Here is a 144179-nt window from a genome sequence, read left to right as displayed (position 1 = left end):
TGATGAGTTAGGTCTTCTTTGGTGGAACACATTTAAAACATCAGTCATTCTATTTTCTGCATTTTCACTTATTTCTCCCTAGTGCCTTCGTCTTCGTTCGTTAATGGATTAGGATCATTTAATACGTTTTGTTCTGATGGGGAGCTTATGGCTAAGGATTCCTTTCCTAATGCCATCCTCATAGAGACAAGGTCGGTGATTATTAATCATTTAACCTCATTTATTATCAATACTTCTCTCATTCTAGGCCAAGTTCCATTCAAGATGCTTAGGCTCAAGTGAATTATTGTTCCTTAGCCTTGCTTTTGGCTTCCAGTAAGCCTAAACATCTGTGAGGATAAGTAGCAAGACATCTGAATTCCTCTATGAAATTCCCAGAATGAATGGATGACTATGGCTGTGGTCCAGCCGTCTGAATGAGACAGTAATCCTTTAGGCCATGAACGATCTGAGGTGAGACACTGATATTAGTGGTGTCAATGGTGTCAATGCGTCTGGCACAATAAATCATCAAATCATTGTGTACCTCCTACGTGCTACCTGAATCTTGAAATCAGCTTCGGACTGATTTAAGCATAGTCATCATGTTTCAACTTGGCATCCTTTTCCTTCTCATATCGCCCCATATCTTAGCTCACCCCCTAGCCACCCCACCTTTTAAAGGTCTATTTTGAGCTTCTTGCGAAACTCATTCAGTCTTGCAGCTTTTGCTTTATATGTATGAAAATGACATTCAAACCATTCTGTGATTGGCTAGTACAGTGTCATCGGTTGCTTAGTTTCAAAATTGTTTTCAGATGACTGATGGGAGGCCACTAGCTCAAACTAGACATGAATAAGTTCAAGGTGGCGTTGGTGGACTGGGAACAATTCTTGCTTCAGGAAATTCAATTTTGCCCATTCCCTAGATATTTGGTTTGAAACTTGCAAGTTCAGCTTAACTCTGCTTTGTGCTTTCTGAATGAAGGTGGTAAAAGATTACTCATGTTAGCCTTTGAAGTCTCTCTCTTATAGTAAGTTAATGTCATTTATAGAGGGTTACAAAGGTTTTGATTTCACCATGTTCTAGTCATTCAGAGCCATGCAGAAAGCAGGAGTACGGACTCCCTGGTCGGTTCTCAGGTGAAGCCTGCTTTTTAACTAATCTGCTTTAGTTACTTGTTTAGGACCATCTGTTCTTTAAGTTCTCTAACAGGGCCATTATGCAGCCTAAAACTGGTAACAATCTTTAAGCAAGGTACCTCACAAATTTACCACCCTGCTCACTATTTGAATTTAACTGAAAGGGCTAGTGGGCATAGTTTATATGTTTTAGCTCCATTGATATGGAATTTGATTAATTACCTTGACTGCCCACTTTATCTCTTCTGATAGGCCTGCTTGCTGTTGATCGGTAAAAAAAGAATGTGGTCAGAAGTACAGAAGGATTTTCCAATCATTAGCCCTGCAATTAGCAAAATAACTGAGCTTGGAACAGCAGAATGTCTTTTTGTAATGTATAAATCCCATTTTCCAACTCATAAAATGTGTTTGCGAACCATACTAAATTGCAGTTTGGGAGGGCTATAGAACGGTAGTTCCTTCTAAATTGCATTTTGGTATACATTATATTAGTGGTTTGTTGCCAAAAATGTGATTGTAAGTCATTAAAAATGTATTGACACCTCAAAGTACGTGGTAATTGATTTGCAAAGTGTAAGGGGGCTCGTGCAACCCTTTCACCTTTTGGAATTGTGTTGCAGCCTCAAGGGAGCAGGCAGTGCCAGGGCCGGGCTGGATGTAGGGGGCACCGATTCCTTCCCGTTGGGGGCCTGTTTTGGACACCTGGGGAGGCCGGTTTTGTTACTGAGGGTCGGTTTTGCAGCATAGCTGTAATATTGGCTCTCTGTAACAAAAAGCAGCTGCAGCGTTTTCCAAGCGCAAAATCCCCCCACGCCCCCCGCCCATGGCTGGCCGGACTCAATTACCAGGGATGGTTTGCGTTCCCAGTTCGCCTGGTCAGTGGTAAGATTGACCACTGCCTGCCACTGCCTATTCTTCCTGATGTTTTCACAAATGGACTACTTTTATAATTTTCAAGCAGCACTGGTTCATTTAACCCGTTGGGTGCTGGTGACGGAACCACTCCGTCACCAGCCTCGGACGGGCTGTGCTAATGACGGTGTGGTTCCGTCACGGCCTGGCCACCATGCCTGTGCGGCAGCGATTTCACGGCTGCGCTGAGCATTCCATTGAGCGGGTGGGGCCGTGACAGAACCACTCCGTCACAAGCAGGGAACAACCTTTACAATGAAGGTTTTACAACGCGGTACTGTTACCACGCAACTTTTACAACGCAAGTCGTTACGCCGACTTGCGCTGGGGGGCGATCCAGGATAGTAAATAGTTTAATTTACTATCCCACTCCTTCCCTACTATCCACGGGGACTGGAGTTGGAATAGTAAATTAAAATATTTACTGTCCAGCGCCCCCCAACGCAAGTCGTTGTAACGACTTGCGTTGTAAAAGTTGCGTAGTAACGGTACGCGTTGTAAAAGTACGCGTTGTAACGTTGTACATCCGTCACAAGCACAGCACGCCCGAGGCTCGTGATGGAGTGGTTCCGTCACGAGCATGGTGGCGCCGTGCGGCCCACCTCCCCCCTAGTGCTGCGGCGGAATTACCGCCGCAGCCAAGGGGTTAAGGAACATAGGCTAGTTAAAAAAAAAAAGTTTAAGAATGCTAATACAAGGGCGTGGTGGTATGCTGTCCCTATCACGCCACCATTCCTTTGTTTGTAGTTAATCATGGGGTGTGGTTCCAAATTGTGAGCTGTCTAATTATTATTCAGACCCCCCAGGATTTCACGATTTCGCGATTCCACAATTTGCCGCGAAATTGGCACTTTTGTAAAAATGCCGCGATTTTTACAAAAGTGCCCGCGAAATCGGCACTTTTGTAAAAATTCCGCGATTTTTACAAAAGTGCCTGGTGAAATTGAGGAATGCAATGACAAAACCTTTTTATTCTGTATTCTGGATTGGAGGAAGGAAAAGTGGGTCATGCTTCAGCGCTGAGAGCTTTCTCTTAATATCCAGACTGAAGCAGGGACTGCCCACCTGGGCGCGTCTGGAAGATGCTGCGCCAGGAGCAGAAGTGTGCTTGCATGGAAAAGATAGGGCTTGACCGATATACCCTAGATGCGCCCTTCCGGTGACGTCATAAAAACCTCCGGTGCGTTGCTGCGCATGCACAGCGAGAAAGTAAGGCTTGTTCGAATTGGTAGCTTGCGAAAGAAATACATGGGTCATAGCCTAGCCCTAGGGAGTATAAGGAACTGTGGCGGAGAAGTAGGGTGACTACTGACCATCCGTTCTTAATTTACCCAGACTGTCCTGTGACACTGATGTCACTTGTCTGTGATAATTGTTTCAGTCGACAACATTTGTCAGTAATTTTAGCCTTTCTGCTAAAAGACAAAAGGTTAATTCTTACAGTTGAGATGGCTCAACTGAAGTGGGAGGGAATCTCCTGTTCTTTAATCCCAGAGAAGGGCAGACAGTTTAACAAGATCGCCTGCTTCCTGAAAGAATTGTGAATGTGTGTAATTGGTTAATCTGCACAAATAAAGGCTGCTTGGCAGCCATATAGGCATTAATTGATCAAGTCAATTTAAGGTTCCTGATTACAAAGATTTCTTCTTTTTGAGAGGTATTGTAAAGGTGTTCCAGGCTGAACTGTGGCGTGCATGCTTTTAATGGACAGTTATAATAATATTTGTACTGGGTACAATTTATACTTTAGAAGGACATTTTTCATCATTAACCTAAATGTATTTGCTCAGTTTGTGGCATCCTATCTTATACTATGGGTAATTCTAGCTAAAAATACCCACATCAAAATTCTCTGCTGTACCAAACAGGATTCAGTTCTAGGAGACTCTGGTTACACGCGTAGACATCTCCAGTGATAACATTGACCACTTGAGGTTTTGTAAAATAAAGTAGTGAATTTCCAGCTGATTAGTTTATATTGAATTTATTTTTCATTTAAGGTGGGCGTTATTTTATATGCACTTAGTTACCGGATGTTGAAACATCAACAAGATGGTTACAGAATAGGTTTCTTTTTTAGCCACGCATTCAAATCCGCTTCAACACTCGCTGCCTTCACCAGCATTACACACGAGATCGCAGTATTCTTAAATTTTTCAGTGCACTTCAGCTCTGCTTTGAAAAGCTATTTAAAGTATGAGAAAGCCAGTGGAATTAGCAGATACGTGTCCTGCCTTCCTTTACCTTCACTATATACGTCCTTCTTTAGAAATAATGCCAGATTAACCTGTTATCTATATTTATTTAACTATTCATCTGACGCAGTTGTACAAAAACACAGACCTCTGGTTTCAAAGGGGATTGAGAAAAATAAATTAATCTAGTCAGTGACATAATAGCACTATATGTGACCAGGAAACGTAGGTTGACATCCCAAATTCCCAGCATAACTAAATTGTGTAATCTAAGTCAAATAAATTTACTTCATGTGTCTAATTTACTTGACATTATCATTTGAGAGCACTTTCAAGTAAATAATTACAAGATGGATCCTGTACAAAAACCTCACCTGCATTTATATGCTTTAATAGCCTGTAATGAATGATTATGAGTAAAATAAAGTGCCGCAAAAATGCTGCTAAATTTCCATATTTGTGCCGCTTCATTTGCTAATCCATGCCGCTATATCCTGGGGGGTCTGATTATTCATTAGGTAGGCCATTCTACGACCTATGTAAATGGTGACTTTGCTGCACGACCTATTAGTACATAGTTCACGTAGCAAAATTTAAATATTTTCACAAAAAATTGGTGTACATTTTTTACATCTCTGTCTAAAGAGAACCCAAGTGTTGCCTCACATGCTACTGCCTTAATTGATTAAGAAACACTACCTGGGGGGAAGTTCACAAATTATTAATTTAAATGACCACTCAGAACCCTGCACCTCCATTAAAGTAAACAATGCTTCTATTTCCAATGAATATAGTCGATGACATGTAGTCATATCATGCTTTACTATGACTTATCATGGGTGTTCCTGGATAGGATTCCTATTAAAATGATGCCAGTCTCTCACTTATATAGTGATGCATGCGTCAACATTGTGTCAGCTCCAGCTGTGGCTAAAATCCTGTTATTTCTGGACAGAGGTGAGTAGCACACAGTTTTTGTTAAACTTGTGAAGTTTGCATTATCACCTTTTAACAGCAGGATTATTTGAGCTGCTTATAAACAGGCCACCTGTGCAGACAAGCTTCAAATCTTTAGGCTAACAGCATGCTTGTTGTTTGGCTTGAAGCTGCATGACATTGTGAATCCGACCCTCTCTTATACTGTAATTTCGAATATTTATGGAATTCCTGAACTTCTCTGGTGCTGTCAAGGACAACCTCTCAGAGACACCACACACTGTAAGTTACATACATAATGGATTTCTACATAATTGTCTCTTCTTCGTAAGAATACACAATAATTGTCTTTAGTCATTTGTCTTGACTGTATGTATTTGCTCTCACATCAATGCATTTCAAGAACAAAGTCAGTGACCCTGAAAAGTACTGACCATAATATAGTTTAAATCACTCAGAAAATGGGGAAAAACACATTCAAGGTTTAGTGTCAACCTTTTTGAAAATAAAGTGAATTTGAATAGATGTGAAACTACATCTACCTGTACATTGCTGTGGAGTTGCATTAGACTTAAGACTAGCATATCTTCTTCACCATTGGCTTTCAGGACTCTGTTCTTTTGAACATGTGCCATCTTTTATGGCATTCATTCAATTGCAGACATCGTAGTACGTCCCTCCCTTATCTGATGGTTCTCATCACTGCTTTCTGCATAAAAGTATGCTATGGCCTACATACACTTTACATACCGACACCACAAATCAGTCTAAGGCCGCCGTTGGATGGTTAACAACTGTTTTAAAAAACTCTAAATAATGCACAAAGTTATAAACTATGTCTTTATTATTTGCTAAATTGGTGTAGTTGAAGAAAAGTGACTTCATGTGGACCAATTTATTCATATAGGCGAACATTTCTTTACTGCTTTTAAGTGAAAATTGAAATAATTTAGCCTAGTACATGGGAGAGTTTGGACTCTGAATAAGAATGATGCTTACTTAGGGCAACATTTAATTGTGCTTGCATAAGGAATAACAGATAACATAAGTACTATTGTTGTCATAACTAAATAAACCAAGGTTTAAATTTGATGTGAACATGTTGGTACTTTAAGATCTTTTAACTAGGCAATTCATTATACAATGGATCGTTAGGTTAGTACACCATCTCCAAACACACCCCTATATAAGCACCAGGAACCCTATCCATAACAAGCCAGATCACTGAAAACCAGAAAAGATGGAGATGCCGCAAAATTACCTGTCTTTGCTAAGACAACTCAAAGTGCTCATCGTACACCTAAAATACTCCAGCATCTGGATTGGTTATGCACATATAAAGGGACAGCTGGACAGGGGAACCTAATTCGCACTAACAAACAAAAAGGAGGCTTTACATGAAAACTATTACTGACGATACAATTAAGAAAAATACTGTCAAAACACACAAAATAGCATTCAATACAAACCTACTTTGCGAAGAGAATAGTGAAAAGGGAAAACGCTAAAATAAAATGCAAATATGCTTAGCCAACACCATAGAGCACACATCAAATAGAGATGCAAGACTAGTGATTAGAGACACTGAACATTCCACCATCATATTACTTGATAGCAAGAACCTGAGGATGATTAGCTGAGAATTTGGCCCATACCATCAATCCCACACATTGCCTTTATAAAATTGGACACCATATACTACCCTGATGCAGAGAACTGGAGAGAGGAACTCAAGCTTCATAAAATTCATATTTACCTGGCTAGATAAACACGTCATCAGGAGGAGAGCGCACATGAAAGACAAGTCATAAACTCAGAGTCTACATGGAATAGGAATGCATTCAGAGATTCGCACTCAACAAAGACAACACCTGTGACCTCTTAACTTCATCACACCCAAGAACAAAAGCTTTGTGCTATGCCATCAGGGACCAAAATGCTATATGCTCTTTAAAACTATGTCCAGCGGGTGGTTACTTTACGAAAGGCACAAGGGCATTTAACACCATCTGTATGCAAGGCTGTATTACATGTCACATATGCACTTGTTATATTCCCAAGTTGAGCCCATGTAGCAAAGCAACTTTCTTAAATTGTCCTCACAAATAAAATTTTCAGCTGTGACACAACGCCCTGAACATCATGTACAAGGTCTTGTTTCGCATTATGTACAAATGACATCACTATTTTCGACCACGGAGCGACAGGTCTATCTACATATCCATAACATTTCTAATATACACACATCATAAGGCTGCTTTCTACTATAAAAGATGAGCATCCTGATGGATTATCTAAGGAGGCACTTCAGCTGACATTGAGAGTCTGTGCATGCTGACAAATCACCATGCAGTGGTCTGACATCTCGTAAGGGGTGTCCAGTTCATGACCAAGATGGGGTCCTTCATTCTCTGCCACCAAGTAATGGGGTTGGATTGCCCCTTGGGGGGATTCTTGGCTCTACATCTACACACACTAGGTACACTTAGAGAACGGTTCGCATAGTAGGAGCACGCTCGAATACTGTCTTGTTTTAGCACCATGGTTGAACCATATCTACTATTCACGCTTTTGGTGCTTGTAATCACTTTTATCTGCTTCTGCCTATTAACCCCTTCCATGCTCATGATGGCCAAAGGCCATCATGAGTCATGGTGGGCTTGTGCGCACGGCGGCTGGGGGCCGTCTGAACCACACCTAAGGATGGAATGTCCTGCACCGCGGCGGAATTTGCTCCGCAGCCAAGGTGTTAAACTTTGCAGCACATGTCTTCTAAACGGGAATAATGTTGGACCAATAAATACATAAAAAATGTCCCACTGTGCATCCTTTGTATACTTCTCTGAGAATAAGTGAGCACAAGTGACTGAGCGAAAAGTTCTGTACTGTTTCCATGATCCCTGAGGGGGCAGGGTTGTCATGTTCAGAGGTTGCCAGAAACCATTCTCTCCCTGGCAGGTAAGGAGGGCTTTCGGTGGCACTGTGAGCTACCTGGTCTATAGGCCAACATATCCTGTGGGGGTGTCTGAAATCAGTCCTTACACCAACCCCCTAGTTTATGTGCAGATCTTATGGATTAGTAGGAACTACATGACACACTCATGTCACATGTAATAAGCAATTTATTCTTTGCACACACATCACAAGAAATCCATCAAGCCTTAGGACTTCTATTTCATTAGTGGCTTCGGCCTCTCTACAATGGGCATTTATGGCACACACAGAGACATTTAGAATCCTCACATGGGCCCCTCACTTAATTTAGACTAAATAAAATACACTAGTTTCAACATATAGTAGGTATGCAATGCCAGCCTACAATTCATTGCATGGTCTAAACTCTTCAAAGCTCATAGCATGCGTCAGTATTCTCAGATGCAAGCAGACTCTCTGACAGAATGCACAGGCACGAATACCACAATTGACTCCTTCGAGATGAATAAACTACACACACCACACTTTAAATCTACACAATACTCTCACTACTCATAAATCTCATCTCAATCCACTGGTAGCAGGGGTATTTCTGAAGCTGTCTGATGGCACTATACTGCAATCCGTGCCACTGTACAAAAAAAGAAGAATCAATAAGCCAGATTCCCATGAATGATGCAGTAATAATTAGGCCATTGGTATACCACAATTGACTCCTTCGAGATGAATAAACCACACACATCACACTTTAAATCTACACAATACTCTCACTACTCATAAATCTCAACTCAATTCACTGGTAGCAGGGGTAATTCTGAAGCTGTCTGATGGCAATATACTGCAATCTGTGCCACTGCACAAAAAAAAGGATCAATAAGCCAGATGCCCATGAATGATGCAGTAATATTTAGGCCATTGGTATGTTGAATCAAAGATTCATGTCCCCACATCAGGACGCACTCAAGAACAAAGTCAAGCAACTTAAGGTATGGGCCCTCTGAAGGTTTTTTTCAGGTCAACAGATGGCCTTTAATATTGGATTGGGTGTATAAGGAACAAGGCCAACACCTCAAGGACAGTATGTACATTTCTTGAAGGTGGGGGATACCATTTCTGAGGTTCACACCCCTAATCCTAAAGGAAATAATGTCATAGTGTGACGAAGGAACAGGATAGTGAGTAAAACTATTATAAACACTTTTATCAAGTTTAGGTATTGTTCATTGTAGTTCACAATAAATGTGCTTCTTTATATTTAGGCGAGATCTGTATTTTTAAAATTGTTTATTTACACAGTTTTAGATGAATAATTCAAATTCAAAATTATTTTAATATTGGATGACAAAGGATGATTTTTGCTGAAACGATCACCTCAAACACTGATGCATGGGGCAGCCTGGCAACTACAGCAGCCCGTATTTAAATGCATTGATATCCCCCATCTGTGCTGAATCTTTAGTAATTGGCTCAAATTCTACTCAGTGTACCTCATACACTAGTCATTAATTTATATTCAAACTCCTCTAGCATCTGAGACAAGTTCATCTGACAGCTCAATTTCAGGTAAATCAAAAGATTTATGCTCTTAAATGTTTTGTTCATATAATGGTAAAAGTGCAAAAATGGATTTCAGTTTAGTGTACATAGGCCAAAAATAATTCACAACATCATATTTTGAAGTTTCAGCTGCCTAACCATCTTTTTGTACATCCTTCTACAGTACAGTTTTATTTTTGAATACAGAAAAAATATATACCCTTTTCTCCTTATAATAAATATATTTGACCAGTTAGGGCCCAATTACGATGTCGGGCATAAGGCTATCCGACAGCTCATCAGTGTCGTTCCACCTGAAATCTGAGTCATCAATACGATCGCCGTATTATGATATGGACAGTCCAAACAATGTCTGCGGTGGGAACCCGCTCCACCTCGGACAGTCTGGAGGAGCCTGTCGGGTGGAGGGCAGATCGTATTTCCCAAAATATAGACCTGCCTGCTCAGGCACCGCCATGGGGATTACGATGCAAGTTTCCAACAGCCTTTCTATGGCAGGCTGCATCGTAATGGGGCCCTTAGTTTGTCTTTTCCATGTATCTTTCAAACTCTTAACATTTTTGCATCCCATTCATCGCTATTTCTCCAAGCGTATCTTGTTTTATATGTTTTTATGCTTCTCCTTTATTTATTCCATCTTGCAGTTATCTACCACATATAAATTCGCATATCCTTTCCAGTGGACAACTTTTTCTTGTGGACACCAGGGCAGAATATGAATGGTTATTCAATTCATTTTCTGATTATATCCAATTAAGGTTTAATTTGTTGGTTAATTAGTATAGTTAAAAGTGCATAAGAAATACAATAATAAAATATTGAATATGAAAAAAATAATAACACAACTGTTTTGTTTTTGATGCTAGTCCTGGGCCAATTTATAGAAGCTAAGCTATATCAGTCATGGATATTTTGCCTGTAATAATAATCCAAAACTTGTTTGTCACACAAAAGAAGTCTTTTGCTTAGAAGAATACATGCTCTTATAGACATTGGGCTTAACTAGTCTACCCACCATCTTACAATTTTCTTATTTCATTTAATTTATTTAGCATTCTGTTATTTCAGCAAGCGTCTTGTGTAATGAGTGTGTAAACTGTTTGGTATATTTATAGTTTTATCCAATTCCTTCCTTCCTTAGCCTGGGCTGAAGAGTAGACTTCATGACTACAAATCAGGCATTCCTCCATCATGAGGGTATTTTTCCAGCTTTACCTGAATTCACCCAAAGAAATAAAGGAGAATATGTGAAAGTGCTCTCTACTTTCGAAGATAAAAACAAGGTGACACCTAGTCAAGAATTTTGTGATCAAGTAGCTAACTTTTTCTTAACAAAGTTAACACAATCTGTTAAGATTTCCAAGGTCAACTTATTGGTCAAAGTCACATTCCAGGTATTATCAGTGATACTGATACTTTAACCCAAAATGGCTTTGCCCCTGCACCAGTTCTGCTCTCTTTCACTCATCTTAAAGTAGAACAAACGGTTTCTCTTTTAAAAATGATTAAGTCAGTATCTCCAACTGATCCCTGTCCTTCGGAGGTACTCTATCCAGTCTCAAGCACAGTCGCTGCTCACCACACAAGTATCATGAATAAAATTTGGATTTGGGCTTATTCCTGGTAACATGGAAGAAGGCATCTATCTTACCCTTGATTAAAAAAAGCATCTCTGGAATCTTCAGATGTGAACAATTACAGGCCTATTTTTCGATTACCATTACTAGCTAAAATCTTAGAGAATTCCAATATTCTTTTTGATTCTACACAATATGGTTTTAGGCCTGGACACAGCACAGAGTCAGCTCTCCTAGCAGCTACAGAAAGGATCAGATCCATTGTTGATGCGGGAGAGAATGCAGTCTTGGTGTTATTAGACCTATCTACCACTTTTGACACAGTGGATCACGTCACACTAATCAATCGCCTTGCGAAAATAGGCATAAAAGTGGAGACTCTTACATTAATGTTATGCTTTCTTATTAATAGAGAGCCAGTAGTGATGATTGAAGGATTTACCTCCATTCTTTTCAAACTTTCCTGCAGGGTCCCACAAGGGTCCCCCTTAAATCCAACTCTTTCTAATGCATAGATCCCTCCCCTTATTCAGCTAATTAGAGCACATGGTTATTCGGTCTGTACTTCCACCAACGACACACAGATAGTGGTAACAATTTCACCCAATCTAGAACAAGTAGCCTTGCAGTTCAGCACATGCATGAATCGAATTGCACTGTGGATGCTAATGAACTCTCTTAAACTTAACTCTGATAAAAGGGAGGTGTTAACATTTGGCAACAACAGTACCTTTTGGAATTCCACCTGGTGGCCATCTAATTTGGGTCCGCTGCCAACTCCAGACCACGTGAGAAATCTGGGTATCATTTTTGACAACAGATTAACCTTTATAGAACACTAGCAGCCCGTCCCGACCTTGTCTGGGTGCAACAGGCTTCCCCGCCCCCGCCCGCCCCGACATTGTGCAGCAGCCCGGGCCCCCGCCCGGCCTGTCCCCTGCCCAGCCTGTCCCCCGCCTTCCCCGACCCCCGCATGCCCCGACCCCCGCCTGCCCCGACATGGGTCCCTTACCTGAGCCGCCGCTCCTCCCGCCTTTCCGCTGCTCGCACCGCCGCTGGCCTGTCCGCTGCTCCTCACGTCACCGCTCCTCCAGCCCGGTCCCTGGCCGGCCTGCCCCGACATGGGTCTCCTTACCTGAGCCGCCACTCCTCCCGCCTGTCCGCTGCTCGCACCGCCGCTGGCCTGTCCGCTGCTCCTCACATCACCGCTCCTCCCCCGTGCCATGTCCGCAGCTCCTCGTCGCGCTCCTGGATGCCGCTCCTCCCCGCGCTCCTGACATGAGCACGCACGTCGCAGCCGGCGCTACTTCGGGGACTACATTTTTTTTAACTTTACATTTTTTAAATAACGTTTTTAAAAAAATGTATATAGCCTATAACCATCTACACACCCTGACAATTCCAACGGTGTATCGGGTGTGTGGATTGGCGCTGTGGTTTCCGAGTTTACCTGCCTCAAAGGCTGAAAGTTCTTCCTTTATTATAGTAGTATAGATTCAAACCAGGTGACCTCCTCCTGTTTTTTCATGTTAAAAATCTTTTAAAAGATCTTACCATTCTTACCACTAGAATGTAGAAAAATGGTAATCATTGTCTTGGTATTATCATGGATTGAATATTGTAATGCACTAGTTGTAGGATGTCAAGCACGTCTTCTTAATATACTTCAGACTCTGCAAAATGATGCAGTGAGAGTTCTGTTGAAGTTACCAAAATGGTTCTCCGTCTCTATATCCATCAGGGGACTTCACTGGCTTCCAATTAGGGAGCGGATCCAGTTCAATGTTCTTTGCTGGGTGCATAAGCATTTACACAATTACGGTCAACTCTTTATGTAGGAAGTACAAATTCCCAGAATAAAGAAAGTTAATTGAGGAGGAAGAAGTTTTTCCCATATGGCAGCAAAATGTTGGAATCTTTTGCCAAATCACTTACAAGCTTAACCAAACCTTTTGTAATTTAGGGAGCATCTAAAAACCTCTTTTTTCTCCTTGGACCAGCAGGCTGGTGCCCCTTAAAGATGGGTTTGCTCTGGTTTTCAGATTATTGACAATATTTAGAGTTCTTGCCATTAGCGCCAAGATGCCCATTTTTGGATACGAGCACGCTATATAAAGCTATTTAACATAACATAACAATATCAGCCTCTTATGTCTACATTTCACATGAATGGAATGGATTCAAAAATATATCTCTGCTTCTTGCACAGTCTTTAATTTGAAAGGATGAACTAGGGTAATTTTTCCACACAAACCTAGGAAACATTTCTCATATTAATTCAATTTTTGTAATCTCACTACTTTTTAAAAAGAGGAATGAGACTCTGCTTCAGATCAATTATCAAGAACAACATTATCCATTCAAGTATGGAAACCATGGATTTGTAGTTGGCCCCTCTGCAGAAGGCAGTTCATTCCCTCTGTATGTTCAAGTCACTTTCTCCTTGTGAGTAAATAATTGTCGTTTTCAGTGCATTTATTTGTAATTTGCAGTTGATAGTGTCTCTTGTGTATATTTTCTGAAGTTCTACCTCTGTTGGAAGCCATCTAACACATTGATACTTGCAGCCCTTCTGCTTTGCACACATGAACAATACGTGTGCTCGCCAATATGGATACAGACGGTAAATGGACACAGTTACCTACAGAACAACAACAAACGCTGCCCTGGCTGTCTTTGCTAAGGGGTCGAGTTTGTTGATGATATGTCAAACTCATTCCCTCATTTCCAATCTGCACTGGCATGATGCCACATATTTCCTCTAGCGCTACTAGACATTCTTTGCACTTCCAATCTCTTTACATTAGCCATTTATGTGTAATAAATGCCTTACAAATTTCCCTCTTTTCCCTCTGTATCTAAAATTAACTTTGCCCACTTATCATACACTTCACATTCAGATGGTTAAAAAATGTATCCACAGTAGAGATTTATACTTTCCAGTCACTTATATTTTATGTTTTATCCGTTCGATGAGTGAGACACTGTCATATCAAACAGTGACATCGATTTGTTGTGCATGGGATCACATGGCTTGAGCTTACCAATGGTATCATGGGTAAGCATGGACCTAAAATCCATTCCGTTCGTGAAATTTGCTTATTTTCTGCAATTTCGTGGTCCGCGAATCTCGCGAAATTGCAGAAAAATCCGCGAAATCGCATTCGGAACCAATTTTCAAAAGCTGAAGTACATGAAGCACTTACAGGGTCACAGCAGGTGCCCAAGGTGAAGCTAATTTCTTTGTAACCATTTACAAAATGGTTACAAGGAAATTAACTTCAACTTGGGCACCTGCTGTAACCCTGTAAGTGCTTCCTGAGCGGCGCCTCCAGAGTTGTTGCCTACTTGCAACTATTCTCTGACCCTGCTCTGACCCTCGAAGCAGGGTCAGAGAATAGTTACAAGTATTGCACAATGCTCCAGGCTGTCAAAAAAATTAAACCACAACACGAAGCACTTACAGATAAGGAAGCAGGTGCCGGACTCAAAGCTCAAATTCAGTAACACATTAACCAGCCCCCGGTTGAGGCTGTGCAGGTGTGCTTTCTCCCCATAATCTACAGTGGTGAACCAGAGGGTGCTGTGATGAACCAGAAGGTGCAGTTGTGAACCAGAGGGTGCTGTGATGAACCAGAGGGTGGCAGTGGTGAACCAGAGGGTGGCAGTGGTGAACCAGAGGGTGCTGTGATGAACCGGAGGGTGGCAGTGATGAACTAGAGGGTGGCAGTGATGAACCAGAGGGTGGCAGTGGTGAACCAGAGGGTGGCAGTGGTGAACCAGAGGGTGGCAGTGGTGATCCAGAGGGTGGCAGTGATGAACCAGAGGGTGGCAGTGGTGAACCAGAGGGTGTCAGTGGTGAACCAGAGGGTGGCAGTGGTGAACCAGAGGGTGCTGTGATGAACCAGAGGGTGGCAGTGATGAACCAGAGGCGGACAGTGATGAACCAGAGGGTGGCAGTGGTGAACCAGAGGGTGACAGTGATGAACCAGAGGGTGGCAGTGGTGAACCAGAGGGTGGCAGTGATGAACCAGAGGGTGGCAGTGGTGAACCAGAGGATGGCAGTGATGAACCAGGGGGTGGCAGTGATGAACCAGATGGTGGCAGTGGTGAACCAGAGGGTGGCAGTGGTGAACCAGAGGGTGGCAGTGGTGAACCAGAGGGGAGCAGTGATGAACCAGAGGGGAGCAGTGATGAACCAGAGGGTGACAGTGGTGAACCAGAGGGTGACAGTGGTGAACCAGAGGGTGCTGTGATGAACCAGATGGTGGCAGGGGTGTACCAGAGGGTGGCAGTGGTGAACCAGATGGTGGCAGTGGTGAAACAGAGGGTGCTGTGATTAACCAGACGGTGGCAGTGGTGAACCAGAGGGTGGCAGTGGTGAACCAGAGGGTGGCAGTGATGAACCAGAGGGTGGCAGTGGTGAACCGGAGGGTGGCAGTGATGAACCTGAGGGTGACCGTGATGATCCAGAGGGTGGCAGTGGTGAACCAGAGGGTGGCAGTGATGAACTATAGGTTGGGAGCGATGAACCAGAGGGTGGCAGTGGTGAACCAGGGGTGCTGTGATGAACCAGAGGGTGGCAGTGGTGAACCAGAGGGAGCTGTGATGAACCAGAGGGTGGCAGTGATGAACCAGATGGTGTCAGTGATGAACTAGAGGGTGACAGTGGTGAACCAGAGGGTGACAGTGGTGAACCAGAGGGTGCTGTGATGAACCAGATGGTGGCAGGGGTGAACCAGAGGGTGTCAGTGGGGAACCAGAGGGTGGTAGTGGTGAACCAGAGGGTGCTGTGATGAACCAGAGGGTGGCAGTGATGAACCAGAGGGTGGCAGTGGTGAACCAGAGGGTGTCCGTGATGAACCAGAGGGTGGCAGTGGTGAACCAGAGGGTGGCAGTGATGAACCAGAGGGTGACATTGATGATCCAGAGGGTGGCAGATTTGAACCAGAGGGTGGCAGTGATGAACTAGAGGGTGGCAGTGATGAACCAGAGGATAGCAGTGGTGAACCAGAGGGTGGCAGTGGTGAACCAGAGGGTGCTGTGATGACCCGGAGGGTGGCAGTGATGAACCAGAGGGTGGCAGTAGTGAACCAGAGGGAGCTGTGATGAACCAGAGGGTGGCAGTGGTGAACCAGAGGGTGTTGTGATGAACCAGAGGATGGCAGTGATCAACCAGAGGGTGGCAGTCATGAACCAGAGGGTGGCAGTGATGAACCAGAGGGTGGCAGTGATGAACCAGAGGGTGGCACTGGTGAAACAGAGGGTGCTGTGATGAACCAGACGGTGGCAGTGATCAACCAGAGAGTGGCAGTGGTGAACCAGAGGGTGCTGTGATGAACCAGAGGGTGGCAGTGATGAACCAGAGGGTGACAGTGATGAACCAGAGGGTGACAGTGATTAACCAGAGGGTGGCAGTGGTGAATCAGAGGGTGGCAGTGATGAACCAGAGGGTGGCAGTGGTGAACCAGAGGGTGGCAGTGATGAACCAGAGGGTGGCAGTGATGAACCAGAGGGTGGCGCTGCTAAACTGCCCGGGAGCCCTGTGGGTGTGAGCTTCTGCGCTGCTGAGCTGCCCAGGGGTTGTGAGCCCACGCGCTACTGAACTGCCCCGGGGCCCACTGGGTGTGAGCCCCCGTGCTGCTGAATTGCCCCGGAGCCCTCTCAGTGTGAAAATCATTTGTGCTAAATTGCCTGGGAGCCCTCTGGGTGTGAGCACACATTGTGCTAAGTGTCCCCCTGCCCCCAGTACATATATAACCATACCGCAAAGCACCATTATGCTCTTGCACCATGAAGTCTGGTGCCTGGATGCTCCTGATCCGTGTAGGTGGTACCACCATCTGGTGCAGTCAAAATGTAAAGTCATAACTTGCTACACAGCACCAATAAACACGTGTCCCCCTGGCACCGGTATGCGCACGTACCAGGCATGGAGAACCCGCATGCCACTGCACCTTACTGCCCAGCGCCAGCATATGCCTGTACGGGGCAGTTTAGTATGAGATGGGAAATTGTCCAGCAGCATGCGCCTGAACCCACTGAGCAGGATCAGAATGGCTTTGTACCAACACGCGCAGCAGAGCTATCTTGGACATCTGAAGGATTCTGGGGTCCTGTGCCAAACGTATTTTTGTATCAATGAGTTTCCCGAGCGCCATCCCCGTGTAGCTCCTGTGACCAGGAGTCTGCTTTCTCCTCATCTGCTGCTCTGTTCGGTCTCTGACCCTTTATAAACAAGATGCATGTGAACTCGCATAGAAGCCCCGCCCGTTTGGCCCCATCCACCACACACTAGCGGTATGAACGTCTTCCCGCCCGTCCCCACTATAATGGACAGCTCACTCAAGGGACCTCTGTGCCTTTTGGCGCGCTGGCATAGTTACAGGCACACATGGTCACATATTTGTGCAAATGGCAAAAAAATTCGCGAGTTTGCGGGAAAATTCGCCAATTCGCTGACTTTTTTTGCAATTTTGCACGAATTCGCGGACCGCGAATTTGCAAATTTCGCCCATACTTAATCATGGGCTCAGGACATAATGTTTAACCACCAGTAGCTTTTCATACTGCTAGTGTTCTCTCGTTTTTATTCCTCTCCCACCAACAGTCTTTTCTCACTAATATCCTTCTTTCACTTAAGATTTCATCAATTCCTTAATTTCACCAGAAGACTACAACTAATGAATCAGTCATTGACAAACTTAACTCAATATAAAGTAATGTTATATCTTGCATTGCTTGATCCTCTCAAAATAATATTTTTCAAATGATTGCATAAAAGAATCCAACAATCTTTGAAGAAAGCTGATTTTGAGTTCTTGAATGTACACCTGACCCTCAAGAAAGAAATATTTTCTCTTATGTCCACTTTTTCAGATTGCCTTTAATGTACATGTAGTAAAGTGTCTTCCTCAGAGGAAAACATCTGGAGCAAAGAAGGTTCTGCCTCAAACATCTGTTGTTGCTCTCACTAAAACGTCCAATTGTTAAAAAAAATTCTGACAGGGCATTTATGACAGTGCTGGATTAAAATGTCAGAAATGTTACAAATTGATCCATTACAATTTGCAGGGGCCTCTATTTACCTTAAACCATCATTTACTTAAACGTTTAGAACCACATCCTGAGCTACACGGAACGAATCGGGTATTAGATACAAAATAACAAACTCCTGGACAGCTGGTTGACTCCATTCTACATTTTCACGGAGAAATGCAAGTTTTCTCGCACATAAGGAAAACTAAATAAAATGTTAACCTCTATGTATCTTTAAAAGGTAAATTAAACTTTGCACTTCCACTCGATATATTTAACTTGATCCATGCAATATTAGTTTTATGTTCATGTTATTTTTAGTGGTTATATGAAGTGTGGTCTATGAACTGATTCATCACTAACGTCTAAGTATGTCCAATAACCTCTAGGAACCACAATCCTACATCGTAACAACCATTCCCAAAAACTAGAAATTCTTTAGGTTTTGCTGTCCAATTTAAATGGTGAAATAGCAGATAGGTGTCTATCAGAGACAAAGCGTGCTTTCAAATATGCTTTGCTGTTGTATTAAAAATCCTGTAACTTGGTGGGACGTGAAAGCCAATCATTAGCATTTCCAGAAAAAGGCACACGTTAGATACTCATTTTTGTTGATGGTCAAAAGCAGATAATGTACAACAGGGACAGGGTACTACAGAGAAACTGACAGTGTATCACTGTATCTGAACCCCGTTTTGTTCTATTGACGGGTTCTCGAACCTTTCATTTATGACAAATTGTTCTGGATATATGGGAACTAGAAAAGGTGTTTTATTGCAAGTGGAGTAGCCAGTTCCTTGTTTGGCGTTGTGAGAGACGTTCACGGCTGGTGTTTTAACACATGCACGCAGCTATTGCGCCGTGTGCCGTTTTCATGGTTAGGGTTTGTTGAAGGAAATTCTTTGCTAATAGAAAACACTGAAGCCAGACTTTTGCTGTAACTGTCTGTGTCTGAATCAGTATTAATGATTTGCATGACCGCATTCATTTTATCGGTTTTGACCGGTTTCCTAATCAACAACTCAAATGTGTTATTGCATGCTGCTCAGGTCCATTTGCAGGAGGGTGGTCTCGCACTACTGGATGGGAACAGTGGAGTGGGCATCACTGAGGAAAACCAAGACACGTTTGGCCCATCCTAGAGGAGTATGGATCAACGTCCTCCGCGTAGGCAGCTGCCTGAGTATGGCACAGAGTAGATGAATAAGGGGATCAGAATCATCCAAATCGGATCTAGAGAGTGTCTCAACTTGCGGTTGATGGCCCTGCAAGAATTCGGACCAGTGTGTATTGATGAGTGTGCGCAGGCTTGGATGAAGTAGGTGTATTTGGAGCAGAGCAATTCACCTTCTCAGGTCAAAATCCATGTAAGAATACCTGTCACCCCATTTACTTTCCAGATTGCCCCCCGCACCCCCTTTGCAGGGAGACACCAGCACACGTGGTAGGTTAGTCAACAGAACACTTCTCCCTCTTCCACTAGCATTTGCAAAGCAAATAGGTCTGCTTGGACAAGCCCATACTTTTTTATTTTATTTTGTTAGCATACAAATGCAACAGACATTTAAACTTTAAGAGCAATTATAAGTGAAAATGCTGCTATCTTACGAGAGTATGCATAAATATAAGAAAAATTGGTCTGTTGTAAAAATAAACCATGAAATGAAAGCAGATATTGGCTTTGAAACCCAGGCACTGAAATTGACTCTTTTTCAGATGGATGTGCACATATGCACAAGCACAATCCGTGACTCACGGCATAGGATGCCAACGGCTCAATAGGGTTTTTTATTAGTTGAATTTCTTCATGTTTAGTGTAACATAGATATCCTGGTTATAATTTAAGAGGATATCATGACTCTCTGTAATCACAGTGTTTGGTATTCTTTGCGTTTTGGGGGGATGGTCAACATCTTTAAGGTTTCCAAGGAAGTCAGTTTTAGAAGTATAAAAAAGGGTTTCTGAAGGTTGCCAAGAAGTAAACTAGAGTTTGTCAAAGAGGACACTGCTTTTAGTGTTGCTGAACAAGAAGGCTGCTCAAGACTTTGAGCTCCATTCAGGGATCCTCAGACGTGGTAAGCAGGCTAGTGGTCTTATTTGATTATGCAGGTCCTGGGCATAGCTGGGCCTTTATAGTCACCCCCACTATGCCATTAGGTGGTAAATGAAGGTGCTTTCCCATATAGTCTTGTGCTAAACATGTCAGATAAAACAAAGATTCCAGTCTCATGGGGCAGATACAAGGCATATCTGAGTTTTTCATTGTAATCATTGGACTACCAAGTGGCCAAGCAGTGTGTTTGACCTGACTTTAATAGGGCCTTTCAATTTGTATGGTATCAATTATTTGGCAACAATTGGTATGTGCAGTCCAGAAGGAGCTAACACCAAGCATTGCAGGTCCGGCCAACTACAAGGCCATCAGCAAATTAACTATACTAATTACACTTGGTGTACACAGCTCCAGACCCTGAGAGTGACATACTGAATGTATGGTTGGGCTTTACCATAGCTCACATAGATTGATCAACACTTGATAAAAGGGGGTCAAGGAATAGAGACAAGAGCTGTAGGAGATAAAAATGGCGAGTTCAGTCCCACTTTAGACTTGGACGTGGACTGGTAGTTAGAAGAGAAGGAAATGCATGAGGCGTATAAACTTCCTGGAGAAGGGAAACAAGAATAAGGGATGGAAGATAACATCAGCAAACACTGACAGAAAAGAAGGATGAGACCAACTCGCTGTCCCAAATAGAAATGTTTTGTCTATTTAGAAATGTACTTTGATGCACAAAATGAATAAGAGATTACCTTTTCTAGGACAGAGTCGAAATTAAAGGGTAATATCAGATTATTTCTTACAAGTACTTAAGGAAATGGTGCTTAAATTCGAGTTTTGCCAGACGTGATTTGAGATGGCCTCAGAAGCTATAGTATTGTGATTGCTGATACAACATTTTTGCTAAACTGCATAACATGTTGTGGTTTCTTAGATAATATCTTGATTAGCTGCTTGGATGAGGCTGAGCATGAACAATCAGTTTGCGAAGTAACGTCGGAAATTTCAAGCATATTTTAAGACGAGCTTGAAAGTGGTAGATGAAAATGAGGAAAGGATCATATATATTTAATATGGTGTCTGAGAATGGCTGGATGCCCAAAACCAGCTTTAGTCGATACTATACTATCCACAGGACACAAGAGCCAATGGCAGGTCACTGGAGTTAGTAGGGCTTTGCTTAAAGTCCTGTGAAGCTATTTTGGTTGTAATGAGCTGCATGGGAACGATAATCGCAATAAAGCTGCTGTGGAGATTATACAGTGGACTTGTTGCACTCCTGCATGACAACAGGCACAGACGTGTGCATTCAACGAATATATGACGTTAGACCGCAGACAAAAATCCTGCATACCATCATACCGCAAATATAATACCGCAAGTACTATTAGTCCGCAAATTAAGAGAACGAAAACTTTTAAAACGAATATGCCTTTAGCACGCATACCATTACAACGAAAAGGCATGCATGTTAAAGATATACTCGTTGTGAAAGTTCTAAAGGTAAGTAAGAGTACCCTACCCTACCCTACACTACACTCTAATGTAATACCCCTGCACCACCCACCCTTGACACACAGTCCTTTTTCAACATTTACACTACCCACCACGACCCCCCAACACTACCATAAAGCACTTTACTTTCCTAAACAAACACTACAACACTACCTCAATACACTACCCCGAGCATGCCCCTACACAAACACTATAATACTACCCTAAACCACTACACCCCAGCATGACCCTACACTACACAAACACTACAACACTACCCTAAACCCTAAAACACTACCCCCAGCATGACTCTACACTACGCAAACACTACAACACTACCCTAAACCCTAAAACACTACCCCCAGCATGACCCTGCACTACGCAAACACTACAACACTACCCTAAACCCTAAAACACTACCCCCAGCATGACCCTACACTACGCAAACACTACAACACTACCCTAAACCCTAAAACACTACCCCCAGCATGACCCTACACTACGCAAACACTACAACACTACCCTAAACCCTAAAGCACTACCCCTAGCATGACCCTACACTACGCAAACACTACAACACTACCCTAATCCCTAAAACACTACCCCCAGCACGACCCTACACTACACAAACACTACAACACTGCCCTAAACCCTAAAACACTACCCCCAGCACGACCCTGCACTAAACAACCACCACAACACTACCCTAACCCCTATAGCACTTCCCCCAGCACGACCCTACACTAAACAACCACCACAACTCTACACTACACTAACACAACACTACACTACACAATCAGTAACCCAGCACGATGAAAAAATTAACCCAAACCCCCTTACCTTTCTTGACATCGTGGTTTTGACAACGCAAATACATTTACCATACATGCCTTTACAACGTAATTCTTTGTAAAGACATGCGTGATAAATGCACATGCGTTTTGAAAAAATGCGGAATGATGGTATGCGAGGTCAATGACCTTTCGGACAAATGGTATGTGGACTGAAAGTCCGCGGGAAAAAAAATGCGGGATAATGGCTGCAAACCGCATGCAACAGGTGCCAGAGAAAACGGGATGGGGTACTACTGTTTCAGAAGGTGGTTTGTAAGGATTTAATTGCTGTGTTTGCTTTCAGAGCTATAAATGTTAATCAGAGTAATCACAATGTTTACAATACAGAAACAGCTGTGTTGGGATTTTCTGAATTTTCCATACTCATTGTAGAGACCATTTCAAGATCCACATAGTTCAGATTCCAATTCCTTGTGCGCCTGCCTATTGCCCCATTTGTGTTTCCCTGCCCTATCTTTCCTGCTTCAAAGCTTTCTGTTGGGACTCTGTGGAAAATAAAGGGACGCAGGAACGCAGGTACACTTGAGTTCTTTAATCAAGGTAGAGACTAGGCGAGAGCGAACTCTTCCAAGCTGATCATGGCACTAACTGACTTGGAAGAGAACACTCAACTTAAACAAAGACATGTAACACAAAACAAGATATATTCTTAAAACACTAGACTTATAAGCATGTACTACACATCTCCCCCCCTTCCCAATGGCTCGAAAGAGTAAAAAAAAAAAATAAGTTCAACAGATAAAATCCCTGAGATAAGCAGGTGGTCTACGACTCCTTGTAACTTCACCCACCGGCACCAAGGAGTCAGCCCCACCAATGGTGGCACCAGAAGTACTCGACTAGTGGTAGCCTAACCTTCCTGAGCTAGGACATAGCCACTACTAGAGGGACTCTCCTTCCTTCGAACTTGATCACTCTCCTTACTGTGAACTCCACCACTCCGTTGGTAAAGAGCAACAGGGCGACAATTCCATTGCTCAGTGATTGAAAACCTTCCTTACTGTCCAGGGTCCCTTAAACTTTGAGAGGCCTCGCCCAATCCTTCCACTTCTCACCCTAATTAAATCACCCACTCTGAAACGACAGGAGTTAACAACATAAAAAAAAATCAAAATTAACTCTACCCAAAGTCTCCACTTTCCTCATCTACGTGGGAACCAATTTGGAACCAGGAGCTTCCCCCCTCATCAACTCAAAAGGAGATTTTGCTCCATGACTCTGACAAGTGGTTCTGTAGGCCCATATACTTTCAGCCACCATTTTAAGAACAACAGAGCCATTAGCAAAAGCCATTTGGGTAATGCCGTTCACAACTTTGTTGGCCCGTTCACAGAAACCATAACCATTGCCCATCACTGTACAAAGAAGTGCAGTGATGGGCAATACCGCAATCTTTAAAAAAACCTTGCATCTCCCTTGAGACTAGCTGAGTTTCGTTGTCAGTGATGAACTGAGGGGATGCCCTCGACCCTAATATAACTCTCCAAGAAACTTGAAGGCACTCTCAGTAGTGACATCCGTCACTAATTTAACAGTTAACCATTTTGAAAAAACATCCCCAACCACAATGCCAAACCTGCCTCTTTCATGTAATTCTCCCATTGGGCCAATAAAATCCAAACAAACACTGTGCCAAGCCTTACCAGGATTCTCAATGTGTCCATCACCTGATTACCCACTTTTAACCTGTTCTCCCCCTCCTTGAATACAGAGCATCTTTACACCCAATTTACCACCTGACCATCCAATCAAGGTCACCAAAAGTGAGTTTTCAAACAACGTTGGTTTAGCGTTTGCCCAAGAAGACCCTCATGCGCCAAAGCGAATAGTTTTTCCCTAATGTCAAAAGGATGAACAAACCTCTCGCCCCTCATCAACACGCCATCACAACACAAAGAAAATTCATCCAATATTTTGATATACGGGTGAACCGAAATCGAGACACATCTCTCTCTCCTAGATCCTGACTTCAACATATCGACATTCAGAGTGTCATTCAACCTAATTTCACGCATCCAATCATTCGCATCAAAAACACCCTCACCCACAAAAACAACATCATCCACTGAAGCTACAGCAATGTATTTTTCCTCAACAAGAAATTCCGGTCCTTCCATTGACTTCCAATCAACAGACATCCAAGACGAAAAGTCCGCTTGAATATTCCCCCACCCATGAATATATTCCACCTCAAATTGAAATTCTTTTAGTTTAGAAGCCAATTTCACAAGCATTGACAAACCTTTGTCATCATCAATTCAACTTTATTCGGTTAAAACATATAACCATAAAATTACATATAAAATGTCATCAGTTAAATATAAAAGTACATTACAGAGAAAAAAGAAAGAAGAAAAGTCAACACAAGAAGAATTAATACATTTAAAATTTCTCAGATGCAAATTGAATTACATAACCTAAAAACATTTTTTTTAAATTCGGAGATAGATGCCACAATCAAGATACCATCCAATTTCTGTAATATTAAAAAAGTTGGGCGGCAGCGGTTAGCTTACATCTCTTTCAGGATGGGGATAATCAATCTTTTTCGAGGTAAAATGTAAAACTTACAAAAGAATAAGACATGAATATCCGATTGGTCGGATGAATCATCACACGGGCATTTGATTAAATCACGTGACCAAGAATTCTTGACGGGGAAACTTATAACTCTTAAAAAAATATTTAACCTAAAACGAGTTAAGAAAAAACGCTCTTGTTCACTCATGATAAGGGTTAGGTATGGTTGTATTTTACCATGGGTCAATATCAGTTGGTGAGCTACAACAGTCTTTTTCTTTATTTCCTCACTTGCTCTGATATCTTCCAGGTAACGCATGCATAATACTTTCAGAGATTTCCTTGAAATATTAGACATTGAAAAATAGTTTTGAAAGCCCAATTTCACAAGGAATTCTTTTACATAAACAAACCATCGTATCCTACCCACATGATCTAAACATAACACATCTTTTAAAATAGTGCAGTTCAATACACACTCCTCATTGGTCCAAGCCCTGTGCCACAGTAATATTGGCTGGACCATAATTGTGTCTTTGATGAAGGGTTGACCAAGTTTCATATGACAAATATAGCTCAATACACTCTCAGGTACAGCTAAGATGTACCTCAAGAACATATTTTCTACCAGCTTGATTGATTTTGTATTGACATAACCCTATATACCAGCACCGTAGACAGCAATTGAAATACAAGACGCATTAAAAATTCTTAAAAGTTCAACTATTGTTTTTTTGAAAAAAAATTTAGGGCCAAAATCGATTTATCAAACAAAAGTTTCCTTGCTTTTATTGCACTTGTCCATGTGCCAGCTTCGTGAAACAAAATGCCTAAATATGAAAAGGTGGGGGCACTTTCTAAGGGACTATCATTAATATACATAGCCCTCTTCTTTTTATTAGAGCCAGAGCCACAAATCATCGAAAATGTTTTAGGGCAGTTAATGTTTAGATCTAAATTTGGCATAAAGGTGTTAAAAGATGTTATTAGACCTTGTAGTGCCATAGGCGTCCGAGCCATGATTACTGCATCATCTGCGTAAAGAAGCGCAAGGATGGGTCTTTTGGCTACCATGGGCATATCATTTGATGCTATCAACAGGGCTTCTTCAAGACCATTTATGTATACCAGGAATAGAAACGGTGCGAGAACGCATCCCTGGCATACCCTGCGCCCTAAGTCAAATGATCGGATGTATGACGTTACAACGCATACTTTTACAACGCCTACCTTTACATCGCAAGTTTTACAACGCATACCATTACAACGCATAATGCTTTTGGGCGCTGGATAGTGAATAGTTTAATTTACTATTCCAACTCCAGTCCCCGTGGATAGTAGGGAAGGTGTTGGATAGTACATTAAACCTATTCCCTATCCTAGAGCGCCCCCCAGCGCTATGCGTTGTAATGGTTTGAGTTGTAAAAGTTTCGTTGTAATGGTAGTTCGTTGTAAAAGTTTCGCTGTAAAGGCTGTATACCCAAATAATCTAGTACATTCTCCATTTTTTCTATAACGCACTGTTGCAGTGGCACCAGAATAAAGTTCTCTCAGAAAATAGATTATTTTTTCTCCTACCCCCAAATTGCCCAAGATGGACCATAGGTTGCTATGTGAGATGCAGTCGAACGCTGACGTCAAGTCAACGAAAACAAAGTAAATGCGCTCGCGCTTAGCCCTGATATATTTTTGTTGCAGGATAAATAAATGTAACCCTTGGTCCACTGTTCCTACCCCTTTTTGGAACCCGTACTGGAGATCACTAATAACAGAGTTATCCTCCGCCCAACTTTGCAGTCTACCTAGAATAATTCTTCCAAGGATTTATACGGACGAATCCAATAGGGAAATTGGTCGGAAGCATATAGGATTCTGCCTATCTCCTTTTTTAAATATGGGCACAATGGCAGATGTAAACCACGAAGGAATTATGCAAGTCTAAGAGGCAGCATTAAATAATTGCACTAGGAAAGGCCTCCAAAGCTCGACGTTACTTTTGAGCAGGTTAGGTGGTATTTCGTCTGGGCCCGGGGCCTTGCCTCCCCTGGTGGCTTTAAGGCTAGCCACTACCTTGTCTAGAGTGACATCCAGTTTTAAATCCTTGACTCCCACATCCCTTAGGGGTTGTAGTGGGGATTGTTGCCCACCTTCTAGGGTACTATACAATTTAGAATAATGATTTACCCACACATCCTCGGAAATGGCAATTTCAATACGTGCTTTGGTGTTATCATCAAAGAACAGGGCATTCACTGATTTCCAGAAAGCAGAAACATCCCTAGTTTGAGATGCCTCACATAGTACCTCCCATGCCTCCCTTTTAATTGCCATTTTCCTTTTTTTCAATGCCTGATGATAAATTCTCAGCGACTCCTTAACCAGTATGGGGTCACGGGGGACGGCATGTAAAGCATGTTTAAGTGTGTTGTGGGCCTTTGTACAGTCAGAATCAAACCATCTTCTGTAATTTTCTTTACGGTTTTTAACTTCCACCCATAGACTCTCCTTAATTTCAGAAGCAATGATGTCAAACTGTTTGACAATGTCCTGACTATCAGGATTCTTATCCAAGATAGTCAGGAAGCTAGGTAGGCATTTGGATATTAAATTAGCCATGAAATCCTCAGGGACCACATTGTTCCATTTAAGGGAATAACCATTTTTTTCTCATACTTACATCTGAAACATTCTGCCTACAAAGTTGTCCATCGCCCAGTTCCCGAAATAGGTTTAAAATCTCCAAAATTAATGGGTAATGGTCACTTAGCGCACTAATCAGAGTCTGGCAAGTTTTAATCATATGTCCTCATCTACAAGAAGCTAAGATAAAATCTATTGTGGAGGACGCTCCCCTGCCAATAAATGTTGGCACAAAAGGAGACTCAATCTGGGCAATTTCATCAGCATACCCCAAGTCCCCAGAAAAAACAATATTGTTTAGCAAACCCCCACACATAGAATGCTCAAAATGTGTTAAATCATTATCATGGTCAAGCATAATGCCACAGACTCCTCGCCCTAAATAACCGTTACTTCTCTAGAATTTGTATCTATTTCTCTGGTCAGTTCATTTCCCAATTTTTTTAACACCATTTCCGTATCTGCTAAAGGGATGTTATTGTAAAAGTTAACAATTACAACACACGCCGCCTTATTTATGTATATCCTTACTAGCTGATAATAGGTATTAGTAGAGAGTAATTGAGCTTTCTGATACTGAAGCTGATTCAATAAAAATACAGACAGACCCCCTTTAGCCCTGCCATGTGGAATATCAACAGCCGATGTAAACAACGTCTTATATCCGGAAAGATGGAGTGGCACTGTTATCCATGTCTCCTGGAGACATATGATATCAAAATCATTTATGAAGTTTAACCAAATTGCGTTCGTTATTTTGGCTCTAAAGCCTGCCACATTCCAAAACATTACACGGCATACATCCCCGCTATTCACAAGGGTAGTAGGATTACCAGGATCAATCCTCACCAAACTCTTCCCCAATGAATCTACCTCAGTATACAGATTATTAGTTGCACCACTTTTATCAGCATTAGGAACAAACTCTAGCAGCGGGGGAATTGAGAGGATTGGCCTCCCGTAGGTTGATACTATGACCACATCTGTCCATTGGATCACTATCCAAAGGAGCTCGCTTATCATATCGGTTTTCCTCCATACCCTCCCTGAACACACTCACTACCTTTGATTTGATTTGATTGTGGGTTTCTAAAGCGCTAGAATCGACTCCCGAAGGAGTATCTCTACGCTGTAGACCGCTGGGGAACCCGTCCTGGCTTTCCCTGTGAGATGGTCCCTACTGGGTATCTCCAAGGTGAAACCAGGCATCCCCGGTGTATGTGGGGGGCCGTTGTGGAGATGAGGCAAGCTAATACCCAGAGTTGCCGAGTGGGATCCCTAGTTAGAGTAGGCACCGAGGCGAGAATTATCGAGTCCGTTGACCCTGGTCCAAGACCCTGCCACGTCGGGAATTGAACCCTGGTCCCGGGACGTCCTCTGCTCCCGGGTCTGCCACCTCTAACCAGTGAGCCACAGCACTCCACCTTCTGATCACTATTGGGTAAACTTTTACATGTCAGTTGTTTCACACCCAGATTAGTTAGTTCCTTGAGGGGTCAATCAACAGATTCTAAGCTTGATAACAAAGCAAATTGATTTGATGTTGGGATATTAAAACCATTATAATAGTGGTCGGCTGATCTAACTACATGCTAGTCTCTCGGATAATTTGTTGGAAATGGCATGACTGGCCTTGCTGTATATGAATCACCAGGGTGGTATCTTGCCAGGGGCATAGCATTTAGTCTGGGATAAAAGTAACTCAAATCCCACGTAACTATGCCTCCCTCCCCTCTCTGGCCACACCAAGGGAGCTGCCTCGGGTGGCAGGTCAATGTGGACTGCCGCTCCAATAGATCCACCATTATTACTTTCACCAACGCAATTGGGAGGTATATTTACCTTACCCACCATGCCTTGTTCTCTCTGATTTGGGCCAGCATTGGTGTTATTCGACGGTTGCACTATATTGGGAGAGAGCACTAACTTCTGCCCCACCTCATTCTGATCCTTTCCATTCTCTAGCCCAGAATGATCTTGATTTTGGGTCGAGTCTTGGGGATGTTCTTGAGGAGATATAGACAATTTATTAATAAGTGTGGTATTAGACTTTATCTCTTTCTCTATGGTTCCCAACTTCTCCCCTATTCTTTTTAGCCTTTCAACTAGTGGTACAATTAAGGATTTGAGCATTAGCTCAATTTTTTCAAGTACAGCTTGGGACTGAGGGGGCAGTAGGGCCGGAGCATTTACCACTAATTTCCCGGGGGCATAGGTGTTTTCCTTAAGTGGAGATACGTATAGTTTTGAAGTTTTTGCCTCTTCCCCTGTGCATAATCCCCCTACGCTTCCTTTTAGATGCCGCCAAATGAACTTGCGGGACAGGTTGGTGGCTATCTTTAGTTAGGAATTTAGTGAGGGGCAAAAATCACTCTCCTCTGAAATGATTTCCAGCGTTGGCTCCACACTTAAATCCTCTCTAGTAGAATCCCTGTGTGGGGCTCGAGTGGCATCTAAGAGAGAAATAGAAGGCGAGGTACTGGCTGTAGTTGTTTGGTTCTTATCATTACCAGATGTTATCTGCGATCTTGGTGGGGTAATAGCTAGGTGGAGTAGCCCAAGAGAGGACCGCTTGTTACATAGTGGTTCTAAGGATAGGCGTCGCTCCGTTAGTACAATCTCTTTTTCTAAAACAGAGGCTGCCCTAGTGATGGAATCATCTAAAGTCCCTGTAATGGAACCTCCCACCAGGGACTTCCTATGCTTTCCCAATTTTGTGGCCATATCGACTAGTTTCATATACAATGAAGATATTTAAATATAGTAGACGGTAACATATATCGATTACATTTTAAACAGACTGGTTTGCATAGCCTGTGACCACAATTCGTTTACTAGTAAGGTCTTACTTCCAGAATCTCAGGGTAAACTTAAGGGGGGTGGCCCTGCCCTGCCTCTCCCGGCCCCGGACGGCCACGGACGGCCCGCCCTTTGCCCCGGCTTAGCCCGGCTCGTCCCACGTGCGTCCCGTGATGCGGGATACCAAGGCAGATTATATACACCTGTGGGGGCGTGGCGGGAAGCTGTCTCTGTGTCCCGAAATCTTGTGGACACTGTAGTTCTCCCTCAGGTGATAGAATGAGTAGAATACCACCAACCCCAGATCCCTGTCATTTATACTTTACCTAAAATCCACAAAAGACTGATAAAACCCCCAGGGAGGCCAATAGTGTCAGGGTGTGGCTCTGTGCTGGAACCACTGGGCCATTACGTCAACTATTTCTTAAAGGACTTTGTACCAGCAACCCAATGCTATATTAGAGATAGTATGCACATGATTAACACCATAAAAAACTATGCATATGACCCTGAAATCTAGACTCTCTGTACACTTGACGTTGAGTCTTTATATACCAACATACCCCAGAGAGACTCTTTGCTGGTGATGGAAAGCATTCTCAATACCAGACCAAGCCCTCACAGAGTTCCCACTCTGTTCATTGTACAACTCCTGGAAATTTGCCTCACCCAAAACTTCTTCATGTACGATTCACAGTACTACCAACAGGTGCGGGGTACATCCATGGGGGCTATTTTTGCCCCCACCCTGGCGATTCTGTATATGGACTGGGTGGAGACCAACATCATCTTGTCTCCCACTAACCCCTTCCACCAAGGCCTACACACATGGAAGAGATATATAGACGATATATTTCTTATCTGGGGTGGCACTGTCCCCGAGCTCCAGGGTTTACTACATTGGCTTAATGACAATTGTAATGGCCTCACTTTTACCATATCCCACAACCAGAACAATATCTCATTTCTTGACCTCAATATTCAACATCAAGGAGGCACCCTATATACCTTATTGTTTCGCAAACCTACAGAAAGAAACACCTTACTGAGTTATGACAGCTGTCACCCCAAGGCCCTGAGGGATAGCCTGCCATTCTCCCAGTTTTTGAGACTGAGGAGGAATTGCTTTAAGAAAGAGGATTACTTCCGTGAGGCAAATACTTTATTTGAGAAACTCATGTCCAGAGGCTACCCAAGACGCTTGATCAAGAACTCTATGAAAAGAGCCTGGTACTGCCCACGCGAAATTCTTCTCGAACCCAAACCTAAAGAACCTTCAGAGAAATTGGTGTGTGTCACCACCTACTCACCAATCTCCAACCGTGTAAAACAATGTGTCAAAAAGAATTGGCACATCTTAAACTCTGGGGTGTTAAATTGGGATACTCCTCTCTTTGCCTTCAAGAAAAACAAAAATCTTAAAGACCAGCTAGTGAGGGCGGCATTACCATCAGTAAGAAATGTTACTCTCAACGACTATTGGCAATTACCACCACTCCGTGGCCACTCTAGGTGTGGTACCTGCGTTGTGTGTGACTTCTCAGTAGATGGTAAAGAATTTGTGTACAAAAATGTGAGAAATGTATTAAGAACATTTACTAATTGTAACAGTCAAAACATTGTGTATGCCATTTTTTGCCCATGCAACATGATATATGTGGGCCAAACCAAACAGAAGATTAAGTTGAGGATATCCCAACATCGGAGCCGAATTCGCTGCAAGACACCCAATGCCCCATTGGTTGAACATTTCCTGGAAAAAGGGCACACGGAGAATGATATTCGTTGGACTGTAATTTCCCAGATCACCATCCCACCCAGGGGTGGGGACCTCTCCCACATCCTTAACAGAGAGGAGCTCAAATGGATTTTGAAGACTGATAGTCTTAACTCTGGTCTCAACCTACAGGATGAATGGACTGCCTTGATCTAAATTGGGTTCTCAGTCAACCACCTTTGTACTTTGTTGTAATTACTGTACTTTAATTGTGATCTTTATAAGTTCCTCTTTTTACACGTCACTGGCACTCACTTCACCACTTTGTTCGTCGATCTGAGTCCTATTTTTATTCTTATGCCCTCACTCACCTATTCCAATATGGCGGCTCATTGAGCCCATCCTCTATTTTTATGCCCCTTCCTTCCCTTGGACCAATCCAATGTAATTTATAATGCTTGCCTCGCCACTCCCCTGTGAGCACGCCAGGAAGCTAGATCCTCTCCCGACTGACCCGGTAAGTTTACTCCTGTCTCCGCCGGCGAATACTTTAGTTTCCCCGGTAATTATCCTAGGCCTGAATCTCTATTCTTACCCCCCAGGTCCCCTGGCTGCCGACGGATACCACTGAGTATCGCGGCTTCCGCCGTCCGATTCTGGTAAGATTCTACCCCTCGATTCTGTAATTACCCCTGGGCCTTCAACACGCTGGCCCGACCACTTATTTAATTTTCCTCCTTCCCCGGTCCTCTAGGGCGGTCGCTAAATATTCGGCTTCCATCCTCCGAGGCACTTCAGTAACCATTACCCCTCAGACTCACTCGGCCTCTATCCTCTGAGGCTCTTCGGTAAGCATCACCCTCCATACTCACTCAGACTGTTCTTAGCGCATTGCCACCTCACGCGAATGTTTCCCCTTCTTAACTCACCCTGCCGTGCCAGCCGCCAACCGTTCCCGGGCACCCGACCCTGTTTTCATTGCGGTAGTATGCTTATGTTCACGACGGGCTCGACCACGAAGTCCGCCTTTTCTAGCACTCTCACATCTTGCGCTCTGGTCACCTCCGCGTTCAGTTCCCTTGGTAAGTGTATGGAACTTCCCACACCCTTGCGTTGGAGAGCCCAAACTTAACTGCAGTAGCACAATCTTCACCAGGCTGCTCCTTCTACTACCTACTAGATCACTTATTTTTCTTGCACTTAACCAGTGTCGCGCCATACACTGGCCACCACAAGTCACTTATCTTTTGTATTCATAGTCTTTGTAATTAAATGGATAAATGTCCTTTTCCCCCCCTTTAGGCATTTAGAGGCTAAATCAATTTTAAGGCTTTTCATTGTAATTGTCCTGATGATGGACCCTGTGATTTACTAGGGGTCCGAAACGCCGTCGAACTTTTAAGCACTAAAACAAAAACGTGATTACTATGTGTTTTAAGGTGCTCTGTTGTGATACTCTGTACAACTGCATTTATGTCAGAGAAACTTGCTTTGCCTTATAAAGCCCTTCTTTGCTTTCTATATCCACCCTGTGTACCCGTTCTATAAGTGCTGGGCACAGGCTTGTGTTCCACACTGGCTGATCTGTGGAAGGTACTTTGTATGATTTAACTACATGAATTTTGAGTAAAAACTCTGAAAGACCACTGTCCGGCCGGACATGTCTCTCTAAATATAGATTGACTCTGTCTATATTTTATTTTTCCCTAACTCTCTTGTATGCATGGGACCAATGTTGTTTGATAAAAAGTATGTTCCCCGCGGTCCCTGCTGACTGAGTTGGGGCCCCTTGTTGTTGTAAAATTAATAGGAATATCAAAAGAGAACTAGCTTAGTTGTGTTAACGAGACTCAGAAGGTACGTCTGTAGGCAAACCATTTGGTTTGGTCATGAAGCCCTCACCCACCAACCTAGTTGGTGGCATGCTTCATCATCGGGCCCACCACAGTGACACCGAATGTGTCCCGGGTGTGCTGCGACTCCAGATTACTGAGGAGCTGGTATGCTTACTGAGTGTGCAGTGAATAGTGGGTATGGACGTGATGTTTAAAAGCTATGGTCCCAGGTGGTCCCAGTTCCCGAGGGTATAAGGATAATTTTAATTCCTGGGCCCCTGCTAGCAGATAAAAAGGCTTGCGGACGATGTGGAGTGTATTATGAACTCCTACGTCCTGTGTGGTCTACATGTTTCAGCCAGGCCTTTTGTTAAAACTGGCTTTCCTCAGGACCAATGAGTAAGTGTAGGTGAAAAATAAACTATATTAAGTGGTTTAGTGTGTGATAAAAAAGTGTCGCACTCGCTAAGGTGCTGTACGTGTTAGAGGGGGATTCCCTCTGCTTTACTGTACATAGAACACAGAGACATAAACAGACATACAAGGGAGAACCAATGAGAATGGTATTTTAAGTAACACAACATGGTGCCGACTACTAATGTGCGTGAGCGACCTAGAGCGGCAGTTAGAACGTGGCCATGAGCGTTTACATGGCTGGTGTGATTTATAGCGGGAATTTTTATAGCGTAGTGGCGGTGGTGGGCTACACAGCGATACAAGTTCAAGTTCATAAGCTTTTATTCGATTTGCACCTACAAATCATACAAGCATAATAAACATACATAGGTTAAAATATTAATACACAATAAACACACAAATATTACAAGGGAAAAGAGTAGGAGACATATGAAAAAGCTAGTGGGCAACAGTTAAAAAGTTAATTTTAAAAACAACTAACAGGTACAATAATATAACGTTCATAGGTGTACAGACAGGAAATCAAAAGATTTATCACAACGAATATAGTTTCCTGGCAGCTGTACATTCCGGTAGAATAAAACTGGGCCACTTGGACTAACATAAAAGGTAAATCTGGAAAAAGCAGGGGATCATACAGTTCATGCCGTGCACATCGACACATAAAATTATTCCTTATTTACAAAGCTTTGATAAAACTCATAAAAACTTATATGTACAGACAGGAATGTAAAGAGTAAAGCAGCACTATACAATTCCTGGCAGCTGTACATCACAGGTACAGACAGGTAAGTATAAGAAAATTTACAGTACCATACTTTTCCTGGCAGCTGTACACTTCAAAATATAGGAAGCCAAAAAGAAACAAATATCCTCATTCTCCAATGAGGATAATAATGTCAGTGCAGTCTTTGTGGAACGAATATTGTACTTAATAAAAATGGGTTTGAGGTATTTTACCCTAAGAAAATGATAAAATTTACAAAAAAGTAAAAAATGGCAACAACTCTGACGTGAAATACTGTCACATGGACAGGGTATCTCAGATCTAACTTTCTGGTTCGGAAACGCAACCAGATGGTGAACAATACCCAGTCTGACTCGAGTTAATACAAATTGATGGGAGGGACGGGTCACGTTCACAAGGTAACATTGAAGCCCCGGAGTTAATTTCAAGTCCTTATAGAACTTTACGGTGGCTAGCTTACCGTATACTTTGTCTCGCTCTACCTTTTTAAAATTTAGGAACGTTGTCTTAATTTCCTTTTTTGGGATAGAGACTGCCTGCTCTGGATCAAGTAACACATCAATATTAAATAAAAGGTGATACCAGAAATGAATGTATCTCAACCACTGTATACGTGAAGAATGGTCCAAACCTATACAATCAAGAATAATATCTTGAGTGAATCGAGTCTCTGGCTTAGCCCAAATAGAACGCCACAATAAAAGTGGCCGAACGGCTGCTAAGTCAGATATAAACTCGACCCCAACCTCTTCATGAATCAATTGAACAGAGGCGGAAGGAGGGACACATAATAATCTCCTTAAAAACTTGTTTTCATCCATTTGGAGGGATGGGCCTTCACTGTGGCCCCATACACCGGCCACATACAGTGCAGAAGAGACACAACGAACATTATATATGTTAATCATGTCTGGGATGCTTCTCGAACCAAGTTTGGTGGCAAATCGGAAAATGCTGCTGGTGGACCGCAGCATTTTTGATCTAATGGTATCGAATTCAGAAATCCAGGTCCCGCTTTTATTATATGTAATTCCTAAATAACAGAAATTTTTTACATGTGTCATTTTATCTTTTTCCAGGAAGAAGGTATGCTTTGTCTTTATTGCTGCCTGGCCACATGACATGACATAAGTCTTGGATTTGTTCACACAAAGCCTCCTATTTTGAATAAACAACATAAAACCATCGATTAGACGCTGGAGGCCGATCTGTGTGCGAGATAAAAGAACAGCGTCGTCCGCATAAAGTAAAAGTGGGACAGGTTTTCCTCCAATCGAAGGGGCATCTGCTTGGATGTCAACCAGGGTGCGATCAACACCATTAATGAAGAGGGAAAATAAAAGGGGGGCCAAAACGCATCCCTGCCGGATGCCCCGTGAGACTTTGAAAAAGGGGGTGCATTCGCCTAGGGTGCCGTAGCGCACTTTACAAGAGAGTTTTTCATAAAGTCTAGCTAAAAAGTAGACAATTTCCCTCGGTGCCCCAGATTCTAGCAAAACCTCCCAAAGAATAACATGATTAACCAAATCAAACGCGCTGCTCAAATCAGCAAAACATAAAAAGAGATTGCCATTTTTGGCCACAGTGTATTTGTTAATTAAAAGATCCAGATTTACACATTGTTCCAAAGTGCCCATACCTTTCCGGAAACCATATTGAACTCTAGTTAAAATATTCGATTCAGTTGCCCAGGTTTCTAACCTTTTAAGCAGAATCCTACTCATTACCTTTACCGAGGCGTCCAACAAGGAAATCGGTCGATAATTGGAGGCCTCAGATTTGCTACCTTTCTTATGTAAAGGAATAATAACAGATTGGCCCCAGGAGGGAGGGAAATCAGCTTCTGCCGCACAATTAAAGATCCTCACCAAGATGGGGACCCACAGATCTGGTTCGGCTTTGTATAGATCTAGCGGGACCCCATCTGGGCCTGGAGCTTTTCCTCCTTTACTATTAGAGAGTCCATCATGACCTTCTTCTAGTGTTACTCCCAAAGGGAGAGATGGCCAAGAGGTTGTCTCAAGAGATGATGACTCAGAGGGTAACCCTTCAGGGTTAAAGATGTTTGAAAAATGGGTAATCCAGTCGCTACATGCAACATAGGATGTTAATTCTGGGATACCATCTTTATTGAGAAAAGGACTATTAATAGTTTCCCAGTAAAGTTTGCAATTTTTGGTCTCCGCTGCTTCTTTTAACTTATCCCAGGCCTCACTCTGTAAAACCTTTTTTCTGTTGGTGATTGCTAATTTATAGTTAGACCTAAGGTGTTTAATTCCCTCGCTATCACGTGGTTTGATGCCTAATGCCTTCTTTAGTTCCCGGAGGGCAAGTATACAGGGTTTGTCAAACCACCCCTGCTTCAGACCTCTATTGGATGCCGGGACCCTAGTAAAAATACCATCAATAATACTATTGATGGTAATAAAAAGTAATAATAGGGGACCAGAGTTAATTTCATTGTCTAGACAAGAACTAATTTGAATTTTACAGTTGGTTAAAACCTCCTTCTGTTTGGCCTTGGAGTTAATTCCAGACCATCTGATCCTTAGACCATTCGGTCTGATGGGTACTAGGTCAGTAGAACATTGTTCAACTGACTTAGATGGAGTACCATGCCCTAGGAGGGATATACAAATGCTGTTATGGTCACTGAGACTTTCTTCTTTAACATGTAAATTACAAAAGTCTCCGCTACTAGACAACAGAATGTGATCTATAAATGACCCCGCATCCCTTCCAGTAAAGGTAGGACATGTAACTGCCTGAATATTTTTGTTACAGTTTAACAGGGTCAGGTCTAGCGTAATTAATATATTGTTCAATATAGAACCATATTTGCAGTGTGGGAAGTGGAGGGAATCCTCCCTCTCTCCCACTCCCCCCCATTGGCTATACATAGCTGTTCCAATACCACAGGGGTTCCCATTGGACAAATAACAGGGCTGTAAGTTAAAGTCCCCTACCCAGATGACCTCTGCCTTTCTTTTCGAAATTCCCATAACCCTAACGATTTCTTTTTCAAGAGGTGGTAGAATATCTCCTCTAGTGGCATCAAAGATATTGTTGTAGAAATTAACTACAACCAAATCAATACCTTTTTTACATTCCACCCTTACAACCTGGCTGTAGGTCCCAACTGACGTACTACTTCTGACTATACAGTTAATCAACTTATTGGACAGGAGCAGCAAGAGGCCCCCCTTGGCCCTGCCCGAGCTAGATTTAGTAGCTATCAGGCAGTGCGATGAGTAGCCTTCGATATTAATATGGTCCAGACACCACGTTTCCTGGAGGAGGATTAAGTCGTATCCTTCCCCAATAAACCTGGTCCAAAAGGGTGTATCTATTTTACTGGCAATGCCAGCGATATTCCAGGAAATAAGGGAAATACCAACAGGCTTACTTCTGTCAGCGGTAGCCGTCTCTGGCTGGGTAACACAGGATAAGGTTGAACTAGCTACCTGGATGCTTGCGACTGGGCCTGGTCTGGGGCCGTCGATGGATGTACTAGTATCAGGACCATTACAATCAAATACTTTACAGGAATTAGTAATTGGAGTGGTACTAGTAGAGTTATAAGATGGGGGGGAATCTGTAGGGCTGCCCTCTATTCCCATAGCATCTCATCCGTCCGCCAGGTCAGCAATGGGTATACAGACCGGCGTAGGTGATGCTGAAGCTCTGACCTTGGCAGATGACTGACATTCATAGGCTAAATCAGGCTGCTCGTTCGATACAAGCATAGCGTGAGGTACAGGTAAGTATAATACATAATTCCTCACACTTGCTACTTGCTGTTAAAGCCTCCTGGGTCACCTGGCAGGGAGAGAAGACCCTAGGCATTGTAAAAAGGCATAGGTTAAGGCTGAACCTGTGGAAGAAAAATGCTGCTTACCCAGAGCGTCGTGGTGAATCAGCATGGTTACTCACGGTATTTCCGATCAAAGTGCTCCTGCGACCTATCGTCCTGCTCCGGTGTCCCGAGTGAGGCTACAGAGCTCGGACGCGGGCTTTAAATAGCTCGATTCATTTGCTGCACCTGGAGCGGAGAGAGGAGGGTGTGGTCGCGCAGGCCCTTGCCGCGCATGTGCGGTAGACCAGTGCTGCTAGTTATGCGCATGCGCGGGGTGCAGACACAGTCTGGGTGCGCGTGCGCATTGCGTGTTCTGGCGATTCAGTAGACAGCGCTGGGACAGGCCACAGGCTATGGCCAATAGTGGTAAAGAATAAGCTTGCGGATTGCGTTTTCTGGCGATTCAGTAGACAGAGCTGGAACAGGCCAAAGGCTATGGCCAATAGTGATAAAGAATAAGATAGAAAATGGATTTAAAATTGCAACTAAGAAATTTACAGATTAAAAATAGCTAACTACAGATATGGGACAGACCACGAGTCGGAGAGTAAACAGGGATACAGAAACCGGCTGGCTAATTAGACAGCGCATTCCATGGAATGGAGTCGTTAAGCCCCTGTGTATGGGTGGAAAGGCGGTATATCCATCGCTGTTCTTTGGTGAGAAGTGTTTTCTCGTTGCAGTCTGATACTGCAAATTGTTCAATCACTGTCCATGTGAAGTCGTTTGGGGTATGGTTTTGGTTGTAAAATTAATACCATGATGTGATCCATGTCTTGGAATCATTGAAGTCATCAAGCTGCTCAAGGCCGCTAGATCAGTTTCACCAGATGACCAATGTGCCCCTTCAGTGGCTATTTAGCGGCTGAAACTATTGGACCTAAGCTTACTGAGATCTTTCAACTTGTGTGTTTTTTCAGCCTCCTTCCTGTCTGCTTGGAAGTACGCAGTTGTGCTGCCTCTCATCAAAAAGCCCTCTTTAGTCCCAGATGACCCAAACAGTTATTGGCCCATGTTCTGTCTTCCACAGCCGGCCAAGATTTTGGAAAAGCTATTGAATGCTCATTAGACACTTACGTCAGTTCCAATAATCTTCTAGACACCACAAAATTCGCCTTTTGTGTTGGGCACAGCACAGAGCCCGCTACACAGGAAACTAGCATATACCCTACACCAGGGTGGCCGAGATGCACTGATTTTGCTTGATCTAGCAGCAGTCTTTGATAATCTGAATATCATGGGCTGCTGATGAGGAGATAGAGTGGGATTGGTGTGCTGGTTCAGCTTGGGAGTTACTAAACTCATTTCTTTCGGGCCAAGAGCAAGTGGTCAGAATTGAAGGATTCTCTTCTTCATTTTTCTCCCTTCCATGTGAAATCCCCAAGGGTCATCCATTAGCCCTTTGTTATTCAACATCTATGTCCCACCCCTCGCTGAGTTTATTAGATCATTTGGTTTTGCGTTAACATCATATGCAGATGACACACAAATTGCTGTGTCTATTGTAATGGATGATAGGGGAATTTTGTCGCATTTTTCGGGACTGCATAAAAGCAGTTGGACACTGGATGTTGACAAATTGACTCAAATTGAATTCCACAGTAACTATGTTGGTGCACAGACATCTTTCTGGACTCCAGACTGGGGGCCCTCCGAGCTTGGTCTCCTTCCTTCTCCAGTTAGTTCTGTTAAGAATCTTGGAGTTTTCGTAAATAACAAACTCTCCTACACTGACCAAGCCAATACTGTGTCTTCCGCAGCATTCTTCATCTTAAAAATGATGAGGAAAGTTCTCACCTTTTTACCATGTCATCTCCGGAAAACAGTTGTAACCTTGCTTGTAATTACAAAGATCAATTACTGTAACCGCCTTTATCTTAACTCTTATCAGCAGGTTCTCAACAAAAACCTTACAAAATGAGGCCACCCGGTTGCTGTGCAAGGTCTCAAACACCAATCTTTCAAAATGTATCTCTAATCTTCACTGGCTCCCTGTGAGGCACAGGGTCACGTTTAAAGCCCTGAACATGGAATTCAAGTATCCTGCACGAGCTAGGCCCTGACTTTCTGAGGAAGAGTTTCAATTGGTATGCACCTGGTCAGTCTCTACGCTCTGCATCTGCCAAACAGCTGACGGTTCTCAGATTTAGATATGCCAACTGGGTAGGTAGAAGCTTCTAAAGCATGCAATGCCCTTCCTTTACATATTAACTCCCTTCCTAAATTTCTGGCATTTAGAAAGTGGCTACAAATCGAGATCTTTGCTGCTTGTTAACTGTTTTTTGTCTTACACTGCTCTACTCTACTCAGCTAGTGCCATGACACTCTTTTGGGCAAGCAAGTGCTTTACAAAAAATCCTAACATAACATTTAGAGCATCAAAATCAACGGTTGTGATTAATTAAGGCATTCCATCCATCACCTTGTTTTTGATGAGCTAGATGGTATAAACTATTTCCAAGCACGTTGTGATGTACACATGTAGGAAGACAGTAACATTAAAGGATTAGAAATACATGATTATGTTTTCACAAGGGTAAGGGAGCTAACTACTTCCTAGGTGTTTCAGGGCAACAGTCTAATGATGATTTAGGCAGCTTACCTCTGGAAATTAAGGATGATCTGCTCAAGTTTGGAAAACGATAACAGTAGGATACCAATTCCAGTATGAATCAGGAAGGCACTGGTCAATATTTCTGCTCAGCATCTTGCTTAATTGGTCAATCTTAAAGATAAAAGAGTTAAAGAGAACTTGACATTCTTTGCTGAAAGCTTCAGGGTGTTCAATTCTGAAATAATTTTGGATAGTTATTTCTAACTGTTAGTTGCTTTAACGATGCATTCTCAAAAAAACTCTTTATATGCAATTCTTAATTTTTCTTTTTAATTCATAATTTTGATTGGCAGGCGGTTTTAGCAACCTATAAGCAATTCTCTTTACACTGGTTCACTTATGGCTTAGCTAGGTCAGAGGAGAACCATTGTTGTTCCTCAGCACATCCAGGTCAGACTTCTTTCAACAGCTCTGACATCAAGAATGTCCTTATGGCTAAACTGATGCTAGTGGAATTGGCATTTAGGGTGTCCCCCACTCCAACAAGTGGCAGACTGTAATTTGTTTGCAGAAATACAACTTTCAGTTTTCCAAATGACATGACTTGATATTTGTTACATGAGTATAGACCTGGGACCAGATTTACAAAGGGCATGCGTTGCCCTTGTGTCACCCAAGGTGATGGAAGGCAATGCAAGCACTTTCGTGGGATTTGCGAAGCCTTTGTGGCTCTTCATAGTTTAGTAAATCAAGAGAAATACAAGGCAGTGCAAATCACGGCCTTGTGTTAATCTGCATTGGGAAAGTGTCCATGGGTGGAGCATGGGTGTTCTCATTCATGGCTTTTGATGCAATGCCAGATTTACTTAGGTTAGCACACCTGAGATTGCGACAAAATTGTAACCTTCCCAACAGAGGGGTACCAATGAGAAATATCTTTATTTCTTCTCGTTATTTCCTCTTTCTATGTGTGCTACATTCTGCAGCACACGTACAAAGGGAAATGCCTCAAAGGATTGTTTTTGTGCAGAAATGCATCATATCTTCATAAATTTGGCACATTTCGGCTACCTCCCTGTCACACAACACAGCAAGTTGTCCAGCTAGGTTTTGTTAAGAAAAAAACACGAAGTACTCCTTATCTTAAATATATGCTTGAAAAACCCCAAACAGCTTTGTTTCAAAGCATTCTCAATAATGCTTTATGTGGAGTGAAGAGAGTGAAGACAGAGGGAAACAAAGCTTGACAGAGAATGTTCTTCCCATAATTGAGTGCCAACATCCTAAATGGCCTAGAGAGGTTAGAAAGAACATTTCCATTTCAGAGACTTGCAGTGGCAATTGGTAATCCCTGAAAGTGGTGAGGCATAATGTTTGCCACAGGTTCAACTCATCAATTTTTCAAATTTGCCTTGGTGCCTCACACACAAATGTACCCATAAACTTTCACTCGGTATTTCTCATTCACAAATGCACTTGCACACACTCACACTTTCACAGTTACTAACCCTCACTCACAACTTCGATATGAGCTCCTGCTGAACAGGTGTTCTGCTTCATTTGTGCTGCAGGAGTGGTTGCACCAACACGTCTGTGTTCTGTGCAATTGCACCACTTGCACTATTGATAGAGGCACCATTGATTCACTCCTACTCCTTTGTCACAATCTCCACCTCACTCACTCATTCTGATTTATTCGCACTGCCTTATTCACTCCCTCACTTTCACTTATTTATAAGGAATCTCACTCACTCATTTATTCCCACTCTTATTAACACTCATAAACCTTAATCTAACAGAAGCTCATTCAAACTCATTCTCTCTCAATCACTCATGAACACACTTTTTTACTAACGTATGCACAGACAAACAAAACTAAATTCTTTGTTTACTGCCTTTCCTCCTTTCCTGGCAACTCAGGCTCCATGGCGCCAGCAGAGCAGTAATCCAGCACTGTATATTGCAACCAGCAAGCCACGATTCCTAACCAGGAGCCAGACAGAGAATTGGGCCAGGTTTTAAGAGGAAGTCCCATCTTAAGCCCTCTCTTGGCTTCCTGATGGAACTAGAAGCACAGCCCTATCAGAACCTGCTGGGAATCGTGTTCCTGATGCTCTCAGCTGCTCCTCATTTGCCCAGATTTGTGCACTGACAGACATATTTTAGCACATATCCTGTGATGCCTGAATCATGTGCCTAATGCCTGCTAAATAAAATGTATTGTGCATGTCGCAGTGGATTGTAGTTAAACTATGCCCCTCACATGCACAATCCACACATCCATCTACAGAGAGTTGTGTTTTTAAACCACACTTTACTCTCTTTTGGCACCTAAATGTAAGCCTCTGAGTACCTCGGAAAATTGAACTGCATGGTAGGGCAGGTAATGATGCTTTTACATTTCTAATGGCAACATGTGCTTTAATTAGCTCACCCCCACAGTCATTCTTAACCACAGTTCCTTTTGGAGCAATTTACCAAAGTAGACTATTATCAATACCTAACAAAGGGGTCCATTAGGATGTCGGGCGGTGGCACCACCGCAACGATGGCGGGGCGGAAAAACAGCTTTTTCCGCCCGCGAGCAGTGGAATTCACGTCCGCCACATTAGGGTAGGTAAACACCGGTCATTTCCCGTCCGCCGCGGAGCGCCGCGCTCCGCCATCAAAGTGCGCCCGCCACCGCGGCGGCTGCAGCCAATCGAGACCCTCCGCCGCGGCCGATGACGTCCGTCCCGTTCGACAAATTAGGATGGCCCAAACAAGCAGACGCACCGCAGCGGAGACACCGCACAGCTCTAGCAGGCGGAAAGTCGACAGCGGAGCACGCACGCCGAGACCCGACATGAACCCCATGGACCCAGCCCTCCACATGCATCCGGTCATGTACCTGCTGCAACACTATCGCCAGATGGGCCGCCGCGGACGCCGTCGCAGGTACGCCACTACACATACGCACCACACATCTCAAATGCCGACACAGGGCCCAAACTAAACACTGGCATCCTGCTGGGGGGCACACCACATCCACATGGGCACCCACACATCACCCACCTCACAACAAGGCACCCCACGGCATCCGGAACACACAACGTCAGCCAACCTGCAGCAACGTCATGGTCACGGACACGTCACCGCCGCGGTCAACACATGCGCACTATGCAGAAGGCAGGGCAACACCAAGGCATGGGCAGGTCCCAAACATCACAGCGACACACCACCCCGACCAACACTGCACACCACCCGAACTAGTCACAGGCCAGGTGCCTATCCCGTGCACCCCCATGCACATCAACAAGCACTGTAACAACAAGCACAATACACACACACTGCGACACACAACCAGGGACACAGGCACAGCAGGATTGGCTGACAACGAACACACAACACCAGTGCATTCCCCACAGCCCACACAATTGCATACAATCATCCACACAGGGCAAGACAAAACAAACAATAGGCATACAACTCCTGGCTGACACATGTGTGTCTCACACCATACAGGGGCACACATACATACACTACAAACTAACGCCCTTCACACTGCACACCTCTGCCACACCCAACACCACACATGCCATGAAAGCCATGCCACCAGGACTAAGGGCCAACACAAGACGACCATACACATACACGCCTGGGCCCACAGAAAGGAACACACACACCTCATCACATCATAGACATCGACTACACCACAGCACAGCTGCACACCCTGTGCTGCCAGTGTCCCCCAAGGTGACCTGTGAACAGTGTATGCAGCAATAGCAATTCGCCAACACGAAAACTGCATGGCCTGGCAAATAACCATCACAGAGTACAACATCAGCAGGGCCACAATGGACTGAAGACCCTGTCCCCCTGTCTAAAAATCATATGGCCACATAGAGCCTTGCAATGGTGATGTACAAAATAGACCATGGTACTCAGTCAAGCATATGCAAACAAAAAAATGACTTTAATCAGTAAGGAGAAAGAGAAAACACACCATAATTTACTGTATTTATTCACATATTGCACAGATGTAGCTACACAACATTAGTAGACACCAGCAAGTCTCAAAACCATGTACAAATGGCATAGCCTATGCACTGGTCAAACACAATCGGGAAGTGCAAAGTCCTTGGCAGGGCAGGGTACAGCACATCAGAGCAACAGGCCCAGAGTCCTTGGCAGGGCAGGGTACAGCACATCAGAGCAACAGGCCCAGAGTCCTTGGCAGGGCAGGGTACAGCACATCAGAGCAACAGGCCCAGAGTCCTTGGCAGGGGAGAGCACATCAGAGCAACAGGCCCAGAGTCCTTGGCAGGGCAGGGGAGAGCACATCCGAGCAACAGGCCCAGAGTCCTTGGCAGGGTACAGCACATCAGAGCAACAGGCCCAGAGTCCTTGGCAGGGCAGGGGAGAGCACATCCGAGCAACAGGCCCAGAGTCCTTGGCAGGACAGGGGAGAGCACATCTGAGCAACAGGCCCAGAGTCCTTGGCAGGGCAGGAGAGAGCACATCAGAGCAACAGGCCCAGAGTCCTTGGCAGGGCAGGGTACAGCACATCAGAGCAACAGGCCCAGAGTCCTTGGCAGGGGAGAGCACATCAGAGCAACAGGCCCAGAGTCCTTGGCAGGGCAGGGGAGAGCACATCCGAGCAACAGGCCCAGAGTCCTTGGCAGGGTACAGCACATCAGAGCAACAGGCCCAGAGTCATTGGCAGGGCAGGGGAGAGCACATCCGAGCAACAGGCCCAGAGTCCTTGGCAGGGCAGGGGAGAGCACATCAGAGCAACAGGCCCAGAGTCCTTCACAGGGTACAGCACATCAGAGCAACAGGCCCAGAGTCCTTGGCAGGGCAGGGGAGAGCACATCAGAGCAACAAGCCCAGAGTCCTTGGCAGGGTACAGCACATCAGAGCATCAGGCCCAGAGTCCTTGGCAGGGCAGGGGAGAGCACATCAGAGCAACAGGCCCAGAGTCCTTGGCAGGGCAGGGGAGAGCACATCCGAGCAACAGGCCCAGAGTCCTTGGCAGGGGAGAGCACATCAGAGCAACAGGCCCAGAGTCCTTGGCAGGGCAGGGGAGAGCACATCAGAGCAACAGGCCCAGAGTCCTTGGCAGGGCAGGGGAGAGCACATCCGAGCAACAGGCCCAGAGTCCTTGGCAGGGCAGGGGAGAGCACATCAGAGCAACAGGCCCAGAGTCCTTGGCAGGGTACAGCACACTCGAGCAACAGGCCCAGAGTCCTTGGCAGGGCAGGGGAGAGCACATTAGAGCAACATGCCCAGAGTCCTTGGCAGGGCAGGGGAGAGCACATCTGAGCAACAGGCCCAGAGTCCTTGGCAGGGCAGGGGAGAGCACATCAGAGCAACAGGCACAGAGTCCTTGGCAGGGTACAGCACATCAGAGCAACAGGCCCAGAGTCCTTGGCAGGGGAGAGCACATCAGAGCAACAGGCCCAGAGTCCTTGGCAGGGCAGGGGAGACCACATCAGCGCAACAGGCCCAGGAACACACCCACATCGCTAACAATGGTCTAGTGTAGCACACCTATGTGTGGCACAGGCGTCTGAGGGTGTTGACAACTCACTCCTGGCTGTCATGTGGAGTGGGACCTGGCTGTGTGTCAGGGACTGCAGGTCCACTTGACTGGTGTGACAGAGGGACATGTGATGTGGCTATAACAGAGGGCCTGCAAGGTGGAGGGCTGTGCGGACCAGGTGGCACCGTGGCACGTGGAGGTGGAGTCATGCACGCCCTTGACACAGTGTGGGTGGGAGAGGTTGGAGGGGTGCCCTTCCACTTCTTTGGAATATGAATTTGCTTCCCTGTCATGGGGTTGATGGGAAGTGGCGTTGACACCACCGGCACCCCCCCCAACTGTCCCACATCAGGGGCAGACACTGCCACTCCCTCTGGAGAAGTGCTTGATCCTGCAGTACGCTTGGGCTGGCTACGCCTCCGGACCACCTTACCCGCTCTGGAAGGTGTACCCCCCAAAGTGACCACCTTCCCACTTACCGCAGGGGTGGTGTCTACAGTGCCCTCCTGTCCCTTCTTGCCAGGGATGGCCACTACACTGCCCTCCTTTGCCACAATGACTGGGTTGGTCACGACAGGGGTCTCCTCTGCCACAATGACTGGGCTGGTCACGACAGGGGTCTCCTCTGCCACAATGACTGGGCTGGTCACAACAGGGCTTCCCTCCACCTGCCTCGATGCACTTTGTTCTGGGGTTGATGTGGTAGGTGGTTGTGTCCCTGTGTTCTCCCCAGGTGTAGCCATGACATCCCACACATCCTCTGTAGGCATAGCAGAGTCAATTTCTGGTGATGGCTCTGCAGCATGTGAGCCTGGTGTCTGACACAATGCTCTTCTGGCCTTGCTCTTCTGTGACTTCACCTTGTCTGTGCATATTGGGGGGTCCTTGCTCTTCTTTGGGGATGGAGTCTGTGGACGGGATTGTTTGCTTTGGGTCTGACCTGTGCTCCTAGTATTGTAACGTTTACTTGATGTATGTCCCAAGTGCTCACTGTCATCTGATGTGGCCACTGACTGGGTGGACGTCACAGGCACCTGAGCTGCAAAGGGGGCATGTGCTTGTCGGAGGGCTGACGTGACTGTACCTGACAATGACAGGAGTGTACGATGTAGGCCACCCACGTCAGAGTGTATGCCCTCCATGAATGCCAGAACCTGGCCTAATTTGTTATCGTGTGCACTGAAGGCATTGAGCAGGGCGGTCTGGCCCACGCAAAGTTGCCGCAGGAGCTCTACGCACTCTGCACTGAGGGCAGCAGGGGGGACAGGTGCAGGTGCAGCGGTGCCATGCGTCAATGTCACACGTCCCCTCTTAGTGACACGGATACGGCCAGCCCCAGAGGAAGTGGATGGGAGGGTGGGCAGTGGCCGTTGGTAGTCAGATGCAGCAGCAGACTCCCCATCTCCTGTGGCTGCTAACAGGGACGCATCCCCCATGCCCTCAGATGAAGTGGTACTCTGTGTCTCAGCCACAGATTCCTCATGCATACTTCTGTCACCCTCATCAGCGCTGGTGTGGTCAGTGTCACTTTGCTCCGTCTCACTCTGCCCTGCTGCCGCTGTCGTGCTGGTCTCGCCACCACTTTCAGGATCATGTTCCGCCGTGGTGTCTTGCGAATCTGCATTAGTGACAGAAATATGGTTGTGTAAGTGTCATTGTCTGGTCACACGATATCAGAGCAATGCAGCACATGAGAGGCCTAGAGCTACATGGTAACCACCACACCCTCCAATCAATGTGCAGCTACACACCATATAGACCACAACCGTGCCTGTCATGCGGACAAACAGGCAGGAGTGGACCAATGCCGATGACACACAGCACTACACCCTGCCCATGGATGGTGTTCCCCCAGCCCACATTGACCTGCCCCATGGACATGATGTAGCCACAACTAACATCACCACTTACAGACCCAAAAGGGATCCAGAGGAGAATACACACACCTGTATTGTCTACACATGCCACATTGTCAAATAGGCCATTACAATCACCATGTGCCAATCTGGGTTCAAATTGTTGTCAGATGTGTGGGCCACTACCATGAAGGTGCATGCAAAGTAGACAGACATGGTGTCACACTCATTAAGTGGACACAGCTGTACGGCATAATAGGGACTCCACCCACCATCACAAAGAAGAGTGACCATGTGGACAACAAAATATCTGTCAAGGACTGAAAACTGCAGGCAGGAGCTGCAGAGTAAGGCCATGGTGGCCCAATGCCTCATACAGGCACACATCACAGTCGCCACTCACATCACATATCACAGCATGGCAGCACACGCACATCACATGTGTCACCGCAGGCACAGGCACTCTACACATGCATCCACTCCCAGACAAACTCTCCCTCCCCGGATACTCACCATCTCTGTCTTGCTGCTGAAGCCCCTTCAGACGTGCATCCAGGTCTGGATTGGTCACTGCCAGTATGCGTCCCATCAGCGGAGTCATGGTGCGCCGTGCCACACGCCCTGTGCGTGGTACCATCCCCAAGTTCATCTCTGCCACTTGCTTAGCCAGCCGGCTGATGTCGTCCCACCTCTTGTGACAGTGTGTGTGTCGTCTGTTTGATACCCCCAGGGCTCGCACCTTTGCTGCTATGGCCCTCCAGACAGCCTTACGTTGGTGTACTTTGAGCTGCAGGTATGAGAGTAAAGAATGCCAAATGAACATTTGAACATTGTCATATGTCAGCATCTATCAGTACAGCAGCCAGACACTGAATTGGGACTCACGGTGACCTCCCTCCCTCCAGAACTGGGGGTACCCTCACAAGGCCACTCTGCATGGCATAAACATTAGTGAATGCATGCACACATTGAGCTTCGTAGTCTCCATGATAATCACACTAAAGAATGATGCTTCAACACAAATGCATCGACAGCACTGTGTAAATCTGAAATTGTACAGGGCATTGATGGGGCATATCCACTAATCAGTGTGCAGCAACTGTAGCATGTAAGTTGGCTGATGGACAAACTTTGGCTGTGCAGCCACTGAACCTACTCTGTGGGGCACACTGACTATGACTACAGGGGCACCCTGAAATTACATCACAAGCGGACACTGTCCAACCAGCTACAAGGCAAACAACCGTTGGTCATGTCTGCCCCAAAAAGTAGCACATCCCACTCACACATAGAAGTATAGGCCTAGGACAGAGTCACAATGCAAAACACACACTCCCACCACCTGGAAACATCTTGTCTGTCAGTGTTTGTCTGCACCCACATCCAAAATAACATACTGCAGCATCATGAATACACGTCTGACACCACCCTGCCCTACTGCTCCCTACATGGTGACTTACCACGACATTGGGGCCACCAAACAGGCGTGGGTACTGTGCCAGCACCTCGTTCACAAGGACATCCAGCTCCTCACTCGTGAATGGACTGGCACGGATCTTATCTGTTCTTGACATCCCTGTGGATATGGCAGACCTGTGGCGGAAGTGAGTTCTGAGGTGTCCCAGGCAGCAGGCTCTGTGAGCAGCAGGAGAGGGTCCCAGGCAGCAGCAGGAGAGGGTCCCAGGCAGCAGCAGGAGAGGGTCCCAGGCAGCAGGCTCTGTGAGCAGCAGGAGAGGGTCCCAGGCAGCAGGCTCTGTGAGCAGTGGGAATGTGTGGCTCACTCCCGCAGATTTATAGGCCCCTGGGGTCGTTAGGAAGCTAATAAGGTGCTACAATTGGTTGTCTGGGTCTGCCTTATTCAAAAGCATCCAATGACCGCCTCCGCGGCGGCGGAGCACCGCTTCCGCATTTTTCAAATCTGCATCATGCCACAGAGGACACCCATGCCATTGGCTGTATGCAATGCTCCACGGCGGTGATGCACCGCGGGTGTCCTGGGTGCGCTACCGCAATGGTGCATCATTCAAAAGCATCCAATGACCGCCTCCGCGGCGGCGGAGCACCACTTCCGCATTTTTCAAATCTGCATCATGCCACAGAGGACACCCATGCCATTGGCTGTATGCAATGCTCCACGGCGGTGACGCACCGCGGGTGTCCTGGGTGCGCTACCGCGATGGTGCATCATTCAAAAGCATCCAATGACCGCCTCCGCGGCGGCGGAGCACCGCGTCCGCATTTTTCAAATCTGCATCATGCCACAGAGGACACCCATGCCATTGGCTGTATGCAATGCTCCACGGCGGTGACGCACCGCCGGGGACCGGCGGTAGTTACCGCGACTCATGCGGCGGAGCATAGCCAGGGGCATGTACACAAGTCCATGTGCCAATGGCTACCTTGGCTGGGTAGATGGTGGTGCTGGGGTCACACCGCCGTGGACCGGCGGTAGGTTCTGGCATTTTCGTACACATTGCTGTGTATGTCAATCCTGGCCAATGTATAAGTACCATGCAGCTACATGGTGTAGGGCACATCATTGTACACACGATGCCACACAGCCATTGCATCCACAGGAGGACGCACGTTCAGTGTGAGCCACTTTAGCATGTGTTTGTGCCATTTTAGTAAGGGTTTGGATGGGTGATGATGATTGACACACGTCAGGTGCTCTACATAGATGTCGTGAGGTTTAATGTGTTGTTGGTCAGTGCAGACCTTGACCGGGCTGGTGGCACTGCATTGTATCGTACCTGACTTGTGCATTCACAACTGATCATGCACACAACCAGAAGTGTCCCTGCTATTGTGAGCATTGTGTTAATGAATGGTTGCAGAATGTAGATGATGCATTGATGTGTGGCAGGTACGGCAGATGGGTATGACGGACATGTTAAGTGACATTAGATTAGTGGCTCTAGTAGCTCCATGTCTGCGCATGTCACAAGTTAAATTATTATATCCACTTTCACATTACCTGATGTGTTACTGTCACTTGGGTATTGTCACTGGAGAGGCCTGCCCTCTGTGTGTAGCTATTGGCCAGCCATGTAACCAGATGTGCCATGCATCTCTCTGGCCCTTGTTGTGTTCCCATTACATCATTGATGCTTTGTGCTATGGCCATCTCATGATGCTTGTCATTGACCTATTATATTTAATCCTAACCTAGGAGGAGGCCAAATCTCCTACGTCAGTTGATTGTGCTTGAGGACATGGAGAATGAGGCAATCATCAGGAAATTCAGGCTGGACAGACCGACATTGAAGATCGTGTGTGATCTATTGGAGCCCCACCTGCAGCCTCGCCGTCACTATCCTACGGCATTCACACCCACCTACAAGGTAATGGCAGCACTACACTTCTTTGCGACTGGTTCCTTCCAGGAGACCGTGGCTAACGCTGGGGGAATGTCGCAGCCCATGTTCAGCATGGTGCTGAGGGATGTACTTGAGGCCATGATGATATATCGGAATCGCTACATCCATTTCCCCCGGGGACGTGAATTGGCTGCCGTTAAGGGGGACTTCTATCCACTTGGGCACATCCCACATGTAGTCGGTGCGATAGATTGCACCCATGTGGCTCTGGTGGCACCGCAGGCGTCGGAGCACATTTATCGGAACCGCAAACACTACCACTCCATGAATGTGCAGGTGGTGTGCCTTGCAGACATGACAATTTCACATGTGTGTGCTAAGTATCCCGGTTCGGCACATGACTCTTTCATTATGAGGAACAGCATGGTGCCACAGATGATGGAGAATCTGCATCCCGAACGTGCCTGGATTGTGGGTGAGTTACACTACTGCTATCACGTGCTATGTGTCACTGGCTTTACTGTGGCCGTACAACATTGCTATGGGTCTTTTTTATTCACAGGGGACTCTGCATATCCCAGTAGGCCATGGCTGTTGAGCCCACTCCGGAATCCCCAGACACCAGCAGACATCCGCTACAATGAGGCCCATGGCAGGACACGTCGGGTAATTGAACGGACTTTTGGCCTGCTGAAGTCAAGGTTCCGGTGCCTTGACAGGACTGGAGGCGCACTCGCATACTCACCTGGGAAGGTGTGCAAGATCGTTGTGGCATGCTGTATGCTACACAACCTGGCCATCCACAAGGGGGTCCCCCTGCTCCTGGACGACGGTGAGGAACCAAGGCCACAACCTGCTCAGGGACCTGAATCCAGTGATGAGGACAGTGGAGAGGAGGAAGGAGTTGACCAACGGCAGCAGATAATCCAACGCTACTTCACTTGAAGGTGTGTGACGAGTTACAACGTCTACATAGTCTAGTGTGGTAGCTTTTGTTGTGAATGGATATGCGCAGATGTTCCCAATAGCCACATGTTCTGTCACCTATGTATGGTATTGTTGGAATGGACGTTACGTACGGAGATGTATTCTGGACGGTATTTGTGCATATCAGCTAGACAATGTGTAGTGTACCTGTGATAATTTGGATATTTGTGGAGCAGTGATCTGTGTGTGTTGCCACGATGAGACCAGTGACTGTAGTTCTGTTGTGTCTCCCTAGGTGCTCCAGAGTGTTCCTGCCCTGCATACTGTACATCATGTTTACATATCATGGACATTATCATCATTGTAAATACTGCACTAAAGAATTCTATACACAAAATCTGGATTGTAAGGTATTTTATTTACGGGGTGGACATGTGAATTGTGCGGGAATATTTACAGGAAGGTGGGGAATGAGCAGTGAGTTGACATTCATGGTCGCAGAGATGCAAGAGTAGACACCACATGGATGTGGTGACCCAGTCCAACAGACGGGTGCCATTGCCAAGGCAATGTGGGGAAAGACAGTCCAAAAAGTCAATGCAGTTGGGGAGAGGGTTGTCTTCACGGCTGGCTCCGTGACTGGCGTGTGGCAGGTGCTTGGCTTCCAGAGACTCCCAGGCTCTTCTTCGGACGCCCCCTAGATCTTTTTGGCGGTGGGGGGGCCTGCTGAATGGCCAGCGGCGTCAGAGGACTCGCCCCTCTCTGTTGGCGCAGGGGAGGATGGTGGACTGTCATCCTGCTGCACAACAGGAGGGGACGGCGGTGATGGTTGGGACACAGGCCTGTCCCTCTGCAACGCCACTTGCTGGCCCATGAGGTCCACCATCTGTCCCAGGCGGTTATCGATGGACCTCATCAGCAGGATGAGCTCCCTTAATAGTTCATCCGACCGGCCACTTTGTCCCTGGACCTCTTGGTAGGCATCCACAACTCTGGTGAAGTGGTCCAGGGATGGTGTCCACTCCTCCCGAGGTCTGGTGTTGACCCTGGCCCTCCCACCTGCTCTGCTGCCACGGACCTCTTCCCTCGCCGCTGGTGCGCCACGCACTGGCTCCCTGCCCTCCACAGTTGTTGGTGTGGGCTGGTCATCCCTAGGGACAGGGAGGGTGCTGCAGGTGGTACTGGTGGTAGTGGTGGTGTTGGTGGTTGCGGTGGAGGCAGAGGCCGTGACAGCAGGGGTCTGCTGCGTTGTTGTTGCAGCAGAGGTGGTGGTGGGGAGGATGGGGGCCTGGGACCTCTGGGTTTGTGGAACACCAGATGGGCCGGCCTGGAGCTCATCATCCAAACTGTCCTGGGAGTCTGCATCTGTGAGTCCATGTACCGGAGGTGGAGACTGGCTCTGCTGGTCGTTGGTGTTGTCCCCAGCAGTGAGTTCTTCGTCACCTGTGGAGTAGATGGGGAGTGGTCAGTGTTTGTGTCATCTGCGTATCATCAGCTGTCTGTACACTAGTGCATTTTGCTGTCATCAGTTGTACAAATCATGGCAACACCGTGTTACATTACATAGTGGAGAGTTACATCATGGAGTCCTAAAGGTTGATTGTCTATGCATTTTGTACAATAGTAATTTGATTAATACACACACACACTTCATGAAGATATACGGTAGTTACATACCTGTAAGGTGAGTGTGCAGGGTACAATGGCTGACACTTTCTCCTGGGTGGGGCAGGCCTCCATGCTGCTGGGCTGTGGGACAGGGGGGCATGCTGGGAGTAGTGGTACAGGCCTCCCACCCACAAACACCCTCCCAGTGAAGATGGCTACCTACCTGTAAGTTTGTTTGTTAAACAGTGCAATGGCTGACACTTGCTCCTGGGTGGGGCAGGCCTCCATGCTGCTGGGCTGTGGGACAGGGGGGCATGCTGGGAGTAGTGAGACAGGCCTCCCTCCCTCACACCCACAAACAGGCTCCAAGTGAAGATGGCTACCCACCTGTAGGTTTGTTTGTTAAACAGTGCAATGGCTGACACTTGCTCCTGGGTGGGGGAGGCCTCCATGCTGCTGGGCTGTGGGACAGGGGGCATGCTGGGAGTAGTGGTACAGGCCTCCCACCCACAAACACCCTCCCAGTGAAGATGGCTACCTACCTGTAAGTTTGTTTGTTAAACAGTGCAATGGCTGACACTTGCTCCTGGGTGGGGCAGGCCTCCATGCTGCTGGGCTGTGGGACAGGGGGGCATGCTGGGAGTAGTGGTACAGGCCTCCCATCACACTCCCTCCAAGTGAAGATGGCTACCAACCTGTAAGTTTGTTTGTTAAACAGTGCAATGGCTGACACTTGCTCCTGGGTGGGGCAGGCCTCCATGCTGCTGGGCTGTGGGACAGGGGGCATGCTGGGAGTAGTGGTACAGGCCTCCCACCCACAAACACCCTCCTAGTGAAGATGGCTACCTACCTGTAAGTTTGTTTGTTAAACAGTGCAATGGCTGACACTTGCTCCTGTGTGGGGCAGGCCTCCATGCTGCTGGGTTGTGGGACAGCGGGGCATGCTGGGAGTAGTGGTACAGGCCTCCCATCACACTCCCTCCAAGTGAAGATGGCTACCAACCTGTAAGTTTGTTTGTTAAACAGTGCAATGGCTGACACTTGCTCCTGGGTGGGGCAGGCCTCCATGCTGCTGGGCTGTGGGACAGGGGGGCATGCTGGGAGTAGTGGTACAGGCCTCCCATCATACTCCCTCCAAGTGAAGATGACTACCAACCTGTAAGTTTGTTTGTTGAACAGTGCAATGGCTGACACTTGCTCCTGGGTGGGGCAGGCCTCCATGCTGCTGGGCTGTGGGACAGGGGGGCATGCTGGGAGTAGTGGTACAGGCCTCCCATCACACTCCCTCCAAGTGAAGATGGCTACCAACCTGTAAGTTTGTTTGTTAAACAGTGCAATGGCTGACACTTGCTCCTGGGTGGGGCAGGCCTCCATGCTGCTGGGCTGTGGGACAGGGGCTATGGTGGGAGTTGTTGTACTGACATTCCGGCCCCATACAGGCCTCCTCAGCAGAATGGCTGGCTACATGTTGGTTAGGGATGGACAGTGTATTGGTGGTTGGGTATTGCAAGGAGGTAAAAGTCAATGTGGTGTTAAACATTTGTCTGTACTTACCAGCCTCTGCTCCCCCGGCTACTCCTGTGAAACTCTCAGGTAGCAGGATAGCAAGCCCCTTCTCCTCCCATGGTGTGAATGTCTTCAGTGGGATGGGAGGGCCACTGCCAGTCACGTTTGCCAGATTCCAGTTCTTGCTCCTCTTCTCCTTGACAACCCTCTTGAGATCATGCCACCGCTTCATGATCTCCTTCTTGGATCTTGGGGTGGCCCCAACTGCATTCACCCTTTGGACAATCCTTTCCCACATTTGTGTCCTGGTGGCTAATGGTGTCTGTTGGACTAGGTTCCCAAATAGTTGTGGTTCTACTCTCACAATCTCGTTGACCATGACTGTCAACTCACTCTCTGTGAATTTTGGCATTTTTTGTGATGTCATGGGTTGGGGGAGTTGAGGTGTTTGTGGGTGCAAGGGTGTGTGGGTGCAGGGGTGTGGTGATGAGGTGTGTTATGTGCTGGGGGTTTGATTGTGATGGTGTGATGGTGGTGTTAATGGTGGTGGGTGGGTGGGTGTGGTGTGCGATTTTGCCTCTCCTCTCAGATGTGGTGTGTGGCCTTTTGTTCTGGAAAGATGCAAAGGATTGTGGTGAGTGGGGGGGGTGGCTTTGTACTCAGCTGTGTGGGTGTGTCCAATTGGATAGTGGTTGTCAGGTGTGTTGTGGGTGTGGTTATGTAGTATTGTATATTTGTTTGCCATTTCTGTATCTGTGTGTGTGTGTTGTATCTATTGGAGGCAGGGCTACTTTGTTTATGCAGTATTTGGCATCACTGCGGTGCTTCGACATCGACCGCCATGTATTTCATGTTCGTCCGCCGCGGTGACTTTGCTGGTGCTTGTCCGCCATTTCTCCCATGCAATCCTGCCTTCGACCGCGGCGGTCGGTGCCTGCGGTTCCGCCCGCGCCACCCTCGGGGATATCGTAATTTCCTGTGCGGTGTCTCCGCTTTCCCTGTGGGCGGTTTTGTATTTTCCGCTGCTTTTCCGACCGCCGCGGTCGGAGTTTTGTCATCACCGCACACGTCGGGCGGTTTCATTTTCACCGCTTCCGCCGCGGTCGGTCTCTAGTGGCGGTCGATCCTAATTTGTCTGCCGGTTGCACCGCCTCCATGGCGGGCGGTTGTTTTCCGCCTCCATGGCGGGCGGGGTGGTTTTCCGCCCGCTATCCTAATGGGGCCCAAAGTGTTCAGTTGTGTAGAAAATGCAATGTGAAGCTGCTGGCGTCTTATCTATATGATTAGTGAATTGCTATGAATAACGTTATGCAATGTAAATGCGATAGAATTAATAAGAAAACTCCAGAAGCAAAATCTGAAATCCTACAGAGCTGTCATTTATTTGAATCAATCAGTTTGCCAATGTATATAAAATGATGCAGAATTCCTTCCTTCATCAATAATTCCCTAGGTCCTTATGTTTGGTGAGAAGAATTAAACTTAACTCGAACCATAATCTTATTAATTTGTTTACAATGTTGCTCTTTCAGAAGTTGTCACACATATCCTAAGGTTACACTGTTGGTCATGGGAAACTTGCAGTGATCCAAGTCTTCCAGAATACAAAACCAATTACTTCTTTGTGACTATTTGCCCGATAGTCTACTACAATTTAAATATGCTTTGCAGACGCTGGCAAAAATTTTTATGAGCTCAGATCTACTGCCAATGTCTTTGGAAATGGAACGAACACTCTTTTTTAGAAAAAGAGGGTGTGTGCAGCAATGTTGAGTAACCTGTAGTAGAAAATGAGTTGGGCACTCTTTGGGCCTCATGAGTGTCCTCGTAAAATGAATAACTCACCTTGTATTAACAATACCACAGTAATTACTGGGTGAAGCATTACCGCATCATTATGTATTTACTAGCTTGGAATGAGACTTAGGGCCCCATTAGGATGGCATGCGGACCTCAGTCCGCCTGCCACCCTAGAGGTGGTGGGACCGGCCGCCAGCGGTGCGCCGGTCCTGCACCACCAATTAGGATGTGGCCGCCGCCCTGGAGGTTGCATCCCATATTGTCAACATTGAGGCGGGTGCAGCTGTGAGCAGCACCCGCCGCAATGCCAGAAATACAGGTTGTGTATTGCCATGCACAACGTGGCAGGTACTGTGCTTTGCCTTCCAAGTTGTGCATGGCAATGAGGGGTGGTACCAAAGGTACTCCCCAAGTGCAGCCACCCACCCCCCAAGGGACCTGCAAGGGTCCCCCAAAGAAATTCCCACATGCCTTTGGAAAGGCCTTCACCACTAGGCATCTTAATATTGATGTCTTCCAGACACCGCAACCATGTAATGCCCGAGTTCCTCCTGGCTGGCAATCGTGATGATTGCCGGCTAGCGGAAATGCGGCGGACGGACTTTCCGTCCGCCGTGGTACCCCCTGCCCTAGTAATATGGCGGGGGTAAATGGAGGTCAGGCGGGAAGTTATAGCGGTGTCAATCCTCCCGCCATCATAATGACCCCCACAGTGTGGAATCTGGGATGTTTCCCTGATTTCTACATATTTTGTCTCATTTTGAATACTTTTCCCATTTCACCAGATATTTTCTGTTAATGTTAATGTTAAAAAGTATTTATTGAGCGCACTGCCACCGGTTGGTTTCCTGGCGCTAGAGTAGACAGAGAACGAGTCCTGAGGTGAGAGGAGAAAGGCAATCAGTGATACGCTTGTTTAAAAAGCCATGTTTTTAAGGCTTTCCTAAAGGACATAAGGTCCGGGCAAGATCTGATCTCCAAGGGGAAAGTGTTCCAAAGGCGAGATGCCAGAACAGCAAATCTGCAGCCACCAGAGCGTTTGCGTTTGAAGGCAGGTGTCTGGAGGAGGGCTTGGTGCGCAGAACGCAGATTGCGGGAGGGGGTGTACCTGGTAAGGAGATTGTCTATGAATTTAGGGCTTTTGCAATGGAGAGATTTAAAGACCATGCAGCCAGTTTTAAACGAGCAACGTTGGGCCAGGGGTAGCCAGTGGAGGTCCCTAAGCAGAGGAGAGGCTGAGTGCCATCTGGGTTGCGCAGTGATCAGCCTGGCTGCATAATTCTGGACCATCTGGAGATGCTTTAGGAGATAAAGGGGGAGGCCTAGATATATGGAGTTTGCATAGTCCAGGTGGGACAAAACCGTGGTAATCACCACCTGGGTCATGGTTGCAGGAGTGAAAAAGCGTCGCACCTTCCGGATTTTCCTGAGCTGGAAGAAACACTTGGAGACCACTTGACCCACTTGAGTTTTTAAGGAGAGGTCGCTGTTCAGAATACTCCAAGTGTCTTTGCGGCCGGGGTAGGGGTAGGGGCTTTACCCAAATCGGATGGCCAGTAAGGAGGGCCCCAGAATTTGGCGCTGTCCCCTGTGAGCACCAGCTCGGTTTTTCCAGGGTTTAATTTTAAGTGATTTTGGTTCATCCAGGTTTGGATGAACCGCATGGTAGACTGGAAATGAGAGATGGAGAGTGTGGAATTGTCGACCGTGAAGAGCAATTGCAGGTCGTCTGCGTAATTAAATACAGATACCTGCATATCTCTTAAGGCCTGGATTAACGGAAGAATATATATGTTAAACAGGTGGGGTGACAATGATGAGCCCTGAGGTACTTCACAGGTAATGGACCGTTTAGGGCCAACCAGGGTACCGAGACGGACCGACTGGGAGCGATTCTCCAAAAAGGACTTCAGCCAGTCTGCGGCTAGGCCCTTGATGCCAGCCTGGTTGACATGCTCGATCAATATGTCATGGTCGACCGTGTCAAGAGCGGCCGACAGATCTAGGAGCACCAGGGCCTGAGGGGAGTGTCTGTCACCGCAGTCACGGAGCGAGTCGAGGACCGCAACTACCACTGCCTCTGTTGAGTGGACAGGGCGAAAACCTGCCTGGTGGGAATCTAGACAGTTTGAGCTCTCCAAGAAGTTGGACAGACGTTTCGCAACATGGGCTTCTAAAACGTAGCCAAAAAAGTAAGCAAGGAAATTGGCCGGTAGTTTGCCATACAGGAGGGGTCCGCCCCAGGTTTCTTCAGAAGTGGAATGACTGTTGCCTCCTTGAATGCCAGGGGAACTAGGCCGGAAGTGAGAAAAGTGTTCAGTAAGGTATGGGGACGGAGGACAGACATTCCTTAAGAATGTAGGGGGGGCATTTATCAGAGGGTGCCCCGGACTTGACTCTTGTCAATAAATCAGAGAATTGCTCTGAGGTCATGGTAGGAAACCTGTTTAGTGTAACCTCAATGGTGGGGGAATGGTGAACAGAGGGGATGGTGCTAAAGGAGCTGGGAATGCTCGCTTTGATGTCCACAATTTTATCAATGAAATATGTGTTGAGGGCATCACAGAAGGTCTGGGTTGGAGCTACCTTAGAGCGTACGCTGTCTAAGTCAGTCAGCTCATTTAAGTTTGAGAAGGTATCCTTGGGTTTGTCGGTTGAATTGAGAATAGGGGAAGAAAAATTAGCAGATTTGGCGACCAGAATGGCCTTCATGTATTCCTTCCTGGCCGTGATGAACTCAGATTTTAGGTCTGGAGAGTAACAGCGGCGCCACTTTCGCTCAAGTTGGCGCAGAGATAGTTTTTTAGCTTTTAGGTCTTGGGAAAACCTACGCTGAGCGTCAGTTCGCCGGGCCAATTTAATGTCTTTGAAGGGTGCATGGATGTCGCTAGCATTTTGGAGCCAGCCTGCTAAGTTGGACTCGAAAGAATTAATATCAGAGTGTGGGAGAGGAATCGTAGTGTTTAGTGTTTTTCTGAATTCTGGTTTGTCAAGTGTTTTCCATTTCCTTGCCCTGCAGCAAGTTAAAGCAGTGGGTGATTTGATCGCAGACCAAGTAAGTTCGAATTTGAGGAGAAGGTGGTCTGACCAGAGGCAGGAAAAGGTGAGTGGGGATGTGTTGAGTGGAAAGTTGGACCAAATGTGGTCTACAATATGACCTTTACAATGGGTAGGCAAGAGAACTTGTTGGGAAATATTCAAATTTGTGAGGAGCTCAGTGAGCTCACAGGATTGAGAACCTTCCGAGGGGTCGTTAAACCAGTAATTAAAATCACCTGCTAAAAGGATCTGAGAGTGATCCATGGCTAAGTTGGCGATTTGTTCACTAAAAAAAAAAGGGAAGGATGGCATAGATTTAGGAGGTCTGTACAGAAGTACACACAACATAGTGGTGTTAGGGGTTCCGAACTTTAAGACAAGATTGTCAATGTCTGGTAAGTTGATAGAGGTAAGAGTGGTAGTTTTTAAGGAAGAGTGGATGATAGCTGCCACCCCGCCACCAGACCTACCACCGGCACGGTCTGCATGAATGATATAGTAGTTTGGGGGGAGTGCAGCTAAAATGTCTGGTGCAGAATCTGGAGTAATCCAGGTTTCCGTTAATAGAAGAACATCAGGGTGCTCTGTAATCAAAAAAAGGAAGATATCCTGTTGATGTTTGACAAGAGAGCGGGTATTTAAGTAAAAGAAGGTCAGGGAGTGAGGTTGGGGAGTAAGCTTGGGCCGAATGAGACGGGCATTGTTCGGTGTGGAAAGCATTTCACCAGGGCATGTACAGTCCACCAAGATCCCTAGTTTGTTAGCTTTAATGTGGGTGACTCTTGATATGTGACCAAGTTCGTTGTTGTGGGAAAGAAGGGCAGAGCGGTGAAATGGTTTCTAGTGAAATGTGATTGGTAAAAAATACTTGAGGGCTGATTTATTATTCTTTCGCTGCTCTGCATGAAAGGGAAAGGTCAGGCATGTGCTAGATTCACCATATTACAGCATATGCTTGTCCTTTCCTAGCAATGGCGCCCTTTTGGCTACCTAGCCCCAATGCAGGCAATCTTGTATCATGGTGCTAGGGTGTTTGCATTGTGGGGAGGATTGTTTTTATGCAGGAAGGGGTACCTTCCTGCTCAAAAATATTCCTAAGAGTAATTTTCCTCAAGATATTTCTCATTGTTACGCCTCACCTAAGGAGGCGCAGCATTTTGACGCATTCAGAGGTATACCACTAATGGTAAATCTGGGAATACCCCAAAAGCTATAACTGGATCCATGGACACACCATCTCTGCACCCATAAAGCACCTCCTTGCCGCAGAGTAACAGAAAGAAGGGAGTTGCTTTGCCTTGAGTTACTCTAGATTTATCAAGTAATGCAGGGCCACGCAAGGCGGCCTTGCATGGCTTGATAAATCTCATGTATTTGCGACGCCCATGCACCCCCATGAATAGTGCAAGGGCGATGCCAAGCCTTGATAAATCAGGCCCTTGGTATGTGGATTTTCCCACACAACACTTAGGGGTTCATATACAGAGAATGCATTCCACAAAAGTGGCTGTGCACCGAGTTTTACTCTATGTATAGACATTTTGCAAGCCACCCTATCCTCTATTAATGAGTTAAGTCACGAATTGTGACTCGCTATAACTCGCTGCCAGGAATGGTGCACAGCTGGGGTCAGCATTTAATAAAACAATATTCTTTTGAAATACAGCCCACTTTACTGAAAGGCAAATGGGATGCATTTTAAAAAAATGATCATTTTGCTAACATTTATTAGGACTAAGCAGTGGTCTTTGTGACCACTGCTCACTCTTAAAATGTTTTGCCAGCATTTACAAAGAGGAAAGGATCTCTTGGGACCTTAATCCCATTTGTGAATGGATTACCACCTTCTTTGAGGTATTGTAAAATATTAATGTTTTGTGGCTTAATTTTGGTCATAAAACATTAATGCATACCAAAAGGAAGTGGTATTTGTAAGTGATGTCCTAAATACCTCCCTTTCAAATACAAATGAGGTATGGATTTCTAAATCCATTTAATGATTCAGAAAACCTTTCCTGACTTATTAAATGGGCTTAGTGCATTTGAAAAAGGGTTATAGCATAAGCAAAGCCTCTAATTTACACTAAAACCCTTTGCACATATGGCCAATTCTCCTGATTAGGTTGACAACTCCATTTTTCTCTCATATCACTACTACATTATGAATGAGTGTGAATGTTTGTATGGAATGACCATTGGCAATTTTAAAGATGAAGAAGGGGCAATGCTGTAAGGACACGAATCCAAACATCATCATTAATTGTGTTGCCAGCCCCTTTTAGTTACATACCTGTCAATTACATAAACAATCCACAGACGTTAAAACTGGCCAAAAATGGCATGAGTTGTTCAATGGAAATAAAACTAGGAATTGGTTAATTGATCTAATGTTGTCAAGTTATAGTGTCCTACTCTGAGAATGCGTAAAAGAAAGAGAGGGGCCCCTTCAAACACCCAGTGGGACTGGGGCACTATAACAGTGTAAAAAAGCAAGATCCCAATGGGTAGGTTACTCGTCAATCATCCACATGCACTCTATGAATCTCAACAAGTCATTCATTCCATTCGCTCACCAGGAATGTACTACAGCCTATTGCTAAATGTACCTCAAAGACCACTGAACTCAATGATTATGAAATTTATTTTGTTACAGGTTTGTTTAAAATCTCACATAAAAGCTGAAGTACAGAAGTACAATTTAATAAAAACATTACACACATATAATATTATCAAATAAATACAAAAGTATGGGTTAAACATACATGAAGAGAGTATTGGACCAGACCTAAACACTTGGTCTTAGACAGCTACACATCCCCTATTAAACTATACAATACATTACTTGGCAACATTTGAATATTTTTTGCCGTTCAAGTAGTGCGAGACCAGGGGATTGTGTATGAATTAGTGTGCGTTGACGCGTTTCGATGGGTTTTCAATTTATTTCATCTTTATCAAGACCAAATGATCACTCTCATTTAGCAGGATACGATTGTAAATAGCTATGCACCTACAAAGATATAAATTAAGTTCATAAACCATACTTAGTATTATACACATCATAGAGTTCAAAAGGGCTATTTTAAAAATAAATTATATATTTTTTTATTATACGGGGAGCATACATTTCCTAAACATAACCCCACATTTTTAGCTAGCATAGTATTTATTTACACAGATACTTCTTTTGTCCCAACTCCTAGACAAAAAGAACACTTGTTAAGAACTAGCATCAAGATCAAATTGACATCTCATTCTGTGTTGGTTTAGTCAAGTGGAATAACGCCCGTAACCTAGTACATCCTTGTTCACATATCCTTACTCACATACAATCATTCATGTTACAAAACCGGATAGTATAAAAAGATATCCATATCATTCATAGCAAGAGGGACACTATGTTCCTTCTTTATATACATTGTATTTGTATGTGCCAACTTACCTTCTATTTACATGGTTTGGCTATTATGTTGACACCCCGGCTTCTATTGCCCAATTCAGTCTGGCTTTTGGCCTGAATTGATATTCAAATGCCTTATTGTAGGGGGAGCTAAGGGGATAATATAAAGAGATCAGTTAGAGCATATTCTCCTATTTATTGAGGTATTGCATGTCCTTGTTTATATAAGTCTCACCTCTATGCACTGTCGATAGGTATAGGCTCCACTGCAATTTTCTTCTTTCCAGGTGTTTAATATTTTAGTGATTCACCCTGTGATCATAAATAATAAACAACTTATTTTGAATACTATTGCTTATAACTCTAACATCATGGTCACTCTCCACATATTTCAGCCCATATATCTTAGCTTACATATACCTCTAGATGTGAGCGCGAAGGGCCTCTTTCTATCGAGTGTCCTCCTTTTGTATGTTGGGAATAAGCTGGGATTGGATGGTTCACGAATTATTATCAGTAGGCTCAGTGTCTGTTGGAAAACAAGCAACCAGATTAAATGGAAGCCGCGTTTGAGGTGCGCCCCTTTAACCCAATCGAATTAAATAATATCAGTAACTAAACAACAACTAATAGTACCGAATTTTTAAAATAAAACGGGTATATATATATATGCGATCTATGAATTGTGATAGGCTGTAGTAAGCAGGTCGGACATTCTAAGATGGCGCCCTGCCTCAATGTCTCCTCACATTGACGCATGAAAGAATGCACGAATGACACCTTTACCCGTGAAGCAGTCCTAACGCGTGTCACAGGATTTGAGACAAACGTGGAAATGAATTAATCCAGGTCAGGTGCTTCCACCATTATATTCAAATGTTGCCAAGTAATGTATTGTATAGTTTAATAGGGGAAGTGTATCTGTCTAAGACCAAGTGTTTAGGTCTGGTCCAATACTCTCTTCATATATGTTTAACCCATGCTTTTGTATTTATTTGTGATTATTAACTGTGTAATGTTTTTATTAAATTGTACTGCTGTACTTCAGCTTTTATGTGAGATTTTAAACGAACCAGTAACAAACTTAATTTCATAATCATTGAGTTCAGTGGTCTTTGATGTACATATAGCAATAGGCTGTAGTACATTCCTGGTGAGCGAATGGAATGAATGACTTTGATTCATAGAGTGCATGTGGATGATTGACGAGTAACCTACCCATTGGGATCTTGCTTTTTTACACTACTCTGAGAATGTACAGTGCTTGTTCCATATCGATGATGTTTAGACAGTCACAGATGAGGAGATACACCAAACTCTAGCTACTTTTACAAGCAATCAATTGTTGCTCTTATCAAATAGGGGTTTGATTGAATATACATTTTTCTGCTTACTTTTTTTGCCTCAAAGGTTCCTGACATTATTGATCAAACACGGCTATGCATCGGCCATCTTCGTGAATCAGGTGATTCCTTTTACCTATCTCTCATTTTCTCTCTGAGTCCTGTGCAATCTTGAGATGATTGCTGATTCGCTTTTATGCTATGCCTCCAAATAACCACTCCTCAGAGCCTTTAGACTGAGGTCCAGGTAACATGCGAAGAGGTTAATTGTGTCTTTTTGTCTTCCCTGTTTTAGGCCATTCGGGGCTTTGAGCCAAAAGACCTGTTGAACATACCCATTCATACGTTTTCGAGTTTCCAGTCTGCCCGCTATTTCCTTCATTTATTTGTAGATTTAACAGATTACCAATTGATACCGATATCCTCTGTCACTCAGTACCACCAACACCTGATGGTTACAACATGTGTCCTCCTCAGTGAACTGCTTGGACATATTTACAGTAATGCCACTTGTCTTCCTGATGCTTCACAAATTTCAAATTTGAGGTTGGGATTCATACCATCAGAGTGACAGTAGATTAACACCCAAAGTACAGGTCTTGGCTAATGAGGAAAACTCATCCAAGCTGAGATGCATACTTTGTGCCTTTAAAGAACTAAGGGGGTCATCAGGATGGCGGTGGACTTTAGACCACCTGCCACCCTAGCAGTAACAGGACTGCCTGTCTGCCATGCGGTGGTCCCACTACCCCAATTATAATGCCCCCACCACCACGACAGTCACATCTGTCATTTTAACATCGAGGTGGGTGCTGCTGGCTGCAGCACCCGCTGCAATGGTAAAATGCCAAGTTGTGCATTGCCATGCACAACATACCAGGCACCACGCTGTGCCTGCCACCTTGTGCATGGCAATTGTAGAGGGGTCAAGTGCAGCCCCCCCAACCCACCGGGGGCCAGTAATGGGCCCCCAAAGCAAATCTGTGCAAGCCCTGCCATGGCGGCATCGCCGCCATGGAAAGGCATGCAAATGCTCTACATACTAATATGGATGGCGGTGCCGGCTAGGCACCACCCCCATATTTGTGCCTCTGCTCCACCCGGACGGCAATCGTGACGATTGCCGACCGGCGGGAAAGCGGCAGACGGGCTTTACACCAGCGACGATACCCATCGCCATCATGATATGGCGGTGGGTAATTCAGGTTACGATGGCGTGACGGTCGCCACTGACGGCACGGCGGTGGCGAACATTACGCTGTCGTAAGCAGCCCCTTACTGTCAGTACTTTGAAACTATTTAAAAGTCTTCAAACTTGAATTAACCACTCCAGTGAGTGCAACAGTAGGGAAAATGTTAAATAGCGGATGGGTAAAAATTACTGTTCCCACTCCAGTGAGTGCAACAGTAGGGAAAGTGTTGGATAGCGGAGGGATACAAACTACTATTCCCACACCAGTAAGTGTAACAGTAGGGAAAGTGCTGGATAGCAGAGGGGTAAAAATTCCTATTCCCATCCCGGAGAATGCAACAGTAGGGACAGTGTTGGATAGCGGAGGGGGAAAAATGACTATTTCCACACCAGTCAGTGCAACAGTAGGGAATTTATTGGAAAGCAGAGGTGTAAAAATTACTATTCCCACTCCAAAATTTGTAAAAGTAGGGAAAGTGTTGGATAGCAGAGGGGTAAGAATTACTATTCTCACTGCAGTCAGTGCAACACCACGGAAAGTGTTGGATAGCGGAGGGGGAAAAATTACTATTCCTACTCCAGTGAGTGCAACAGTAGGGAAAGTGTTGGATAGCGGAGGGGTAAAAATTTATATTCCCACTCCAGTGAGTGCAACAGTAGAGAAAGTGTTGGATAGAGGATGGGTAAACATTACTATTCCCACTCCAGTGAGTGCAACAGTAGGAAAAGTGTTGGATTGCAGAGGAGTAACAATTAATATTCTCACTCCAGTCAGTTAAAAAAACATAATATATATATTTAAAAAATAAAATAAATTAAAAAATATATAAATATGTAAAAAAATAAAATACAAATATTTTTAATATTAAAAACACATTTAAAACACATATTATAATGTTAAATACACATGACAAATACTCACAATTTATTATAATAAATAAAATAACAAATAATTTCCAAATAAATAAATATTTTTAATTAAAAATTATTTAGAACAAAAACATTAATTTTTACATAAATCTACTGTTTTTTATTTCATACTGTATAACACCACACAATTCACAACCCACATCTACTTTTTTTTAGCTTCCTTAATTAACTTAATTAATTACCAATTAAAGAAATATTATTAATTTAAAAAACTAATTAACACTCATACAAATTATTTAACTCCCCACACTTTACCCCAATAATCCCCACAACCCACAGCTAAAACTAAACTGTAAAAAAATTAATTACAGAATTCAACTGTATTTTCAATTAAAAACTAATAGTATTTAACAACTAATTATGAATTAAGTAAAATTAATTTATCCCTATAACAAAAAACCCTGACACAAAAAATAAAAACAAATACCCTAATTAAATATAAATGTGTTAATTAATATTAATGATCCACTATTTTTTTTTAAGTAAACATAAATTACTTCCCACCCTTTACCCCATAAACCCTACAACCCACACTTAAAATATTTACACAAATTAAATATTTCATTTTCAGTCAATTAATTAATATTAATTAACAACTAAATATTAAGTAATTAAACATAAATTACTTCCCACCCTTTACCTCATAAACCTCACAACCCACAACTAAAAGATACCACACAATACCATAATTAATTATCACTTAATTAGTTAATATAAATTAACAACTAATTATTAATTAATTACAAATAAATAATTTCCCACAATTAATACTAAAAAATCTAAATTAATTAAATAAACAATAATCATTATTATAATTAAATTACTTCCCACCCTATTCCCCTGTAAACCCACAACCCGCTATAAAACAAAAAAATTCCAAACTGTAATTAAAATAAAATCCATAACTACTAAAAATGTAACACTATATTAAAAACCTTAAACAATACTTATACAAAAAATACATCACATACATTTAAAATATAAACTAAAATACATAACACTAATTAAAAAATCGATTTTTTAAACAACTATATTTTTGCAACCAATATTAATGACTTCTATATTTTTAGAACTATATTTCTTGACTTAAATTCGATATTCTTGACCACGATATTCTGTCTCAACACCCTTTCTAATGTAGGACAGCCTGTCAGATTTCTTATGAATGCCAATATTTCGGATCACACTTACAGTGGATGCATGGAACCCAATCAGGTCTTCTGCTCCTCATTTTACTCTAAATGTGACTCCAGGCCTCACAAGTGTATGTAATTTGACTACAATGGTGATGGTTGCCAGGCGGGTACATGAACTCAGCATTTGTGGCTGAGGAGGAGCTAATGTCGGACCTTCTCAGAAAGTAGACAGTAAAAAGAAAACTCTTAAAAGCTATGTGTGTAATCAAATGTGTGAGCATGTGTGCAGTTCTATGTTTCTATTTCCATGGCATACTTGGTGGTAATTCTTAGCATTTGGGGGGCATGATTGGAAGATGCACGCCCATGGTATGCAGCACGAACCCTGTTATATTGGTGGTAATTCTTAATGTTTTGGGGCCATACATGACAGAACATTACACCGAGAAAGTGAACCACCAGCTGTAGCATATTATCAGTAATAAGTGTTAGAATTTATAGTACAATGGTGGTAATTCCAGCCATTTATGGCAACATGGTGTCCATTCTGGGTCAAACAGTTGCCCTGGCATGTTGGTGGTGATTGTGAGTATTTTGGGGCCACACAAGGCAAGTCATGAAAAATATTTGCATTTGGGGTCACCCATAGCAGGATGGTACACACTTTGCGCAAAATACTGGCCCTGAAATATTGGTGTTAAATTCTAGGTTTCTGAGGTTTCTTGACAAATTGAGACAATTCATGGAATGAATGATATTATGCTGGTCCTGAAGTAGTTTTTTGCAATTTTCACCCCGAGTGGGCTGGGTATGCGCAGACGTGAGTCCCAGGCTCTCCACACCACTGGAGTCAAGCTATCCAGGCTGAATGAAGGCTGATAGCCAGAAACCGGTCCTTGGATGCTTAATTCCGGTCTGGGAAAGACATGGCTTGGTAGTTCGGACTGGACTGTTCCCATGAGGCACAGGGTCAGAGCTGATTTGCACATAGCCAGTGTCTAACCCAGGGTGGTGTGGAGTGCAAAAAAACGATGGATTTAGGCCCAGATCCTTGTACTAGGGTGAATGTATGACATTGTTCTACATTCTGTCCATCAACTGTGTTTTTTGCAGTTTTCACCCCGAGTGGGCTGGGTATGCTCAGACGTGAGTCCCAGGCTCTCCACACCACTGGAGTCAAGCTATCCAGGCTGAATGAAGGCTGATAGCCAGAAACCAGTCCTTGGATGCTTGATTCCGGTCTGCGAAAGACATGGTTTGGTAGTTCATACTGGACTGTTCCCATGAGGCACTGGGTCAGAGCTGATTTGCATATAGCCAGTGTCTAACCCAGGGTGGTGTGGAGTGCAAAAAAACGATGGATTTAGGCCCAGATCCTTGTACTGAGGTGAATGTATGACATTGTTCTACATTCTGTCCATTAACTGTGTTTTTTGCAATTTTCACCCCGAGTGGGCTGGGTATGCTCAGACGTGAGTCCCAGGCTCTCCACACCACTGGAGTCAAGCTATCCAGGCTGAATGAAGGCTGATAGCCAGAAACCGGTCCTTGGATGCTTGATTCCGGTCTGGGAAAGACATGGCTTGGTTGTTCATACTGGACTGTTCCCATGAGGCACAGGGTCAGAGCTGATTTGCATATAGCCAGTGTCTAACCCAGGGTGGTGTGGAGTGCAAAAAAACGATGGATTTAGGCCCAGATCCTTGTACTGGGGTGAATGTATGACATTGTTCTACATTCTGTCTATCAACTGTGTTTTTTGCAGGTCCTGAAGTAATATCAATAAATATTGGCATATTGGGGGCATTCAGGACATAAGATGATGATTCATGGTCACATAAAACAGTTTATCCATGTGTGGCAGTAGTACGTGTGAATATTTGATTGAATGATTTCTGCATTGAGCATGCATTTTCCAAAAATGAAGAGGCGTTATTTCAGCATTAACTTTTAAAAAAAATAAAAATAATATACTTTTGTTTGATGGAACAAAGGTTGTGTTCAAGATGAAATGAAAATGAAAAGTATGTATTTCATAGAAAAACAGGCCGATATTCAGAAAACAGCAAGCTGATGTTTGGATAAACAAATTCAAATTATGTTATATAAATCTATCTATCTCGGCGTGGATAGCACTGTGGTAATCCTATGCTTAAAAACTTTGATACGAAAGCAGACATTTGAGGTGAGCAAATTTAGAGTGTCGCTGGTGTTGAGGGTGCTCTATACAGGAGCTGCCTTCCACCTAAACTTGGGAACTACCCAGAGTTCTCTCCTTCTTTTTTGCATATATATATATATAGGTTTACAGTATTTTAATTAAATAATAATTGTTGATTTATACAAACAATAATTGTGGATTGCGAATTTTACAAATGCCGTATTTTGCACTGTACTCCGATAGATAGGAGTAGTATGTTTTTTATGTTTATAACACTGTGACATCACGTGACTGGGCGGGCTGATTGGGTGTGCACTGCATTATAAAAATAAAAAATATAAACTGGCTCACTTGCATGTGAACAAGGGCTTTTCAAGCCCGAAACGCGTAGTGCCCTCTGCTACCGACAGCCTTGCAATAAACAACCTGTGAAGCGCATCTGGTGGTCCGTCTCCTCTGTTACCTCGCCGACCGGACTTTGGTCTGACCCGGAAGTGGTGTTGTTTGGAGTTTTTTGCATATATATATATATATATATATATATGCAGACAATTCCGACCACTTCCAGAGAATAACCTCGGCGAAGAAGGAAACTCAGGCCTCTGCAGCAGAATGTAGGCAAAAAATACTTTATTCAAGTCACTCCTCGCGACGAAGCGTTTCGGGCTATGCAGCCCTTGATCACATTCAGCTTAAACTGCGCCATTTTTTTCTTTTTATATGCCAGTAGTGAAAAGTGCACACCTGAGTTGCATTTGCAATAGAGTTCACGAGGTGAATTAACAGTGTAAACAGACTACGTCCAACAGAATGTTTAAAGTATTTCTTCCATTCCTGATAATAGTACATGCTATAGACAATATTTAAGATAGTTTTTTAAAAACATATCATTAAATGCTAATAAGCTATTTTTGCACACAATATTACTGTTATAAATTTGTAGCATTATCTACAAAATCAGGCTGGTCAAATGGATACAAAATGAAAAATGACTGGTTAAATCCTTCCTGTATCCATATGCCACTGTAAATTACCGTTACTGTCTTCTCCTTGTGAATAATCAATATGGCTGGATAAATCCAAGCAACCAGAAAAATTAGAAAAAGTGCTAAGTGCAAACAAATCCAACAATGCGGACTAGTGAGACAGTGCAAAAGGTAGTAGTGTGCAAATAAGCATAAAAAAGTGCGGTGCAATGTAAATAAGTTAAAACCTTGATTAATATTCTAAAATACAATATACTAAATTTATAGCATGTACATCTCCAATTCATTGATAATAAGATACTCCGTCCGGGTAAAATATTAAAATCAATAAAATTGTACAAAGATGTAATACTCACTAAAAACCCAGTAAAATGTACAACAACAATCAAGGAAAGGTGAAAAGAAATGGATGCACGTTACAGAACTGCCAAAAATTGACAAAATGTTAACTGAAGGAAACTATAAAGACAACTGAGCAAAACAGAAACATTCATTAATATTTTCTACACAGTGATGTCTTTATAAAAAGGTATACATATCTTCGGTGTTATTTAATCCTTGGGGCCACTAACTGTCGAATTCTAATATAAATTTCGTTTCTAGTTGTCTAAGTTGACGTTCTCTATTGCCACCCCTCTTGGATTTTGGGATAGCACTGACAACATATTATGAAAGACAATTAATGTCTTTGTTATGACAGTTATATGTATATATATATATATATATTTCAGCTTCACAAAACACCAGGGTGCCGCACTCCCAGGCGGGTGCTTCCGTTGCGATTAAATATATATTTAATCTTTTCTCGTTTGATACTTGTCCTTCATTGAAAAAAATGAGCGTTGACCCAAGTAGGTGCAGAGTTTTCTTTATTGCCACCAAGTTAGTCCGCCATGACACGTTTCGGCCGCCCCATGGCCTTGATCACATGACACGGCCCAAACTGTGAGTATTCAATTTAAAGTGCTAGTGCTGAATTTGCATAGATTGAAATAGACAACATACTATGAAGGATTGGTGTCACTACAACGCGGTTTTTTACAACGCATTCCGTTACATCGGAATTTTTACAACGCAGGATCCATTACATCGGATGCCATTACAACGCATGGCATTACATAGCAGATGCTATTACAACGCATGGCATTACATCGTAAGTATAGGTAAGTATATCTTTTTAAAAAAAATGTAATTAAGTTAATTTAATTAATTTAATTTAATTAATTTAATTAAATTACATTTTAAAATAGTAATTAATTTAATTTAATAAATTTAAATCTATTTATTTAATTTAATTTTAATAAAAATTGTAATTAATTTTAATTAATTAATATAATGAAATTAATTTAATTTAAATATTTTTAAACATTATAATTAAAATAAATTAATTAAAATATTTTATTTTATTTAATTAATTTAATTAAAAAATGTAATTAATATAATATAATTAATTTAATTTAATAAATATATTTTAATTAATTTATAAATGGTAAATATAATTTAATTAGCCCTAAGCACAAACCCAACCCTGAACCCTAAAACACCCCTGTACCCCAAAACCCAAACCCTACCCTGAAACCTAAAAACACCCCTGTACCCCAAAACCCAAACCCTACCCTGAAACCTAAAAACACCCCTGTATCCCAAAACCCAAACCCTACCCTGAAACCTAAAAACACCCCTGTACCCCAAAACCCAAACCCTACCCTGAAACCTAAAAACACCCCTGTATCCCAAAACCCAAACCCTATCCTGAAACCTAAAAACACCCCTGTACCCCAAAACCCAAACCCTACCCTGAAACCTAAAAACACCCCTGTACCCCAAAACCCAAACCCTACCCTGAAACCTAAAAACACCCCTGTATCCCAAAACCCAAACCCTACCCTGAAACCTAAAAACACCCCTGTACACCTGTACTTATTTTAAAAATTACTTTAATTAATATAATAAATAATAAATTAATAATATTAAAAAACATAAATAAATATATTTAATTATAATTAATATTAATAAAATTAAAAAAAATTAAATACTTACCTATACTTACGATGTAATGCCATGAGTTGTAATAGCATCTGCTATGTAATGCCATGCGTTGTAATGGCATCCGATGTAATGGATCCTGCGTTGTAAAAGTTCCGTTGTAAAAGCCTCCCGTTGTAAAAGTTGCGATGTAACGGTGCATCACCACTATGAACAGTGTAAACATGTTTCTCAAGTATTATACAATATAATATTCTATATGTTTTTCTATCTATTTACAAATCATTGTTTGACATTTTCTGCAGACAGATCCCTGTTTTGCTCGAATATGTTTAGTTGCCTAGACTCTTCGTGGACATTGTATCCATCAAATATGTGCTTAAATGTCTCTTAAAATACTTGTCCTGCCGAGTCTATATTTTGAATGTTTGCAAAAGTTTTGGAGTGCATATACTTAAATGTAAGTGTAGTGATGCCCTATAGAAAAAAAGTGCAAGGTGAAAAGGTGCTATGTGCTCTGTATTGCCGTTAATCTCCTCCATTATTATTTCTGGGATGGCAGTGAAATTAACTTTTTAAGGTTAGAGTGTATAAATACACACTTCTATATAATCAGCTAAATCTTAAGCACATCCATAAATTCCCATTGATTATGGGCTATTTCTCTTGTCTATATGGAATATGCTTATAGAGGCATATCTAACGGGACCAGGGAAAATGGATGCAAACATAATTCTGTGCATTGTATTATATTGTACAAAGACTTCCTTCATATTATGGTACTGATCCAACCTCCTACTGCTAAAATAGATAAAATTAGATGTTAAATGATTCATATAAACATTCACAATAAATATATTCATATAAATACTCTATATAAATATGTATAAATATATATAAGAAGAATCAGATCTCATAGTCTTGATTATTGAAAATCTGTAAAAGCAACATTCTTATACATGATTACCAGATATATTCATTTTCTTGTGTAGCACAGATCACTGTGAAATGTTGATAACCCGTCTGTAAGGTGCAAAATGCTTCAATCATAAAACATAATAAGGAAGTTACATCAAAATTTCATAGAAATCCATACAATTAAAACATCATATAAAAACCCATAAAAGATTATAAAACTCCCTAAAATGCAACATGATATTTAATATAAAGAGAATCTCAGTTTTTATAAAATCTCGATTTCATAAATAGGTGGGCAAATCTGTGTTATTAAGCCCTCCTAGATGCTTAGAGTCAAATTCTAAGATAAATCTGGTTTCCAGGCGTCTTCATTTGCCTTCCCGATCCCCACCTCTCTTGTAGGCCAGTACCGACTCTATAGCATAGTATTTAAGATGTTTGAGGTCACTATCATGATACTCTTTTAAATATCTTGCCACCAGGTAACTGGCATCGTGATTAGTGCTGGCCCTCATGTGTTTGCAAAATTCTCTTATGCACTGCCAGCTTGGTACTGCCTATGTATTTTAGGTTGCAACTGCATTCCAACACATATACTGAAAATTCAGTTCTGCATGTAAGATGCTGGGTGATAATATGTCTTTTGTCATCTAATGCAGTTTGCTACCTGGTAGTATTAACACCCTGCTGGCAGGCTTTATATGTTGTGCACCTAAAGAATCCTTTCCTTGCTGTCAGCCACATAGTTCTTCCATGATCCCCTGGGCTGCTTCTGACCAGTGCATTACCCATGCTGGTTGTTTTACTAAACGTAATGGAAGGATTGTTAGGTTGCAGTTTGCCTACAATGGGGTCATCACGTACGATAGGCCCATTCGGTCTAATTAAAGTCCAGAGTTGTTTTTCCTGTTTAGAGAAACCTAATATGAGTCTGATTGGTTCCACTATTTCATTTTTATCATCAGACTTGTTCTTGCATTGTAGCATGTCTGACCGTGCCTTTTCCTTTGATTTAGTGATAGCCGCATCAATTACCATTGTTTTATATCCCCTTGCTAAAAAGCGGTTGCAGCATTCTGCTTGTTTGTTGCCCGCACAATCCTCTTTACTACATATACATCTTATACGTAGCATTTCTCCGTATTGTATGCTATAAATAAGGATATGCGCTAGACGCGTGTAATAATGTGTCGCCTGCTGTAGGTTTCGTAAATAATGTGGTCATAAGACAATTATTCACTATATTGATTTGCACATCTAAAACTGTAACTTCAGTTTTACTAATAGAAAAAGTTAATTTAAGATTAACATCATTCATATTTAATTGTTCTATAAAATCCATAGCACTTTGTTGGGTTCCATTCCATATAATAAACAAATCGTCAATTAATCTTAACCAGCTTACAATCTGAGTTGAAAAATCTGTTCATGTTTCCTCATGAGGACCAGCACCTCCCACCAGCCCATAAATAAACAGGCATAGCTGGGGGAGAAGCTGGCCCCTATATGAACTCCTTGTGTTTGTTGGTACATTTGGTTGTTAAAAGTAAAGTAATTATTTTCCAAACAGAATAGCAACATATTTAAAAGCATTTTGTCATATTGTGCGTATCGTATAGGTCTATTAGAAATGAAATAATCAACAGCCCTGATTCCGTCCTTATTTCTAATACCATGTATAAAGGGAAGAAGAGCTATGAGTAAATAATTCTCATTCCAATATATATCTTTAACTTTACGCAAAAAATCACTAGTATCTTGTAGATATGATTTAAGATTTTTTACGTGCTCCTGTAAGAAATAATCTATGTATCTTGACATGTTTTCCAATGGTTCAGTACATGCAGCTATAATGGGTCTACCCGGTGGTTTATCTATAATTTTGTGTATTTTTGGGACAAAGTATATGACCGGTATGGTCGGGTGTTCTTTCTTTAAGAATTTGTATTCATCCCAATTGATTAGACCCAAGCTTTTCCACGCAAGAAGTTGGGAAAAGAATTGTTCCTGTGTCTGCCTGTATTTCGATGTGGACCTTTTCCGATAACATTCTTGGTCGTTTCATTGATTGAAGCTTCTTCCAAGTATTGGTCCAAAGGCCAAAGTACTATATTTCCTTCCTTGTCTGCGTTTCTTATGACCTCTTTTTTGTCTATGCTTAATTTATTTCTTTGTTGATGGTAACTTTTTTCTTGGTATGTTGATTTCATTTTGGATCTGTTCATAAAATGGTTCAACATTTTGATCTGTGCCACTAATTGTTAGATAAAAGTGTCCAAAGAATCTCGAGGCATGATGGGTACAAATTTAGACTTGACCTTGAATGGAGTACTGAGTTTGTCGGTTGTTAGTAGTGGAGTATAATATTCCTGGCCATTGACATCTTGAGATGCTATAGTACCACTATTGGTTGCTAGATTTAATCGTCCCATTTACAATTCATGCATATAGTGTAACAGACCCAATTCCGAAACGGTTAAGCCTATGGGGTCGGTTTCACTGTTAGATGTTTCAATATTGACTGACTTATCCTTGGCTGTTTATAATTGATGGAATTTGGAGAGCTTTAATTTTTTGATAAACTTGTATATGTCAGCCCTGGTTTGTGTATAATCAAAATTAGATTCAGGGCAGTAGGATAGACCTAATGTCAATAATTGCTGCTTTTCCTTGGTCAGATTGATATTGGACAAAGCAAATATGGTATTTTGTCGAGTGGTACTAGGGTCTGTTGCACTGGTTGTTACATGGAGAACATCTTTTATCTGCGATTTCCTTGACCTCGCCCTCTCTTCTTGTTCTCTCCTATTTCTATGGGCTTGTCTTCTCCCCCTTCTCCTCTGGGTGTCCCTGCTGACGCAGATCCCTTGTTTCGGGGTCGCAGTGTTTCTCTTCGACTTCTTTTCAAAATTTCCAGCTCTTCCCCCAATGGTAGTCTTATGGCGTTATGTTCTTGTCTCCTCCTTGCCGTTTCAGTTTCTGATTCACTATCAGGTGCAGAACTTAAATCTGACATTGACGCTGATTTAATTTGTTGTTGGTTCATGTCCTTAGTATTTGCACCTTGTAGTCGTCGATTAGCTGCAGCTGTTCTAAGTGAAGTATACCTAGGGGGAAAGGTAGATATATGTCCGTTGGCATAATCATCTCTGTCACGCCTAAATTTGTATGTTTTTCTCGTTTTTATCTTATCTTCTTCTATGTATAGTCTACTTATCATTTCATCATGTAATTTATGTCTGCATTGAGAATCCCCCTGCTGTTTGATCTCATTCTCTAATGTTTCAATCTTAGCTTGGAGGTCGGCTCTGTCTATCACCTTGCACTTGACTAGTATCACCAATAGCCTGTGTGAAGATTCAAGATTACATTGCGCCCACTCAGCCATTATCAGTGGGTTCAATGTTTCGTAGCTGGGGGCGATCATTATGCGGAGGCCCCTGGGGATTCTCCCCACATCTAGGTACGTCAGCAATGATCGGACTTCCCACCACTTTGATTGTTTCTGCCGCTTCAGCTTTTCAAGTGTCCGCTAATTATCCTTTAGTCCCTTTGTCCTCCCATTATTTTCCCCATCTGCGACTTTGGTTGCACTTTGTATAACTGCTGGGTCATCAGAGATCATTTCCTCTGCAGCTGTTTCTCTGATTGAAGAGGAATTAATTCCCCAACTTAAAATGCGCCACAGGGCGTGTTTGCACACGTGTCACATCAGGCACGCTCACTTTCTTCACCACTATGCAAATACACCCCCTGGTGAGTTGTAAGTTGGGGAATTAATTACCCTTCAATACTGAGGGTCCCTGGGGGCCAACTAGCCAACCAGGTACCTCCAGTATGCGCCAGGGAGCTGCGTTGCTGAGATGTGTTCTGAGGTCACACCCTATAGTACCACTATTGGTTGCTAGATTGAATCGTCCCATTTACAATTCATGCATATAGTGTAACAGACCACTACTTCTCTCTGCAACAAAGCTCTGTGGTGCTTACAGGAGGTACCTAGTGGGCTTGTTGGACTCTAGGGACCCTCAGGATTCAAGGAAACTTAATCTCCCAACTTAAAATGGCCACAGGGCGCATTTACAAAGTGGTGAAGGGAGGGGAGAAGCCTGAGGTGACGTGTGTAAACACACCCTGTGGCGCGTTTTAAGTTGGGGAAATAATTCTCCTTCAATCCTGAGGGCCCCTGGGGGCCAAATAGCCAACCAGGTGCTTCCAGTAAGCGTCACTGCGCTGCATTGCAGAGAGGTGGACTAGGCCGTGTCCCTTTTTACACCTCTCTGCAACGCAGCTCTGTGGCATTTCCTGGAGGTATCTAGTGGGCTAGGTGGACTCTAGGGACCCTCAGGATGCAAGGTAATTTAATCTCCCAACTTAAAATGGCCACAGAGCGTGTTTACACAGTGGTGAATGGAGGGGACAGGGCCTGAGGTGACGTGTGCAAACACGCCCTGTGGCGTGTTTTAAGTTGGGAAAATATTTCCCCTTCAATCCTGAGGGCCCCTGGGGACCAACTAGCCCACCAGGAGCTTCCAGTAAGCCCCACTGCGCTGCGTTGCAGAGAGGTGGGACTAGGCCGCGCCCCTTTTTGCACCTCTCTGCAACGCAACTCTGTGGCGCTTACTGGAGGTACCTAGTGGGCTAGTTAGACCCTAGGGACCCTCTGGACTCAAGGGGACTTAATCTCCCAACTTCAAATGGCCACAGGGCATGATTACACAGTGGTGAAGGGAGGGGACGGCCCTGAGGTGATGTGTGCAAACACGCCCTGTGGTGCGTTTTAGGTTGGGGAAATAATTCCCCTTCAATCCTAAGGGCCCCTGGAGGCCAACTCGTCCACCAGGTGCTTCCAGTAAGCACCACTGTGCTGCGTTGCAGAGAGGTGGTCTAGGCCGTGCCTCTTTTTACACCTATCTGCAACACAGCTCTGTGGCGCTTACTGGAGGCACCTAGTGGACTAGGTGGACCCTAGGGACACTCAGGACTCAAGGGGACTTAATCTCCCAAAATAAAATGGCCACGGGGTGGGTTTACACAGTGGTGAAGATAGGGGATGGGGCATGAGGTGATGTGTGTAAACATGCCCTGTGGCACGTCTTAAGTTGGGTAGTTAAGTCCCCTTTAATCCTGAGAGACCCTGGGTCCAACTAGCCCACCATGTACCTCCAGTAAGCAACACAGAGCTGCGTTGCAGAGAGGTGGGCTGAGGCCATGCCCCATTTTACACCTCTCTGCAATGCAACTCTGTGGCACTTACTGGACATACCTGGTGGGTTGGTTGGCCCCCAGGGACCCTCGGGATTCAAGAGGACTTTATCCCCAACTTAAAACGCCCACAGGGCGTGTTTGCACACATGTCATCTCAGGCCTCCCCTCCCTTCACCAGTGTGCAAACGCACCCCGTGGTGCATTTTAAGAGGTAGTTTTAACCCCCCTGCCCTATTAAGTACTAGGGGCTTACAGAGGAGGTCATGATAATCACAGGGGTACCCCAACGCATAGTGTTCCCTAGTGTATGTAGGTGCTTTCACTGTATTCTAAGTGTCTTCTAGCATACCACTGGCTCTAGGTCTGGTTAGTCAGAGTCAGTTACCAGCAGTACCCGTTTGAAAAAGTTGTGGACACAGGATGATTTTGTAATAAGGCCTCTTTCTGCTCCTCTGTTGGTTCTTTCTGCATATGTCTTGCTTCTTTCTGCACTTTTCTTCGTCTTTGAGGACTTCTGTTGCTTCTTTCTGTATTTTTTTTGATTCTGTGCGTTTTTTCTTCTTTCTTCACATTTCCTACATCTGTAGGCATAGTTAGAAACTAGCATTTAAAAAACCTTTGAAATTCACTTAAAAAACCATAGGTTTCAGGCACATAATAGTTAGGAATTAGCATTTTAAAAACGTTAGAAATTCACTTACAAAAACATAGGTTTCAGGCACCTTATAGTTAGAAATTAGAATTTAAAAAACCTTAGAAATTCACTGAAAAAACATAGGTTTCAGGGGTGTTATAGTTAGTTGCACATTTCACTCATACAAAACTATAGAAATTCGCATGTTATAGTTAGTTCAGCTAACTACAACTTGCACGCCCGCAATATTACATCACTCATGACATGGTCAGTGACACCACTCATGACATCACTGATGACATCTCAAATTACATCACTGATTACATCACTGATGACATCATCCTTGTGATAGAGTGGCAGACCTCCTCTCACCCTAATGTAACTTTTGATACACACACTCAAAAATGGAGATACCAATACCAGTTACAACACACCTATTCAGTAATTCCAAGATCTACACACACATCCACTCATTCACCAACAGTTCTATAAAGTCACTCATACATATACTCACTCATCATATGTACTCATACACCTATACATCCTGTTACACACTGACTCTCATCCATAGAGTTACTCACACACATAGTCACACATACAAACAAAGTCTCAAACATCCATTTACTTATATATACAGTTACACACACACCACCACACTTACTTCTACAGAAACTTCCACATACGCACTCTCTTAAACAATCACTTATAGAAACACATACTTATTTATACAGGAACTCTTCCAATCTCTCACTCTCACATACACCAATACTCACATATACTAGTTTAAAACATATGAAGTTACTCATAAATACACTATTGAGACAGTCATTCACTCATTAACAAACCCATATACACACTCGTCCACTCATACAGTCCTGCATACATGCTGTGTTCAACACATGCAAACAGTGAGTCACTCATTCATGCATCTATGCACTCAGTAATACCCCCCACCTAACCATATAGACACTAAGACGCTCATACTGATACTAAAAAAAAAAACTAATAACCCATATAGACAAAGTTAGCGACTGCTACAGATATTTACATATTTAAACATTACTCACTAACCCATGTATTCACTAAGATACACTTAATCAGTCAGTTATACAATCAATTTTACAAAACAAAATCATTGATTTAGACACTTATATACCCATTTATTTTTCCACCGACCTTGAGAAGTACATATATAAAATATATTTTATTTTCTGAAAAACACACATTCACTGGATGATGTCATCAGTGATGTCATGAGTGATGTCATCTGAGAAGTCATCAGTGATGTCATGGGTGATGTCACTGACCATGTAATGAGTGATGTAATATGTGACGTCATCAGCAGTGCATTGCGGGCGCGCGTGTTATAGTTAGCTGAACTAACTATAACAGGTGAATTTCTATGGTTTTGTACGATTGAAATGTGCAAGAAACTATAATGCCCCTAAACCTATGTTTTTTTCAGGGAATTGCTATGGTTTTTTAAATGCTAATTTCTATCTATAACGTGCCTGAAACGTATGTTTTTTTCAGTGAATATATACACATATATTACCTACTGGCGGTCGCCAGTACGTAGTTATAGTTAGGACCTACTTTCCATAGGAAATCCACAACATTCTATTTGGAATAACATTGGCGTCGGTGGACAAATCTTCGTGAATTTCTCCAAGAAACTGGCCTGCTCGGTTCCGCTCCTTCCCTCAAAGTTTGGGGTTGATTCGTCAAGTGGGGGCTGAGAAAAAAGGGGGTCCCAAAACATGTTTTCCCCATACAATTTTTCATAGGGATCTCTAGCCAGGGCTACAGCCCGAACGGCTGAACGGAATTGCACCAAATTTGTCAGAAAGGTAGAGTTCGGTTCGCAGATTGTGCTTTTTGTTAAATGGTGTAAATCCGTTCAGTATTTTCTGAGAAAATCACAAGTAAAATCATAGTGATATCTAGAGACAGAGTTCCACACGTGGACGGTGATCCGTTCAATTACGAGCACGAGCTGCATGCTGATTGGCTGTGAACTGTCTGTCAATACTCGAAACCAGGAAGTTTTGGTGGCCATGTTGTGCCTCGGTAGAATCGAGTCATGAGAAAACAGTAAAACAAAGTTGAGAAATAAGGGAAGGGGGCAGGCTAGAAACATTCTGACCCTTTACGCTTGCTCAGGGGGTCGTACATGGATGTTTAGGCTCTTTTTTAATTTAAAAAAATAAATAAAAATCTCGGTGTACGCGTATGGAAATACGTACAATTACGAGCAGGAGCTGCATGCTGATTGGTTGTCAATACTCCAAAACAGGAAATGTTGGCAGCCATCTTGTTTGTCGCGAGAGCCGAGTCACAAGAAAATAGTAAAACAAAGTTGAGAAATAAGGAAAGGGGGCATGGTAGAAACATTCTGACCGTATAGTCTTGGTCAGGGGGTGGTACATGGATCTTTAGGCTCAGTTTATTTTTTTATAAAAAATGGCGGGGTACTCGTGCATTACTTGCACACGGTGGAAAAGGTGAAAAAAAACTAGAAGTCCATTTTATTCATTAGGTCCCGGGGGGGCAAATTACGGGGGCAATTTTTAGAGCTATATTTCTATGACAGTATGTAAAACTTTCAGGTTTTTTTTGCTGCATCAGTTGTACTCTCTACGCATGCGCAGCCTTGTTTGCAAGTGCACTTTTTTTTCTTTTTCTTCAAGTTCACCAAGCAAACCTCTCCTGGTTTTAGGTATTAAATTTGCCGCTTTCTTTTCCCGGGTAGTGTGTGTCATCCGGTGCTATACTTTTGTAATATATTAATAAACATATTGTATATTACGAGCACAAGCTGCATGCTGATTGGATGTCAACTGTCTGTGAACACTGCAAAGCAGGAAGTGTTGGCACCCATTTTGTTCATCGCTAGAGGCGAGTCACAAGAAAAGTGTAAAACAAAGTTGAGAAATAAGGAAAGGGGGCAGGGTAGACATATCCTGACTCTCTAGGCTTGCTCAGGGGGTCGTACATGGATTTTTAGGGTCAATTTTTATTTTTTTTAAAATAAAAAATGATGGCGTACGCGTATTGTACTCGTACGTGGAGGAAAAGGGTAAAGAAACTAGAAGTCCGTTTTATTCATTAGGTCTCGGGGGGCAAATTCCGGGGGCAATTTGTAGAGCTATATTTCCATGACAGTATGTAAAACTTTCCGGTCTTACTCTCTACGCATGCGCAGCCTTATTTGCAAGTGCACTTTTTTTTCTTTTTCTTCAAGTTCGCCAAGCAAGCCTCTCCTGATTTTAGGTATTAAATTTGCCGCTTTCTTTTCCCGGGTCATGTGTGTCATCCGGTGGTATACTTTTGTAATATATTAATAAACATATTGTAAGTATATTTATTTGAAATGTAGTGTGGAGGCGCCAAACGTTGATTACATACTCCGTCCAACCGCCATTTTAGTAGTTTTCCTCCGTTATTTTTATTATACCTGTTACTTTCATTTTACCCTGCGCATATTTTCTCTGTGATCGATGAGATTTTGTGCCACAGATACCACGGTGTTTGTCCTTGGCCTCCGATCTTATCAGACTTGGTCACACGAATACCTAGAAACTAATTTGAAGGACGTAAGGCACAGCCATTACAACACGTGTTGGTCAACAAAAAACATTATTAAGATTATGCGTTTATCATGTGTGGTAAATGCATACTAGTTGTAAAAGCATGTGTGGAAAAGCGATATGCGTGCTAATGGTTTTGTGGTGACGATTACGCGTGCTTATGAACCGGGTCTGGGCGTGGTGGAGTCTAGGGTACCAGGCGGAGGGGCATGCAGCTGCACTCATACAATATAGAAGTAATATAGGATTTTTAAAACTTAAAAAAAAAGATTCCATAATTATCCTAGATTAAGTCTTCTGTTAGTATGTTCATTAAATACATGAATATATGTTTTTAAACAATTAAAAACATTTGCGTCTTTTTTTTACGGGGCGCCGTACATGACGTCACTCGGAAGCTTTGATGCGACGTGTAACGTCAAAGAGTATTCGTAGCGTATGCTGAGAATGATTAGCAGTACAAACTATGGTATGATCACTCTCTCACTGTCAAATCAGAGCACAGGGCGCGCTATGGGAATGGTTAGAAGTGGTCACTCATTGGAGATCCAATTCAGTTGTGTGGCTTATCCACAGTATCATAACGTTATTTTTTAACCTGGTTAACTTTGAGGTTTGCATGAAATACTATGCTATAGGCAGATATGGATGTTTAGGGAGCGCTTATCTGCATGAAGCTTGGTTATTACCATTTACATATAGGTGTCTGAGGGAGGGAAAAGAAGTCTATGTGAATGGCGAAGATTGCACAATAGTACCAGATCACTCCTTAATTTGTAGACACATACAATTGCATGGCTCTTGTATACAAGATGCGCCTAATTTGGACTGAGTTTTGAAAGGTAGTCCGACACCTGCTATCATAACAACGTTCAGTTTACTGGAAACGGGAGTGTATTTACTTTTAAATAATGGAGATTGTTGTGCAATGTTAACAGGCATCGGTTACATGATTACGGTAACTGAGCGTGTGGTTTGATTAAAAAAAGTTGTGTTAACTCCTCTGCAAGGGAAGCTGGATGTTTCCACCTGGCTGTCGATTTCGACCTTGAAAGCAGAGTCAACCAAATGAGTCGTATAAGAGCGCTATTGTCTCAAAAAGAGGTCGCTCTTATATCTGGTACAGAAACATTTGTCCTTCATGTAGCAAACAACCGCACAGAAGTGCATGATTTATTAAATACAGACGTGCTCTTGAATTTTGAGTTAATTTAGAATATCTTTAATGAGTCCTTGACTACGGGGTTACCTTACTTTTTTAAAGTTAGAAGCAGTGGCCTTGTGACTTCTGTAAAAAGTATATTTGGTGTCTTGTTGGGATTTTTTCATTAAATTTTTCCCAGCATCTTTGGTGGATTGTGTTTAATTCTCGCATTAGTTGCCGGTGTGCTTTTATTAATTTGTTTACATAAATATGGATGCACATCCTGCAGCAGACGACAATATTTCTCGGCTGTTGCTGCTCCTCAACTGAATGATTAGTTATTATGGAGCGCTGCCTTTGGCTACATTGAGTGCAGTTTATGGATTATCATTTCGATTTTCCTTTTTCACATGCGTTCAACCTGTGTTCCATTGCCGGAGCTGCGATTTCGACTGGGCCCTGGATTTGTGTCTCTGCAGTACGGTGTCTCCCAACGTGGATTCTGACCAGCTGATGAGCCCCTTAGTGGTTCATGACGTGCTCTGTTCTGGTGGCGGGATTATGGCCTTAGCAGCGACACATGGAATAATGGGACGTTGGAAAGCTTTTGCTACAGCGCTTGAGTTCTTGTCACGCAGTTACATTGAAGATGACCCAAGTTTTCCTCCGATGGTGATAGAGTCTCTGGTCGTTGAGAAACATGTATGTTCATTCCCACTATTGAATTGGATGGTTGAAATGTTTTCAGATGAGAACAATGACTTCCTGTTGGAGGCTGTTGCTACATCCTGTGCTCACACGCTGTTGGATTAAGACTCTTTGATTTTTCTACGTATTCTTTATTATTTCGCTAATGCTTTCTATCAAAGAGCGAATAACTTTTTTGGGAAATGTGAACTTGACTCTGCTTTTTAGGCTTGGACTCTGCGTTCCTAATTCACCCACGTTTATATCACGTGCTTTGATCAAGAAAGAGTGCCGTGGGGCTGAGCCTTGCACTCACACCCTGTTAAGTTAGCATGGATTTATTAGAAGCTTACACTCTATTTTTGCTTTCCTGCTCTGCTTTGCACACAACACATACTTGTGATATTGTTTAGAGAAAGCTGAGTAATTTGCTTTATATGAGAATAATTTGGTATGCTGGATTTATAAACTGCCTCGCTAGTTTTGTGTGTATAGTGAGAGCATGGAACATCAAGGTTATCTTGAACACTGTGTCTGTTATTCAGAATGATCCTTGCACGTTCGAGCCATAATACATATGCAGCTGTGGCCTCGGATACTTGCGCGTTTCATAATGCATTGTGGAGGCAAAGTTACACACAGTTGGAGAACATTCGTATCTTGACAGTTTGTGGAGCACTGAATGTGATCCACTACTGCTGCGTACCAGAGGTATGGGTCTGCCCATGTAATCCTATGAGACTTTCTTTAGTTATAATCTAATCTGCTAGGTAGGGAGGGTGAAATGTAGGTATATTTTAAATGTGATTACCTTTAGCATTATAGGATGTTTTTTCTGTTTGTATTTCATAGAATAGTAACAATGCTGACAACCTTGTTTCTGATAATATGTTTGGTTGTATTTTCTAAGGTACTGTGCATGAGATTATGGCGTTAGAAATAAACATTTCAAAGTTGCACGTGTCTTTATTTACATCTTGTTTTGGACTGGTGTAAGACAATATTGAAAGAGTGTTCTTGTTATCCACTTTACTTCATGTAATCTAAGTCGCATGTTCTGGGTTGACTAGTCATTGGTGTTTTTGCTCTAGGGCGAAGAACCAATGAGTCACTGATTGCTAGTCTTGTAGGGGGTTTGTGTATAAGGTGGGTTTTGGTACACCGTAATTCACTGAGGTCCTAAGTCTTTATGCACAGTTCTGTGTATGAGCAGAATTCCTGGAACAGTAGTTACAACAAAAAGGCTCGATAAAGGGCTTGCACTTTGAATATGAATATGAAATAGAAGAATAGTTGATAATCACAGCTAAGCAATGCAGCAATTAGATGTGTGTATTGAGTGGAAGATGAAAAACGTGAAAAATAAGAAAGGTTGGAGAGATGCAAACTACCCACTGCATTGTCAGTGGAGTGGATCTTTGGATTTCCAGGTCATTACACAGATAGGGTGTTGGATTCCGCAGTGGGAGCGAGAGAAACTAGTACAACATCTAAGGAAGAAAGCTAGTGCATAAAGTACACACAGTTGGGCAGATATACAAGGTCGCGGGAAAAATGATGCAAAAGTGGTGCAAGGGGCTTACAAACCTGCCGCAGTGTGTGGTAGAAAAGACGCAAGAAAGGACGAAAGTGTGCAAATTACCCACTGCTATTCATGGGTAGTAGTTACCAAGAAGGCTGAATAAAGGGCCTGCACTTTGAATTTGAATTAAAGAAGAATAATTGATAAGCTCAGGCAAGAATAGTAGCAAGGAAGTGTGTGTATTTGTGGTTGTTGTGTTGATTGAGTGGAAGATGACTAAGGTGAAACATTAGAGAGGTTGCAGAGATTCAAACTTTCCATTTCATTGTAAAGGAAGTGGGTGTTTAGTTTTCCAGTGCATATATATATTCACTGAAAAAAACATAGGTTTCAGGCACGTTATAGTTAGGAATTAGCATTTAAAAAATCTTAGAAATTCACTGAAAAAACCATAGGTTTCAGCCACGTTATAGTTAGGAATTAGCATTTAAAAAATCTTAGAAATTCACTGAAAAAACCATAGGTTTCATCCATGTTATAGTTAGCTGGACATTTCTCTCATACAAAACCATTGAAATTCCCCCGTTATAGTTAGTTCAGCTAACTATACTTTTGCGCGCCCGCAATGCACTGCTGATGACGTCACATATTACATCACTCATCACATGGTCAGTGACATCACTGATGACATCTCAAATGACATCACTGATGACATCACTGATGACATCTCAAAAGTCATCACTGATGACATCACTGATGACATCATCCTTGTGAAAGAGTGGCAGACCTCCTCTCACCCTAATATAACCTATGGTACACACATTCAAAAATAGATACTAACATTTTTTTTTAAATGGAGATACCAATACCAGTTACAACAACCTATTCAGTAATTCCAACATCTACATACACATCCACTCATCCACCAACAGTTCTATATAGTCACTTAAACATGTACTCACTCATCATATGTACTCATACACCTATACATCCTGTTACACACCGATACTCATCCATACAGTTACTCACACACATAGTCACACATGCAAATAAACTATCAAACATCCCTTTGTTTGCATATACAGCTATACACACACCACTACACTAACTTTTACAGAAACGTACACATACTTACTCTCTTAAACAATCAGTTATAGAAACACATTCTTATTTATACAGGAACTTTTTCAATCTGTCACTGTCATATATCCTTTCTTATATATATCAATACTCACATATACTAGTTTAAAACATATGTACTTACTCATAAAGACACTATAGAGGCAGTCATTCACTCACTAGCACACCCATACACACATTCATCCACCCGTACAGTCCTGCAAACATGCTGTCTTCAAAACACATACAAACAGTGAGTCAGTCATTCATGCATCTGTGCCCAAAGTAATACCCGCCACCAAACCATACAGACACTCATTCTGATACTCAAAAAACCAACTAATAACCCATATAGACACTGGTGTAGCAACTCACCAACCCATGCAGCCACTTATACACAAAGTGAGACACTAAAACAGATATTTACATATTTAAACATTACTCGCTAATACATGTATTCACTAAGATGCACTTAATAAGTCAGTTATGCAAGGAAATTTACAAAACAAATCCATTTAGACACTTATTTACCCATTTATTCTTCCATCGACCTTTAGATATACATATATAAAAATATTTATTTTTCAGAAAGACACACATTCAGTGGATGATATTATCAGTGATGTCACTTACCATGTGATGAGTGATGTAATATGTGACGTCATCAGCAGTGCATTGCGGGCGCGCGAGTTATAGTTAGCTGAACTAAGTATAACAGGGGAATTACAATGGTTTTGTATGAGAGAAATGTCCAGCTAACTATAACATGGGTGAAACCTATGGTTTTTTCAGTGCATACAACCTGTTTCTGATATATATATATATACATATATATATATATATATATTACTTCAAATCACACAAGCGAGCGCGAACGCCCGCGGCGCCTTTCCCAGCCGCTTTAGTGAAGGCGGTCCGTTGCGAGGCAGGCAGCCTCTTAAAATTACACCAAATCGTGTTTTAACCTTGCTCAGAACACGACAGTCTATGACTAAGGTGCGCTAGCACTGAAACGCGTCAAGTGTTTTTCTTGCCTATTAGACCATTGAAGAATAAATCTCCGTCTGCTGCACAGAATTCTGGCATGTGTCCGTTACTGTCGTGTTCTGAGCAAGGTTAAAACACGATTTGGTGTAATATATATATATATAAATATATATTCCACAAGTTGTTGCTCCCGGTGGACAAACGTGCACCTCCAGTATTCCGCAAAAAAGAGCCGACCCAAAAGGTGCTGGTGCAAAGTAAAGTTTATTCCTGAAAAGCCAGCGCTGCCGCCATGACGCGTTTCGCCTCCAGGGAGGCTTGATCACATGACAAACCACACATGCTTTGTAAATCTATTTAAAGTGACAGTGCAATAGGTTAACCCATAGGCATGGACGAAATACTATACAGTAGAAGCGCCGCTAATGTGCAAAATAGTCAAAGAATGCCTACAATGAAGCAAAAATATAAATGACAAAAGCACAATCCATAAAATCCTGTAAAGCAGATTTCATAGAAAAAGAGCATATTTACAGGGCAAAGCAACATGACAAAAACCCAAACGAAGTATTTACATGACAGTTAATATTATCTATGTACAACCGGTGTTTTTTTCATGATCATGTAAAGCCCCTTAAAAAAACCAGCTCATAAATAAATTTTAGCAGCGTCTGTCCAATGCCTTATGGAACTAGATCTCAGAAGTAAGGCCCAAGTGGGCAAGTCACATCAAAAAGACTTAATAGTCTACAAAGTGCAAGAAAAAATTAGTACAAATATATCGATAAAGTGCAAACAGATTAAAAATTCTCAAATGTTAAAAACATGTGCCACAGTATCCCAAATTGTAAGGAAATCAATTCATCATTAAATACAGTTATGCAATATGGGAAAAATAGTATATCAAGATCAATGAAAATTACTGCATCCGGACAGGTCTTATCAGTGGGAAACTCCAAATTCCTAAAGGCAGGTGTAAAGATCCTCTCTATCATTGAGGCCGTTAGGGTTCTTGGTGTTGAGCTCCAAGATGTATCTCGTCTCAAGGAGGCGGAGTTTGGCCTCACGGTCACCTCCCCTCCTAGAGGGCTCAACACAGTCAATTAGGAAAAATTGGAGTTTGTCAGGGATACCAAGATGTTTCTCCTGAAAGTGCCTGGCAACCGGATAGTTCTGGTCATGCCCCGTTATTGCCCGTATGTGTTGAAGTATGCGCTTGTGAGCGGGCAGCTTGGTGCTGCCCACGTATTGAAGCCCACAAGGGCATTCCAGCACATAGATGGCAAACTCAGTTTTACAATTGAGCAATTTGGAGATGGCAGTCGGATGTTGTTGAAAGGGGCTTTGGAAATGGGTTCTGCTAGTACCCTGTCGGCAGGCTTTGCATTGAGGGCATGTCTTAAAGCCCTTCTTCAATGCCCCCCAGGTAGTAGAGATCTTAGGCTCTAAGGTGTTACTAACCAAGGATTTGGACATGGAGGGGGATTTCCTAAAGGTCAAGATGGGTTTGGTACCTATTTTGTGACCAATTACTGGGTCACTGCGGACCAAGTTCCAATTCTTGTTTACGATTTTGCGTAAAGCCCCATGTTGACGGTTAAATGCTAGAATGAGTCGTGGAGAACTCATTTGCCCCTTTTCTGTTGTTGAATCCACCATGTTGATTTTTTTGGATTTGGGGATTAATGCCTCTTGCCTGCTTAATGAGTTAGAGCGTCTGATCGCTTTCATGATAATTTCTGAGGAATAACCCCTGTCAAGGAAACGTCCTTTGCATGCCTCCTGTGCAATCGCACATTCGGCATCCGTGCTGCAAATCCGCCGGATCCGGAGCATCTCCCCAAAAGGAATGCTTCGAATCAAATGGGCAGGATGTTGGCTGTTAGAATGCAGTATGGTATTGCCAGCACTGGGCTTCCGATAGAGCCGTGTACTCAGGGTGGAATCCTTCACAAATACTTCCACATCCAAAAAACAAATCAATTCAGAACTTAAATTGGCAGTAAAGTTGAGATTAACATTGTTCACATTGATCAAATTAACAAAGGCCCTAGCACTGTCCTGGTTGCCTCTCCAAATAATAAAAACATCGTCAATGTAACGTAAGTATAAAGCAATGTTGTTACACATGAACTCATGGTGCTGGGTGGCAAGGACCTGCTCCTCCCACAGCCCAACGTGTAAACACGCGTCGCTGGGTGAGAAGCAGGCCCCCATCGCCACACCCCTTATCTGATGATATATTACGCCATTGAAAATGAAAAAGTTCTGTTCCAAGCACATCTTGGTCATTTCGATCAACATTTTGTTATGCGCTGTTGGATGAGGCAAATCCTTGTTGAGATAATAGTCCAAGGCCTTGAGACCATCAACATGCCTGATAGAAGTATAGAGGGATGAGACATCCAAGGTCATGAGCACCATGTCATCATCCCATGCAAATTCTGCAATTTTACTGAGGAAATCAAAGGAATCCTTAACAAATGAACTAAGGTTCCTGACGTGGTGCTGAAGAAAAAAATCAATGTATTTGGAAACATGTTCCAAAGAACTATCTATTGCCGAGATGATGGGGCGTCCCGGCGGTGTAACAATGTCCTTATGAACTTTATATATATATAAATATATGCTACAAATCCTCAGTAAAGCCAGGACCCAGGAGCAGCACAGGTGCATCTCAGAGTATGAGGAGCGATGAACAGATGTAGTCCACTGCCAAATCCTGGACATGTTTAGTAATGAGCACTCACCTCAAAGAAAGAAATCATCCAAATTTCAATTTGTGAGGTTTATAGCCATAATAACCAATTAACGGAACGTGTTTCGGGGACCTTATATGGTGTGCTAATGGTTGGCACATGTGTACACTGATTGGTGGTTGTATCTGGTGTTTCTATTGGTTTAGGGTTAATGTCCTCATTGGTTGGGTATTTGAGGGTTCTGATTGGTTTCTCGGTCTGTGATTCAATCATTGTAGGGTTGGGTTAGGATTTCTATTGGAAGTATGGACTAGGGCTTCCTATGTTATTGGTTGTTGGGAGTAGGGTGGGACTAGGGCTAGGGTTAGACCTTTAATTGGAAGTAGCTATTTAGGGCTTCTGGTGTGATTGGTTGTTGGACCAGTTGTGGGACTAAGAGTAGGGTTAGGCTTTCTATTGGAAAGTAGGGACTAGGGCTACCTATACCATTGGCTGCTTGGACTTGGGTTGGGACTAGTTGTAGGGCTAAGGCCTTTATTGGACGTAGAGATCAGGGTTTTTGAACTGATTGGGTGCTTGGACTAGGGCTAACATTGGCTGCAAGGTCCTGGTCTCCTATTGGTTCTAGATGTTAGGGCTAGTGTTGTGATTGGATAGTGTTAGGGCTAGGGTTCCCATTGGCTGAAGGGGTCACCTGATTACTAGGGCTACAAAAAAGGCCAGGCTTAGGGCGTCTCTGCCCGGGCGTCGAGGCTAAGGGTGGAGAGGACAAGGGTAGTTGCCTGTTTGGGCCTGTTAAGGGTGGAGAGGACAGGGGTAGTTGCCTGTTTGGGCCTGTTAAGGGTGGAGAGGGCAAGGGTAGTTGCCTGTTTGGGCCTGTTCGAGACTGGTCGGAACTAGGGCCAGAAATGCTGCCCTTTTTCTCATTTAGCAATACCCAGGCCCACACCATCCACAACCATAAACAGAGCAACACACTCACACCAAATATATACCACGCACAACACTATGCACAGATTAATTTACCAGCATGCACCACCAACTCAACCAAACCACGTCTACACACCCTACTATCCCAACTACCACACATATCCACCATCACCCACAAACAGTACACAACTCTATCCTATACCACTAACCAATACACTCATTACTAACACAACGCCAATCAACACCATAAATAACTACGTCCCACTCAGATACACTCTCCCTGCTGTAATTACACCTAACAGTCCACCTTTTATCACTAACAAATATATAATGATCCTTTCACCAGCTGACTTAAAAAAAAATCCTTCACTCTTTTATTCCTCCACTATCCTTTTTCTATCAAAATTAACAGACTAACATGTTCACTTCTCAAATTCCGTATTCCATATTCAACTATACTGCCAGAATAACTAAATAACATATCTACTAATCAAATTACTTCATATTTATACTATGCTAATTTTCAACACTAATCCTTTATGGGTCCCGGAGTGGCGTGCTACTCGCCAAAAAAGCGCTTCAACACCCATCAGGGGTAACAAGTGCTATATGAATGCAAATCTTTCTTCCCCTTTTATCCATCAGCCATCCTTCTCACTCCAAGTAACAGACTAATATCCACCACTGAAATTACCTCATATTACACCATATTAATTCACCACTAATCCTCTATCATTCCAAATCCAAATAACTGACTAACCTATCCACCACTTACAAAGTACTTGTATGTTTCACTATACTAATTCAACACTAATCCTCTGTGGATCCCGGAGTAGCGTGCTACCCGCCGAAAAAGCGCTTCGACGCCTCGTCAGGGGTAGTAAGCGCTATATAAATGCAATTACAATACAATACAATACAATACATACACACACACATACATATAACTTGCTTTACATTAAACAACTTTGAATCACACTGAAATATAACAAAGGGGTCGATTACGATGGCAGACGGAAAAGCACTCCGACCACCGTGGTAGTGGAAAAAAAGATCTGCTTGTTCCGCGGAAAAAGTGGCAGTCAAATTAGGATGCACTGCTCGAAAAATCTGACCGCGGCGGTCGGATCCCACAAAACTCCTCCGGTCACGCCTGGAAAATCAGTAAATCCGACGCAGCGGACGGTAATGCTGAGGAACGAACCAAAAAGGCTGATCCACCAATGGAATGACAGCAAGTAAAATTAGTATAAGATGGCAGAGCCAGCAAAGCGATCAGGTGTTTCCGACAGCCGCAGGCACGCGAAAATATGAATGGCAGAGCTGGCAGAAGGACCATTGCATTCATAGTGCTGCGGTCACACAGAAAAAGGTATAGCGGTCAAAAGCAAACACACAACAAAGCCACCAAGTGTGGCTGATTGTTTTGTGCTGGGTCAAAAAACATTTCACACACCCCAATAACACATCCCTATGGCCAAACTAAAGTCCCAATCCCAGGTCCACCCTGAAAACACACCTGACATGAATACCCCATTTGGACACACCCACATAGCTGAGCATAACAGAAACCCCTTCCCTGCTCAGCATTCTTTGCACTACTCTAGAAGTGAAGGGTCAAACACCTCAGCACAAAAGAGAGGCTAATCATCACACACTACACCATCACAAACACCCTCACCAACACACACATCACACATCTCCAGCACCACCTTCCCATTTGCACATGACACACCATGGCACAGAAAAAAATGGCAAAATTCACAGACAATGAGTTGTCAGTCATGGTAGATGAGATAATTAGAGTGGAACCACATTTGTTTGGAAGCATGGACCAACAGACACCAGTAGTAGAAAAAACTCAATTGTGGGAAAGAATAGTCACCAAAGTCAATGCAGCAGGGACAACCCATCAAGAGGAGGTGGCATGACCTCAAGAGCAGGGTAAAAGAGCGTGCCAACAAGAACCATGAGCTGGCTCAGAGGACTGGTGGTGGCCCTCCAATTCTACCACTAACATTCACTGAATGGGAGGAGAAGGTGCTTGCCATACTGTATCCAGAGAGTCTCACAGGAATACCCCGGGAGTGGAGGCTGGTATGTACCAACACATGTCTCCCATTACACTGCTATGTACTGTCTTGCACAACTAGAACGCTACACTTCCTAGACCTAAATGCACTTACGTACAACACACTCTTCCCAACACATGTCTCAAAGATCTAACATTCCCTTCCTCTGAATCACCCCAAAGGTAGCTAGAAATATTTCCATGGGGGCATGTGTACAGGCAGCTAGCACTACAACTCCCACCAGCCCCCCTTGTCCCACAGCTAAGCAGGAAGGAGCACTCCCCACACCCACAACCATGTGGCAGCCATTTCATTGCTCTTCTCAAACATACAGGTAGGTAGCCATCTTAACAGGGAGAGGGGTATGTGGGTAGGAAGCCAGCACTACAACTCCCACCAATTACCCTTGTCCCACAGCTGAGCGGGCTGGAGCACTACCCACACCCACAATCATATGGCAGCCATTTCATTGCTCTCATTAAAGTGACAGGTAGGTATCCATCCTAACAGGGAGAGGGGTATGGGGGTAGCAAGCCAGCACTACAACTCCCACCAGTCACCCTTGTCCCACAGCTGAGCAGGATGGAACACACTCCACACCCACAACCATGTGGCAGCCATTTCATTGCTCTCCTCAAACTTACAGGTAGGGAGCCATCTTAACAAGGAGGGGGGTATGTGGATAGGCAACAAACACTTTAACTCCCACCTAGCCCCCTTGTCCCACAGCTCAGCAAGATGGAGCACTCGCCACACCCACAACCACACCCACAACCACGTGGCAGCCATTTGCCTCCACTGTGTTACCTAACAGGTAGGTAGTCAGTGGATGCACCCTGTCATCCTTCTCAAAATACATGGAGCCATGTGACCCCACCATCCCTCGAATGTCAGCCAACTTGTCATAGATTCAAAAGTTACATCCAATGTGCAGCCAGCTAAGCGCATGTAACTGTCACAGAAATGGTGTCAGAGCATGAAGGCCCATATGAACCCAAAACATGCACGTTCAATGTGACAAACAAACAAAAAAAGTACACGATGAAGTACATGATGAAAGAACATTTGTAACATTCCAATGGCTAGTTTTTGCATAGCTGAAACTGATTCCATGAAGAGTAAACAAAAATGTGGCATCATCAAAAGTTGATGTGCACCAAGTTGGTAGATGATGATAATGTGTACGTGGCACATGGTTTTAATTTACATGTCACACTATGGGCAAGTAACGTTTGTACCTCAACATCATGTTATGATGCTCATTATCTTTCAGCCATACCAAATGATTACAATGTAAAATGTTTGGTGTATCAAATGTAACATCCAAAGGTCTAACACCAAGCACGTGGAGTGCACTCAACTGATAATTTACTCTGTTCAACAGAAGACCCACAAGCAACTGCAGCTGAAAACACCACCAACCAGCAGAGCCTACCCCTCCTCCGCGGAATGTGAACTCTCTGATGCAGATTCCCTACGTTTCTCGGATGAGGAGCAACAACCTGGCTCCTCCAGACTGTCAGGGCGTACTACGTTTTAGGGCCTCATTATCCCCACTACCCCCACAGCGACAACAACAGCGCTGACCCCTGCTACAACGACCTGTGTGGCAGCGACCTCTACCATCACCACTTCTGCCTGCAACACTCTCCCTGTCGGATGTATGACGTTACAACGCAGGCTATTACAACGCCTGCCTTTACAACGCGGTTTTTACATCGCAGTCCATTACAACGCATAGCGCTTTGGGGTGCTGGATAGTGAATAGTTTAATTTACTATTCCAACTCCAGTCCCCGTGGACACTAGGGAAGGTTATTTGATAGTAAATTAACCTATTCCCTATCCTAGAGCGCCCCCCAGAGCAATGCGTTGTAATAGTTTGCGTTGTAATGACCGCGTTGTAATGGTAGTGCGTTGTAAAAGTTTTGTTGTAACGGTTGTTCACCCTCCCTATCTCAGTGGTTACCAACACCACCACACAATCCGAGGATGCCATAGAGAGTGTGCGGGTACGTCAACTCCCACTCGCCACAGGTTTGTGTCAGCAGGGCAGGTGGGAGGGCAACTGGGGGACAATCATAGGAGATCACTGAGACAGAACCCCTGGTCACCGTTGCAAGAGTCCTTGGTGCATATGAACAGAACCAGGGACTGATGGGCCAGGTTGTCGAGGAAGTGCATGAGCACCGCCTGCTGCTGAGGTCCATGGACACAAATATCTCATGGGCCAGCATGTGGGTTTTCTGAGGGACAGACATGCAGCTCAAATGATGGCTCAACCCCCCTCCAGAGGCCAGCCTGCTGATACCCATGCCACCTCAGCTGTGGCCCATGAGAGGGGTGAGCTGCAAGACAATGACTCCTCAGACACCGCTGACCCTACAGCGGAGGTCCCCTCTGCCAAACGCAGGAGGGGACGTCCGAGAAACACCACAGGAGGATCACATGGCAAAGCACCAACCAAAGCCAAGTCGCTGAGCCAGCCGCCATGATGGCACTTGTGTTGCCCTGCACATTAACTTTGTTAATTATCCTAACCCACACTGCCATGTGGATGGCAGGAGCTTGTTGGACTGTGTGATTACATCAATGTGGTGAGTACTCAATTTGTCTCATTTACCATCAGTGACAACTCATAAACTCACTTTGCACATTTTCACAAACAATAACTTCTCTTTCACAAAAACCTATTGAAAATAAACATTCTTTACGCACCTATGTCTTTGTGTCAGTTCCATGTTTATCATAGTATGTACAATGTCAACTCAGATTCCTATGTACCACAAGCTCTGATTATGATGAGGCATTGATAGGCTGAAGGAACCTAGAAAGACACAAGAGAATGACATTTATTTGTCAGGTGATGCCATTACAGCAAAATACACCACTAATCAACAACGTACATTACCCATCACACATAACAATGACCAACACATCAACATAGACATGAGGTATGTGGAAACAATACACTGTGCCACACACATCAGCCATTAGCAGTTAGCAAACAATAGCAAGCAGCCAAAAAGCTCATCTATGCACTACCATCAAAGCCAACATACAATGTCACTGTTGTACAACATCACTTACACTCATGGGATGTAGTTGTAGATGAGCTGTTGATGCAGGTCAACACCTTCCTCTTCTCCACTATCATCATCACTGGACATGTGTGGATTTGCAGCGGGGGCATCTGCTGCTCATCATCGTCCAGGAGCAGGGGGATCTCTTTGGGCAGGCCAAGTTGTGGAGCATACAGCATGCAACTATGATCTGACACATCTTTTAGGGAGAGTAAAGTAGTGCACCCCCACTCTTGTTCAGACACCGAAATCTAGACTTCAGAAGCCCTATGCCAATGCCATTGCAGCCAATGGGAATCACAATCGTGGTAGTGCAATACATTTTTTAAACCTGCGGTAGGCGTGCTCCGCTACCGTGGTCCGGGTCATTGGATACAATTGAAAAATGCAAACCAGAGAGCCACACATGTCACTTGCATTCAGACACTGCTGCCTGCCATTCATCACCACCAACTGCTGCTGTTCCTGTATTCTTAACCCAGTGATGGCGAGAACTGAGAACATCAAGGCCTGTCCCTTCACTACAGAGGAGCTGGAGGTCCTAGAGGACGAGGTCCTTCCACAGTATAGGAGGCTATATGGTGCTCCAGATGTACTAGTAAGTGTCTGAGTAAAAGTTTGAGAGTGCTCAAAATGCTCACATGATGTTACTGTGCAGTATATGTGCCTGTGAGTGCAAGCCAATGGGCATGCATCAATATTTTGACTTTAGCGTGCGCCATACATGGACTATTACAAATTGCATTTGAGTATGTGGGGAGGAAGACAACATGGACACTTGTACAGCTCTTCTTATGCCAAAATAAACACATGTTGGTCTAAGACTGGGTAATAAATCAAGGCGATCACAGCGCCCAACTGCCCGCCAACCATAGTGGACTCTTCTAAATCCCTTGGAATTACCCTAGACTGCAGATTGAACATGCACGACCACATTAACTTGATAACCAAAACAGCCAGATATCACCTGAGGTACCTAAGAAACCCTAAACTTTTCCTTGCCAATACTGACCTGAAAAATGGCAATCCAGGCTCTAATCATCTCCAGACTGGAATATGGATGCTCTACCCTTGCAGGTCTCCCCAAGACCTCCCTGGCACCATTAAAAGCCTGCTTCAATACTGCCACCAGACTCCTAACAAGCTCAAAGAAATTCAACCACATATTCCCTCACCTTAAAGCTCTCAACTGGCTTCCGTTCGAGGCCATAATTCAACTTAAGCTGGCTTGCATCACTCACAAGGCACTATACTGGAACTCACCGGCTTTCTTCGCCCAAAAACTTGTATTATCCGAAGGAACCAGAAAATCCTGATCTGCCAGAGATCTCTTGCTCCAACCTGCATGCTTGCAGAAAAACATCCTTACAATCAGGCCTTCTCAGGACCCGCACCAAGAATTTGGCACTCACTCCTGGCCGCCATTTGAAAAATTCTGTCTTTGGCACGCTTTAAAATGGTTGCAAAAACTTTTCTTATGGTCAAATCCTCTCCTAACGCTTCATCACAATCACCTCAGCAACCTTGTGCTACCTTCCTGTGGACTCTCCCGGTGTCCGGATGACACACACCTGGCACCTCTGGGCATCCCACTATGGATCTGAGACCGCCTGTCTCTTGCAAAATGTATCTACCTGTTTTTATCCTAACTGTCTCCTTCCTATGTTATCCCAAATGTAGCCTCCCCCTCTAAGTTCCCTTACATACTACTTGTCATTCCTGTAGAGTGCTCTGATACCTTTACGGGTTTTGTTCACGCTCTATAAAACTCTAAATAAATAAATAGATGTAAATGTGTGATACACTGCCTAGCATGCTGACTTCATGTCAATGGGGTGTGTAGCCTTATTTCCACAGATCCCTGACTGCATTGAAGGATGGCAGTGACACACTATGGTTTGGCAGTTATACTTTTACACTGCTGGTTTGAGACACTCAAAGTCTGAACACACATTCCCTATGCTATGTGATGTCATTGTCCATTAAGTGTTCATATGCTGATTTGTGACATTACAAATGTATTTTGGCCAGAGGGTACTGAATAATGTGTGTACAGTTTTCAAATTGACCCTATAGAGATGTGTCCATTAGGCACAAGAGTACAATGCCTGAGTGTAACACTCTTGGTGGTAATTCACCTATGACACATCAGATGAATGTGAGGTGGACATGTCATCCTTCTATTGATTCCATGATGTGTTGAGTCTCGCACGTGTAGGCACTGTTTCTCCATTCATATTGTAAATGCATGTGATTTCTGTGATGGCCCACGTTTAACCTCAAGGTGAGACCCTCTGACCTGCACAGAAACTGTTCAATGTTACAAGGACCCATCACTAAAAGGACTGAGTGAAACATATGTGTTGGCCACCACCCTATTTCTCAATGATCTATCTTAGGCCTGAGGATTGCACAAGACAGGACTCCACCTTGTGACAAGAGTGTGAGACTGTACGTTAATGGCCCTAATTGTGACCATCATGACAGATCTTGATATGCAATGGTCAAGGACATTGAGTGGTGTATAATGTAGGACACAGTGAGTCTGCCACTACACATCATTTCCAGTGTATTGTATGTCATGCTCACTCACATAGTGGATCACAGACGAGGGACATTTTTACATTAGTTTCTGTGCTTGCACTCGGCATGTGTATGAGATGGCCATGTAGTGTGTCCATCATCATACATGTTAACATTGCTATGATATTATTTGATCCAAGTGTACTATGTGCCATACTGTATGGACTCTGTTCTCCAATGATGTATTATTGTGGTATGTATTTTCATGCTCCTGTACTGACACACAGTGGTACATTCAAGGTGCGGTCTCTGGGTGTCTCCAACCGACGGCATACACACTGCCACAAGAGATGGGATGACATCTGCCGGCTGAGCAAAAACGTGACAAAGGTGATTCTGGGGGTGCTTCTTCAAAGTGGCAGGTTGGCGCGCAGGAGCATGACACCACTAATGGCCTGCATTTTGGCAGTCACACAGCCAGAGTTGGATGGACACTTGAGGACCCATCAGCAGCAAGTTGGGGGTGAGTATTGTGCAAAGCATGACTTTGTGTGTGAGTGACTGCAAGAATCCCAACCCTGAGCCAGTGCGGATCTCTGTGATGTCTCTAGTGTGATGCAATGGCTTCTAAGTGGCCTCTGTGTTGAGTGCAGCTGTTCTGCATTTGTACAACATTTTCCTTCTCATGTGTCAACAGCCCATGAACCGTGTCACATTTAAACATCTTGACATTTTAAAACTTACATTGTAATAATGTTGTCTGAACTGAGACCCCCTACACTTGATAAGTCATTGTTTGAAGTGGGTAGCCCAGGACACTTTTTGTGCTTGTGTGCGCTGTGTCTCTAGCTCAATAGTATGCTCATGTGATGATGTTTTAGTGGCTACAGACATGCACAGATGTGGACTCAGGGAGCAGTGAGTTGGTAAGGGTCAAACCTGCCCCATGGGTCCCTTTTTCCACAATGATAGAGAGGACATCGCCATTTAACAGTATAAGCCCAATATCAGCTGCATGGCATGACATGATGGAATTACCTGCCATAGTGACAGCAAGTGCACACAGGTGCTAAAAGGGTAGATAGTGATGAATGTAGTGATGCATCGCCTAATTTACCTTTGCCATTTTTGCACATGGCAACATGACTGGTATGGTTAGACTCTGTGATGTAAATGCAATGTAGCAGAACCTGACTATTACAAAACTGATTTGGCACTATGGAGTGTCAGTCCTCAGTATGTGTGCATTGTGGAGGGGTGTCAATGTGCTTCAGTGCATGGTAAAGTTGTGGCTAATGCTTTTCATCGGTGTGTGACTTATTGGCACATTGATGTGTCCTCAATGTCATCAGGGAGCACAACATAGGGATATTGTATGGCAGACCCTAGGTATTGTCACACATTAGCTGTCCTGTTGGAATCCAACAACTTCATCATCAACAGCAGACACAATGCTGACTTGGATCAATGAGGGACTGTCAGGGTCTTGTTGACATGTTGGTATGTGACATGTCACAACCTATGAAGGCCTTGTACTAACTTCTCATTCTCATGCTATAGCGCTTTGTGTATGTGACTACATTGTTCAATGGTGCTCATTGGCACTTCATTGACAGATAAGATGTGGTCTTGTGACATATGCTGCAGTGTGAGTGTCATATACATCAGCTGGCAGTAAACAGTAGTGAACATCATGTTAGTGTGCATTCATAGATGTGTGCTGTGCATAACAGATAAATTGTAACATCTACACAGCTGACACCAATGGACAACTGCAGTTGTGCTTCAAAGCCCAACATGGAGCTGGTAGCCCTTGCAAAATGACATATTTGACTTTGTATCTGTGCTGTTCTACTATATAGACTCCATATGTGACTGAGACAACATGTGTTGATGTATAGCTGTCTTACCTACAGGCACGCAGGTATGCGTACAGACAATTGTATGTGTGGTTACAGGGAGGCACAGGTCCAGCTATGTGTCTGTGTCAATGCAACATGGAGCACTACTATCAACTATGCATGTTTCCATGCATCATCTGATGATTGCATAAATGTAGCATAAGCTGAAAGTACATGGAGTAGTTCAACATGGGAGTCTCATTTTAAAGTTTGGTGTTTTGCTTGCATATGATGTTTGTGAATATGGCACTATACTGAGCCTATGTCTCTGTATCTTGCAGCATCTGCCAAAAGCAGGGAAGGATGGGATCCCAACACCATAGGGGAAGCTACTGGCATGACTGCTACACTTGAGTTCAGTGACACATTAGGGGACCAGCGCCTCAGAGGGAGACAAGAGTGCCCTGGATGATTCCCGCCTGGAAACAACAACCTCCACATCTTTAAACTCCAGTGGTGACTCCTCAGTGTTGGCGGGTGCAGAGTGTTCAAGATCTGCATCTTCTTCTGCCACGCCTCGTCCAATGCCCACCCTCCCGGAAGCTTCTACAAGTGCTGTCCGTACACACATCCCTAGGAAGTGTAGAGTCTCCTTCCCTCCAGGCACCGCTGCCCCAGCCCCTGTCTCTCCTGCTGCCCTTAGTGTGGAGGCATTAGAAATGTTACACTAGCTGTGTGTCGGTCACGCTGCTCTCTAGAATGCCCTCCAGGATCATGGCAACAAGTTGGCACAGGTTGTTGCGTTCAAGTAGGACATTCATTCTGACGTGTGTGGCCTACACCAAACTGTCCAGTCTTTGTGCTCCACAGTGAGGGTAGCCATTCAACAGTCCAAAGCAACCAGTCCATTTCCTGTCCCTTAAGCAACCACCCTGAAAGTATCACCACCTGACGAAAGTACACATATGCCAGAGCCCTCACAGTCATCCACACGCAGCACACAATAGCAGCACTCAAAGCACACCAGACCACAGACACCATCACCACAACACAAACGGGCACAAAGGAGTGTGAAACAGACACCCCATCACATGACACTCCGGAGCATCAGGGAAAAAAGCAGGCCACAACTTCACACTCATCCAAGTCATCACCACCCAAGGGCACACCCATTCTCTCACCTGATCGCAAAGACCCACAAACACTTGCCCTGTCTGCTGTGTACCTGATGCCTGCCGCAACTAAGCCCAAACACATTCCATACGCAGATTCACTTAAAACATCAACTCCAAACCAGACCCCTGTAAAACAGGGTCAAGAGAGCAAAGTGGGGGCTTTACCTCAACAACAGGGGATGCAGGGGAAGAAGCAAGGCCACCACCAGCAGACCACAAGGTCCAGCAAATCCATATGGAGAGAGCCACCTACTCCTGCTACACCACTGGGGAATAGTGAGGCTGTTGGGCCCACCTCACTTCTCACTCCGGCCAAGACACTTGTGGGAAATCGGATCCCAAACATTTGGGACCCAAACCTCAACATTCGGCCTCAGCCACTGTGCCTCCACACAGCATGTCTCTACCTCCCCGGACCACCACTCAACCTGGTCCAAGCAGTCCTCAGGCTCCGACAGCCTCAGATCCCTCTACCACAGACAGTTCTCTCCCTCCCAGGTCCAGTCCTCCAACTGGCCATGACACTTCAAGTGTCCCCTCCCAGTTCAACTTAAAGCCAAACTTTAAGCCAAGTCCCCCACCCACACCATTTCTCCCACAGCTGTGCCTTGACTGCCCATTTGAAGCCTCTGAGATGTGGTGATTCCCATGGCAGTGGACTGTGTTACCCATTTGATGTCAAAGTTCTCATGCACACATGTGCAGACTAGAAATTTGGACTGGCCAATGGCCTTGATATTTTGCACTTTTGATACCTATCCAGAGATATGTAATAAAGACTGTTACTCATGTTGTGTGCTTTGTCACTGCCCTTGCTAATGAAAAAGTGCAATGTATCTGTATATGTTCATGTGACACATGCTCTTTATGCCACATTCACATTGGCAGTTACTTGATTTTCTTTTTCAGAGGTTACAGGCACTTTTGTGCTTCTTGACTCTGAGGCTTGAGGGTGCAATGATGGTTGTCTGTGATGATCTATTCTTATCCTAATCATTCTATTGTTAGGTCTCCAATTTTGTAGACATGTCATTTTTGGATGCAGTACCACAGCAAATGTGAATTCTATCCACAGGATGACTAGCGGGGTAGACAGGGTCCTTCATATATGTGGGATCTTTCTTGATGTGTGAACAGTAGCGTAGATGTGTAGTCATCTTGTGTAGAATGCAAATAGAACAATTGATGGAAAGAATACAGAACAATGTCATACATTCGCCCCAGTACAGAGATCTGGGCCTAAATCCATAGTTTTTTTGCTCACCATGCCATTCCAGTTTGAACCTGTGTGTAGGCCTGTCTTCATAGTCACATGGGTACATTTGAATGTGTGCACTTGAGTAGTCACACAGTGTGATTGGTCTGTCATTGTCAAAAGTGTTGAGGTATATGTGCCCCTGCACATGATACCTACACACATGTATGATCTGAGTATGGAACTGTAGTGGCGACGCGGCCCGGGCGACTGACTCCAGAATCTGGGGATCATGGTTCGATCCCCTGTGCCGGCGGCAGATTAGCCCAGCACCATGTGACTCTGGACAATAGCTTGCTTAATCTTCCTGACGGCCCCCAGCGCCTAGAGACCCTTAAGGGTGATTGTTCGCGCTTGACAAATGTGGATTATTATCATTATAGTAACGAGTGCCTGTTTCTTTACATCATCAGACATGTGCTTCAGATTAGGGGCACATGTATGAGTTATTGGTTGAGCACTGTGCAGTTTGTTGGTGTGACCTTGCAATCCTGGGGTACACCTACTTGTCGCTGCCAGTTTTGAGTATTCAGAGTTTGCCACTGTGTTGTGTTTTGTTGATCAGCCATGGCTCCTGTTTAAGTTTGTGATCACTGTGCTGACCTGCTTGGGAAAACTGACATTATATGTGACTTTTCTCATACATTGCTGTCACTTGACACATTTTTGGGACAAGGATGTGGTATCAAGAGTCATACCATCCACTATAGGCGCTTTTGATGCCTACACATTGTGAATTACTCCTCTATGTGTATTTGCACTGTACACTCCTCTCCTCTTCCAAACTGATAAACGCACCACTTCAGTCTAATATCTTCCACCCTGTGCCTTGCCAGTGTGGACACTTCCTACCACTTCATAGTGTGACACTGTACTGTGGGAGGATGATCTGTGTACAGGACCAATGTGCCACTCATGACAGCTTCACAATTTGTTATGTGGTATTTTCTTCTACTTGATTGCAGTCATGGTTGCTCATGTGCAGTGCATAAGTTTTACCAGCACAATCTTCTAGTCATGTTGGATGTATCAGGGTTTTCTTCAATTGTGCAGCTGTAGGCGATAGCTAAGGTGTATGTCTCTTTGCTGAGGTACTGCTACCCTTCATGAGTGTGATGTGATGTGAACTGTGGCCTGTGATGATTTGTGGTATGAATGTTCATGGTGGAGCACTCAGATATGTGTGATACTGGTTTTGTTGGTGTTCACACACTGCTTACTGTGCACGCACTGCTGTGAGTGTATGTTGTCTTGTACTTGTTTGGTGTGCTTCCCTCTGATGTCCAGCTGAGTTTGCTGTGTGATGAATTAGTATTTGTATTTTTGTGTATTTTTTGATGGATGCAGTGTTTGGCCTGTGTTGGCCTTTCTACTGATAGGTCCATGTGTGGGTGATGTTATATTTGCATGACATTGTGTGTGAGTAGTTTGTGCATTGTAATACATTCAGCTGTGTGTTGAATTTGTAGTGTGCATTTCTTGTGTGAATGTCACATGCAGCAATGTGGATTCTTGTTCATCAGCTTCTTTTGAGTGTCCCCCTATATTTGACCTGTCACTTGTCAAGAGTGTGCATGTGCATTCTTGTGCTTCAAATTGACACCATGCTCACTTGGTAACTGGTGTAGTGTCTATGTTAGCAGATTTGACTTATTGATCACAGTTAGTGTTCAGGATTGGCATTGGATAATGCATTTTTTATTGGGTTGGGGTATGGTGTCTGTGCATTTGGCCAGAGTGAAAATGTTGTGTATTCCTGTGCTGTCTAGGGTCACATTGCCTGTTTACTGTTTGCTTGCCCGTGGCTGAGCATGCTGGACTTCTTTGGATGTTGTTTGTGAGAAATGTGTTTGCCTATTGGTTTTTGATCAGCATTGGTTCAGACATTCTTGAGTGGGAATCTGACATTTGTAGAAACACACCAGGGTGTGTCATTGGATATCAGAAAACTCACCGAACCTTATTTGCACCTTTATCTTTTTTTTTATTTTTTTATTTTTTTGCAGAGTTTTATATAGCGCGAACTAGAACCGAACCGAATCAGTTATCAGAGCGCTTTACATAGCACCAGTTACGTTACATGAGGACACACTTTCATTTTAGGCACGGGGAGATTAAGTGATTTGCCCAGAATCACAGGGTTTTTTTTGGCGTCGTTACCGAGACTCGAACCAAGTTTCCCAGGTCCGAGGTCGAGCGCCTTAGCCGTTAGGCCAACCCCTCTCCAGTGTTGAGTAGTGCAGGTGTAAGCTGGGTAGATGAGGAGTATGTGTGAAGGTCATACTTGGGTTTGACAGTCAGGGAGAGTGACAATGAGCAATGTGTGCTGTGCTGGTGGCATACACATGTCAAGGTAGTTGACACAGATGTGGGGCTGGTCACTGTATGGCTTCTGACACTTCCTATGATTCCTTGTCCAATGCATAACTTGCATTGCTGTATCCCAGAGATATTGTACAGATGTTACTTTAGTTCAATTTCAATCACTATGCCACCTATGTCTGATTTGATGGCTTAAGTGTAGTGTGATATGTTCCTTCTTTTGCATGTCATATACAAATGCTATGTGGCTTACTCCATGTTTTTACTGCACTGTGCACTTCACTTTAGGCTAATCTATGTATTGCCATACATTGCTGATGACTTATGGTATGTGAATGTGGCTGAGTTTCAGTGTGTGATCTGTCTGAGGGACCTGACATGCAGAATGAAAAGTCCCATCTGCAGAGTGAGTCTACATTTCTTAATTTAATCACTTTGATTCACATGAGTGGAAGGCAGGTGTGAGGAGGAGGGTTGTCCTGAGTGTCAGGTCAGAGTTTCCTGCTGTCAAGATGGACTCTTCCTGACACTTTGGCATTCATTCACTACTTAATAGTTGGTGCTCCCTTTGTTGAGGTGGAGTGATGGTGTGTGGGTGTTCTGTGAGTTGGCAGTGTAGTCAGTGTTGTTAATTTACTAGACATTCTCACATGGTATCATTTATTTCAGCAGTACCCTTTTAGGTGAAATGCACAGTGGTACTTACTTTGGGTTTTCTGTTTGAGTCAGAAATGTTGTTCTGTGTTGCATGGTATGGCTGTCATTGTGTGTTATGTCTTCCTTCCATTATATGTAATGGGCCTATAAATACTGTGGTTATGTGTGTTTGTGTGACAGCGGTGTATAATATGCTGTGTCATCTACTTGGGCTCACTGACTCATTCCAAAACCTTGTTGGCCTACTGTGAAGTTCACATAAACACACTACTTGGTCTACGCTCCTCTGTTCCACATTGTATGTGGAATGACCCTTATTTGTGTGCAATGATGACTTTAGTCATTTTGGAGTGACTCTTGCGTCATCCCACACTCATGTTCCTATTCAATTGGTGATGATCTTAAGGAGATGTCACTGTAGTCCGTGTATCTGCACATGACTTCTTGCTGCAGATATGTTGTGATGAGTGGTGATTCTTTTATGTTACATGTGGTGTGGATGTTTTGATGTTGGTCTTGCTTGTGTAGGATTATGTCCTGGACTCAGGGCCATTATAGGATTTCATGGGCTCTGGTCCTAAAGGGAATGAGCGGGCCCCTCTAATTTACATACTTTACCCCTTGCAGGGAGACCATTCAGAGATGTTGTGGGATGCCCGGTGTCCAGCATTTTGGCGCACCCAAATTTTCTACTTTCAGCCCACAAGCAATTCTTACACCTTCAGTGTGAATTGCTTCTGGGCTAGGAGTTAAACATTTAGGGGCACTAAAATGATGACTCAGAATGGTCTCCTTGCAATTGGGACAGGAGAAAACGTCACCCTCCCCTAAGCCACCGGTCTCCATCCCTGGAACGCCTGGGGAGGCTACCCCTCTCTTGGAGCCTGATTGCAAGGAGACACCTTTCTTGTGGTTAGGTGGGCAGGGAAGCGACAGGACACACAATCAATGCGAACCCGATGCTGATAGGCTGAATGCGAATGCGAATCACTTGGCAGCTGCCCACACTGCCCATGACTAGCGCCAGCCGGGCCTGGACTCCTACTACATTGTGAGCAGGTTTTCCTGCAGCTTCACCAGTGTGGTGACCTGACTGGGAGCTTACAGTGATTTCTATGTTGATGGGTGACCCTGATGCAGAAGTGTCAATTTCTAACAAGCAGGACATGTGTAAGTATGCTAGGGGATATGTTCCTGTCTCCACCAGGGTGTCTGATGTGGACAAGAAACGTATTTCAGCACAACAGTTGTGTGGTGTGGTTGTATGCGGATATGTGTTATTTACTTACCTGCGTTGTTGACCTTGGCGGCATCTTATCTGCTGGTAGTGGATCAGGTACAGCAGTGGAAGGGTTTGTAGAGTTGGATCCATAGCGGTCAGGAACGTGTGAAGGTGCCCCGGATTCGAGTTTCTATCGCCGCAGTTGTGCTTCTGCCGTCTCCGAATGGCTGGTTTCTCCACTGCGTTCTGATGGGCTGTTTAAGGTATCGTGATTTGTCCAGCGGTTGTAACATCATTCTACACGGCGGTCTTTCTCTATTGACTCCCTTCTGACACCGTTGCGAAAGGAAAATTGTGGCAGATCCTGAAACTACAAGGTGGACGGGAAATGGGCTCAGTAAAAGCTAATTGAACAAACTATAACTCTCTTCCCTGCCATGCACAGGGTTGTCAGCAATTATATAACCTCACGCCATTAGTGATGTTATCAAAGAAGTCATAATGTGATGTGATATGTGAGGTCATAAGCAGTGCGTGGTGAGTGTGTGAGTTGTATTTTTTTCCTTTATGCTTCTTTAGCTCAAAGTTATGTCTGTACAAGCAAAAGCAGCTAGAAAATGGTGTTTCATATCCTCTTCATAGCTAAACCAATACTATGGCCCTAGTTGTGAGTGGCCAGGCTGGCTGTGTGATATTCATTGCACCTTTTAAAACCAGTACCCTGTGGATTGGAATTAAAGGTGCAATAAAGTCTATTACTGGAATTTAGAGCTGCAACAATTATCACATATTACAAGTTGTGCCATGCCATGATATTTTTTTTGTTTTGTGCAAAATCTCCTTTTATGTGTATTTACCAGACATTTTCCCCACAGTAACTTTCAGCAGGGTTGACCTCCCGAAAAGTATGAGAATGCAGTACTTACCATGAAAGTAGTGGTTGTGATTCTTCTACAAACCCATGTGCCATAATGCAAGCAGACTATGCGTACAGATAGTGCGCTTCTTCCCCGTAACATGCTGAATTCTATTAGTGGTAACATTAGGAAAATCATAGCAATACAATTGAGAGAAAAAAAATCAAGAAATCAAGGCCTGTAGAAAAGCAAAAAGCATGGCAGAGGGAATTTATTAATTATTAAAATATAACATTGGCAGAAAAGCAAATCATAAAAGCCACACTGCTTAAAATTCCATGAAAACCATGTCAAAGTCTATCTAATCTGCAACAGAAATTACTTAAATGGTAATATCAGAGAAGTCACAGACCATATTATCATCAAGCGCTTTCCTCGGCTAATTATTTGTAAAAAGGGATGCGGTTATTAATCCACTAATGAACTATTTAAAATAACCACAGTTGAGTACCTTTAATTTATTGTATATAGAGATTACTGCAATAACTCATTAATGCCTCGTTTGAGTAGCCCTGGGCAGAATGTTGGCTTTGTTTCTACATATATATTATAAATAATTTCGAATGACTTAAACTTCTGTCCAAGAGAGCTGAGCAGTAAATCCTTTCCAGTAGAAACATCTCAGTTTGAAAACTTCTGCACTTTTAAGAATACATATATATATCGTTAAAATTGTACTTCAGGTAGTATGGTTCATTAAACACATTTCACCACTAACCTTGAAGAAAAGGTTCAAGAGAAGTAATTTACCTATGGATTACAGAGACCGAAGGGGCCCTGTCATTTCCCGGTTCATACAAACAGGACCCTATTTCATGTTAACCCATTTATTGCTGCTACCAGGAAGATAGGTAGGAGCCACTTTGTCTATTGTTAGTAATACAATGGCCAAGATTTACAAAACTGTCACAACGTTGGTTGACAGGTAGAAAGCAAGAAATCACCATAGATATGACACTCTCCTCCTCTATTCCTAGCGCCAGTGCACAATCAGGCAGCAGAGAGACACGTACACCTGTGCACCATAGTGCAAAGATGTCTGTGTGAGCCTAGCATCAGTTTTGTACAAGAAGGGTATCTTTCTGGTACAAAATACTATTTATAGACTAACTTAAAACGTTTTGCACTTTGCATGTGTGCTGTACAGTGCAGGACGCATGCAAAGTGGGTTAAGTTAGGAGAAATGAAAGAATTTCTACTTTTTAACGCTTGCTTTTAAATAGTTTTATTTCTGGCGCTAAACGTTGTCTACTAGTGTTAGTAGATGGGTTTTGTGTCAACAAATCATGGGTGGTCACAGGGGAATGCCCATGTACCACCCACTGAACATTCCTTGGCACAAAGTAATGCAAATGAATGCTTCAGACTGTTTTGGGTTACTTCTACTTACCAACCAATGCAATACTAATTTGGAATCGTTTGCAAATCCTGAAAAGGATTTTGTGTCTGGTCTGCATTATAAAAGTAATGCAATCCGGGCACCAAACCTTCATAAATGGGGCCCAATGTATTTAGAAGATAGATATTGAATTTTCCAAGGAGTTGGAGGTGGGTCTACAGGACATTCCAACGTTTTTCAGGCACTGATAGCTGAGTTTTTGTCATATAGATGGCTGCCTTTCTCAAAATGATGCTCACCCCGTCGCAAGAACTCTGCAACTCCCTCGCGTCCTTCTTCCACAACAAGATCACGGACATACACAACAGCTTCAACGACCAACCAACGCAAGCCACAACCGCAACGACGCCACCCACCACCACCCTCCGCACCTGGACCCCGATCAGCACCGAAGACACCATCCGCACCATGAACTCCATCCATTCCGGATCTCCGACTGACCCCTGCCCTCACCACGTCTTCAACAAAGCCGACGCTGCCATCGCACCCCACCTACGGGACATCATCAACACCTCCTTCGACTCCGCCACCTTCCCTGAGAGCTGGAAGCACGCCGAACTCAGCGCTCTCCTCAAGAAACCCACAGCAGACCCCACCGACCTCAAGAACTACCGTCCCATCTCGCTCCTCCCGTTCCCGGCCAAAGTCATCGAGAAGACCGTCAACAAACAGCTGGCCGCCTTCCTCGAGACGAATGGATCCCTCGACCCCTCACAGTCCGGCTTCCGAGCGAACCACAGCACCGAGACCGCCCTCATCGCCGCCACCGACGACCTTCGAACTCTGATGGACAACGGAGAAACAGCGGCCCTCATCCTCCTGGACCTCTCCGCGGCTTTCAACACTGTCTGCCACCGCACCCTAGTACAGCGCCTCAGCAACATCGGAATCCAGGAGAAGGCACTGGAATGGATCACCTCCTTCCTCGACGGAAGAACACAAAGAGTCCGCCTACCACCGTACAAGTCAGAGGCCACCAAAGTCATCTGCGGCGTCCCACAAGGATCCTCACTGAGCCCCACCCTCTTCAACATCTACATGAGCCCCCTCGCGGCCATCGCACGCCAACACAACCTCAACATAATCTCCTACGCCGACGACACCCAGCTGATCCTCTCCCTGACCAACGACCCCGCCACCGCCAGAGCCAACCTGCACGAAGGGATGAGAGACGTGGCCGAATGGATGACGACCAGCCGCCTGAAACTGAACTCAGACAAGACGGAGGTCCTCATCCTGGGCTCCACGCCCTCCGCCTGGGACGACTCCTGGTGGCCCCCCGCCCTGGGCACCGCGCCCAAACCGACGGACCACGCACGCAACCTGGGCTTCATCCTGGACTCCTCCCTCTCCATGACCAGACAAGTCAACGCCGTCTCCTCGTCATGCTTCAACATCCTGCGCATGCTACGTAAGATCTTCCGGTGGATCCCCACCGAGACGAGGAAGACGGTCACCCAAGCCCTCGTCACCAGCCGACTGGACTACGGCAACGCCCTCTACGCCGGAACCACGGCCAAACTCCAGAAGAGACTCCAGCGGATCCAGAACGCCTCGGCGAGACTCATCCTCGACATCCCCCGACGCAGCCACATCTCCGGACACCTGAGAGATCTGCACTGGCTCCCGGTCAACAAGAGAATCACCTTCCGTCTCCTCACCCACGCGCACAAAGCCCTACACGACCAAGGCCCGAGCTACCTCAACAACCGGATCAACTTCTACACTCCCAAGCGCCTCCTCAGATCAACCAACCACGCCCTCGCCGCCGTCCCCCGCATCCGAAGAGAGACAACAGGAGGAAGGTCCTTCTCCTACCTGGCCGCCAAGACCTGGAACTCACTTCCCACCAATCTGCGCCTGACCCAAGACCACCTCTCCTTCAGGAAGAAGCTCAAGACTTGGCTGTTCGAGCAGTAGCGGCACCCCCCCCTCCCAGCGCCTTGAGACCCTACGGGTGAGTAGTGCGCTTTACAAATGAACTGATTGATTGATTGATTGAGCATGCTCTTCCATGTTATGCCTTATTTTGGCATTTGAGGACCCTCAAAGCATACATTTGTGTTCTGCTTATCAGTTATATATACTTTACGGTACTTGATTTTGTTTATCATATCATTGACATATATTCACATTATAGTGATGCTTTCTTATAGGTTAAACTCATTCATGGTAAATTCATAAATCATTATATTTAGAGAGAAACACAGTAGTCTTTAAGAAATTTGAAAGTGAATTCACAAAGATTCTAGTCAAATTTTTCATCACAAATCCTGAGGCTTGTTTTTCACATAATAAGGTAGAGTTGTTATAAATAAGGTCTCAGCAAGAATGTCTCAAAGAGAGCGAAGCTTCAGGCATTCCAAGTGGGGTGTCTATACCATAACACTGTGCTCCAAGGTCACACACTGGGCACACTTGTACTTGATGGCATCTCAAAAGAACAGCAAAATAATACAAACGTGTGTGTCGGAGCAGAATGCAGACAAGAAAAATACTAGATTATAAGTAGATATGTGTCTCATAAAACTTTTAGGAGTCTTCCATTTTGGCAGGATTTTGGTGCTAATGTAGAAATTTAATAGGATTGTATCATGTATTTCATCTAAAGATTACCTTGTTATCTACTATGCAAGTATGCTGCCATTTTCTTTTAGCATTTTTACATGGATTGGCTTTATTTTACTGACCATAATGTTTATATGTGCAATTACACTTCTTCAAATATTCTGCAATAAAACAGGGCTTTACTATATTAAAAAGCCTTTTAGAGCAAGAGTATGGATTTCTTGCATGTGTGAATCAACCCACAGGGAAAGAAATATATACCTGTCAGGCTTTATGAGGGCTTGTAGTTACTTCAATATGCATTCTAATTTATATATTTTTAAGTCCTCGTCACCTTAAGTTTGTTTACCTAACTTTGGAAGGCATCACCCATGTTCGCTTTGTTAATGCATACGAGTTTGATTAGCCTTACTCATATTCTTTTTTTGTGGTAATTCTTTATTGTGTCACAAACCCATTTGCAGACCAATCTTAGAGGCTATTTCAAAGATAATCAGTGGGACACCGAACTAAAACACAAACCGTGATACAACCTATTCAGTATAAGATGGAACGTGCAGTTTTCATCTATGGACAATTACACATACATATGGGGCACATAACATAACATAATATATTAGATTAATATTGACAACAATGACACCCTCATCAATAGTGAGAAGAAGAACTGGATCAACCATAACAATAACATGTAGCCGTAGAAGGTCAACAGTGAGGCACCAAAGGAATACAACCAGCCAAGGAAACAGTGGGCCATGGGGAGGGTGATGGGGCAAGGATCGAAGAGGCCTCCTTCGAAGACAGGCTGGTCCACTAGACCCACGAGCACCAGTAATTTCCTTCGTTGGAATGTCAGGGGTGCTTCTTCTCACCATTGGTAAAGGGTTCCAAAATACAGATAAAGGTGTCAGCTTTGTCTTGAACTTGATATATAAGGTGTTCATAGGAGGCTGTTTTATATATTGCAATGAGCCAATCATCATGCGTCGGTCTTTGCGGCGCTCTTCAGTGGCGCAGCACACAGTCATATGAGGGATAAAAACTAATGCTGAGGCACACATAGACATTCATGTTGCCTTTTGTTTGAGCATTCTAGATGTTATATATACTTGGGCAATCCAATATATACAGAGAGAGCGATTTGGATCAATCCATGTTTTATACATTTGGTTTCCGGCAATCAGCATCAGGTAAACATTGATGTATGTAACTTTCTCGAAAAGTCACTCTGTTCAATATGCTGTATTCTAGATAATACCACTGGAGGCTTCTACACTATAGCGGAGGAGCATCTCCGTCCCGCCAGCATTTCAAATAATTTAAAAATAAAATGCATTTAAAACACATTTTATTATCATTTTATTTAGCTTGTGCTGGGGCGTGGGCTGGGACCAGGGTTATGATAGGCTGGAGGGGGAACGGTGGGCTCTACCTACACTGCACATGAAAAGGGGGGGCCCTCTGCCCCCCCGCACGCATGGCGGCGCGGCGACCGTCTCCCCCTCTTTCCCCATTGTTGTCGCTCGGTGGTGGGGGCGGGCCCTGGGGGGCGCGACCCACCACCGATTGGCCGGCGGCCTCCCTTACCCGGATACCAAGTAGAAGGTCCGGGTCAGGGGGGCGGGCTACAGAAGGGGCGGGCTGGGGGGGGGCGTGCCCCCCCCCGCCTGGTCCCTGGGAGAATAAAGAGGTGGGGAGCGCCCAGGAGACCCCCTTGTCCCTGGACGCTCCCTCACTGCACGGTGTGCCCCGCGCTCCACATCACAACAGCTGCAACAGGTGGACAGCCCAAGGGGGGCTTACGTCAGTCACGGCTGGGTCCATGGCGGATATCTGAGGAGTGCTCCACACCGCAACATCAGCAGCGGGTGGACGTCAAAAGGGAAGCATACGTCGAGAAAGAGGACACCAAGTGCCCAAGTATTGCTGGCAGGTGTAAGTGCTACCCATTCCCTAAGGTGGAAGTGGGAATTGTCACCCAGGTTTTCTTGGTCTTTTCCTGTTTCTTGCAGTTTCTCAAACCTGTCACGCAGGGGAGGAACTCGGCACTAGAAGTGGAGGAGCTGCAATGTGCCAGCACAAGCAACAGGCTGGACGCAGGACAGGGAAGAGTCGGTTTGAGGGTCTGTGCCATGGTCAGTTCAGGAACTTCTTTCAGGGACTTTTAGCTCAGCAGCCCGACCCCCTGTCAGTGGTGATACTTCACCTAGGGGGGACTGAATGGGCCAAACTGGTGAGGCGAATACTCATTGATGAGTTCATCTCCACTGTGGGTGGGTCTTCAGGACTTGCCCGGGTGGCACAGTAGTAGGGTCTCAACTTATCCCGTGGTGGCAGGAACTCGGTCAGGGCGTTGAATCACTCGATAAAGAGGATCAACATACGGAGGGACAAATTATTTCAAACCCCCCTCGGTTGCAGATGATCCAACATGGGTGTATTTGTTCTACCTGGTGAGGGGAGTCCATTTGACGGAGGAAGGAAGGGTCCTGTGGTCTGATGATGTCAGGGCCTGGTTCGAAGGTTTTGCTAAAGTGAGAACTTTCTAGGGTAGGTCTAGGCAGGGGGGGAGGCCAGATCGTCGGTTAACAATGCTGGCCTGTGGCGGTAAGGTCATTATCGGTGAGCACATATTTGAGGTCTGAGGGGGCGGGCATCATCCTATGGAGGTTCCCGCCCAGGGGGAGGGGCCTGCGGGCCACTCCTAGAACTCCAGGGGCAAGGTAATGGATGCTGCAAAGCAAAGGAGCGCGGGTAGGAGTAGTTCACGCTTTCCTTAGGCTGGTAGCCACCCCGCGCGCGTGGACTCATGACGCCACCGGCGCAGAGTAAGGGCCCTCCTTTAGTGGGTAAATGGAGTTCAGGGCGTAGACCGGGCAATTCCCGGGGTAACACTGCGCATGCGCACGTCTCTAGGGGAGGCGCAACTTGTAGGACCTGACACCGGTAGTGACCTTGCCATATGGCCAGAAATGTACAAAAATCAAGATGAGGATGTTAGACTCGGTTAGGAAACAACATGTATTAGAGTTTTGTTAAGGTCAGGCTCTCAAACTTGTTGACAAACATTGTGTATCTAATGTCCTGCTGATTTTTGTATAAATTGTTGACCATGCAATTAAAACCTTTTTTAATTTCATATCTTAATAAATACGGCCGGGTGACTAGCGCCCGCCTTCCAAAAAGTAAAGAAGTCTCGTGTCCACGTTTCTGGGTGTTGGGTGCCGGTTTGGGGGGGGGACGGCAGCTAGTCGCTGACCATGTGAAAAGGGGGGCCCTCGGCCCCCCCGCACGCATGGTGGCGCGGCGACCGTCTTCCCCTCTTTCCCCATTGTTGTCGCTCGGTGGTGGGGGCGGGCCCTGGGGGGCGCGACCCACCACCGATTGGCCGGCGGCCTCCCTGACCCGGATACCAAGTAGAAGGTCCGGGTCAGGGGGGGCGGGCTACAGAAGGGGCGGGCTGGGGGGGGCGTGGCCCCCCCCGCCTGGTCCCTGGGAGAATAAAGAGGTGGGGAGTGCCCAGGAGACCCCCTTGTCCCTGGACGCTCCCTCACTGCACGGTGTGCCCCGCGCTCGGGGCTTCTTTGTTTTCCCACCCACCATCCCTTGGAACAATAGTCTTGTGGCATTCATTATGTCGGGTTTAATGGTAAGTTTGCGAAGGTATTGTCCACATGTCTTACATGGTAGTAGAAATGGATCTGTCGGTATATTTGATGATGCTTTTGTTTAGGAATTTTTCCCCTTTTTTAGCAAACTGTGTGTGAAGTACTTTCTGTGATGCCAAGTGTCTTATTAGGCCTTTTTTCCCTTTGTAGCTGAAACGGTGCTGCTGTTATTTATTAGCCAGTGTAGCTGTCCTTTAGAATTTTTTCCCATAGGTCGTCGTATTTATTAGGTTTGGGGCATGCGGTAAGGTCATTATCGGTGAGCACATATTTGAGGTCTGAGGGGGCGGGCATCATCCTATGGAGGTTCCCGCCCAGGGGGAGGGGCCTGCGGGCCACTCCTAGAACTCCAGGGGCAAGGTAATGGATGCTGCAAAGCAAAGGAGCGCGGGTAGGAGTAGTTCACGCTTTCCTTAGGCTGGTAGCCACCCCGCGCGCGTGGACTCATGACGCCACCGGCGCAGAGTAAGGGCCCTCCTTTAGTGGGTAAATGGAGTTCAGGGCGTAGACCGGGCAATTCCCGGGGTAACACTGCGCATGCGCACGTCTCTAGGGGAGGCGCAGCTTGTAGGACCTGACACCGGTAGTGACCTTGCCATATGGCCAGAAATGTACAAAAATCAAGATGAGGATGTTAGACTCGGTTAGGAAACAACATGTATTAGAGTTTTGTTAAGGTCAGGCTCTCAAACTTGTTGACAAACATTGTGTATCTAATGTCCTGCTGATTTTTGTATAAATTGTTGACCATGCAATTAAAACCTTTTTTAATTTCATATCTTAATAAATACGGCCGGGCGACTAGCGCCCGCCTTCCAAAAAGTAAAGAAGTCTCGTGTCCACGTTTCTGGGTGTTGGGTGCCGGTTTGGGGGGGGGACGGCAGCTAGTCGCTGACCATGTGTGGTTTTTGGCCGGCGGTCCCAGGCTGGCCTAAAACCACATGTGCAGTGTCCTCTCCAACCCCAGCTGCATCCCTGAGGCTGGTGAGAGCAGGCGCGGACGACCAGTCGGCCCTGTAGCGCACATCATCAGCGCTCAGGCCAATCCTGAAGCTGCTCTAATGCAAGAGCAACTTCAGGATTGGCTGTAGGGCAGGCTGGGAGCCTGTGCCTGCCAGCAGCTGGGGAGAGGAGCAGAAGAGCGCAACGTGATGCTCGAGGGCAGCAGGTAAGTCTTATTTTATTTTTAACATTTTTGTTGTCAACCGTCCACCCCGCCTCTTTCGTAATTATTTCTTTTTATTTCCATTGTCCCACGTCACCCCCACCACACCCCCTCCACGGCCCCAGGTCCAGCCCCACCACCTTTCCCCAATAGGAGCCGCTCCTGGATAATACTAAATTAGGGATTGCGTCATAATCTTGATTTTTTTACCTCTTTTATTACCAAATTTACGTCTCTCTAGAATATATAGGGTGTGAGGCATTCCACAAACAAATTGAGGGTGTCTGCTTCTGGATAAGTTCACTTACGCTGGGTCTCCTGTGCTTCTGTTAGTTTGGAAAGCTTGTAAGGTGTACAGTAGGCTCTCTGCAGAGTAAACAAATGGTTCCTCTTTAGCGTGGCTGAAATAACAATATCATAGTGTGTGTCAAAAGATACTTGCTTTAAGTTTTTCAGCTGTTGACTAGGCACGCATCGTTCCCAGATTTCAGACAGTGGAGGTTTCTTGCAGTCTTTTGTTTGAAACAGTAGTTTGTACCACTTTGTGATCTCTTTCTTTCACTCAGTACTTTGACAATTCATTTTAATATGAGTTGCCTCTTTGAATTTGTGTTTATGTGTGGCAGCCCATGACGATTCATCAGTTTTTATGTGCAAATAGGGCAATGATTTTAGTTAATGCCCTCTACCAGATTGCCTCATTTTTCTATCCCGGCCTTTCAGAGCATGAGACACATGTAGCCTTAAGGCATCCTGGAGTGAGAGGGGAGTCCTAGAGAGCAAGTAAAACAGATTTTAGAGTTTTAACAGGATGGCTAAAATTGTCCCCAAATTTACAGAGGAATCCCAAGTTAGTTCCATAAACGTCTGTCATTCACTGATACATTTGTGTCTCTCAGTAGGGGTGCTTATCAGCATCCTCAGTGACATTCATTTTTGTTAGGCACAGGGAGAATAAGTGATTTGCCCAGAATCACAGGATGTTGTTCGTCTTTGCCGAGACTTGAACCAGGTACCCCAGAGTTGAGGTTGACCACCCTTGTCGGTAGACCAACTCCTCGCCTCTATGCTCAGACTATCCATCTGAGGACAGACTGAATGCCCAGCTCTGAGGTTTGTTCGGTAGCTCAATTTGAAACACATTTCCTGCAGGCCTTTGCATCTATGACTGGAGTTGGGGATGGTCATCAACTTTGCAAATTTGCAATTATTTCCATGATATTAATCATGTTTTTTAAGAGAAGAAACATCCTGATAGTCTAACACAGTCTAAACGGGCCAAACTAGCCTTTGTTTCTATGTTTTCTTCATCTGGTTCCACACTTGTACCATCCTCTTATCCTTTGTGAGGGAACAATATCCAGATGGAGGCGGAAAGTTACTGCCTGAGTTAATGGGTAGTTGTTACTCTCTTGACATGGGAATTGTGGGAGATCAAAGCAACTCAATATTTTTGATCAGAAGTTCCAGATTTCATCGAAGGTTCATGGTCTCAATTAGAATGGTTTACTTAAAGGCGTGATCTAGATTGGCTAGCAACTGCTCTTAGCTGTAGTTGAATACGCATCATATGTTTTTGCAAGGTGAATACAGATTTTATTCTTTATTTATACTGTATATCTGGCTTAGATGTAGAATTGCTCCTGTTAAATATGTGAAAATGTGTGAATCTAACAATTCCATGTCATTGAGATACTTTTGTGAAAAGGTAGCTACTTTTTTTTTTGTCCTCATCTCACCAATAAGCGTCTGCAATTCTTAAAAAGAAGCCGTCATTACAAACAGTGCGCCCTGCGGCTACTGCATTTGCTTAGGTCATCCAGACCAGCCCCTTTGTTGGAAACTTGATGTAATCGTAGGACCAGGAGAAATCAAGAGGGACTATACCAGTCTCAAATCCCTACCCCATGACACTAGAGCCTGCCTGATGTTCACACCACTCTCACATTGTCCCCCCTGCTCCAAACGGGCCATAGCAAACGCAGCTTTTAATCAGTCCTCACACCTTGGGGGCCGCAGATCTTTCCACTTCATTCAGATTTCTCTCCAAGCTATTAAAACCAGGTATCACAACAAGCCTCTATGTGTCTGCTGAAGATTCCTTCCAAGCATGCCGTCATCCCCAAACAATACCAGGGAGACATTGACCTTGATTTTAACTTTGAAAATGCCACATAAAACATCCTCCACACCCCTCCAGAAAGCTCTATGTTAGAGGCATTCATAGAAGATATGGATATCTTTAGTGTCAAGAAGGGTACATCTTGGACATTTAGGGGAGGATAATGTAATAAAGCCTTTTGATAACTAAGAAATTACCATATTTATAAAGAAGCTTCAAAGAGGGATCATGCAGATGTTCAATATCGGAATCAAGAGTAAACTGATTCCAGACTGATTGCTGCGGGGATGTTCCACATCTTCGGCCTCAAGAACATACCAGATAGAAACTTCCTTTCTTTTAAGATGTACTTCTTGCAAGATGTGCTCCGTCTCCCACTCTCCTCGTATGTCCCCCTTTTCCGTGTTTAACCACGAGGTTAGCTGCAAGTATTTAAATCTGGAAAGACTACTTCCCACCTACACTCTTAAGACCTCCCAGGGGTGGACTCCATCTGAGGTTAGAAGTTCTGACCAAATAGTAGTACCCACCCTTTTTATTGGGATTGCAAGGCTATCCTTCAGACATATCCGGGTCCCCGAGAAGTCCCAAATCGGGGCAAAATCCGAAAAGTAGCCAATCCCCCATCTACATCTGACCTTATTCCATAGGCTAAGGGTGGCCCTAAGAACTTTCAGAGGCACTTTTTTAAAAAACCTTTTGTGCCCAAAATTTATACAGAAAGCCTTCTCCTCCACCCTCCACCTTGATTATTATACCCAATAGCCTCCCCCAGGATGTCTCTACTGGTTTTACAAGTAACATCCGGATGTTTTTAAATTGGAAAGCAACAGAGTACAAGCTAAAGTCTGGGAGATCTAGCCCCCCTTTGATAAGACTACGTCTCAGCTTTTTCCACGACAATCTAGCGCCCTTATGTGCCAAGATGAAACTTCCGATCTTACTTTGAATTTTACAAATATCTTGACTCGGGAAATCAAGAGAAATCGCATTAAACAGGTATGTCAACTTAGGAAGAATGACAAAATGTATGGCCTGGTGACAAAAGTGACCAGGACTCCAGCGCGCACCAACAATAATTCAAATTCTCCAATGAATACAATAAATTTCGTTTTTATCACAGATTTAAACAAATCGCATCACACATTTATTTGCATTTTAGTAAATATCATGTATATAATTCAAACAATATAAAAATATGCAATTATACATTACATAAAACAAATAAAATTTCCATCACAATTGCATAAACCCAATGCATTTCGGGGCTCAAGCCCCTTCGTCAGGGGTCTGTTTGTAGAGAATGAAAGAAAAAGAAAAAGAAAAAGAAAACTTATACCCCATAAACAAGGTCTAGAAGCCATGGAATGGGCTCTATTAAGAACAGATAAACCTGAGGAGCAAAAACTGCTGATCATGCAACTATTAGAATTCTGCTTAGAAAACAGCTATTTCTCATGGCTTGATGATTATTACATTCAACTAACAGGGACAGCAATGGGATTTCCGGGGACATGTATCTATGCCAATATATTCATGGCGAAATTCGAACTAGATTACATTCTTGAAGACTGCACTTGGCAAGATGGACTTGTATATTACAAACGTTATATTGATGACGCTTTTCTTGATTTGGAAGCGGTCAACCTTGGAACTACAGGAGAACATTAAAAGTTTGAACCTAGCTAACCCGAGGATTCAATTCACGCACAATATCAGTTCAATATCATTACCATTTTTGGATGTGATGGTAGAAATAGTAGGCGGTTCCATTCAAACAAGATTGTACAAAAAAGAGACTGATAAAAATACAGCTCTACTGTATGGCAGCTTTCATCCGGCCTCTTTGATTAACAATCTCCCTATCTCACAGTTTATGAGAATAAAACGAATATCACCGGACGAAGCACAATGCGAGAAAAGTCTTGATGAGCAAAAACACAGATACCTTGACAGGGGATACCCTAAAAAATTGCTAGAAGCACAAATAGATAAAATCAAATCAATCCCAAGGAATGATCTTCTGCAAAAGAAATCAAAAATTGCCAAACAAAGGATGGTTTTTGTATCAAAGTACTCAACAGCCTCTAGAGACATAAAAAGGACAATCCTAAAAAGATGGGAAATTCTACAAGTAGAAAAAGATTTTGGTACACTCTTCATCGATAAACCTTTGTTCGCATATAAAAGAGCACAAAATTTCAAAGAGTTATTAAATAGACCTTTGAGTGATGGGAGACAAAATGAAGCATATAAAGGCACAACTAGATGTTTCAATTGCAAGAATTGTAACAATGCTATACTAGGGAGTACTTTACTACATCCACGTACTGGTGAGAAAATACCATTGAGACATACTACGAATTGTAACTCAGAACATGTGGTATATTCAATCAAATGTCCATGTGGGCTCTTGTATGTTGGAAAAACCGACAGGAAAATTAAAGTCCGATTGTCAGAACATAAGAGTCGGATTCGGAATAAGAACTGTACTTCTCCGCTGGCGAAACACTGGATTGATGCAGGGCACACTTTGGCCCAACTAAGATTCCAAATAATCGAACTGATCCCACAGCGATTGGGTCAAGACAATGCAAAGACCCTCCTCCAGAGGGAAGCCTTTTGGATTCGTAAATTACAAACCATGACCCCAAATGGGCTTAATGACAAAATGGAAATTATCTGTTTCTTATAAACATTCAAATGTAGGATCCTCGAGGGATTCAATCTCACGGTGATATTAATGCTTCTTCATACACACCAACACCTTAGTTTAACTCCTGACCATATAGATGCTTCTTACACACACCAACACTTTCAGTACAACTCCTGCACATTTTACTAATGGTGGTATAGGCATAAATTGCTGAGAATTCTCTTACACTGCATAAGATTGTAAATAGGCAGTAAATTAAAATAACACTTGTTTCGTTCATTTTTCTATTGCTATTCCTTTTGCTTTGAACTCATTTTTTATTTTCTCATCTTCTTATTCACTTTGTTTACCTAAACTCGCATTCAGGAATCCAAGTGGATCACTGTAGCATTGAGTTAGGTCAGATACGAGATATTCAGTGATGGCGCCCGTTTTGCTTCAGCATAGAGTAGTCCTCCCTCTATTTTCAGTCTCTAAACACTCGGTGAATAAATAATGGAAAAGGGACGATTCGCGTTCATCGTTGCCACGAATGTGGATTACATTCAAAGAGAGCCGGTCGAGTTTCGCGGTAAGCTCCACAATGCAGAGCTTTTCTAGACCAGTAGATAACAATTAAGTTCCACGAGCCGTCCTTGAAAGTATTTATTTATTTACTGTTTTCGCAGTGAGCTGAGATACTTATTCGAACTACCGAGTTAAACGCTATTGATTCTACTACAGGTAAACATGCTCCCTTAATATATTGGAGTTTTAGCTATAATGATTCACGCTGATGCATCAGTTGAATGCTTACATAAGTTTCCCTTGTTTTGAATTCCTTAGGATAAACGGGTTCTATCGCATATTATTCAGGTGAGCTTAGCGTTGTACTGTCAACAATGTAATACAGCCCCCAAAAATTTTTGTGAGAACGTAGTCCCTAACATAAAACGTTGTGCACTTCTTCTTTTTTATTTTCAGCTTAAGCAGTTGCAAGTACTCAGGTAATCAGCACATACGTGTTTAATATCCACAAACACTTATGTTGTATAAAGTGTAAGCGGCAATGTGTTCATTTCAATATTCACTTACTCCCTAGATCACTTCGCAGTCGCGTGCAATGTCAATAGCCAATTTATGATTGGACTTGAGACTACATAGTTGCGGTAAGATCGGCCAAAACACCAAATATGTTGAAATGCCACTGTCCCCTTAGCACTAGAAGTAACTCAGTTTTCTTTTTCTTTTTCTTTTTCTTTCATTCTCTACAAACAGACCCCTGACGAAGGGGCTTGAGCCCCGAAATGCATTGGGTTTATGCAATTGGGATGGAAATTTTACTTGTTTTATGTAATGTATAATTGCATATTTTTTCACGCTGACTGATTGTTGAATTATATACATGATATTTTCTAAAATGCAAATAAATTTGTGATGCGATTTGTTTAAATCTGTGATAAAAACTAAATTTATTGTATTCATTGGAGAATTTGAATTATTGTTGCTGCGCGCTGGAGTCCTGGTCACTTTTGTCACCAGGCCATACATTTTGTTATTATACAGTGTGCAGGCACTAATCTAACGCGCACACATACCGTTCAAAAATTAAGATAGGTTAAACGAGTGCAGTCCCCGCACACATTCATTGTTTCAACTTAGGAAGAATGACCATTTTTACAAAGTTGACCCTACCGAAAATTGTTGAGGGGAGATTTTTCCATCTGGCAAATAGGCGGTCCACTTCTTTAATGATCTCATTCAGATTGATTTGGGGGATTTTATCGAGATCTTTATAACAATAGCAATGCCCAGGTATTTGAACTCATTTCTCGTGCTACCCTCCCACCTGTTAATGTTCCAACACATCACCTCTGTTTTAGAGGTGTTGGCTAGATATCCTGAAAGAGAACCACATTCTTCCAACAGTGCTTCGACCCTTGGTATGACCACTCCAGGATCATTGGTATATAGCAACAGATCGTCGGCATAGAGAGCCAAATTGCAACAATATTGCCGGGACTTGAAGGGGGAAATTAGGTCATCTGATCTTATTGCTTGTGATAGGGGCTCTGTATAAATATCAAACAGCAGGGGAGAGATGGGACAGCCTTATCTAGTTCCTCTTTGGATGTTAAATCTGGAAGTTAGTATGCAGTTTAACAATATTTTTGCAGAGGCCCCTTGGTAGCAATTTTTCAAGGTCTGGACAAAGATAGGCCCAAAGCCCATTGACCTAAGTACCTCACAGAGATATATCCAGCAGACTATCAAACGCCTTGGCTGCGTCTAGTGCCACTACGGCCAAGGGATTCAATCATGCCATAGCCAAGTCAATGTTACCAATTAGTTGGTGCGTCTGCCCCTGGATATATCTCCCGGGGATGAAAGCTTTTTTGTCAATGCTTGCTAGCTGACACCAGACTCCTACCGGCGATTTGCGCGGTTCGTGGCCGGAGCTGCTGCTAATTTTAAACTCACCCTGTTTTGTATTTCATTTATTCTTGGTTTTAATTTTACCTTGTTTTTAATTTGCCTGGCCCCCACCTGCACCTTAAAATTGTTGAAAGCCACCGCTGTTGGGCGGGTCCGCTTCCCGGCGTAATTCACTCGTACTCCCGCCATCTTGCGAGTAAATTGTGCCGCTTTTCGGCGTTATTGGGTAGTTGACACGCTCTAGTTGTCAGAAGGACGCTAGACGGGGTTAAAAAGGGAGGTAAATCATTTGCCCTTCCTTTCTAGCTGACACCAGACTCCTACCGGCGCTTTGCGCGGTTCGTGGCCGGAGCTGCTGCTAATTTTAAACTCACCCTGTTTTGTATTTCATTTATTCTTGGTTTTAATTTTACCTTGTTTTTAATTTGCCTGGCCCCCACCTGCACCTTAAAATTGTTGAAAGCCACCGCTGTTGGGCGGGTCCGCTTCCCGGCGTAATTCACTCGTACTCCCGCCATCTTGCGAGTAAATTGTGCCGCTTTTCGGCGTTATTGGGTAGTTGACACGCTCTAGTTGTCAGAAGGACGCTAGACGGGGCTAAAAGGGAGTCATGCATACGCGCAGCGGTCACGCGCAGCGGGGACGCCCGAATGACGCCGGAGTTACGCCAGAGTTCAGCCCGTCTGCGCCCGTCCGCGCTGAGGACGCGCTGCAGGGCGGGCTGGACCCTGGGGCTCCTGAAAGGTCTCATGCATTGCACTGGGGATATTCACCTCCGGAATTACTGTCTCTTAGACCTACAGTACTCCCGTGTCATCATCGGTTTTCTCCTGAGGTCCTACGTCAGGCTCAGGTATGCCCTACGTGTAGAACCTCTTTTAATTTCATCATACAGTCCCTTAGGAAACCTGTCCCTTCCCCCCAGTGTCAGATGATCTCTCAATCCAGAAAGGGCTTCCTGATCAATGCTCGATCCCTTATTAAGAACAATGTAGCATTTCACGATTTTGTAAGTATGAGGCAACCAGACTGGGTCTTTGTGACCGAGACGTGGGCCTCTGAGTCCTCTGGTCATGACCTTCTCTTGGCCATACCTGAAGGGTATACGCTTCATAGGCAGGATAGAGTACGACGCAGAGGAGGTGGACTGGCAATCTTCTTTAAGGCCACACTCTCCTGCACTGTGAAGTCTCTATCGGTTCCTTCGGATCCCTTTGAGGCTTTGTATTTCTGTATTGTCTGCTCTTCTTCAATCTCCTTCACTGGAATTCTTGTATATAGACCTCCAGGACCGAGAACTAACTTTTGCCCTGAGCTCTTTAGAATCTTGGAGCCTTACTTTGGGAGATCTCATTTCACCATTCTTGGTGACTTAAATTTTCATTTAGATGACCTGGAAGCCAAAGACACATCCACCCTGGTTAATGCATTGGAAGCCTGTGACTTCGTCCAAAAGGTACATTTCTCTACTCATAGGGCCGGACATACCCTGGATGGGGTATTTTCTAATGATTCGAGACTAACAGTTGGCGTGCCCCTGCCGCTGGTATGGTCAGACCATCTAGCTGTACCACTGTACTTAGAATCTCCCTGTATTGAGGTTAACTCTGCTGCCACTAATAAATGTCTTAAAAGAAGCTTCAGAAATTTTTCCAATGAGGCTTTGGCTCCTTTTATCCAAACTTCCAGTATTCTATCCCTGAGAGCAGCGGATGAGGCGGCACAGGAACTTGCTGACTCTATCACTAAAGCAGCTGGAGAGTTAGCCCCTATCTCACTTAGATATGTGGCACGAAAGAAACCTACAGCCCCCTGGTTCTCGGAATCATTGAGGCTTCTCAGACAAAAATGCAGAAGGAAGGAGAGAGGCTGGCGCAAATCTTGGGATCCTATAGAACGGGAGGTAAACAGGCGCCTGATGCGAGATTATAAAAGCAGAGTAATCAAGGAGAAACAGGACTATTTCACTAACCTGACTAGCTCCCTTACTTCATCTAAAGAGCTTTTTAAGATCGTTGACTCCCTCTGCTCTCTTCAGGCACCTGAGCCCGTGGTAGGCTCACAAGAGTTATGCAATAATATCTCGGACTTCTTCTATAAAAAAATAGATGATATTTACCTTGCACTACAATCCCAGAGAAATATCGTGAATTACAATGATTCCTCTGGAATTAATTAGCTTTAGCGCACTCCTTGGCAGCGCTTCGTTACTGGTAGCTCTTCCGAATTTTAATACTCCCGTTTTGTCTCTTGGTTATTTTTGTGTTAGCGCAATTATTTCCCCTGTTTTTAATATCGGTCGGCCACGCTTACCTGCACGCTGCCACTCCTACTTGCACGATAATTGGTAAAGCACCGCATTTCGCAGGTCCCTCGCCAGTGTCTTGACGGCGGCCATATTGGGTGAGGGGTGAGTTACTGCGCGGTCTAGTCCTCACTTAGGAGGCGCGACCAGCATAAATTGCAGGCAAATCTTAGGCGCGGTCTTAATTAGCTTTAGCGCACTCCTTGGTAGCGCTTCGTTACTGGTAGCTCTTCCGAATTTTAATACTCCCGTTTTGTCTCTTGGGTATTTTTGTGTTAGCGCAATTATTTCCCCTGTTTTTAATATTGGCCGGCCACGCTTACCTGCATGCTGCCACTCCTACTTGCACGATAATTGGTAAAGCACCGCATTTCGCGGGTCCCTCGCCAGTGTCTTGACGGCGGCCATATTGGGTGAGGGGTGAGTTACAGCGCGGTCTAGTCCTCACTTAGGAGGCGCGACCAGCATAAATTGCAGGCAAATCTTAGGCGCGGTCTTAATTAGCTTTAGCGCACTCCTTGGCAGCGCTATGTTACTGGTAGCTCTTCCGAATTTTAATACTCCCGTTTTGTCTCTTGGTTATTTTTGTGTTAGCGCAATTATTTCCCCTGTTTTTAATATCGGCCGGCCACGCTTACCTGCACGCTGCCACTCCTACTTGCACGATAATTGGTCAAGCACCGCATTTCGCGGGTCCCTCGCCAGTGTCTTGACGGCGGCCATATTGGGTGAGGGGTGAGTTACAGCGCGGTCTAGTCCTCACTTAGGAGGCGCGACCAGCATAAATTGCAGGCAAATCTTAGGCGCGGTCTTAATTAGCTTTAGCGCACTCCTTGGCAGCGCTTCGTTACTGGTAGCTCTTCCGAATTTTAATACTCCCGTTTTGTCTCTTGGTTATTTTTGTGTTAGCGCAATTATTTCCCCTGTTTTTAATATCGGCCGGCCACGCTTACCTGCACGCTGCCACTCCTACTTGCACGATAATTGGTAAAGCACCGCATTTCGCGGGTCCCTCGCCAGTGTCTTGACGGCGGCCATATTGGGTGAGGGGTGAGTTACAGCGCGGTCTAGTCCTCACTTAGGAGGCGCGACCAACATAAATTGCAGCCATGCATACGCGCAGCGTAATCGCGCAGCGGGATCGCCGGCTCCGCCGGAGTTACGCCTGAGTTCAGCCCGTCTGCGCCCGTCGGCGCTGAGGACGGGCTGCAGGTCGGGCTGGACCCGGCCTCTACCTCACTGCCATTCTCTGAGGCAAGTAGGCAATATTCTAAGTCTAATTTCCTCTCATTTAAACCATGTTCTCTACCCTGTTCACATCGCTTCTCGCCTGATGGGATACTGCACTCCCTCTGCTGTAGTATATGTTCCGTTTCTTTTAACTTTCTATCCAGTGATCCTATTAATCCCTTGCCCCCTCAAACACGACCAGTTACTTCTTTAAGAACTGGTTTTCTTATTAATGCACGCTCACTCATTAAGCATAACGTGGCCTTTCACGATTTTGTGGATGAGCGACAGCCGGACTGGGTGTTCATTACGGAGACCTGGGCCTCTGACACCTCCGGTCACGATCTGCTGATGGCCATTCCTGATGGCTATTCCCTGCATAGGCAGGATAGACTGCTCCGCAGAGGAGGAGGAATTGCCATTCTTTCAAAATCCTCTCTTCCATGCAATATTAAATTACTATCCATGCCTCAAGATCGTTTCGAAGCTCTTTATTTCTGCATCACGTGTGCCCCATCGGCCTCTTTTACAGGGATTCTGATTTATAGGCTTCCGGGTCCTAGATCTGGTTTCTCTTCGGATCTACTGAGAATTCTTGAACCCTATTTTGGTAAGCCCTGTCTTACCATCCTGGGCGATTTGAATTTTCATCTTGATGACACCAATTCAAAAGATACCCTATCTTTGGTTGAGTCACTTGGAGCCTGTGACTTTCATCAACTTGTGAGCAGTCCCACTCATACGGCTGGTCATATACTTGATGGGGTATTTTCTAATGACCCTAGACTCTCGACTGGCCCCCCTCTGCAATTGGTCTGGACGGACCACTTCGCAGTTCCTTTGGAATTTGTTCTTCCTGCCCCTTGTTCTGGTATCCAGACTATCTCCTCACGTACTCTTAGGAGAAACTTTAGGAACATTACTGATGAGGCTCTTGCCTCTCTGGTTTCCACTACTGATTCTCTTGCCCGAAAAAACGCAGTTGAGGCAGCTCAAGATCTGATGGACTCCATTTCCAGTGCTGTGGACAAACTTGCCCCCGCTTCTCTACGATATGTAGCCCGGCGGAAGCCTACTGCACCTTGGTTCTCCGACCAGCTGAGACTCTTGAGGCAGGGATGTAGGAGCACTGAGAGAAGTTGGAGGAAATCATGGGATTCCAGGGATCGAGAGGCTCATAAGTCTGCATTGCGGGAGTATAAACAGAGAGTGGTAATGGAGAAGCAGGAATACTTTTCCAATCTTACCAGCTCTCTTACATCTTCTAGGGAGCTGTTTAAAATCGCCGATTCACTATGCTCCCTCCAACTCCCGGATCCTGTAGTTAGCTCGCAGGAATTATGCAATAAGATCTCTGACTTTTTCCATAAGAAGATCTTTGATATCCATGTTTCTTTGGAAGCCGAGTGCCATTCATTGGATCAGAATATTCTTCCTGTCATATCCAATCTTGATTCCTCATGTAAAGATCCTCCTAAATCATTCTTAATGGAGTTTCCCCCTTTGTCTCTGGAGGGATTGAATCTTTTACTGGACAGGACTAAATCCGCTTCCCCCATGGATCCTCTACCTCTTAAAAAATGTAAAGAGTGTAGAAGTAGTCTTCTTCCTCCCATGCTCATGGCTATGAATACATCTATTGCCCAGGGCTCTTTTCCAACGGTATGGAAGAAGGCTATTGTGAAGCCTCTCCTCAAAAAACCGTCCCTCGACCCTGGCCTTCTTAAAAACTTTAGGCCTATTTCCCTTCTCCCTGCTCCTGCAAAAATTTTGGAGGCACATCTCAACCTCCACCTGTCCTCCTTTCTCGATGAGTCGGAATACCTAGACAACACACAACACGGATTCCGAAAACATCACAGCACAGAGTCCGCTCTCACTCTTGTGGCCGACAACATCCGGCGCAAAGTGGACTCTGGCCAAACTACTGTCTTGGTCCTGCTTGATCTCTCGGCTGCATTCGATACCCTGTCTCCCGCCATTTTAACATCTCGGCTTAGGGAGGCAGGGGTTGCTGGATCAGCCCTGAGTCTTTTGAATTCTTTTCTTCTGGAAAGGGAGCAGAGAGTGATGCTTGGGAACTACCTCTCCCCTGCCAAGTCTTTGCAATGTGGGGTGCCACAAGGGTCGGCCTTGAGCCCGACCCTGTTTAACATCTATGTGGCCCCCCTTGCTAGACTAGTAAGATCGCAGGGGATGGAGGTAGTGTCCTACGCTGATGACACCCAGATTATGGTGTCTCTGGCGCATTCCTCTGTCATGGCATCCGCCTCCAGCTTTAGGGTATGCATGCAGTATGTGGCAGACTGGATGACTATTAATTCCCTTAAGCTCAACGGCGAAAAGACAGAGGTACTGGTCTTTGGAAAGAACCAGGACGTTTGGTCGAGCGAGTGGTGGCCCTCCTCTCTTAGCACCTGCCCCACTCCATCCCAATCAGCCAGAAATCTTGGTGTGATATTTGACACCTTACTCTCCATGTCCCTACAAGTTAACAGGACCGTGGCCACTTGCTGGGGTGTGATTAGGACTCTTAATAGAATCCGTGGATATCTTTCTCCCCAGGCGCGCAAACAAGTTGCAGTCGCTCTTGTTGGCTCCAGGTTAGACTATTGTAACTCTCTGTATATGGAGTCTAACAAGAGCCACATACATCGACTGCAAATTGTGCAGAATGCGGCTGCACGTTTTGTTTTGGCCCTTCCTAAGTCATCATCTGTCACCAAGGCCAGGAAAGACCTTCATTGGCTTCCGGTGCAGCATAGAATTTCTTTTAAAATCCTATGTATGGCTTACAGAGCACTGGCGGAGGGATCAACGAGTGCGATTAGTTCCTTACTCACTCGTTATGTTCCAACCAGAGGCCTTCGGTCCGCCGGACTTTTCCAACTTGTTGTGCCTCGTGTTAGGCTGACTAGATGGGGAGCTAGGGCCTTTTCAGTTGTTGCCCCTCAGCTTTGGAACTCCATTCCAATTGAGATAAAAAGGCTGCCATCAATTGATTTGTTTAAAAAGGAACTTAAAACCTGGTTCTTTAGGAGGGCCTACCTATGATTGAATGCTCCACGGGGTGACAAGCTGTTATTTTGATGTAGGCGCCTTGACGCCTATTGGGCAAAGTTTGCGCATAACAAGAATATTTTCATTCAATTAAGCATCTTGAATCTTGGATTGGTGATCATACCCTGACCCTTACCCACTTTCCAGCGCTTTCCATGGATGGGCTTAATCGTTTGCTCGATAGAACTAAATCAGCCTCTCCTATTGACCCTGTACCTTTGAAAGTACTAAAGGAATGTAGGGATATCATTTTACCCCCCCTGCTGGAAATAATGAATGGAGCTATGGAACAGGGCACCTTTCCCACGGTATGGAAGAAGGCGATTGTGAAGCCTCTCCTCAAAAAGCCATCTTTGGACCCTGGTCTCCTTAAGAATTTTAGACCAATATCCCTTTTGCCGGCTCCTGCCAAGATGTTGGAAGCTCATCTGAACTTTCACTTATCCAACTTCCTGGACTCTTCTGGTTTCCTGGACGGCTCCCAACATGGCTTTAGGAAGTCCCACAGCACGGAGTCTGCTTTGACTATGGTTGTAGATAACATCCGCCGAAAAGTAGATCTTGGCCAAACCACCGTGCTAGTGCTGTTGGACCTCACGGCGGCGTTTGATACCCTGTCTCCCGTCACTTTAACATCTCGGTTAAGGGAGGCAGGGGTAACAGGGCCGGCCCTAAGTCTCCTGAACTCTTTTTTACAGCAGAGAGAACAGCGAGTGATGCTTGGAGATTTCCTCTCCCCTGCTAAATCTTTGCAATGTGGGGTGCCACAGGGGTCGGCATTGAGTCCGACCCTGTTTAACATCTACGTGGCCCCCCTTGCGAGACTAGTAAGATCGCAGGGGATGGAGGTGGTGTCGTATGCTGACGACACGCAGATTATGGTGTCCCTGACCCACTCTGTTTTTACTTCCGCTTCCAACTTTAGATCTTGCATGCAGCTTGTTGCAGAGTGGATGATCCTTAACTCCCTAAAGTTGAACGGAGACAAAACAGAGGTCCTGGTTTTTGGTAAGGACCAGGACGTGTGGTCGGGTGAGTGGTGGCCCTCATCTTTAGGCACCTGCCCCACTCCTTCACAATCCGCCAGGAATCTCGGCGTCATCTTCGACCCCTCGCTGTCTATGGAGTTTCAGGTAAACAGGACGGTGGCAACCTGTTGGGGTGTCATCAGGACCCTTAAAAGAATCCTTCATTATCTTTCACCCCAGGCACGCAAGCAGATCGTGATTGCTCTTGTTGGCTCAAGGCTGGATTATTGTAACTCACTCTATGCCGGGGCCAACAAGTGTCTCCTGCAGCGTTTACAGGTTGTGCAGAACGCGGCGGCGCGATATGTGTTGGCACTGCCATGGCTCGCCTCTGCTACCTTGGCAAGGAAGAGCCTCCATTGGCTCCCTATTACTTTTAGAGTGTCTTTTAAACTCCTCTGCCTTACCTACAGTGCCCTCATGGCGGGCCCTTCTGATGCTCTTGGGTCTCTGCTCACCCGGTATGTACCTAGCAGATGTCTTCGCTCTTCAGAGCTGAACCAACTGGTAGTTCCTCGCTCCAGGAAGGTTAGATGGGGGAGTAGGGCTTTTTCCATCCTGGCACCCCATCTATGGAACACACTCCCTCTGGAAATCAAATCTCAGCCCTCATTGGATCTCTTTAGGAAAGCCCTAAAAACTTGGTGTTTCATTAAGGCCTACCAGTAAGCTCCTGTCACTTGGTTGTTTCAGCTAGATATTGAGCTAGGCGCCTTGACGCCCATTGGGCTAAGTTGCGCGGTCATAAATTACACTTCATTCATTCATTCATTCAATGTTCATCAACTGTGGGGCCATCTTAACCTATCTCCCTGCAAGGAATATCATGAAGATCTTATAATCGGCATTCAGCAGGGAGATTGGTCTATAAGAATTTGCTTTTAGGGGATCCTTCCCAGGTTTCAGGATAAGTACAATGGTTGCTTCTTTTCAAGACCGGGAGCCTGTCCTTTCGTGCTGTACACTGAGTTAATTAGAATACCCAATATCAGGATCGATTTGTCTAGGAGGAGTTTATAGACCTCACTGGGCATCACATCCGAACCTGCTGCTTTATTATTTTACATTTGTTTATTTGGACTTTTATTTCATTCTCGGTTATTGGAGCGTCTAAACTTTCACAACTTTTGTCTGTTAGAGTGGGCAAGTTTGAAGGGTTTCGATGTTAGGCACCATCTCCTCCCTATATAGCTCCGAGAATAGGGAGAGAAGGCGGGCTTACATGTCCTCTAGGCTACTTGACTTCTCCCCACTTTCATTTATTATTAATCCATTGATGTTATTCTTTGCGCGATCTACTCTTGCTTTCCATGCCAAGAGGGCACCCGCCCTCTCTCCATACTCAAAGTTCTGCATATTTTTGGTCAACCATTGTGCCTTACACTTCTGATCTAACCTTCCCCTATAATCCTAGTGAGCACCTTCCAAGTCCCTCTGAAGTTGTGACAGCCTTTCAGAGCTCCCTTGATTGAGCCGAATCCTCTCCGCCTCCAACAGAAGAATTTTCCCCTCCAAGGTTCGTAGCTCCAGAGCCTCTGCCCTATTCTCTGAACAAATAAGACTATGTAACAGGCCCCTTAGGTTAGGTTTAAAGGTATCCCAGACATAGTCAGTGGGTGTCAAACCAATATTTATAGAAACGTAGTGTAAGGTAGCAGATTTAAGATCCCTTGCTATCCCAGCATCTGACAGCATAGACCTTTTAAGTGTCCATCTGGGATGTAAATTATGCCTCTTACCCACGAATGAAAACAACACCTGGGCAAGGTCTGATATGTGACTGGGCAAGACAGTTATACAAGTCATACTATCCAGACTAGAGCTATCAGTTAAAACATAGTAAATTCTGGAGGAGTGGCCATGCTTCTTGCTATGAAACCTAAACCCCTGTTTATCACCCATATTTACCCTCCAGACGTCTACGAGCTCCAGGTCGTGTAGCATGTTTTTCAAGGCTCGAAGTACTCGAGGTGCCCCTACATAATGGCTCTGATTGGATCTGTCATTTAGGGGTTCAAGAAGAACGTTAAAGTCATCTCCTATAATTAAAGGCGAGACTACTTCGATCAAATTTGATTGTAATTTACAGATATACATTGGATCATCAGTATTAGGGCCATAAAAAGAAGCACTTACTAACTCTAAACCTCCGAAGTCCAAAATGGCCACTATCCACCTCCCTGTTTGATCGGTTTGGATGGATTTAATGGAACATCCTGCCCCCTGTTTTATCAGTATAGCCACCTCCTTGCTATGAACCGTCTGCTTAAAAGAGCAAAAATATTTTACCCAGGGATATTTAGGGAATATAATACGGCACTCTGCATAACTTCAATGCGTCTCCTGAATAAGACAAATTTGAGCAGGGGATAGCTCTAAGAATTTCAAGACCAATCTTTTTCTAGGGGGGGCATCTTAACCCATTAACATTCCATGAGATAAACTTTACCTGGCTACTCAATGGGAAAAATCCTGCCATCAAAGCGTAAAACCCAGAACAAACAGATACTTACAAATGTGAAATTGAGGATATTTTTAAAATTTTTACCCACTGCTCCCCACATCGTTCATCCCACCACCTCTACCCCTCAACCTCTCTGTGTCCCCCTCCTCGGGAAACCCTCCGTTCTATAAGACTGGAGCCTGTTCGCCTCTGTCCCTCGGGCCATTAAGAAAGAACTTGACTTTAACAATTCAATCCCGGGTCTCACTGGCTAGGGGCCCCCCTTACTTCCACCATCCCCCTTCTTATACCCCACCCTCGTGCTTTATCTTATCTACAAGAGCATCCACCTCCTTGACTCAGTGATACATATACATGTGGTTATTCCATAATGATGCGCAGTGATGCAGGAAACCTCAGTTGTGCCTTAGCCCCCAACTTATTCAAATCCTCCATTCTTTTGTCCAGCTCCCACTGTTTTGTGGCAGTAATGTGGGACACATCAAATGTAATAGAAAAAGAAAAAGGACTACAGAAGGATTTTGATGTTATAGTTCCTTCCTTTAAAGCCCAGGATAGAATTGCCTCTTTGACAGTGTATGTTAGGAAGTTTATTCAAATTTTCCTAGGCTTCTGTTTTGCTGGATTTCTTATGAACGGGCCACGGTGTACCCGTTGTATTTCCTGGGCAAGATCTATGTTGGGGCAGTTTTTTTAACACTGTTTCTTTTAGCAAGGATATCACAAACCCCTTGATATCTGCACCTTCAAGTGCTTCAGGGATGTTAATGAGTCTCAAATTGTTCTTCCTTGTGGGGTTCTCCAGATGCTCAAGGTCTTCCTTCAGTTCCTTATTCTGGGTTGCTAGTTTAGCCATTTCCGTTGTAGAGATATGGAGGGCCTCCTTAATTTTCATAATCTCCAGCTCTAATGCATCGGTTCTTAATAAAACCTACTCCAACTTCTGTGCTAACACAACACAGGATGCGTAAATCGCTGCCTGGTTTGTCTCCAAAACAGTGAACCTGTTCCCCATCTCGTCCTCAAGAGCCAATAATATTTCTGCCAAAGACCCAGACGAGGTTACTGGGTTAACAGACTCAGGGAGAAGATCCTGTTGACCATCGTGACCATCGCAGACTGCTAAAGCATTAAACCTATTTGAAATGCCAACTGCAGGATGAATGGAAGAGAAAAAGTTCCCAGAGCTCTCCGCCAAACCAATCAGGGGACCAGTGATGTCCGGTGACTGCATCTAGCTTTGCGGGGTAACTGACATGCTGGGAGACTTAAGTTGGACGGAATCTAGTAATATATCAGATTGCAGCCTGCTTGGACTAAGAGAGCCTTCATTATTTGGGCCCCAGGTTGTAGATGAAGACAATACCTTATGGAATGATTTTAAAGAGGGGGTTATTGTTACTTTTACGGTTGATTCTTTTTTTGCCTCTACCCTTCCCACTTCCTTTGACTCCGACAGCAGACTCGCTATGAACACCCTTAGCCTTAATCTGCTTGGCTAATACTCATACTTCGGAGACAGGGGAGAGACTTGAGAAGGCAAAATAGGCTGAGCTATATCGATATTAGAGGAGGACTAAGCCGCCCTAGCGCGCAAAGTGTATCTGCAGACTTTAGGTGGCGAAAGACCAACTTGCTGAGCTTTGCATGTCTCCATGCAATAGGGAATCACCTCTTCATTTCTGGACACCCGGGTAACCTCAAGAGACTTCCCTCGATGGCACAGATGTACACGGCTAGAGTGAAAGTCCTGCAGAAGCCCAGAAATACCCTTACATTCCTTCCGGGTATATACATCAACCCTATTGCCTAGACCGGCCTCCAGGTGCCCTACCCGGACGACAGACTCAGCCGTACCTTCTCCTTCACCACCGCCACTGACCTTCACACTCACGTAGTCCCTGGTGCTGACTCTGCCTCCTGTGCCCCAAACCTGGAAGCAGGCAGTACCGCTATGCCGCCACTAGCGGGCCGTGTCCTCCCACCACGAGGATCGGAGTGCCGGCGAACCACCACGGAGTTCTGGGGCCATACATCACGCCAAGCAGAAAAACCAAGGAAACAAACAAAAAACTGACAGAACGGGGGAAGGCACACAACACTTCAAGGTGGGGACAGAAAAGGGATTTTTTTTAAATAAGGCAATCATTCTGAGGTACCCCCTAGATGAGACCAGACGCAAGCCCGAGGGAGCTTCGGACGCGACCGCTTAGCTTGCGGCCAGGTAGCTACTTTAACTTTTAAAGGAAGTTTCCAAGATGTCATCAGCATATGTAGCATGTATATATTTATTAGATGTGAACATTGTTACGTGCTATTTTTAAAGTACCAAAACAGGCTCCCCGAAGACTTTGTGCTGCTTGGTTCCACTGGAATATTGCAACTGACTGCAACTTTCAGCAGTAGGTGAAGGTTCTTTAGAGAGAGGGCCAGTATTCTCCACGAAGTTTAACTAATTATTGTCACTGTTATGTTATTGAGACTATTCAGCTGGTTTACAATTTGGAGAGGACTCATTTTAGGAAAAATGTCAAGGATGAAAATCCCCCAATACCTGCCATTGTTAACAGAATTTACATCTTTAAACAGGGTACAGACCTGGGTGTTTTCAAGCATACTAGAGACACCATTATTACCTCTTCATTAATGTCTATTATAAGTCTATCATCGTTTTGCATGGATTTTACTCCACCATTCCCAAACTTGGTCAAGCCAATAGCAATGTAGTCACTGCTAGAGGAGCCTTCACAAGCAGCTTGTACAACTCCTGAGTTACACAAATACAGGTGATTATACAGCTTGAGGTGCAGATTTGAATTATTTTTGGGAGCTTTTCAGTTACTGGCCTCCTACAAGTTAGGAATTACATCCTTCAGCAACAAGTTCAACACATCCAAACATGATCCCAAGTGCCAACTAAGCTCCACTAAGATGGGATTAATCAGGACTATTGTTTAGGTCGAGCCTGGGCAGCGTATGCTCTGCTCTGTGAGGCATGCTGTACAGGGAGTATGGATTTGAAGCCCCAACCACTCTCCGCCCTATATTTCGAACAGCATACCCTGTAAATTTGTGTTAAAAAAGGTGTATGCATTTCTTTCTGCTCAAAGTACAGAGCACATCAGTATTCAATAGTATATTTGAGAAGCTCTAAAACACCTATATACATAAGACATGTCTGCCTGTGCAACTGAATGACAGAGCAGAACTGAGAAGATTTGACCACCTATAGGAGAAGCTACCCTCTTTTTAAGCTGCCATCTTCAGATGCATAACACATGTAAGAATACATGTACAAGTAGACATATACCTCAGTCACGAGAGCCTGCAGACCTTTAAACTTGACACCGTGCACTTCCCATTTAAGTACAGAAACAGGCGAGAGAAGTTCAGAAAGAAACAAGAGAGGTGCAGAAAAAACAAGAGAGGTGCAGAAAGAGTAATAAATGTGCAGAAAGAGGCAATAGAAGTGCAGAGAGAAGCAAAAGATGTGCAGAAAGAGGTAAGATGGTTGCAGAAAGAAGCAAGAGTTGTACAGAAAAAACAAGTGAAGTGCAAAAAGAAGCAACAGATGTGCAGAAAGAGTCAAGAGAACTGCAGAAAGAGGCAAGGGAGGTGCAGAAAAAGGGAAGAGGGTTGTAGAAAGAGGCAAGATATGTGCCTAAAGAAAGAAGAGGGGTGCAGAAAGAGGCAAGAAGAGTACAGAAAGAGGCAAGAGGGTACAGAAAGAAAAAACAGACATGCAGAATATTGCAAGAGAGGTGCAGAATGAGCCAAGAGAAGTGCAGAAAAAGGTAAGAGAAGTACTGAAAGAAACAACAGAGGTGCAGAAAGAAGCAAGAGAAGTGATGAAAGAGACATCAGAGTTGCAGAAAGAAACAAGAGAGGTGCAGAACAAAGCAAGAGAAGTGGAGAAAGAAGAAAGAGAGGAGCAGAACAAAGCAAGAAAGGTGTAGAAAGAAGCAACAGAGGTGCAGAAAGAGGCAAGAGAAGTATAGAAAGAGGCAAGAGAGATGCAGAAACAGGCAAGAAAGGTACAGACAGTGGGAAAAGGGTCACAGAAAGAGGCAAGAGGAGTACAGAAATAAGCTACATGGGTGCAGAAAGAGGCAAGCGAAGTGCACAAAGAAGCAACAGAGGATCAGAAGGAGGCGAGATAACTGCAAAAAAAGCAGCAGAGTTGCAGAACCAGGTAAGAGAGGTGCAGAAAGAGGGAAAAGGTGTACAGAAAGGGGCAAGAGAGGTGCAGAAAGAGGGAAGAGGGGTGCAGAAAGAAGGAACAGGAGGTGTAGAATGAGGCAAGAGAAGTGCAGAAAGAAGCAGTAGAAATGTAGATAGAGGTAAGAGAAGTGCATAAAAAAGCAAGAGAGGTACAGAAAGAGGCAAGAGGGGAGCAGAAAGAGGCAGGAGAGGTGCAGAAAGGGGCACAGGAGGTGCAGAAACAGGTAAGAGAGGTGCAGAAAGAGGGAATAGGAATGCAGAAAGAGGCAAGAAAAAGGGCAGAGGGGTGCAGATAGAGACAAGAGGGGTGCAGAAGGAGGCAAGTGATGTACAAAAAGAGGCAAGAGAGGTGCAGAAAGAGGCAAGAGAGGTGCAGAAGCAGGTAAGAGAAGTATAGAAAGAGGCAAGAGAAGTGCTGAAAGAAGCAACGGCTGCAGAAAGAAGCAACAGAAGTGATGAAAAAGACAATAGAGTTGCAGAAAGAAACAAGAGAGGTGCAGCAAGAGGCAATAGAGGAGCAGAAAGAAGCAAGGGTTGTTTGCACACCATTAGTATTCATTTAACACCCACATTTAGCAATAAGTAACAGGTGCCCATTTCAGCTTTGCAAAGGGCCTTCCACCATGCTGTAACACTTGTCACTGCATTTTGGGTAACTTTTGAGCCGTTTAAGCTAGAAACAAGGTTTTTTGTTCAAATCTGCAGATTATGCAGCAGATGATTGATTATGTGGCAAATACGGAAAATGTATAATTATGTGAAAATTGGTGCAGCAGAACAGTCGCATTATTCCAGTGGCCTTGCTCACACCTCTGACTAGGTCCAGAAGGGCTCCTCTGTGGTTAATTCTTTTTTTGTGCCTCATTGAGTTTATAGTTTAGTTTCTATGGAAATGAGGAAGACTGAACTTGATCTTACCACTCCACAACGCAGACTACCACACCACATGATTACTCTCCAATACACATAATCCCACTTCACATAATTCCTATACACTAAATACCACGTACTTCCTATCCACATAATTTTACTGCACAACATACCACATAATTGCACTGCACACAACATACATCCACTCCACTCCAAAAAACATTTGAAAAAAACGTTAACATTTACACGCCAATAGCTCTAACTCTCGCTAATCCGAGACCTATTATAACTAGGAGTAACGTTCGCAGAGTGGTGAAGAAAGGGGGCTGGGCCTCAGACGAGCGCTCAGCATCTCTGCTGCTTAGGACTTACAGATGGCACTAGGAGGGCTTTTTGGCTACCAAAGTTCCTGAGGAGTAAAGTGGACTTAATCCCCAAACCAGTAGTGTCCCAGGAGGCGTGTTTGCAGAGCAGTGGACAAAGGGGGTGGTGGCTTCCGAAGACCTGTTAGCAATCCAACGGTGTGGCACTTACTGAAGGTAACAGGAGGGGTAGTTGGCCCACAAAAACATCCTTGGGGGCCAGCTACCCCACCTTTTACCTGCAGTAAGTCCCACACTGCAGGATTGCTAAGTTCTCATAGCAGGCCATGCCCCCTTTGCCCACCACTCTGCAAACGCGCTCCTTGGCTCACTCTTGGATGGGGAGTGAAGTCCCATTTGCTGCTGGGGGTCCTTTAGGGGCCAACAAGCCTACCTGTTACCTCCAGTAAGCCCCATACAGTAGGATTGCTGAGAGGTTGACACAGGCCCCGCCCCCTCTCTCCACCGCTCTGCAACGTGTCTCATGCCATGCTCTTGGTTGGGGTATGATGCCCCCTTGCCTCCTCAGGGTCCCTAGGGAGCAACTAGCCCTCCTGTTACCTCCAGTTAGCCCCACACAGCTGGATTAGTGAGTGGTCAGGGGACTCACACCCTTTTTACACCACTCTGCAAACATGCCTCCTGGCGCACTGCTGCTTGGGGAATTAAGTCCTCTTTAGTCCTGAGGTCCTCAGGACACATCAGGATCTCTTCACCCCACCAGCAGTGCGCCAAGAGGCGCGTTTGCAGAGTGTTATAAAAAGGGACATGCCCTCTAACACCTCTCAGCAATCCCACTGTGTGGGGCTTATTGGAGGTATCTGGTGGGCTACTCGGTACCTAAGGGCCCTTACGATCAATCAGAGGGGACTTACTTCCCCAACCCGGAGCACGCCAGGGGGTGCATTTGCAGAGTTGTGCAGGGAGGGGGCAGGGACTCCGGTGAGTTGCTGTTTTTTTTTTAAGAGGGGGCTGTGTGGGCCTTCTTACCTTAGGCTTTGGGCCCCAGACCCTATCCCCCGGGGCCTGAACACTTTAAAAAAATGGAGGAGGGCGTGCAGCCACCCTCCTGCAGCTGATTACGACCCTGGGTCCCAATTCCATTTCTGAATTTTTGTTTTAAAAGGTGGGGGCCGATTGGCCCACCTCCCAGGCCATTTTCAGCCCAGGGGACCGCTTTCCCTGGGGCAAAGCCTTTTTGGTGAGGACCTCTGGGTGAGCCCCATGCCCCCACGGTCTCTGCCGGCTCCCCGCCTCCTGTGGCCGGGATTGCTTTTGGGCAAAGGGAGCTGCTAACATGCAGCTCTCTTTGCCCAGTGCTTGAGAGAACCCGTAAGTCCCCCAGCCCATAATAAAGCAATGCCATGTGGAGGTGGTGGTCCCTGGGGCAGAGTGGGGGGCAGGAGACACCCAAACTGTTTTAATAAAAAGTACATTGCGGCCCGTGGGCTGTGTGCTCCCCATTATATTATTAACCATGCCCCGGGGAGGTGGCGGTCCCTGGGGCTGCGGGCATTGCCCCGGGAACTAGCCCACCGAGAGCTTCAAGAAAAGCCCTGTGGGACCCCCTGAGCAGGCCTAAGAGGGTCAGTGTGTTTCTACCCTGCCCCCTTTTCTTGTGTTTTAGCCAACACTTCTTGATTTGAAGTGTTGGCAGCCAATCA

This window comes from Lissotriton helveticus, chromosome 2_1, assembly GCF_964261635.1.
Source record: "Lissotriton helveticus chromosome 2_1, aLisHel1.1, whole genome shotgun sequence".
Classification (NCBI taxonomy): domain Eukaryota; kingdom Metazoa; phylum Chordata; class Amphibia; order Caudata; family Salamandridae; genus Lissotriton; species Lissotriton helveticus.
This window is presented reverse-complemented; position numbering follows the sequence as displayed.